The following is a 121247-nucleotide window of genomic DNA, read 5'->3' as shown; positions in this document are numbered from 1 at the left end:
CTTTTAAAAACAATCTTAATTTCAATATTTTTTAAAAGAAATTATCAATAATTAAAAATATTTATATATCATAATATAAATTATTTATCATAAATATAAAATATAATTTATAAGTAAAAATATATTTATTAATTACATATTTTAATTATAATATAATTTATGTATTTAAAAATATTTTTATCATAAATTTAATTGTACTTATAAAATAAATATTTAGCTCATGCAATGCAAGGGCTAAAATACTAACTATTATATAATTCTTATAGTTGATAAATATAAAAAATTACTTATCATATATATGATAAATTTATTAATTTTTATGATAATTAATTATTTTATACTAAATCATATTAATTGTGAGTTATCATTAGATTAGATGACATTATAAAATTATTTTACTATTTAATATGGACATTAAACTCAATAATAAATATTATAAATTAATGAAATCAAATTATTTTCTCTCTGGTGAGGATTGAAGATGATTAGTACATGCTAATTAATTAGATTAAAAATAGTTAGGTGAAAATAGTAAAGTAAGGAGTAGAATAATTTTAAGGATAATTCTTAAATTTTGTGAATTAATTCCAGAGATTGATTGATCTTTTAGCTTTTCAATTTTTGATATAAATATTAAATTTCTATTCTCATCCCACCTGTTAAATAGTATGTTTTATTAAATTATTCGAAATTTCAGATGGATATGGTAGGTGGATACTATGACGCTGGCGACAATGTGAAATTCAATTTTCCCATGGCATTCACAATGAGCATGCTAGGTTGGAGTGTCTTAGAATTTGGAGATCTGATGGGTTCAGAGTTGCAAAATGCATTGGAAGCAATCCGGTGGGGAAGTGATTATTTTCTCAAAGCCACAAAATATCCTAATATAGTTGTGGCACAAGTTGGCAATCCCATTGCCGATCACGGTTGTTGGGAGAGGCCAGAAGACATGGACACTCCTCGAACCTCCTACTTTGTTTCTCAGAAAAGGCCAGGTTCAGAACTCTCTGCTGAGATTGCTGCCGCACTTGCAGCATCTTCCATGGCTTTTAGGAAAACTGATCCTCACTATTCCAACTTGCTTCTCATTAAGGCTATGCAGGTACCTACGCTATTAATTATATCAAATGTTCTGCTGCTAGCTAATAATGTTTATCTCCCTATGTTATGTTTAGGTATTTGACTTTGCAAATAAATATCGTGGATCTTATAATAACAGCGTCGGTGCGGGAGCATGCCCCTTCTACTGTGATATTAGTGGCTACATGGTACTAGAATTTTCAAGCTCATAATTTTTGCAGTGAAATCCAAATTATTATTATTATTAATGCACAAAATTGATCAGGATGAGTTGATTTGGGGAGCAGCATGGTTGTATAAAGCCAGTAATAGGCCCAATTATCGGGATTTTGTGAAAGCAAACATCCAATCCATGGGCAATCTTGATGAATTTGGATGGGACTGCAAGCATGCTGGCATAAATGTGCTTGTTTCGCAGGTTACTAATCTTTCAACCACACTTTATTTTTTACATTTTGATTTAAAACAATCATTAATTCTGGTATATCTTAAAATTGGTAACTTAATAGTTTTTTCATATCTCATTTAATCCTTCCAATCTTGGCAGTGGGCGATGGCTGATGCATCCAGTAGAGATCTTTTCATTCCTAATGCAGATAAATTTATATGCTCGTTGTTGCCGAGTTCGCCCACCAAATCTGTCTCGTACTCTAAAGGTGTATTAGTTTATATGACTTGGAGTTTTTCTTTAAATATATTCGGGAAATTTTTTCAATTAAAGGCTTAACAATGCTTATAATTTCAATAAGTAATAACATACGTGCTAAGAATAGGAAATTAAATATTATATTTGGTTAAAATAAATTAAATGCAGCATGTACTCACTTCATATACTTTCTGACTGATTCAATCCAATAAAAACTGAGTGGTGATTAGGTGGACTTCTATTCAAACCTGGAGGATGTAACCTACAACACACAACAGCTCTGTCATTTCTTTTAATTGTTTATGCACGTTACATGCAATCTGCGAGGAAAACAGTAACATGTGGGAATGAAGTTGCCGACCCAGCTAGGCTCATAAATCTTGCAAAAAGTCAGGTATGCATGCAATTGCATTGCAGCAGGGCAATTGATCATAAATAAATCCTGATTGAAGGGTAAAAGTATAAGCATGTGCATTAATTAATTTTTTGAATGATATGGATCTTGCAAATTTGTAGGTGGATTACATATTGGGAAAGAACCCACTAGGAATGTCATACATGGTAGGGTATGGAGCCAAGTACCCTGAGAAGATACACCACCGAGGTTCAACTTTACCATCTGTGGATATGCACCCACAACATATCCAGTGTCGTGAGGGAGACCAATATTTCAAATCAGAAAAACCCAATCCTAACATCCTAACAGGGGCTGTGGTTGGAGGACCTGCGGAAGATGTTTCTTTTCAGGATTCGCGCTATAATGCTGGTCAATCAGAGCCAACAACATACGTCAATGCTCCTTTTGTTGGTCTTTTGGCTTACTTCAACAAGCCTACTATTAGTTAGTTTTACTCTTAGCCTTACCAATTACTATCAATAATTACTTTTAAATTGTATGCAAAATTATTATTCATTTAATAAATTTTCTATTAGATTGATCAAATTCAATATCCATAAAAATTATTAAACAAACAAATATAACCACTCAAGCAATGGATCATCATTTCCTGGATTGTTAGAACAGTAAAATCATGTGCATACAAAAACTATAGCGTCCATATTCACTCATAGAGTCTTCCAATCATAACTTATCAAAATATATTAGTTTATTGACTTTTCTTTTTAAAATAATTATTTTAAAATAATTCAAATAATAATTTGTAAATTATTTTACAGCATTAAACTCTTTACGTAATTGTAATCTGAGCATTATTATTTAAAATACAATATACATAAATGGTGACCAACCATTCAACCTTATTATAAACGCTCTTCATTTCGTTGGTTGGGTCACCTTTATTTCTGATGTTAGTGTTTTTGTTTTTTTTTTTTTTCCTAATCATGACGTTAGCTTTCTCCTTTGATAAAGGCTTATTTTCTTTCTTATCACTTTGGCAGTTGAGGGCATTATCGTTTTTTTTCGTTAAGCATTATTGTTTTTTATTCATTGTTTTCTAGCCTTCTAATTAATTGCCTTTTGAGTTTTCTATTTCAGCTGTTTGTAATCTTGCAATTGCTTCATCTCCTCCGATAATTGAAACAAATTTGCTCACTCCAATAATAAGGATAATGATATTTTAAAAATTAATAAGGATAAAATTAAAAAATAAATAATGAAATTTTTATTAAAAATTCATCAATGATGCAGTAAAAAATATTAAGTGATATATATATATAGACACACACACATTGCGTGAAAGCACTTGTAAAAAAAATACATTGAAAGTAATGCACGAGAGTATAAATAAAACATACCTTATAAAATTGAGCGGTGTGGAAGTTGTTAATATTTGATATGTGTCTTTATTTGGTAGGAATAAAATAAATTTAAAATCTCCAAATTAATCATCTGCAAGAAATTATAAAATAGAGAAATAAAAATTAACTAAAAACTAAGCAGTTATAAATTCTGTTTTTTTATTTACAATAAAAAAGCTATTTATTTTACTTAAAAGAAAAATTTTATCATCCATAATCATCATACTAAACTCAAACTATTATTTCTGGTAAAGAATATTTGATCTAGAAAAAAGTTATTTGTTTCATTAAATTACAATGTTTAATCATCATCTAAATTACTACTACTAAGTAGAACGTTTTAATAATAATTAATAATTTGGTAAAAAAAATTAATAATAATGTTAATATATAGCTTTTTATTTTCTTTCTGCGAAAAATCACTTTATATATAATCTTAAAAAATAATCTAATGCAAACATGACAGTGTCCAGAATGCCCGCTCCGTACAGATTGACTGTTTATCTCTCTCTTCAACAGTTTAAAATCAACTGATTGTGCTCTTCCCTCGCAGGCATCATCTCTTTCTGTTCTCCTAATTCTCAATTTCATCCTTGGGAATTAGGATTTCCTTTAGAAAAGAAATAAAAGTGTCTGGAATGAAGATAAATAAAAGAGAGTATAAAGAAAATGGAAAGTAAAGTTGTTTGTTTAAAGTGAAATAGAGTTAAAAAAAATACATGAAAGTTTTAAATTAAAAGTGGTGTAGTTGATAATAAAAAAAAATTAAGTATTTTTACGATTCTAATTTTTACTCATATATGAGTTTTATTTTACTTTCACAGATTATATGCTGGACTTCTGTTATAAAAAAAAAATACACAATCAAATATGTCAACACGTTAGATTTTGCCAACAACATTTTGCTAACTCCAATTCGATTTCCTAACACCATATTCAATTTTGGTCACATATTCCATTTTGTTATCAATAAATTAAATCAATTATGCATGCAGACACATATTTGATTATACATGCACCAAACATGAGATAAGCGCAATTTTGGAAATCAATCGAAGTCAAGAGGTTCTTGTAGACTTTCACCGCATTTTACCTCATTTTTGGAGTGAAATTGAAATGCGTTAGGCCCTTCATTTTTAAACAAGTTTCATTGATGATTTCTCGCCTACCAAACACATGAAAGTCCTACTTTCCACTCATTTGATTGGCACCCTCACTTTTCATCCTATTCTTGCACTCGTTACTAACACATACTTAGTTTAGTGGGAAAAAAGAGAGAAAAAAACAAAATAAAATTTCACGGCCTAGATTTTATGTCGGGTAGCTAGCTAGCGAAAGTGATGATGTGGCACACTTGCAAATTGCCAAATTGAATGGCTAAAATGTTGCGTGAGCAGCCTCTGTAAACGAACTACCTAGTGGCTTCTTGGATCCTATCCCATATGATATGCTCTAGCTGTAATTATTTAGTTGAAAGGGAACGAAGGATTCAAAACAAACCATAATTGATCCCTTCAGGCCTCCACTGTCATACAAACTGACTTCAAACACCATTCTTCTATCTCTATCCTTTAATAGGAGATAACATAGAGGAGAGGAAGGGAAATAAATTCCAATCCAAATGCAAAAAGGTTGCATTGCAAACCCCATGACTAGCAAGAAAATCAACTAAACTGTTACGAATATGGGAAACCGAAACTACCAACTTCTTTTAAGAATATCCAACACCTCCAACAAGAGCATACTCGAGCCACTAATTAACTAAGAACATCTTAATTCACTAATTAAGAATATCTCGACGGTCAAATCACATTGATAATCATATCTCTTTGAAGATTGCAAATGATGATAAACCACTAATTAACTCATCAAAGAACAAGAAATCCGCTGATAGTCAAATCATTGCATGTTCAAGAAAAACAAAATTGCACCATATTAAAAATTGAAAATGTTAAATGTTCCGAATAATTATTTTAAGGACTAACAAAATATAGTAACTAACAAAATACTACCCAAAAAAATAATAGAGGAAAATATATTGTTTATACGTATATTAAAAACTAAACATTAAAGGAAAATACACTGTTTATACGTATATAAAAATTAAAATGCTATTCAAATAAAAAATAACAAAAAAAGGTTTTTTTATTATAAAAATAATTTTGCTTACGAGTTTTCTGCTTACACCCAAGGACGTAGAGAAAGATACACTTTTTTACCATTTAAAACAAAATATAAATCTTCGTTATTATTTTAAGGACTTAATATTATCTATTTAATAAATTCGAAGAATAATAATTAGGTAAATTCATTCTTGACAAATGCAAATATACAAAGGGGATAAATTTCTTAAAATTAGGAAACTTAGGCGGAGAAATGACTGCCTCAAACGGATGATTTTAATTTTATAAGAAAATTTTTATTGAAATTAAAATTGATTGATTTGGATTTCAATATCCCTAAACCCACCAACCCAATTTGTGCCCACCCAAGGAAAGGGGTATATCATTACAAAGGGGTGGACAAAATGTAACACTGGTGGATCAGCAATAGGAAACTCGGGGGTTGCGAGATGTGGTGGGAATTTTATAAACTACTATTTCCTTGGATGCTTCACTGAAAATTTGAAGCAATGACATTCATTTTTTTAAAACATCTTTTCAACAATTAGTATTTTTTTATTATTTTTTTTCTTTCTATCACATCATATCATTTATAATATTTGTATTTTTTTCTATTTTATCACTCTTTGTACATGTAAAATAGGATTTGAGTGAAAAAATATATTTTTTCAGAAATTTGGGTATTAAAAATTCTGTTTTCGCTGAATTTTGGTGATAGAAATAACAAAACAAAAAAAAAAAGTTGAAGTAAATTTTGCTTGGAATGCGACTCGGCTTTAGTGTGGTTCAAGCTTTCAAGAATTGTGACTTGGTCCCTTGGAGCTTAAGAAATAGGTGGTTTAATTGTATAGCTTTCACAAAGAATATGAGATTTGTCACTGAACACATATTTAGAGAGGACAATACTTGTACATATATTAGTAGAACTCCCTTCCCGCTTTTATTGCTACAACAAGTCTTTTAAACTATAGGTTTAAATTGTTTGCTTTCACATGGATTTGGTTCATGTTTAACCTCTTCCTTTAATAATATATTTCTTTGGCATGCAGTGTTGCTTGTGAAGTAGCAACTAGGCTGCCAACCTATTGAAATCATTGGTGCTACTAACTAGTATTGTCTCTTTTTGACTAATAAAAAAATTGTGTCCACCCATAGTTTGCATTATTGATCGGGAAACAATACGGTTAGATTCGTCTGGCCAAAAATGAGTTAACATGTCCCGTCTCACACTTTATATATGGGTTGAAACGGATAATCAATCCCATTTTTGGTTGAATTGGCGGGTTCTATCAAAACTAAAATATTAAAAAATAATAATAAATATATGTTAATTGATTTTTATTAATTTTATCTTTTATGAATATTGAATAATAAATACTTATTAAAAAATATTGAATGTATTATCTTAAATTTTAAATAATAATTTATCTATACAGCAAAAATTAATAATATATGTATAAAATATTAAAATAAATATACTTTTTTTTCATAATAAGTTAAAAGTAGATTAAATTAGTTTGTTTAGTTCTCTAATTTTTTTAAATCAATTTAATCTAGTCTTTCAATTTAAATAATAAGAAATCACACTATCTAACAGTTCAAAACTATTATTAAGTAATTTTAAATCACTACAATATGTACATTTTAAAATAAATAAATCAATTTTAAAAATTAGAGGATCAAATTAAAAAAAAAACTAAATGATCAACTTGAATCAATTTTAAAAATTAAAAAATTAAATTAAATCTAAATAATAAATTAGAAGATTAGAAAATTAATTTAAACTTAAAAATATCTTCACTGAAAACATGTTTTCATTGATTACAAACTTATTTTTGTTGGATAATTAATTCTATATATATGTTATTCCCTCTCTCTCATTATTGGAAATGTACTTCCGAAAATATTACCATTGTTGTTGTCTGCTAACAAAAATTGCAAATTGCCAAATTGATTTTGGTCAAATTTCGGTTGCCTGGGCAGCCATTGTAATTTGCGAGACCGTTTATCTTGGCTACTGGCTTCTTCGATCCACTCCACACTCATACTAACTCAATTTTGTCGGCAGAGTAAGTTTCCCTCTCAAACACTTTCTCTTGTTACACTTATTATAATAATAAGTTTCTATTATATATAATTTGTAGTCGTAGATAACCATGCATCAAATTACCAGCATATACTAAGAGAGTCTATTTCCTAATTACCTTGACCAAAGTAATTGGACGTAAATTGTCATGTTTATTCTCGTTAAGGGCTTCTTCGTTTCTTTCTCAACTGCCATTTCATCTCATGAACATTTGAAGCGCATTAATTAAAAATGTGACCTTCCAACTTCCAAAACATAATCTGAAAAAGAAAATGGTTTAGCCCGCGTCAACTCAAATTGTACTAAATTAATTTCAGCCTTGAATTTAAAAGAGAGATGAATTTCAGGCTAATGTCGTCCGCTGCGTCAATTCACATTGTACTGGATAAATTTGAGCCTTTTATTTAATTTGCCGCAATATCTTCTGCTGTTCACGAATCTATCCCTTGCTATGATTATTTATATAGTTAGTGAGCAAGAATTATTTTAGCCTTTTATTGAATAACATGAGAGTGTAATACATAAAAAGATTATTTGCAACAGCAAATATTGATGATAATGAATCAGATTATCACACACTCAAGTTGAATATGAAATGTAATGTTGCACTCAATTTAGGCTGAGAAAGTGACACCACTTGCATGGCAGTCATAGTTAATCTTTAAATTAAGGGGAACCGAGAACCCCACTGGTCCCAATTATTGGAGCGATGAATAGAAAAGTCAGGTACTTGTTGTATGAGACTCATCATAAAAACCGAACTTGTTAGTTTGGACCACGTTTCCAAAACCCAAAATTATTCCTTTCCCTAAAATATCATCCAAACGGGTTACTACATCATTTTAATTATGATAATATACAGAGTATTAATAGTAAAATTGCACAAGGTAGAAAATTTGAGTCCTATATATAGGTCACCTTCCATCCTATTTCTTTCCTCACCCAAACCAACAAACCACCAAATTAATCCATATATAGAGAGAGTTAGGAAAACAATGGAAGCCATTTCTCCTAAGCATCTTATGACATCCCTTGTAATAATTATAGCTTCTAGTTTGACCGCACACTGTGGCTGTGCCAAGAGAGGGGGTGAAAGACCATACAAAGAAGCCAACACACTGTTCATAAGAACATCATGCAGCTCCACAACATATCCAAGACTCTGCTACAGCTCCTTAGTGAAGCATGCAGACTTGATCCAAACAAATCGTGTGGTTCTGACAGGCGCAGCCCTGAATGTGACTCTTGCGTCAGTGAAATCGACATCGGCAATGATGTCAACGCTGGCAAAGAAGCAGGGGCTGAAGCCAAGAGAGGTTGCAGCGATGCAGGACTGTGTGGAGCAGCTGAGTGACACTGTGGATGAACTGAGAAGGTCTATTGCTGAGATGAGTGATCTAAGAGCTTCCAATTTTGAGATGATAATGAGTGATGTACAAACATGGGTGAGTGCCGCTTTGACGGATGAAACCACCTGCAACGATGGCTTCCAAGAGATCACTGCTGCCACTGATATTAAAAGCACCGTCAGAAGACTCGTTATTCAGGTAGCTCAATTGACTAGCAATGCCTTGGCTTTGATAAATAAGCTAGCCAATTCTTAATTAACTTCAAACTCCACCACTCTTCTCTTGTACTGTTACATACACAACATGGATTATACTCTTCTTGTCTCAATTTAATTACGTGATCTTCAACTCCTGGAGATAGGTAGCAACGTACGCGTGTTGGTGTGAAATGTTGTAAATATGTAATTATCAATTAGTTGAGATTGTTGTTACCGCTGGCTAGTGTTAATGTCTCGGGCCTACTAGCGGGTGGACAGATTTTAGTGATGTGAATTAGACACTTATATTGTCTATTTTCTCTTTCTTTCTTTTTTCTTTGGGTGAATATATTACGTGTATCATTCATATAAAGTGAAGTTGATATGGCCATATAAACATTTTGAATCTGCTGTCTTATAGGAGTATATATTAATAATGCAGAGTAGGTGCGTAATACACGCATGTATAGCAAATTGAGAAAAACTATTTGTTACGAAAAATCTGACAAAACACACCAGATATAAATGAAATAAATATATTTTTTTAAAACTAATATATATATAAAAAATGAATAGACACCTAGTAGTGTTATATGTAACTTTAGAGCCAAGATGTGTCTATTCATTTTTTAACTGAGTCTGTTTATCTTATTAAAACTAATAAAGATTGTGGCCATGTAACTTGAACTAAAACTACATCCTCAATCCAGGTCTTAACTCCTATTTCAAACAAACATTTTTTTTTTCAAAAATACCTCACATATTGATTGAAGGGAAACTACGAGTAAACTACTAATTTTATTTGGTTTGTTATTTGTAATAAATGTTAACTTATTATGAGCCACTAGCTTATATCTCGAGGGTCAAATCGTACTCATAATCATATCTCCTGAGGAAATCCGTTGATAGTCAAGTCACGTTGAAGAAAAACAAATTACACTATTAAAAATCGAAAATGTCATATGTCCTTAAGAATTATTTTGTGGAATGTGTTGCAAACAATAGGAACTAACTAAATTGATAGCGAAAAATATCTTCTTCATACTATTAAAAAAAAGCACTATTTTTCTTTAGGGACAAGACTGTAGCACTATATTTTGGGTTCCAATTGTGTTCGGTCATGGCTTATATTCTATAAGGTGCTGTTTTTCTTGCTCTCTGCAGCCGTGGGGCTTAATTTTTAGTACTGCTGGTGGGATATATAGCTAGCAGTTAGGGGGTCTATGTGTTTGGCTTTGTCGGTGCAATTTCTGTGTTGTGTAATAATTTCTATAGAATAACGGAATCATGATTTAATTTTAGTGAAGAAAAGAAGGCAACAAATATTTTGATATTTATATATTGATGGTAGGAATAAAAATAATTTTGAAGGAATCAATATCAATTTCCTCTGGATAATTATGGAGGCAAAAACTTGAATTGTGAGGCCTCTTGTGAATTTTGGACTAGGAGAGCCCCAAATGCTACATGAGTCATTGGGCTACCGGACCTCGGGGATTACCCTTACATTGTAGGCCCTGTGGATAATTATGGAAGCAAAAACCTAAATTGTGAGGCCTCTCCATGATAGTCGTATGTGTCATATATGATCCCATGGATGTTTGGTTTCACGTTTAGTAGGCTATAACGTGCGTAAAGAAATTCAAAAATTCAAAACTATTCCTTCTTCGTGACAAGCTACCGGTATGTAATGTGCAATGTATAAAGTGGTAGAGATGTCTATCACTACTTTTCATATGAATTTTAGAAACTAATTTTCAAGATGTATAAAAAAATAACTTTCAAAAAAGTTTCGAAGTCAATTTTTTCATATTACCAAAATTCTAGTACAATAAAATCAAATTCATGTATCTGTAAATTCATTAAATTGACAGAAAAAAATGTGAATAACGAAAAAAAAGGAGCAAAGACCTTTAATTTATTATTTATGTTTCAAAAGTCAATTGTAGAATCATGTGCTGACCCATTTTTTCCTTAACCTTTGATATTATAGTAAATGCACGCGATCCTTTTTAATTTATCAGCAAGAAGTCATGTGTATTTATTTAGACAGTACTACGTATACGAAATCAGCACGTGGCATGTGCCATCCCATCTTCTACGGTTTAGTTTAATTTGCCAATGAACAGAGTGGAATTGTCCAATGCATACTCAGCATATTTTTTTATTCCTCTCTCCAATTTCTTTCACACATTATTATTATTATTATTATTTAAATTTATTTTTTGAAATAAATATTTATTTTAACAAAATAAGTAATTTTTAGTTTTTTAATATATTTATCTAAATTATTTATGTTTTAAAAAATAAAATTTTATTTATTTTAAAAAACAAATTCTATTTATTTCTTAAAAAACACATAAAAAATACTTATTTTAAGGTTATTTTCTTAAAATTAAAATAAAGTCACGGTATATCGCTTATAACGTAATGCAAATACTTATCAGATCATTTGCTTTGCTTATAAAAGGGCCATTGGACACTTGTACCAATGCAATAGAAAGACACAAATGGCATTGCAGCACGGTGTGATTGGAAGTTCAAGATCTTCCCAAAATCTCTTTAGAATAGTTGTATCCCTTCTACTCATCTTAACCTTTCTCCAATTAGCAGCATCTGCATCTGCATCCACATCCACAACTGATTCCCTCAAAGCCTACAAAAAGTTCATAAAAGACAAGTGCAATTCAACCACTTTCCCAAAGGTTTGCTACAAGTCTCTGTCCCCTTATGCATCAAAAATAAAAAGAAACCGCGTAACACTCACCAAAGTGTCTATTTACGTGGCTCTAAAAGCAGCCAAGATTGCATACAGCACACTGACGAAGCTTTCCAAATCGAAGGGGAAGCTAACACATGGTGAAGCTTCGGTGATTGCTGATTGCCGAGAGAACATTGATGAGACGTTGGATCTGCTTTCACAATCTTCTGATGGGCTTGCAAATTTGAATGGCACATCTTCTGCTCATGACCAATTCCAATGGGACAACATAAAGACATGGATGAGTGCTGCCATAACAGATGAGGGTACATGCACCGATGAGTTTGACGAAATACAAGTGCGCCCTTCACTGCAGAAGAAGATCAAAACCACCGTTTATAACCTTTCTTGGTTCACTATCAATGCCTTGGCCCTCGTCAATAGGCTTTACTAATAAATAACAATGTTCGTTCAATATAATGTATGTTTTCTCTTTATATTATGACGACTGTGAACACAATCTTTTTCTTCTTGGGTTTACGCTGTTTGTTCCATAAATCACTAAGAACATTTTAAATGGAAGTTGCTTAACCAAAAAAAATATTATTTTGATGTGTAACATAATTTTGAATTTCTTAAAAAAAATTTAAAAAATATTTATATAAGTAACTATTGTTCATGAGTTAGTTAATTTTATATTCAATATAAAAAAGAAAAATAAAATATTTATGAGTTAAATAACTTATTAATAAAAATATCCTTTGAAAATTAAGAAAATTAGTTAAGTTGCTTAGATATAAATTAGATTGTTTATATTAAAAGAGATGCCATAAGGTTATTTGAAATTGTGGCCAGCTTTTAGACTGTGATTCTTATGTTATGCAGGGTGTATATGATCTACTTGTGGTACGTGCACTGTGCTTTTAGACTGTGATTCTTATGTTATGCAGTGTATTCAAAGGGCATATATTCAAGGGGGCAATTTCCAATTCCCCCTAACAAATACTAGTATCTTTTAAATTAAAGATTATACACAAACTTTTTATTTTTATATAAATACATACTCTTAAAAATATTTCATATATATAATAATGGTTTTGTTTTTGATTAATCTGTTTTCATTGATATAGTTTTTTGTCTATTAACAAAAATATTTTTCTTATTATAGACGTTATCGTTCTATATTATCCGTGGACTGTAGATTTGATTGTTATTTCATTCACAGTGGTCGTTAGATGGAACTGAAATTTTCTTGTTTTGGAGAAACTTATTTCATAATAAAGAAACATCAAGTTCACGATCAAGTACTGGAAACAAACGTAAAAATAATTTAGTGTATTACCAAAACGTTTAACTAAATGTCTCAAGTTCAATTACTCGATAATGGAGTTAGATTAATTGTTACTACTGTGATCTTACTTGATCTAATGTGATATATAAATATTTATGGTTAACTAATAAAAAAAAGAGGCTTAGTGCAATTAGACTATTATTTATTAGTTGAACTTAGAATGTATTAAGTTTATTAATTGTTGCTCTTGAGTAAAATAAAATTAGTTTATATGATTTTTTTAAAGTAAGAAATTGTATAAAAAAGGAAAATATATATTGGTGTAAAAATATAACGGAAATTGTATAAAATGTAAACTAAGATTACGAAATACTTTAATTTACGAATAAAAAAGAAATACTTTAATTTGAATTACTAATAAATATTATTTTTTTTTTACTTTTTAGTATCTCCAGACTTTAAAAAAAAATAATTAAATACTTTTATTCAAACAACAAGAGAGGCTCCACTTTGAATTCCGCATGTGTTGTACTTTAGAATGGTGTTGTCTCTTCTCTTGAATCTTGACCAGTTTTTAAATGAAAAGCATGTTCCTGATTATTTTGATATCAATTAATGAATATGCATCAATGAATAAATGTTCGTCCAAACTAGAGTAAATAGAGCTATATATAATAGAATCCTCTAAATTAAGAATCTCAAATTAATACAATTGGAAAAAAAAAAACGAAAATTTAAAATGGATGAGACTTGATCCTTCTTGTATGAAAACCAGAGAACCTCACAAGGGGTCCAAGAATGTACGTGAAACAAATTAAGGAAAGTATAATTAACAGAACAATTTAACCGATAACATTGTATATGAAGGAATATTAGTCCGAAATATGAAGTTCTTCCTTTCAAACAAATGCTAACTTTTTTGAATGAGAATATGCTGAACGTTGGATTAGTTAATGATGAAACTAAAAGTTTCTTTGTCATTGCTTAAGCCTTGGATTATCTACTCTGACGACCCTTGATGTAATAGTTGGCCAAAATCTTATAGGCCATTTCTCGCTAGCCCTAAAATTATGGGCAAAGTATGGGATTACCATTGAATAATGTGCCTTGGATATTTAATTTAGTCTGCCATTTAATTAATTTATTACGCCTTGACTTCAAGTCATTATTCACAAGAGCCTTATGTACATGTTAAAATATAACTTCGACATTATAATTTACATTAATTTTTAATTGAAGTCTTACACTTTAAAGTTTTTTATTTATTTATTTGAGTCTTATTTTTTTAATCATATTTAATCACAAGCTGACTTGATTTTTTTCTAACATTCGAATCGTCTTCTTCTTCCTTCCTTTCTAACATTCTCTCAAAACCTTTTTTGTTTCATCCATCTATATATCTACGTAAAATTAACACATGCCTTTTCATTCATGGTTGATACAAACATTGCTATGTCAATTATTGTATGCGGGGAACTTGAAGCGCTTGCTGGTGTACAATCTGCCTTCAAATTTGCATGGATGAACTAATTGAAGAATCAATTATAGTCACATCCATTGCTATAGAGGATGCGCTTATATCAAGCACCAACTTTTAGCTTCATGAGAGTAGCCTCCAAATCAAAATGAAGGCAACTTATAATAATTTTAACAATATATGCAATTCATCGAACCACTGTACTTTTCCTAATACATTTATTATCAATTGAGTTTTAAGATTGAAAGGATATCACTTCATGTTGTGCCAAAACTGAAAGCAGCCCTCGTATCCTCAGACAATTGATGAGATTGTTTCAGATATTATATATCATACTAAAGAGTTAAATTACCAACCTGCAACCATTCCATGTGTGACAGTGTGTGAGATAAAAGCTGAATGAGAGAAGCCACCTGCAAGCCAACAAGGCTATTGACTTGGAAAAAAAGAAGAAGCCATGTTACCTTTTGTTAGCCAGGTCAACTGTTCAAAGAAAGTGTGAGTACTGGTTGAAAACTTATTTTAGTAAAGCGATCAAATTGAAAATGAGAGAAAATTATGGGAACCAATTTTTTTTTTTTTTTTTGGTGGTTGGTTTGTTGAACTAGTTTCCAAGTCCCCATATATGGAATCCTCTTATGTTTATTTTATGGATTAATTATAAAATGCATGTCTTAATGCAATTGCAATCGTTTTATATCGTTCAGCGTTGACAAAGGCCACTTCACCTTAAATTGCAGAAACTGTATCCCTTTCTGATGTAGTTATATAATAAATGAGCCTTGTCACAAAAAAAAAAAAAAATCTAAATGAGCCTTTGGATGGGCATGTTTTATTAACAAGAGATTAGCATGGCAGAGTGATTGCGCCCTTCATGCTACTTGTTAATCATATCTCTTCTTTTTTTCTGATTTTGCTATACTAAGAAGTTATTACCAGGATATGAATTTGGAATATTTTCTGAAGTTCCCACATTACTCCAAACATTTTGTGCTGCCCTACTTTCTTAAGCGCAAAAAAGAGACCTGGTTTCAAAACAACGGATCACTAAAAAGAATTGAAGTAATGGTTAATGATCATAATTAGTTGCACGTTAAGAAAAAAAGTTGCTAGCGGGATTGTTTCTTTAGCAAGCGAAGGACTAGGGAGTAGCAGCTAGCAGGGTATCTGAAACTCTATGGCCAAGGCACCGGCCTTTTCGAACTTTACTTATATGTTTTCTTTGACAATTTCCCATTAACTATAAGACAAGTTGCACCATAAATTTAGGATCTCTATTTTCATCTCAAGAAATTGTATTTTTTTAGAGTTGAGTAATATTATTTATGTTATTTTATGCATGTCTCGAGCCCCTCATTCTAACAAATATTACCATTTTACACTTGCCTGGCTGCAGCATGTGCAGGTTGCGGCAAAGAATCAATTTATTGGACGAAGTGTTAGTTGATCAGCAGACTTCTGTTCGATGTTACGTTTAAGCGTGTATTTTCTTGTATTCCGTACTAGAGATGAAGGATGACAATGCAAAGTTGGAATTTGATCAAGCAAGTTGATGCTGTACATCAAAGAATCCTTATGACTTATTGTGAACACATTTGTGGGACAAAATGAAAACTGAATGGATCATGCATCAAGCATATCTTGTGACTCAAGAAAGAACACAAATGGATTGTATTTGTGGTGACAAGTCTTTGGATGTATAGCTGTCTAATAATCCAATCCAACTCTCTCCATGTCCTCTAATCTGTCTGCATTTTCGTAAATCCCCATAACAAGTACAAAATTATGTTCATTGCCTGGCTCTAAATTAAAATGCTTGTTTGCAGCAATCTCCTCTATGGTTACATCTCCGTGCAAAAAGTAGGCATACAATAATGCCCCCCACCCCACACAATTTAAGTGGCAGCCTCAGCACTCAAATGCTTAAATCAAAAGACTTCAACCTTGTGAACCTTTTCGTTACTTAAAGCAAACCCAAAAAGAAAAATATGGATAACTTGTCGGAATTTTGTTTCTATTAAATACATTTTTATCTGTTTACCGAAGTAATAGAGCCCCAAAAATAGTTCTCAAATATATTGCTCACGTGACATATGATAAGACATAAGACATCAACTCCCCTCCCTCATCCAACTCCTCTTTTATTAGCATAGTTCTTTTTATCACCTGTTTTCTATTTACCTCACTGGTTTATGGTTAAGTTAGTTTTCTTTCAAGCTTCAAGATGGACCAAGCTTAGTCATTGTGACATTAGCCTTCAACCATGCCCATCTCTGTCACATGTATATCTAGCTAGATCACGAGAACAATCGTAAGTAATTAGTCATTTTCAATTATCTTATTATATTTGTCAACATGACTTCCGCTTACTCATCATGGATCACTAATATACTACTAGTCGGGATTTCTCCCAGAATTGAGCTGATTCAGGTTTAAAGCACCTTTTACAAAGGTTTAATTAACTACAAAACTATGAAAAGATCAAATATTTATCTTGACACTCACATACCACTGTTACCTTTTATAAATAGATAAAGTCAAAAGTTTAAGTGTGACACGTCTCATAAAAAGAGAAAAAAACTACTTGTAAATGGTGATAGAGAAGAAAAGGAAAGAGATACATCAGATGATATAAGCTGGGCCTAAGAAGAGGCTATGAAGAAGATAAAAATGGCTACATAGAAAATAAAAATAATACTATTTTCTTTTATAGAAAAACTAATCAAGCTGAGAATAAGAAATCCTTCTATGACCTCGAGGTAGCCTTAATCTCCCCTCCGAATAATAGATAATCTCTATCCCTTCTCAAAATCATAAAAAGACCTATGAAGGTCACCTAGGAATGGAGAACATGTATGGCTTCAACCCTTATAGCAGAACTCGATGTCAGAATCTTTGTTAGTGACACCCCTAACTAGCATTGCAAAGCTTGTGAATTTATCCCCAAAGACCAACCTGAGACACATTAGGCGCACATGATCATCCTTCTGAGGCTGATAAGGAACATTTTTCCATTTAATGCCCATTTTAAGTTATTCACAAGATGAAAACTACCTTTATTCCATTATGTTATCATTTAAGATCATATGATAACCTCAAACATCCATGCGTTTACCAACAATAAGTTATGTGTTTCCACTAAATGTTCGTGTTTTGTGTGAATGGCGCTTTAGAGTTTGAGCAAATGTACATTTTTTATAAACAATGAGTAAAAGGGTAGGCTAATGGTTTGAATTTAATAGATGCCTATTGTCAGTACAAACATTTTTTACATTTTCAATCAATCAGAAATCATATTTAATATAACTTTTAAAATAATTACAATAATAATAAATTGTGATTAAATGGTAGGATAAAAGACTTTTGGCAAGTCATTGTAGTGCAGCACATATTATTTATTCATAATTTATTATTTTTGTCTTGGAATGTACAAAAGAATGCTGTGTTGCATGTAGAAACAAACTACAACATGACTTAATTCCGACGAATTGAATATCATCAAATTAGTAAGTAAGCAGAGCATAAGACAACAATCAAAGGCCAGAAGTGAATGGCACACCAGTGGCAGGCAACCATGTGCGGCCAGCAAGGATGTTAGCAACGGTGAATCGTGATGCCTCAGCTGGGCTACTTATTCTATGAAAACCGGGCCATCGTACCCGGTTTCTTGTGGATGAACCGGGCCCAAAGTTCCGGTACTCTCCATAATACAGAGTATTCAATGCAAAATTAGAGTCCCCCCATGGAGACCAACCCCTTGGGCTCACCAAGCTATCCAAGAACGATTTCATGACCACAACTCTTGAGTATCGTTGCCAAGGGCGGCCCAAGAACGTGTTGAACTTGCCAACAACGGGCCTGAGGTCTGGTGCAGCCCTGATCTGAGAATTGTGAATTGAAAACCCCGTGTTCTGAAATGGGTCATCTCGACCTTGGGCCGTGATCATGTTTGCTTGCCCATTTAAGGGTCTTCTTACAAGAATCACACAGTTTTGGAAAACGACAGCAGCATTGCCAAATATGAAGTCAACGGTTCCATATATGTAACATCCTCTGTAAAATTGTCGTTGTGCATGGACCATGAGGGTGTCTTGGTAGCCCTCAATGGCACAGCGATAGAACACGGAGAGGTCAGAGGCTGATCGAAGTGCCACTGCCTGACCCTTCAGAGGACCTGCCGTGTTTCTGAAGGTAATGTCTCGTGCAATGAAGTGAAGACCATCAATTCCTGCAATTTTATTATTAATTCATTCTGTTTCTTTTATTGTAAAAGGTGGTAATATTGGTAAGTAAGGAAATATGGAATGACACCTCCAATCCGAATAAGACACGAATGACATTCATATATTGGAAAATTTTAAAAGCACAATCAATCTATAGAAAATTATTGTACTATCTATGCTTAAATCGCAAGCATTTCCCAATGCCATTATGCCAAGTCTGTGAAATACTATATACCAAAAGTTACACGCATCAGTGACTCCATGCACGAACACATTTATTTATAGGCATTATTTTCCTTTATATTCAAGTTCAAGTATTCAACACATTCTTATTCATTACATAGTATATATCAGGACTAAGCCAAGTGATTTAGATTCAACTTTTTTCATTCCATAAATAAATAAATAAAAATTAAATGAAGTACAAAAAGTATGCTGCAAAAGGATACCAAAATAAAATAAGATTTGCCTAGACTTGAAGAAGAATCCATAAATATTCCAATATAAGCCAAGCCTCAAATTCAGACTTAATGAAGAGCAAGTAAGATGACCAGTCAACAAATAAACTGAATCAATGAAATAAGAGATGAAATAATAGTGACCTGCTGTTGCGGAGCTATAGGTGGTATAACCAGCTCGAACGCTCCTGCCACTTGTTATTATGGTATTTCTCATGCCATCACCGACCAACATAACGTTGTCATTGGTCTTGTCAACCTCAATATTCTCTCTATAAACTCCTCTCTTAACATGTATAATGAACCTGCTCTTGAACCTTCTTCTTGCCGCGGCATTGATAGCAGCTTGGATACTCCTGAAATGCCCCGAACCATCTTTGGCCACCACTAGATGTGCCCTTATTGAAGAAGAAGACTGCAACAGCTTCCTCTCATGCATCGAAAACCATCTTGGAAAACCATCTTCTGCATCTGCTGTGTAATGAGCCTCTTTGTACTTCAGGAAAGCCCAATTCACGAATAAGCCATTGCTTATAATCTCAGTCAAATTGCATCTCTCAGTGGGAACCATGGAATCTCGAACGCCAAGTTCTAAGGCCCCGTTTTGACATGTTTCAATGTTTGTGCGAGCCGTGCTGAGCCACGTTTGTGCATCAAAGGGTGAACAGCTTCTCTTCACGTGAAGGCCTTCAAGGGTACGGTTTAGATGGAAAACGGTGTTGTCATAGAGCTTCAAACAATCACGGAACACTGACTTCTGCTTCTTGGTGACACCGTTTCGCCCCAACTCGCGTGCTTTCCTTCGCATGATCACTGCTCTCTCCAAGGCCAAGTGAACTAGAATTGTTCGGAATTCGGATTTGTGTTTGAGTTTGTAATGGTAGTGGCTGTGTTTCACGTAGTATTTGCATGTCTCGGGGTATGGGGTTTGGTTGCACCACCAATCTATGTTGCTGTTGTTGGAATGTCTTCTTCTTGATGAGGCAATTGAGAAAACTGAGGACAGTAATAACAATGTTAACAATGTCTTTCCCATCATTGTCATTTTGGTGATGTTTTTCTCTTTTCTTGTTTCGGGTGCCCGGCAGTTATATATTTCTATTTTCCATACATGCACCCTCGTAGCTTAGAGTGGGAGTTTCTTAATCATGTGCTGAGTGCTGATCCTTTTGTTTTGTTTAATCTTTGATGTTACAGTAGACGCGAAGCGATGTTGATTTTCTTCATGGATACGAAATCACGCGTATTTAGACAGTACTACGGAATCAGCACGTGGCATGTGCCATATCCCATCTTTCACGGTTTATTTAAGGAATTAGTTATGATTTATGAACCTATAGTGGAATTACTCATTGGACAATTTGCAACGAAAACAGACCAATTAAATGGCATTGCGCACTCTTCTTGGAAGTTCAATATCTTCAGCCTTACGCATAAAAAAATCAGAAAAATCTCTGTTTATTTGACTCTAATGGCAGCCAAAAGTGCATAACCCGCGTTGACAAAATCTATGTTTCGTATGTCCCCACAATACTCCAACCGTTTTGTGCTGCGCTGTTTGTATACTTTCTTAAGTCTTACTATTAAAAAAATGCTGAAGGTACTTGGCTTCAAATCAAAGCATGATAAAAAAAAGAGATTATTTGTGAATGATGAGGATAGTTATACATAGAGAACAATAAATAAGTTGCTTAAATGATGGCAGGATTTCTTATTTGGCGCACGGAAGAGTTGAGGGTAGCAAGGAATCTGAAACCCTGCGGCCACAGGTACCATTCAGTTATATTTTTTCTTTGACAACTTTCAATTGACTATAATACAATTGAGCCATAAATTTAGGATCTCCATTTTCATCTCAAGAAAGATGGTGCAGAACCTGATAAAATATCAGTATGCACGTCTCTAATCATATACCACATTCAACAATTATCATTATTTTACACGTCCTTGGCTGCAGCATGTGCAGGTTGCTGCAATGATCGATTTATTGGATGGAGTGTTAGTTGATCAACAGACTTTTGTACAATGTTACGTTTAAGCATGTCTTACGAAATTCCTTGCTTCAAAACAGAAAATGTCAAAGAATTTCCTATTTGTTGTGCTAGAAATCATTAGCTCCACACAATACAATCCAGAAAGGCATGGCAAAATCAACTGCTATGAATGGAATAACTCTTTTTTAATCTCTTGTTCTAGTCAGCAAGGTACTCAACCCAGTAATTATGTGAGATATGAAGATAGACTACATGTGAAAAAATAATATATTTTCTGGTATTTGACGGCAGAGAGGAAGGAAGACAATGCCAAGTTAGAATTTGATCAAGGAAGCTATGTGCTGATGCTGTACAACAAAGAATGTTCATCGTAATCACATTTTGTGGGACAAAATGGAAACTGAATGAATCAAGAGAAAACAAATGGGTTGTACTTGTGGTGACAAGTCTTTGGATGTACAGCTTTCTAATAATCCAATCCTCTGTCAACCAGCATCATTCTAACTCTCTCCATGTCTTCTAATCTGCCTGCATTTTCATAAATCCTCATAAGAAGTACAAAATTATGTTCATTGTCTGGCTCTAAATCAAAAAGCCTGTTTGCAGCAATCTCCCCTATAGTAGCATCACCGTGCATAAAGCAGGCATATAATAAAGCTCCCCACAGAGTTGGACCAGCAGCCTCAGAGCCCATTCCATCGACTATGATGCTATAAGCCTTTTTAATCAGTCCTGCTCTTCCATAAAGGTTAACCATACAACCATAATGTTCCATAATTGGTTTTATTTTATATTTTCCACACATTAGAGAAAACAATCTCTCTCCATCCTTCACCAAACCTAAGTAGGCTCAAGCTGATAATATTGCAACAAACGTTATTTTATCAGGATCAACACCAGATTCCTCCATTTGCTTGAAAAATGAAAGGGCTTCTCGGCGTTTGCAATGGGCAGATATTATAGAATTCCACGAAACAACATCCCTCTCTGGCATTAGATTGAATATTCAACGTGCCTTTTCTAACCTACCATTATTGGAGTACATCATGATCAACGAATTACCAATGGACAAGTTCCGTTCATGTCCTCGCCGGATTACCCATCTATGAATTTGGACCCCAAGACCTAGTGATGACCCCCCTGTAAGAATGGTGGATATGCTAACAGAATCAGCTTCACACCCTTACAAAATCATTTGGCGGAAAATTTTCATTGCCTCAACCTCAAGACCATGATGAACATAAGCTGTGAGCATTGAATTCCACGGAACGGGGTCTCTATGAGGCGGGGTCTCTATGAGGCATCTTATCAAAGATCTTTCAACACGTGCATTGAGGACAAAACCATCAGTGGCAAAGCCAGCACGAACAGCATGGCGATGCCCCTCTTCCCCCACTTGAACGGACCCAATTCTGGCACAAACTTTGAGAATCCGCGGGAAGGTGAACAAGTCAGGGTCAACACCCTCTTCCACCATTTGGAAGTAGAGTGCAATGGCATCATCGTAGTGGCCCACTTGGGCATATCCTGAGATGAGTGAATTCCAGGGAAATGCAGACGTATCCCTCTTAGCCATTTGATCAAACAGGTCGTGGGCATCATCGAGATACCCACACGAAGCATACAACCTAAGAAGCTTGGAGGAAATGCCGAAATTTTTATGCAACAGGGATGTTGGGATGAGGCGATGAACTCGGATACCGTGACGAACGGCGTGGGAGCGGTAGCAGGTTTCTAACAGAGAGGCATAGATTTCAGGGTCAATTTTGATGCCCTTTTCAACAGAGGCTTCAAGGTCTTTGATGACTTGTTCAAGTGCTTCCAATTTAGTTTTGGGATGAGGTCGGTGATGGATAAGGAATGGGGTTGATTTGGGTTTTGGGAAGGAAAGAGCGTTTCTTCTTTCTTGGCTTTCCAACCGTCTCTGTTTCCAAGTTTTACTTTCGTTGCTGTTTTTTTTTCTTAGTCTTCTTCTGGGAGCACAAGCTCATGAGATTTGGATTTGGAGGGAACCTTACCAGCGTGCCTATCATTCTAATTTCTTACACGGGAAATTGGGCATTCGGATATCATAATCTTATTTTATAAACGCTTCTTCACAGTTACTTCAACATCGAAGATATTATTGGATAAGAGGAATAGATCTGCATTTCAATAATATAATACGTGAATACTACGAGAAATTCCTTAAATTTCTTTAAAAATACACGATATTTATAAAGAGATATTGACATATAATTATATTAATGAATGATCATTATAATTTATTAAAATGGAACTTATGATCATAATAGAAAAATTACAACTAAATTTTTGTTTGTCTCTTAACTTTGTAAGCGTTGGTTATTTTAACATTTGACTTTACATTACAATTTTAGTCATTTTTTATTTTATTTTACATTACCATTTTACAAAAAAAAAAGATATTTTATAGAATTAAAGTAGAATTTTATAAAATCAGAAATTAAATTAACAGTTAGAATTTTAGAGATTAAAAGGGTGATGATTTACTAAAAAATAATTACATATTTTCCGTTACTATTGCGAAAACATATTATTTTCCTTATAGCATGTTATAGTTACATATTTCCGCTCGACCAATGTCAGAATGTCACGAAAAATACTGAGTCAAATTCAAAAGGACGCTAAACTCTACTATTACTATTTACTATAACTTTAAGGCCTTTCAAAAAAATAAACTATAACTTTAGGGATAGAGAAAAAATGATAAAGTTATGTGTAATTTTAATACTACTCAAAGTATCATAATCAAATGATAATCTTATTCAAAGTATCATTCTAAACATACATAGTTCGGGATACTATCAAAAGTGATAAAATTAATATTTTTGGACAACTCAATCACGCAATTAATTTATGTAACAACCTGCAGGCTGCAGCCTGCATAACAATGAGACAAAGTTTAGTTGTTACTGACGGAAGTCGCGCTTCTTACGCCAAGAAACCCGATGAAATTGCAGCGGTAACCTTAGAATCCTTCAGTTATTCATGTATGCGTAAATTTCAATATATTAATCTTCAGTCAACTTCATCCTATGGAGGTTCTTCTCTATACCCTGTCTAACATTCGTTTTTGTGTGCTTGGTGCTTACTAGCAAGTTTGTTTAGAGAAGGCTTTCCATGGGGTCTAAAAGGCTTTCCAACTCTCCCATTACTGCGAGAGACCAACTAGTTCACAGTATCTGCGATGCTAAGGTCAGGAGCCCCCAACACCTCTAGATAGAGGTTGGACTAACATATAGAATTCAATTTATTTAAAAAAAAATGTTACACAACATATACTTTTTATCCTATATTCTGCGCATTATAGGCAGTTCCTATGTTGCTAGAGACAGCTTAGCTCCACCTATAGGCCATTCTTTCGACGGCATAAGGAAAGGAAAAAAGGCAACAAGAGCCGTCTCCTGTGAATGGTGGGCATGTGTAATATCAATTTGAAATACTTCAGTGGATGAGTTTTAGAGAACTACCAAATTCCAAAGCAAATCAGCCATGAATTTGGATCAGATTCTGTAATCAACTGGTAGCTATGTTGGGTCCCCACTAAATCCAAATTTTAGCCAACTTTACAGTGCTCTCATCCAATTCAAACAGCTTTCATCTAGCCTCGTGCTGCATAGAATGATGCAAGTCATAAGAGCTATTAAATAACAAAATATAATATTTTAATCCAGATAAAGAGAGGGAAGCCAAGGTGGATATGAAATTCAGAAGTACATCTACCCAACAAATATGGTGTTTTGGATTTCTCCTTTTAACACCTACTTAAAAGTTAAAACTGAAACAAATAAAACTATGGTTAATAAAGCATATCATCATTAACATGTCGATGGCTGTGTGTACTTGTGAACCTAGCAAATGGCGTCAAATCCAATTACCAATAACTCTTAGTAAGCATGAGCATGAAGAGGCAACTGAGTGCGGAGCATCATGCGTCCTAAGCATTTGTAACTAATGTTAGAGAAATAACATGAAATAAATATATATACCTCACATGCCTCAAAAACTGGCCGAACATGCTCAAATATTTCATCTACTGTTCCCACTGCATTGATCTGCAGAGATTAGGTTGTCATATAATTAAGATATAATTCAAGTAGCATACTATGTAAAGGCGAAACCAAAATCAGTGTTAAGCAAGAAAGAGGCATAAAATACTTTTGACCAGAAGCTGGTTTTTTTTTTCAAATAATTTTCATTGCATATACATCACATCTATATATGAAGTATAACAAGCACACAAGTTTAATTTTCATTGCCTATACATCACATCTATATATAGAGTATAACAAGCACACAAGTGAATTCCAAGACCAATCATCATTCAAGTCAAACCCACAAAAAAACTTAACGAAACTATATAGAGTTACCCTGTAAAGTTTCCCTTTCTTAGCATAATAGTCAATCACAGGAAGATTTAATGACTCAAATACTTTAAGACGGTTCTTGATTGTATCTATGTTGTCATCAATTCGACCCTGCAATAAAATGTGTAGCATATATCAGACAGAAGTTTCTAATCAGCTTCTGAAGTTAAATCTCCAGGAATTTAATGAGAACCTGATTACGGCTCAGCACACGTTTCACCATTTCTTCTTCAGGACAATCAAAAAAAAGTACCATATCTGGTTCTGCTCCAATCTGCATAATTATGAGTGTGTTTATTTAGTTGAAGAATACAAGAAAGAATTTACATGAAACTATTTATTTGCTCAAAAACAGTTGTCTGCCATGACAATTTACTTTGTTCATCCATAGATATTGTCATTTGCAAAGATATTCAATACAGAGGATGAGGCAAATTCATAGTAAATTAAATACATAGAAAAACAGGTACTGGCGCAGAAATAACTCAATACTATATCAATTTATCATTAGAAAAAAGAGCCCAAAGGAGGGGACATAACTTCAACCCAAATTTAAGAGAAACGAGGTTAAAAGCCAAACTTACAATTTGTTCAAAAGCTATACGGTTCTCCTGGCTTCTAGGGAAGCCATCAATAAGAAACTTATGATTGTCACTAGATTTCATCTCTCTTAGAATCAATTTGACAGTCACTCCTGATGGAACAATTTTTCCTTCTCTAATTGTATTCATAATCATTGAGCTGTTTTGGTATTTTTATTGTTAAAATCCCAAAGATGTAGCAACAAAACAAACACAAAATTAGGATAAGACAACTTCACCCATATTCACTATCAGAAACCATCTCCCTTCTCAAAAGATCTCCAGCACTCAGATGCTTAAATCCAAAGGTTTCAACAATTTTTGCACATTGTGTACCTTTTCCACTACCAGGGCCTCCTGAGAGTGAAAGAACAATATTAATTATCATTTATTTAAGGCAAACCCCTAAAAATAAAAAGTCGTGAATAGCATCATTAAAAAGGCAAATCCCAAATGCCTCAACTCCATTATTAACCATCCATGATTATAATTTTCAATATCCTTGATTTGAGATAGTAAAATTCAACATACATAAGCTTAACTACTATATCTGGGTGTTGTCATTCCTTAAAAGACAAGCCAATGTTAAATATAAGACAAGCCATCCATATATTTAGTGTTAATGGTAAGCACAGAAACACCAGATATGCAGAAAGAGAGCAGCATGGAACTCGCAATTGGAGTCATTCACAAAATTAGTGTTCAGTTACGAACACTATTTTCTCAGAATCTCAGTTCTGACAGCAATATTGTGAATAAATGCATGATTATTACCTAAAACAAAAGTTATAAGCGGTTTGGGGCAAATGCCATCCTTTTCCTGCATTAAAGGGAACAAGAGAGAACAATATGAAAAGACTGCAAGCTCTCTGGTAGTCGGGTTATATAAACAGCAAATCAGTTGAGAAGAATGAAAGAAATGAAGAAAGATGATAAGTGATCCGACACAGCAACTTAAAGTATGGAATATATGAAAAAACGCGTGGTTGTAAATAGCAAAAGAGCAGAGTGAAAGAAGAGACGAATCAGAAAGTAATACAAGTGGCTGACGCAGAAGAGAGAGAGTAAAGAAACAGCGGTTACTTGGAATATCGAATAATAGAACCTAAAAGCTTGACGAACTTAGAACCCTAGAAGTAGTATGGGAAGATGATTACCTGGAAGTGCGAGAGCGTGTGGAAGGAGAATCCAGGGGTAAATGTTTGGGAAAGCGAAGCGTTGTTGTGATTAGGAGGTTCCTGGAGTGGAGAAGAAACAATATCCAAAGTCAGAGATGGAGAGAGAGGGAGAAAGGAGAATAGAAGATTACCAGGACGCGAAGGAAAAGGGTTCTTGCGCGACTCCACATTTTCTATTTCTCTCAGGTGACGAGAAAGATTATATTAATATGTAGAGATTATCGCGGTTGGCCAACTGCTTCTTCGTCAATCTACAGCATCAGCATGTGTGCGCACTATAGACCAACATTATTCATTAACTCCCCTTGTTAGAAGCACAAAGACATGCTCCAATATGCTCTTATTTCTATTTATCAAATTAAATAAATAATTGCCATTCTAAACTGAAAGGTAACAAAAAACAACTATCGAACCACATCACATTGCATCTAAAATTATTTCAATACAGTGGTAAAGAACACACGACAGTAGAGTTAGTATTGAACATGCCAATACTTTTTTACTCTGGAAATCCACCTATTTAGAGCCTTGTCTTTGGTGATATATATATATAATCGCTTGGAGAAACTTATAACCCTCTTTAGCAATATCTTGAAATAGATGGGTTGGAGTCATTGAGTTGATTCCTTGGAGCTCTTAATCACCAGATCATAATTGATAGAAGCTAGCTGAGACAAGTTCTGTAAGAAAACAAGCAATAAAAGAATTTTCTTTAATCCACATGGAAAAGTACAAAATTATCTTTATATGGTATTTGGCCAAAAGTAATGTGACGCGAGAATCTAGCCAATGCGATTGCTATAGAACCTCAATGTTTAACTTTAAGGGAAGGATTTTATGTGTTCTCTTTTTTTCTTTTTCTTTTTTGTATTAAATTATATGTCTTCTTTGGGCCAGGCTTCAATGCTCTTAACCTTTAGCCAATTCATGAGCCTTTTCACTTCCCCCGATCTCCCAGCAAACTTGAACTCAAGAAAGCAAATGACGAACAACCTCCTTTTCCCTTACAATCTAAACAAATATCCACTGGTAAAGCCTTATATTTCTTTTTTAATAAGAAAAACCTTAAGTTTCTAGCAATAAAAATTGAAGATAAGTAACTAACTATAAAGGAAAGGCGGAATGAAAAAAGACAGAAGAGGCATTTTCTTCACACAATAAGCAGACCAATTTAGGATAAGTGGACCGACTCCAAAACACATTATAAAATAAAAGTGCATTAATTAACATATCATATTATCATTTCCATGGAATTCTGTATTCACATGTTGATGGTTATGTAAAAATCAATGATACAAATATAAATTTTAACTATCCTCTATGAGTACATACAAAAAATTAACAGCGGACATATTATAAAATATTCATCCATTTTAATTGTAGTGTATTATAGAAGTAATCAGTTACTTCCTGATACAACAAATGGAATGATGTTTACTTAACATGACGAATTATATGGACGAAAGAGAACATCAGGCATGGCAAGTATTACCTTAAATGAGAAATTACTAAATGAGTACTGCACTTCAAGAGGTGGACCGCTGAACTCTGCTAAACTACCACATTCATCACCCTGCTTAACAAGTTCAAAGTATGTAGTCAGAAAAAATATGGTCAAACAAGGATGCTAGAAAAATAACAAAAGATAAAATTGTTGTTTCACGCCAAATTACAAATTTAATTTAAAAGGAAGCAAATAGCAATTGATATGGACAGACTTGGGGCTTACAGGCTAACTGATTCTTTCATATGTAATCTTCCATTCGGCATAAATGAATGCAATGAAAATTCATATTTTATGTTCAAACAAATGGAAACATGTCATCTACTTAAACTCAAGCAATACTTGGATATAAGTAGTATTACACCTAATGACCTAAAAGGCTAAGGTATAGCGCATGGGTGTCTGAAACTATAAAGTATTCTTACATCTTCATCTAATAAATCGCTGCCTGAACCACTGCTGCATGTTTCAGTAATCTCATCAAAATCACTACCTCCAAGACAATGTTCATCCTCGGGATTCCAAATGTACCGGCTCATGAAATAACTTGTATCAAGAGCTTCAGCCATTGGAATGAACATAGCCTGCAGAAAATCAGGGTAAAACCCAAGTGACTAAACAAAAGATATGGCACAAACATATCAAAGCTCTAATAAAATTAAAATGAAACCTTCTGCCTTGCTAGGGTATCCCAATTAATATCCTTGAAGAAAGCGTGGCGTTTAACCTGCCAGAAAAAATATATTTATAGTTGCCTTTTATGTAATAATATCATAATTTGCAACTTGTAAGTAGTAAGCAAATAACTCACTTCTGTAGCTCCCGTTGCACCTAATCTTTGGACTGGATTTTCATTCAATAATCTAAAAGAGAACACACTGTCAGCCATGACCAACATGAAAGGAATCATAATATTTAAGTTAACAGAGGACGACTTTTACCAACTAATTATAGAATCATTTGGAGGTATCATAAAAGTGAAGAACACTAGAAAAAACTGTATATCCTGTTCATTAATAGCATGTTCACTCAAATTGATCTTGCTTGTCCTGCCAGATTATGTTAATTTTGAAAGCCATTACTTCTGCCACATATCTTGGTTTATAATTGGTGTTTTACACCATTTGGTCCATGTGGAAGTTTCATGCAAGGGACATTTTCCATTTTTAAGCTTGATTACATTGATTAGCTTTAAAGAAACTTTGCATAGCATAGCCAAAAGAATGATCACACAAACAAACTATTTTCACAGTGAACATGCTAAACACTGAAAAACAATAAATGTACACAATGTTTACTATGTTCATAATTTTTCAGAGTGTACACCAGCAGCACCAGCCTTTTCTTATTACCAAAAAATTCACTACAAATCATTTTTCACTAGGATTTTGATGCCCTGGGTTGGGATTTGATCAGGTAAATACGAATAGAATGTTCATATTACTTTTGTAGTTTCATTGTATAGTCTTATTATGCACATCTACTTAGATAATGCTTACTTATTTATCAAATCATATGCTTCAAAGCTGATCTCCTCGGGAATCTTGGGCCATTGTATGTCTCTGTTAATTATGTTATCAAAAATTTGCTGCAAAACAAACACAAATGAGAAAGTGTTCAGATATTCGTCCATATTTCCAAATAATTAAAAAAAATCATTGACCTCTTTAAATTCCAATAAATCCAAGGGATACATATAATGAAATTAAAATCCACAAAAACATAACCATACAAAGAGCACTGAGCAAAAAGGCTAAATAAGGATGTCCATCAGCAATACCCTGATCAAAAGGCTGTTCTATTAGAAATAAGGGGGAATGGGAAATCGGATGTCATGTGTGGGATAACCCTCCACCATATAAACACGGCTTTCTATTAAAGATGAGAGAGACCCAATTGAGCTATGGTCTGCTCCACTTTAAGCCTAGAAGTATTTTAAATATGATTTCAACAGCCAAAGAAAATGAGAAGCCAAGAGAATGCAGTCATCACAAGGACCTACCTGTGGATGTTCTGCATTAAATGGTGGAATACCCACAAGAAGCTCATAAAGTATGACACCCACGGACCACCAATCTGCTGTTGCACCTACAAGGAGAGCAAGCATGTATAAGAATGTAAATCATACAAAAAGAGTTCTGAAAGCAAAATAAAATAAATAAATTATTTATACAGATAAATTATTAAGTAAAAGCATTTTTCGTATAAGATGTACAGTTTAATCAGCGGATAAACTGCAAACCATGTCCCATGCCAAGAAGTATTTCAGGTGCCAAATAATCCGGGGTGCCAACTACTGATTGTTTTTGACGTTCTTCCCTTTTTGAAGAATGTCGAGATTTTGGTTCATCATCTCCTAGGAAACCATTATCGGAAAATGATGGCGCTGATAAATCATCTGTGCTGTTGATAAGACCAACCTTGGAGAGCCCAAAATCTGTCAACTGTAATAGCAGGGATTAAACATTTAGAAGAGACAAATAATATTTTCATCGGAATATTGTATGATGATTTATGACAATTAGTATAAACGAGTTAGCTTTTAAGATTTAAGCCATGTCCATTCTTGATCCTAATAATCCAGGCCATTCATAGAAATTAAAACATAAAAGTTCGGGAAGAACTAAAATTTAAAAGGCAGGTATTCCAGCCCCAAGTCATGTATACATAAATACCAAATTCATAAACTAATTTGTTAACATCATTAAGAGCTTAATAAAATGATTCTATTAAGTTTTGTTTTCAAGTAAAAATGCAATATGAAGGGAAAATAAAGAGATTTCATTCCATGTAAATGGGTAAAAAAAATCAACAACTAAGAGGGAATGTTGTCATTTAGAATAGAGAAAATTTGTGTTGAGGTGTCCTTTTTCAATTGGAGGAATAAGGAAGAGGACAGGTGATTGGAATCCATAATGCTGACCTTAATATGACCATCTTGACCAATCAGTAAGTTATCTGGCTTCAAGTCTCTGTGAATCACATTTAAGGAATGCAAATACTCCAATGCAAGAACCTGTGAGTTACCAAGAAGAAAGAGGGGAAAAGGGATAAAGAACATAAACAAAATTGTAGTGATAACTTACAAAATATCCAGGTGAAAAATCAACAAAACGTGGAGGCTAATATGCTTACAACTTCTGCAATATATACACGAGCCATATCTTCATCTAAGCAACCTAGATTTCTCAGAATAGAATAAAGATCTCCACCATTCAAATACTCCATAACTAGATAAAGATTTTCCCTACATGTGAAAGAGTAGAAAAATCGGACCTGTTCATCAGAGTTACATGATTAGATTAGTGTATCAGTATGCAAAAACGTCACAAATGGACAGGACATTGCAAGTCTGCTTACCACAAAAGGGTTTCGAACAGATATAAGGATATCTCGCTCTGCCAAAATACTTTGAACTGCATTTTTACGGATCATATCTGCCTTTTTCAGAACCTACAAAATATCAAAAACTGGTTAAAACTCATTCTAATTACTCAGTTAATTTGGCAAGACTTTTGAGTGGTTTCTATAGCCATCAATAGCCAATTGGCAGTGCTGGACAAAAGAATGCTCATACAGCTTTATAACTTAAAGTATCCATGCTGTTACTAAGTATAGTTTAACAGCAGAATTCATGAAATCTATTTATCTCAACCTCGTTTTAACTTTCTGCAAAGAAATCATTTTGTTTGGTAAGGAAGCTGACCTTTATAGCAAATAAATCCCCAGTTGCTCTTTTTCGGGCAAGAAAAACTCGTCCAAATGCGCCCCTACTTATTGGTTTTATTATTTCAAAGTCTTCGATAGAGGTTCTGTCCTTGGAGCAAGCATTAATAGGGCTAGCACGAAGGCTACGAACTGTATCATCTTCCACTGAACTCTCTTCATCAGCCATACTAGTTGATGAGTCCACCTTTTCATCTTCTATCTGCCCACAGAGTGAGAGATATTTCTCCCTGCAAAATGAAGTCGCAGATTCAAGGTAAGGCTTAACATTATGCCAGTACAAGAAAATAAATCAGAAAAAAAGGGGAAAAGACAGTATATTTTCAGTTTACTGTCAATAACAGTGGTTATATAGAGATGCTAGCAAAATCTTACAGAAACTTTTGAAATCACAAAAAAAATAAGTGGCTGTACTAGAGCACGACAGAAATGTTACAGGTGCTCACTGCAAAAGTTTCTCTATTCGTCGTCCAAAAGTCTCCACAATAAGTGCATCCACTTTTCTGTCTTGAATGGCATATTTCAGGTCTTCTAAGCGATCAAGCATATACTCCAGAGCTCTGTAGTCACAGTTGTTCACATTTGCAACAGCACGGGCTATTTCAACTAGCTTGCTTATCTGTAATTTGACAGTCTAGTTAAAAATATAAAAAATCAAAACAATAAATCTGAAGAAAATATGACGGAAGTACATAGATTATACTGTATACGTGTTGACAATATGTTTTCATCTAATGTAATATTTTTTTTGTGTGAATAATCTACATGAAGAATAACAACTACTGGTAAGTGCATACCTGGTCACAACTTTCAAGTTCAGATAGTGTTCTTCGCCCACTTAATAAAATTTCTATCTGTGTGGTTCGTGGTGTTATCAATGGTGATCTGGGTGTCAAGCTTCCAGCGGAAGATAACTTTGTTCCATGATCAGTTTTTAAGCAGATGTGTGCTTCACATGATATTCCAGATGAAAGGTTCAGATCCTCCATGGCAAAAGTATTGTCAGGCTCCACACCCGAGTCAAGCATGTCTTCAGAGCATCTACAAGTCAGGTTATTTCTCTCTAGAGATAAATCATTGAACTCTTCATGCACACTTGATGTTGACACTGCAGCAAGCTCAAAGCTTTCTCCAGAAGTATCAGTGCTTTTTGGTGTGCTTTTTGGTGTCCAGGATTCCAGTATCCTTTCAATGGTTTCAGAAACTCTTTCAAGCCGTTCATTTACAGTTAAGCCTTTCAAATCACATCTATCAGCAATTGTGCATATCCTAGAATGCTCCTCCACATGTACAATTGGTATTTCAACCTCACAAATCCTGCATATCATGGAATCCTCGTATGTTAGATTTTGCTGATCTCCCCAGAATCCCCAAGAAACCTTTCGTGCTCTTGATGATGATTGTGAATGTTCAGGATGACATGACAAAGTATCCAAATTTTCACAATTTTCGTCTTTGACTAGCAAGTGATCCAGTTCACCTTTGGATGGGAAATCTACAGCATCTTGATCTTTTCGCTTTTTCTCACCAGCAGATGGAAGCTTTCTCCAAGAAGACATCTTATATGTTCCAGGAGTTGATTCGATACTTTTGGCTGTAGCAACCTCTTCATTGTCAATTGCAACACTTACGTGTTGGTCAGCTTGACTTTGTTCTGTTATTGGTTTGTCTTTCTCTTTACCATGTGACATTTTTAACTGTTTCTCAGGCATCTCATGTCCAGCAGATGGAATACTGGATTTCTGCTGTACAGCCTTGAAAATTTGCTCAGGATAAACCCCAAGATCGCTGAATTGGTGAAGACCTAGAATGTGATCTTGTTCATATCCGCTTTCCTTCTGGAACTGCACTAGGCGAGTGCAACGAGTGAGAATAAACAGTAGGCGTGTATGAGTTTGCTTGAGTATCCCCACTGGTAATTCTTGACGTTTGTCATCTAGGTTTTGAACAATAGATTCACATTTGATCCAAAACTGGGTAGGAGTCATCTTTGCACATTGTTGAGTAACAACCAACAGATCCTCCAACCTCTCTTTCCATTCACGATCAGCCACTAAATTCTTTTCAAGAATGCCCACCAAATCTCCAGCAAAACCACCCAAGTCAGAGTCAACTTCTTCCTTTAGTTTTTCAAACTTAAATCTGATTGCCGCCATGACTTCCTGCAATATTTGATTTTTGGGGAAAAGAAGTGTCGAAATATTTTTTTAGGTATTTTTAAAATTAATGAACAGTGACAGGAAAGTTGAATAAGTTACCTCCATGTGGCCAAAGGCACGATGTTTCCAGATTGGAAATGGTCTAACTCCTTTGGAGTTGAGTTCATGGGAAAAACTTTTAATATCAGGGTTTCTCTTTTTGCGTCCACTGGTAAGTCGCAGGATTTCCTGAAAACGTGGGGATTGCATTTCTTTGGTGAAAGCTGCATGATGACCCTGTACAAAACACATGCAATGAACCTGAGCTACCTACATTTCTCCAACTATTGATCACCAAAAGGAAATAATAATTAAACATAAAAAAAAATACTAATTCGGTAAATAGTATACTATATATGACCTCACGTCCTCACCTCTAGCCCGGGAATGAGTTGCGAATGAGGTCTCAACGTTTTGGATTTACCCAAATGAACTTTTCCCCCTAAAAGAGCTAGCACGAAATAATCACTAACCATTTCGTTAGGAAATGAAAATAAAACTGAAGCGAGATATAAGAATAATTGAGTTTTGGTTTTGACGTTAGAAAACCTAATTAAAAGTGAAGAATGCGGACCTAGGACTTTTCTTGGATGGGAATTATTAGATTTGGATCTAAGTCTGGCGTCATTAACAGTGACAGCATCCTGTGTCAAGAAGGAAGGTGCACCAAGGGAGGAGGAATAGCGAAGAGGAAAGGATGAAGAACGCGTTCGAATGTGATTGAGACCAAGAGACGAGGCGAGCAAGATGGAAGAAGAATCTTCCTCTTGCTCTTCGTCGGCATTGCCTGCGTGTGTTGTTGTTGATGATGATGATACCTTACTCCGTCGAATAGGAATCGGCGGAATCTTCTGGAGCTTACCTCTGCCGGCGGGCGATGACGGTGTCCCCGGCACGGGATCGCATTGGTCGGGTTTCAGCGGAGGAGTGGTGGACGACATGGCATTGTGAGTACGTGTGTGCGGTGAGAGAGAGACTTGAATGAAGAAAAGATGAATCGCCTGTGTGTGTGAGTGATGAGAATTTCGCGGGAAGTGGAGACAGCAAAGCGAAGCGGGAAAGGAAGGAAGGCTTAGTTCGTTAAAGAAAGAAGATGAAGTCAACGTGCTTCCCGCGAACTAAGTCTATTCAATATTACGTGTCTATGCTGATCCGCTTCCAAATCTCCATCATATTATGAACTAAATTTGGCTCTTGGCCAAAGCAAAGTTATTGGGTACTAGTTCGTATCTATATTTTTTTTTTTTCCTACAGAAGTTCGTATCTATGTTTAAGTATGTGATAAATTAAATAATGATTAATCTAGCCAACATGTATTTTAAATTATAATACACAAGATCCTATAATAATAACCGCATAAAAATAATATAAAACAAATTTTAAATGCAGCTTTTAATATTTGAAAATTATCATAACCCATTATAAATATAATAAAATGTTAATTATTACTTATAAATCCTGCCTAGGTTAGCTTTGCTATTCTTAGCCGGTCCCAAGCCCGGATAAAAGGAGAGGGTTGTGTTAGGCTTTCGACAGCCAACGTAAAACTTTGTCAAATCTCTATGACATGGATCAATTGCGTTGTTGTTGTTGTTGTTAATTATTACTTATAATTTATCTAACTATTGTAACATTTTTATTGGAATTAGTATATAAATTTTAAAAACAAAATTATAAAATACAGATAAAAATATTGAAAGCATCTAATATCAATACGTGTTTGACACAAATATATCAATTATTATTCTAATGTGTTTATATTTTCTTCCTCTACGTTAGAAGCCACGGAAAAATACATATAGCCTCTCTTCTTTTCTCTCATCATATGAATTAGCAATTTGCTTCCCGGCCAACATTAAAGTGACATCTCTGAAGTTCAACTTTTTGCATGTATAAACTTACATTTCATTTGTTCCCCACAATTGAAAGCATCCCCCGTTAAGAGTTTTAACTTTACCACTCGGACATCATGACCTTTGAAAAAACATAGAAACTCTTCCCCTCTTTTAATTTCTGGGCTAACCCAAACTGAATTGGTCAAGTTGGGTGATCCACTGCCGTAATGTAACTACTTCCTTGGGTGATAGACGATAGAAGAAAGAAGAGCAAGAGCCCTGATGCTACTGTAACATTTATTCGGGAACATGTGAAAATAGATTGCACAAGTAACTCTATTCTTGCAGTCAAACAAAGTAACTCTATTATATAAAAAAAAAATTATGTCAATCAGAGTAGCCATTCTATTTTAGCAGTAGCTATACACCTGAAGCAAGAAACCCAATGGTTCAGCAAGAATTTTGCTGCCAGAATATGAACTCAGAATGTGCTTAACCATGCAATAAATAAATTGGGGAAAAGAAATATATCCTGAAGATTCATTTTATAACCAACTGGGGAACTGAGAAAATTTTCTCAAATTGCCACTTCAATGAATATTTTTCTAAAGATTAAAATCCAAGAATATTTCAATTTTCCCTTCACTTCTTTTCCCCTTCACCTTCATTTATCACATTTTACTAATGAAAAAAAAAAATTGGGGGAAACATAAACAGAATCAGTAGGAAACGAAGTTTGAGCAGAACATCAGGCGCAAAAGGCAGATTATTTTAAGACTTTTTTGGTCTCTTTGAACTCCCTTCTCTTTTATCTGCCTCTGCAGGCTTCTTCTTGTCTTTCCTTTCTCTCTTCTTTAGAGCAGTCATATGCGCCTTTAATATAGTTGCATAAGAAGCTTGAAAGCGCTGATGATCCTTTGGTCCAACCTTTCCAATGAAAACCCAGTAATATAAAACATTAGAAGTAGTAATAAGTTATGAAAATTGTCCAAATTATATTAATCCACATTAATAACTTATATGAACATGAAAAGAAAGCAAAGACAGCCAAAAAAGTCTCCAAGAACTCAGATGGCATTCACTACAAAAAATTCTACAAAAATTCATCATTTAGACATAATTCCCATCTTAAATTATTAATCCACATCTAAGCATATATATAATATCATAATGCAGAAGAAATTGACACAGCTAAATGCAATATGAACTAGAGTTGCCAGGTTATACTCTTATTGCCTTTCATTTCATGCCTTGATCTATAATGAATTACTATAAATTAGTATTCCTGATAGGGTATGAAAAATGATACTCAATTACTCAGTCACTGCTGTTTTACAATGCAACTTGTCCTTAATTGATATATCTGAAAACTTGCATTAATGAACTCCCTTAATCACATGCCAAATAATTATTTATGTTGACTTAAACCATGAGGAAAATCAGCCAGGGCAGACAGGGTGATTCATTCAAGTACCGGGAATAATTGATCACTAAAGTGTAGCACAAACAACATAAAGATTTAACAGTAAGAAATCTGGCAGAAATTAGGGCAACACATTTCACAACCTGAGCAAACTGCAAAGTTTTCCACACATCAATTAAACTAATTTCACAACTGAGAAAATCCCCAACCCCCAAATAAAAAAATACCTCCAACTGTTCTGTTCAATCCAATAATAAAAGATATCAAGCAACCTTCATTAGAATTTAGAACTGATACAGGAAAGATTGATAGGAGGGGCTTGACATATCTAAAACAATATTTAAGTTAATACCAGTTTCATAAAATCATATAAATTAGAATTGGTTTTAATGAAATCATGTCTACAACACGTTTTTGAACCAATTTAACAATATTGTTTATGTTTAGTCAATCTTGGTGAATCTGTTATGAAATTTTAGAAATAATATAAAAAAGGAATAGAGGACATAAATAAGGAACTTATGTTTCTATACAAAGATTACTTACCAAACGTAAAGGATTTTAAAAACACCCCAATTTTACCTACATATCCTGTTTATAAAGTTTGGAAAACAGACCCATAGTTTTGTTGTGTTTTTTAATCAGCCAACAATGTATAAATTTCATTTCTCTCGGTACAACAGGTACCTCCCATCAACATACATATTGAATTACATTGCACGATGGTTCAACAGACCTTAATCCTAACTAATTATACTCTACCATCAAAATGAAGAACTAAATCACAAAACTAACTGAAATTCCCATATCAGAACCCAACTTGCAAAATGTTAATAACAAGTAAAATAAACTATCACTCCCTGCAACAGTATGTCCTATCCTTTCTGCATAATACTTCAGCATCAAACTGCGTTACCAACAGTAAATAGGCCTTTGATCCCAGACCACTCAAAAAAAGCTCCCCATATCCAAACATCACCTTCTCTCCACCAATAGCAATTCCCCATGCCAGATTCTCGAAGCCAGCACCAGTGTTGAAACAATAATCTGGATTTAGTGACATCCCAACCTCCATCATACTATTTACTGATAATCAGTGTCATGTAAACTGCTAGTTCACTTCCTAAAACATTGATGAGTCATTCCTTGTTTGCTCTCTCCAGTCCCACCAAGTTAGCACTTAGCATACAACAGCTACACATTCCATTTTTTCCAAGTCACATGTCAGCAATCATACCCACCCAACAGACCAGAAATCAAGTGATGAAATACTGTATCAGCATTATATTCTGCATAATGATTGAAATCATAAAACTCCATTCACTTTCCCCTCCGATGTTAGCATTATTTAGCAAAGATATCAAATTCCACTCACCTACCCAACCAAGCTCTTGGCTTATAAGAGAAAACATAAGTGCAACTTTGATACGACGACCCGGCGAAGGGACATTGGTCGGAGTGCTTGGACCTCCCGGCAAAGCTCCGGGATCAAGCCTGAGACAAAACAGCTCAACAGGCATGACGGAGGAAGGCCCAATGTGCGATTTGCCAAACGCTCGAAGTCCGTGAGGTACTCGCTGACGCTACCGGTTTGCTGAAGCTTGAACAAGGCTCCCTGCGGGTCGTCGTAAAAGCACGGGGCAAAGCGGGATTCTAAGGCTTGTAACATAGCCGGCCATGACGGGAAGAATCCGTTTCGGCACATCCATTGGTACCACGACAACGCGGGTCCTTCCATATAGAAGGAGGCGACCGTGAGCCTTTCATGATCAGGTATGCCCTGATAATCAAAAAATTGCGATATTTTGAAGATCCACCCGAGGGGATCGTGGCCGTCGAAGCGTGGTACCTCCAATTTCATATGGTGGCGGTGGGGAGCAAAGGACGCATGGAGTGGTGTTGGCGGGGGAGGTGGCGAAGAGTTGATGGTAAAGGAAGCAAATCGGTCAAATAGAGCTTCGATTTTGGCGGTAAGAGAAGCATGGATGGTATCGATTTTGGTGTTCAAGGTGGAATTGTCTTGGGAGAGGGATTTGACTGCCTCTTCCAGCTTGTCGGTGGTGACTTGACGAGTGTGGTGCTCCGGCATGGCGGAGAGGAACGAGGCAGGTCGGACCAGTTGATACGATCCTAAGCTAAGAAGAAGAAGAGCAGAGATAAAGCTGGAAGATAAGTCCTTTTTCTGATATCATTTATTTCCCTTTTCTTATTACATTTATAGTCTTTCAAGCTAACAGAATCCTAACGGAATCGTAACTAACTAGGTGCTAATACAGATTCGGGAATTCTAGAAAGTTCCTCAAGGCTATCGTGAGTCAGTAACTGAATTCGTGAAGCTGCAAGTGCTGCAGGTGTCTATACGAAGTCCTGCAGGTATGCTGGTTTCTTGCGTTCTCTCTTGGGCCTGTGTTGGTCTGCTGTGATGCTAACAAACTTCTTAGGTTCCTTTAGTGTCATGCTTTGATAAAAATTGGAGTTTCACCTCGATAACCAATGCTGATCTTTATCATCAACCTTTTATTGCACAGGTTACCAAGATGTAACTCGATTTTTTTATTAGAGAATAGCACATATAACACCTACAGTACTATACTACATATAAGCTTTGTCCAAACTTATAACGGTAATAAGGTCACCCAAAAAATATGGGGAAGAAAAAATTCAAATGACTAAACCCAAGTAGCATGTCTTTAATTCTCTCTTTTTCACTTATTCCCCTTTGCTGAAATTAGCCAATTCTAATCAAGAGCTCATAACCATCACAAATAGAATAGAAAAATTGCATGTCCGAAACAGACTAGGAGCTTAATTCCCAACTAATCAGAAGATAATCTCTGATATATGTATACTAGTAAAAGACAAAGCATCATCAATTAAAAGCAAACTTGAAAATAGCAAGCTCAAAATATATGTACTTAGATTAGATACATACCGAAGTAGAAATTGTCTTTTTCCCATCAGTGGCACGTATAAGGCATCTATACTCAATTGCTTCACCAGCAGTGGCCAATTTATTCCTCTGCACCTTAGATTTCAAAGATGCTAAAAAGAGGCACACGAGCAAGAATCAGTTTCGAGACATATTAAGCAAAAAACCTAACAAAGTAGACAACATTATCCCACATCGTTTAAGAGTAACCCAAACAGAGCCAAGCTTGGTGCTGCGCTCAAACATGCTGGTAAGCTCATTGAGAAACGGATCTAGCTGCAGAAGAACCTAGTCAAACCGGAAAACAGCAAGTAGCTTGTCTCAGAGTCATTCAAAAACATCCATTCCTCTACTCAAATCGGAAAACACCACTGACTTGGTACATTAACTAACAAAATCATAATGATACTCACAAATTATAGATCACGATAACAAAGCTGAATCCTAGTCCAAACTAATAAAAATTAAACTAGCGAAATGACATTACGATTGTCGCAAGGAAATTTACGTAACTAGATGGTGAATTTTGGAATTACTAGTGTGAATGATTAAAGGGTGGATTATTCCCTGCAACGATCTAAACTAAATTTAAAAAACGCAGAGAAGAAAATCGGAGTAAGCGAATAAAAGAACGCAGAAAAAGTAAGGAAATAGAATTAAGAGAAAAGATTACCATGGTTTTTTTGGGTGCTGAAACTGAAAACGCAGTGGTCGTCGTTTAGGTTGAGTAAGGGGAAAAGAAAAAGGCACGAGAAATTAACAAATACGAGTGATAACTGAGAGCCCAAAGCCCAAAGGAAATTGCTATTTTCACATTCCCCTTTTCTTTTTCTCTTTTTCCTAACCTACCCTTCCCCCTTCAAAATTCACACCGATGGCACATTAATTATTCGTAATCCCGGCAATGATGCCCGTTTTCCAGAAAACAACTAGCTTTGTTACAATGTTCCTCTTTTGCTCTCCCACCCAAACGAAACCCAGCTTCTTCAGAATCAGTATCAAATCCGAAAAGGCTTCAGATGATTCTGCTCCCTCTAAAAGGCTTCAGGTGGGGTTTGGGTCATTCTCGTTCTCTTCCTTTTTCCTTTAATTCACTCTCATTATCTCTTGTGCATGTTTAATACGATTTTCATTTAAAACTTTCTACTTTTCAGTCTTTCTTACTAACCTTAGCCAGAGACTTGTTTTAAAAACAAACAACAGTGAGTACTAGTACTTGCTTCAAGCTGTGAAAATGGATTCAATGCTAATTTGTAGCGCCACTAAGCATTTTCAAGCAACATGTTATCTATTGAGATTGGATAAGGGGAAATCTGATACGCTCATGAGAAGAAAGCCTTGTCTACTTCTAGAGAGGTTCAAGAATTCTGATCCAATATCTCAGGCCTTGCCAGCCCCTAAGATCACAATTAATCACAATTATTCATATTAGAGCACCCCAAAATTCTTCAAAGCATGCAACCTGTACACTGGGCATCGTCTCATTATGAAGGCCAATAGATTTCAATCTGTTCAATGCTTAAATGCACGTACCAGAGATTCCCACTACATCAAATCCACACACACTCCACAAGTTTACAAATCCCGGTCTTATTTATTTACTACTCGTTTTACATGATTGACCACTCTCTCTATATTCATTCTAAAACACTCAGATCATGCAACCCAAAATTGTGAAATTCCCAGGACCAAGATGCCCAAGGCTTTTGTCAATTGATAAAGTGTGAACCGCGATATGTAATTTAAAATGCAATATCACAAGCCTCTTTCTGCGACATTTATATGTAATACAAAAGAATATAGGGAGCTGTCATTTTTTGTAGTTGGAAATTTGTGTCTCATAACATCTAGAATATTGTGACTGACTTTTTAATTACTAACTTGCAGGCTTCCTACCAGAACAATGGGACCAGTTTTTTGTCAAGTTTCTTTATCCATCGTTTACCCCTACAGTTTTCTTGTTTGTTGGCGGAGCAGTTGCATATGGAGTGTTTAAATATTTGCAGAATGAAAAAATCACAGAGCAGAAATAATGTCACTAGTATAAAACACCTGATGACGCCCTACTTACAAGTGACAGTGACCGCAATCATACTCTGTACTCTGGCTTCAGTTTCATTCTGTTCCCCCTTGCTGTCGGAATGAAAGATGACAAAAAGGCTATGTGAACTCTGGAAAACCCTTTTAAGAACCATTTCTATTGGATTCCTAGTAACAACACGACATTGCATTATATGGCCAAGTAATAGAGATTTTTTAAATGGCTTGATTCCTTGTAATTAAATGTTTTTTTAGCTATGAAACTTACTTTCTACCTTGGTGATATTTGGATTTTAACATTTCTCAGGTACTACATCGTGCTTTAAATCAATTTTCCCCCTGGTTATTGGAATTTGTCTTTAAAAAGTTGTTTATTTTGGACCTTGGTATTTATAGTTATTATAGATACTGGACCTTGAACTTCTCTATCCAGTTCAACTGGACCTTTTGGCTTGGCCCTAAAAAAATGGGCCTTTTGTCAGACTGGTTATGCTAAAATAAAAGAGAAAGGCAGAGGGTTGCTGGTATGCTTGTGAACTTGGAGGCTTCCTTTTTCCATTATACACAAACACAAGATAAAATTATGATTAAGTACTGAGCCTCATCTTATCCTTTATGCACTAATAATTTCTTGCACATTATTTTGTCTTGCGATCAAGAATTCCAGTTCCTACTTTTGACTTTGTGCATGCATGTATTACTTTAATGATCTTTTAACTTCTGGTTTCTTAATAGAGTGATGCTATTCAGCACGAAAAGCCACTTGCACGAATAGCAGCAAAGTAACATTGAACGGACGGATTTTGTTTAAAACAAATACTAATGCAGTAATTCAGAAAATAAAAAATGGGATCTCATAGAATCAACGGTTCGTGTACTTTTTACGAAAATATTTTCATAACTTTCAGCATTTTCCTTCTTAATATGATGAATTAGTTGTCTTTACCGTCATTGATACTGCTTCCTTTGTTATGATTCTTATGAATCTATGTTGCCAACATGCCAGGGCAGTGACAAATGGCTTAGGCCTCAAATTCTTCTCACTCGTTGTTGCTCTCAATTGCTCGCTCTCCTTGTTTTTGGTAAAATTAGTTGCATTAAAGATGTACAATGCATAATAGTACTACGGTATATGATAGCGTTGGCTGATTTCAAAGATCAAAGTGAGTATTTACTCTGAGTTTTAAGTATCCGTAGGTACATGTGCAACAAAGTATAGCCATAGGAAGGATAATTGATAAACGACATATTGCCAGAACATTACACTCACATCCCATGCAAACCCTTTCGTGCGGCCGATAGGCAAAGGAAGATTCCTGTGGTCCTCATCATATACGTATCCCTCGTTTAGGATATGGATGATGTTGTTTGTATTCTAATTGCATCGTCTTTATGTTTTCGATATCCACATGTTATCATAAATACTACTCTGTAGATAATTCTTAAATAGTAGGGGGGAAAAAGGAACGGAGGGATAATTCATTTGTTTAGAAAATGGTTACTAGTTGAAAGAATATCATTTAGTTTTCTCGAATCAATCGAGCTTATTAAACTGTAAAAAGTGAATTATAAATGCATGAGTTTTATTTCTTAGGATTCACTTTGTCATTTTCTTATTTTGTTATCATTTGTTGGAAAATCTAAGTGATAAACACAAGTAGATTTATACCAATATGTCATGAAGAATACATAAGTGAATTCGATATCATATCTTAATTCAAAAATTTAAACACTCTAATTATGTATCTTTTCTTTACTTATACAATGTTCAACTTTTTAATTTTTATTAAATGTGAGACTTCATCTCACACTTATATTCTAATCATTTATTCTTCTCTTTCTTGTCAGAGTTATCATAAACTTTTCCTTTTTTTTAATTTATTATCATGATGATAATTTAATTAGAAGAATTGTTGAGATTCCTTATCGAAAAAAAAAATATTGAGAATATTATGTCGCACCATGAAATTAGTGCATGATTTCATTTTAAAAAATAACACATGATATTATGATATTATTAAATTAATTAATTAATCATTCGTACAGCAAGATGAATATTACTTCTAATTTAGAATAAACTATTTTTCCATTAATATCAAAAGGACAGGATTTTCCTAAGAAATTAACATTCTCGTTTTATAATAGTTAATAACGAATTTAGTTTATGTAGAGTTTTAAATGCAAAATTATAAGTGTTAGTTTAAAAATTAGCTGCTTCAATTTTCATAATTTCGTAATTTATTATAATTAATTTAACTATTAATTTTTAAATTAACAATTATCATTAAAGTATACTCTGCACTTTAAAATAATAAAATTTTATAAATATTAACTTATTAATTTTTTTAATTATGCTTGTTTTAGTAATTTAAAAGTAAAACAAAACTTCCTCAAAAAAGAAAAAAATAATAATTAATTTTTTGTGAACTCAATATCCTGGTAAAATGCCAAGAATCAATCTTACTTATATCTATTTAATGAGATGACATTTTCTAACAGATTACTTCTATATACTTAGATTTGTAAATCAAATTCCTAATCACTTAAGTTATGCTTTATGGCATTATATATGACCTAATAATCAGTTCAAGTGTTTCACATTCTTTTTAAAATTGTATTTTTATAAGAACTATTTATTAATAATAAAACAATTTAATTGAATTGGTAATAATTTATATAACATGCATGATACTAGTAATATATTTAATCATATGTTAATGATAATTATTGTTGTGCTTTAGAAAATAGTATAGAAAAATATCTAAAGTATTTATTAAAGAAAAAGAAATGCAATGCATTGGAATGGTTGGGTCGTTGATGTGAGGACCACTCAATCTTAAGCTGGTTTTAAAAACAAGTAGCTTAGATGACTGAAATGCCATAATTCATTAAATTTTGCGTGTATATTCATCCATCAAAGTCCTGTGAAGTTTCAGATGAACCAGTTCCTCCCATGCATCCCATATACTACACTAATTATTGCTCCTCTTCCTTCTCCTCCTCAACTCACGCCAAAATATTCGCAGTAACTCTCTCTTCATGTCTCTAACTTTAGGTGGGTGATACTAATTACAAACACAGTTTTGACAGGTCCCACATTCTTTTAACCCCACCGGTAATATGTACCATTTCATAATGAATACTACCGAATGAAATCAATATGTGAAAAGCTCCCCTTTACCGGTACTATGTGATTCAATATTAGGATTGACTAATTCACATACATTATTTATTTATATGCTTCTCCAAGGTTCTTTTATAAATCATTCGAAATTTCTTAGTCCTGTATTTTTGTTCATAAAATTGGTTCCAGAGTCTACCTTTCTTTCCCCAGAACCTATCAATATCATTTATTTGAATTAGATTTTGATCCATTTTTGGTGGAGTATTAATACTCCTACACTAGTAAAATTAAAGGGGGGAAAAACATACTACTTTGTTGGATTTCCAACATATGGTCAGTGTATTTATGCTGTAATAACTACTAGCTAGTGGGCTGTTGTCCCCATCAATGAAATTAAATGTGGCCCATAATGTTAAGCAGCTTCGTGGCTGGGACAACACGGAATTTAAATACTTTTATGTAGCCCCGAATTCAAGGACCTTGAAAAACCAAATTCTTGGCTAAGGATCAGGGAAGCAAACTCGGGAGCAAAAAACAAAGGCATGTCTGTCCCTGTCTTTTCAAAAATACTATTTAATTACGTTAATCACAACAAATTTTCATTTTAAAACATCTCTTCTTAATCTCTATCCTTTTAATCTTCACCGTCAAGTGTTCACTAACAACATTTGAAACAAATGTGACATAACTTATTCAATTCAATTAACTAACAACATGGTTATACTCTTATATACAAACTTAACATAAATTACTACTGCTATATATAAATCAAATGTTATATATATAATACTTCACACATCTTACAATTTACTCTTTGTAGAATAATTTTTCTTCTGTGTTATGTTATGGTGTTTTTGGCCTCTCGAAGTACAAAAACATCAAACAAATTTTTTAAAAATATAAGATATTACGATAAAATGTTATATGGATTGTAAAGTGGTCAATTAGTTTTAACCCCCAACTCCCATCCGACAAAAAAAATGCTGGAAGGAATTGATTCATTTTTAAAAGTGGATTGAGAAAACCAATCCATTTTACGGTAGGGAAGCAAGTTCATAATTAACTTAAAGTTTTGGAATAAATAAATAAATAGAAAATAAATATAATACTTCTTTAAAAAGATGGAAACAGAAATGAGAGTACAAATTAAGAAATAATGAGCTTTTAATCTAGGTTAATTAAAGTCTTTGAAATCCTAAAATTAGAAAATAAAAAATAAAAACAAACAATTCAATGGTAGTGAGTTAATAGGTTTTCACGTGTTAAGAATGACAGGTTAAGGAGATTGATAAACACGTTCAACCCATTTTATCATTCCAATAATTATTTGGAACTGTCAATTGGTTGCGTTACTAGTCCATGGCTTAGCAACTTTGAGGAATTTGTATGAGGTGTTTAATTAGCTAATGGCTTGTTACTTTGTGTTAGATTTAAGAGAATCTAGTACTTGATTTTAATGATAACCAATAAAGAATATGATAAATTTATTTAGATGAAGATTAATGACTGATATAAATGATTTGTTTGAAGTAAAAGCAATTTCATGCATCTAATTTGTTTTATCTATCAAAATATTTAAAATTTCAATTGTCACAAGTAATTGCCTGATAAGAAAACCTTAACATTTCAAGGTGTCATGAATTAAGTTTGATGGTGTAAATCTGAATTACTGTAAAAGTGAATAATAATAATAATAATAATAATAATAATAATAATTCATGAACCACAAATAACGTGACTCTAATAAAAGTAGAGATGACAAGCCAACTTTGTAGTAAAGTAAACAAATAAAAATACAAGAACAAAAATTTCTATCTACTAAAAAGACAAAAATACTAAAAGAAAATGTGGTGTGCCCTTTATAAAATATCCTGCTCAAATAGTAATGCAAATATTTAATACACAGCATTTAAAATCAATAAAGATGAATAAACTCACAATGACTAGGATAAGACTCACTTGAGATAAATAAGCTCACAAGGACTAGGATAATGCAACTCCTTATTATGTTTTCTTATTCTTTTACCGTTTGAGAAGAGAAAAAAAAGATAAGACTCACTTAAGAAAACTTTCTCCAAAAAAAAATCGAAGGAGAAAGAAAGTATTGTGTTTATTTTATTTCGATATTTTAATGTTAAATAAAAATATTATATAATATAAGAAAAGCAATAAATTTTTAATTAAAATTATAAAAAATATATATATTAAAATGATACAATGTACTCTTATTTTTATATACATCCTTTTCTTTTTTGACAGAAAAAGCAGACAAGGTTGAATAAAGCTCATTGCCTAGGCGTGTAATAATGAATAGTTGTAATAATAACAACAAAGTCACAGGGTAGAAAGTATGGACTATGTAGCCAGTTGCGTATTAATATGTATGAAAAACTTAAAGGTCAAAGACACAAAAATCAGGCGCCGCTAACACCACCTTTTCATCGCTGCCTTCAACAACATTAAGATTTAAGTGAAGAAAATAGAAAGTGGGCAATCTTAAATGTAAAAGAGATACATAATTAGTGTAACATACATAATTAATCGTTATGATTGTGATACTAAAGTCTCTCGTCCAATAAAAGTTAAGATAGCATCAAACTTGTAAGTATTTTACTTATAAACATCCTCGACAAACCCATAATTCTTTTTCTATACGACTCTAATGTTTAAAAAATAAATTTTACTTTGCCTCATCATCTTGGTTAAACACGAAGCACTCTAACGTAGGTTGATACCAGTGATTAAAAAAGACGAATTAATTCTGTATCTTCTTTATAAATGTGTGTTTGATTTTCCACAAAGCTATTTTGATTTGGACATGGTTACCTTCTCATTTACCATTACCTTGTTGAAATGAAATAATACTATATTTTTGGAGTATTAGAAATGTTAAGTGGCGAGGCGGATGATGCTGTGGAATTGGGCATTGTTGAATGTGTTGGATATGGAGGTATGGTGTTTATATATCTGGGTTTTTTAAGTATGAGTATGTGGTGGCATTGAGTTGCTAGAAAGGTATGTGGATTGAGGGAGGGACTTCACGGTTTTTTGTTTGTTTTCCTTTCTGGCATGTCACAACACAGAGTCTTCTTACACCTACTCTATAGTATCGTTCTCCGTGACTATGTGGTTTCAGTTTGGGGTCAAATGCCAGCCAAAGTGAAATCCGGAAATTGCGTTAATTGATGACCAATGGTCTCCTAATTTTCACACTTTTCGGTCAACCTCCATATTTAATGCAGTCCCTCGATCAACTCAAAAATAACCTAATAGGTTTCTTTCCATTTCCATTTTTTGTTTTATTTTAGAGAGAGAAAAATTATAAAGTAAAATAATTTAATAATAATTTATTATATATGAAAATTTTACTAATTTTTAAAATAATTTAAATTGAATAATAATATAAAACTATTTTACATTACCTTTACATAAAGGTCAAATTCTTTATTTTAATAGTACTTCCCAAGGACTCATATATAAATAAAAAATGATCTTAAATATAAATAAATTTAATTAATTTTATCATATTTAATGTTATCATTCTTAAATCATCCTTCATTTCATTTTAATTATATTTTCAATGAAATTTTTTATTTATATTAAGTTCCCATAAAAAATATTTTATAAATAACCTTATTTTTTATTTCAGATTAATAAAATTAAATTATTTGAATTAATTTTTTTAATTTGTGAAATTATTTATTTTTTCTTCCATTCCATGAGTTCAGAGCAACTATATTATTTGAGAAAGATAATTATACTAAAAGTGTAAAAAATTGATCGAATGGGAGCAAGTGCGATCCTTCACATGGAGTTGCTCACTGACCACGACAAAAATACCAATTTAGGGTTTTTTTTCAAACTATTTACCAAAAGGGTACTGTTTTCAAACTATTTATCGAGGGGATCTATTTTTATTTATATTGTGTCAAAGACAGGGTGCAATTCAACGGGGAGTTGACATGTGACATTGAGTTGTTGTGCCAAAAAACTTTGCGCAATGGGTTGCTACAGCTGTAGTGACACAACCACTTTTCGACAGGCTATGTTAGCGTGTGTAGTGTTGACTGCTTTCAGTAGCGTGTGACCAGCTGAAAAGGTATTATGACATGTCAGTTGGAGTAACCTTTTGCTCAAATGACCTAAGTACAACATATTGCGTCATTACTACCGGCGCAATACATATCTATATAAACCTTTGTTCCCCTTTCATCCAGACACACTTTCTGGTACATTTCCGCATCTCTCCAAATTTTTTTCTCTCTATATTACAGCTTTCTTGATATTTCTCCTGTGGGGTGAAAATCAGTAATATATTTATTAATTTTTTTATATTATTATTGTTAATGAAAATTATTTCTTCTGTAGGTTTTATTTCTTCCCACTAGATGAGGAGGATGATGAACTTGTCATATCAAATACACTACATATTACAAACATAATTAAATTTATTTAAAACTTTATTAATAACAAAAAATATCACAAACAATTTAAAATTTTCATTTACAATTTCACATATAATAATTAAGTTACATAACAACTTAAAAAAATCACAATATCATATATTACAAAAAATTGTAAAAAGCTAATATTCCAAATAAATTTTAAACCAAAATCATAATTATTTAAAAACATGTAAGTGTTATTTAATGTCATTAAATGTACTCATAAAATATTTTAAATATAAATATAATATCACATATTTTAATACATGTAAGTGTCATTAGTAATAACAAAAAATATGAAATAAAATTATTATGAGAGAGAACAAACTACAAGAGAGAGAGCAAGTTGGGATGGAAGGGAGCAACAAAATACTTACAGGGAAGAAGGAAGCTGCTGGAAGAGGGGGTGTTTGTTGCAAGTAAGGGAAGTGAGGGAATAACATGTATTTTCAATTTATAAGCGGGGGAAAGAGTAAGGAGTATTGTGCCAGGAGGGTTGGCACAACACCCTCACGTGCGTAATTGCGCCACTGTGCTTGTGTAGCACTTGGGCCCTACACCCTGTGCCTACCCTATGCCTATGCTGACCAAAAGTGGTTGTGCCATTGCAGCTGTAGCAACCCATTGCGCAAAGCTTTTAGCACAACAGCTCAATGTCACATGTCAGCTCCCCATTGAATTGCGTCCCTGCCTTTAGCGCAATGCAAATAAAAACAGACTTCATTGGTAAATAGTTTAAAAACAGTCCCCTTTTGGTAAATAGTTTGGAAAAGAAACCTAAATTGGTGCTTTTGCCCAATGACCACTCTGTCGCCACAACCTCACTCGCGTCACTCATCGTAAAAGGCAGGGTCGGACCTTTGCTAAAGCTTATCAAAGAAGGCAAAAAAAAGGTCAAGAAAACGTCGCCCAAACCATTGGGATTCTAGGCCGCAATCGAGAGTTTGGAACTCATGATCCCCCTTAGTTTTTGTTCTATCCAAGGGTAACGCAGCCATTTGTCAGAGCATCATGGAGTCTATGACAACAACGAGTCGTGATGAAGATGGATCTGTGATAGCGGCAAAACTATGTCAGTCGTTGGAGATGTCGTTGTATTGTGAAAGATGTAGGAAAGAAGAATCCGTGGAAGAAATGTTATGACAAAAAAATGATCATGATAACATTTTACACTTTCATAAATTTATGTATACCATACATAAATTATCATAGTAGACCAATCTTAACTTAACCTTTAAGATAAATAATATAAAAATTATAAAAGTTACTACTCAATCATATGTAATGACTTATGATAAAATAAGAATAGAAAATTGTTTGATACTTCAATACATAATTTATTTTTTCAAATTTAAACAAACATATTCTAATTTTTTTTTTAAGTTCATAATGAAACACGTAAAACTAACTCTACGTTTAATTTGACAAAGAAATTAGAAAAAATAAAATAAAATAGTTGATAAATGTCTAGGCCTTCTAAGTTTTCATTTTCAGAATATAAAAAAAAACGATGTACAGAGAAATGTATTTTTCTTTTTTGCATGTCCTTTTCTTTGTTGGTAATTTCTATTGTTATAAAAAAAAGCTTGTGAATTATAAAGGCAAGTCATTCCATCATAATTAAGGTGTGTGTAAACTTGAACCAATAATTTTTCATCGTTAACTTGAATGCAAAAACAGGCAAAGGAGCCATGTCACCAGAAAGTCCAATTTACTGGGTTCTAGGTAAAACTGAATGAAGTAAAACACAGTGGACATGCAGGTATGGCAAACTAGTGTTGTGTGTCGAGTAGAATCTACAACAACAAAATATCTCGTAGCTAGGTAAAAGGAAAAAGCTCAACAATTGCATCTCTGTGTTGCAAAATGCAAATGGAAATGTAAATTTTCTGATGTAAAAACGAGGAGCAGCCGGTTCTCTTTTCATTTTTTGGTTGGGTTTCTAAGGAGCAACCGGGTGCTTTTTTGTGTCTAGTACAGAACAAAACGTGCCCCACTTTTAAGAAAAAAAGATCCCCAAAAGCATTTTCAAGAGTGATTTTTCAAAAAAGAAAAAGGAGTCATCATAAGCCTCATCTCACAAATCCCCATAAAGCTATCTTAAAAAATTTGAGAAAGGGGCAGAGGGTAGGTCCTTAGGGTCCTGCCCACACCTCATCATTTGTTGGTTTTTGTGGTTTCTCAGGCACATCTATGTCAATGTATGTATGGTAGTATGATCGATGCTCAAAATCGAATAGACCCTTACGGAAGGAAATTGACCACTGAATACTCAATGTCAAATTCTATATGACTTTAAAAATTGAAATATAAATGATACAATAAAAAAGATAAATAATAAATATCAATAAAATATTTAAAATTATTAAATATTCACATTACACGCATCCTTACTCTTTCATAAACATCTGTGGAGCCACATATCACCGTTTATATTTGAGTAGCACTTTAGCACTATATTTCTATTAACTCCTCTTAGGATTTAAATATTTACCATGAACAGCGTATGCTCTATAGGAATTTATACACAATAAAGGCGGAAAGCATTTTTTGTTTGTTTTACATCACATGTAATCTTCACTTAAAATAATCCTATTAGTTATAATTGTTTAATTCACGCGTTTGATGGTATAGTAAGAAAGCATCTACTAAATGAATATAAATTTACAACTTAAAAAATGCTTATAAAAACTTATCACTAGTGCGTATTATAAGAAATTAAGAAAAAATGACTTGGTAATCTATATGTTGCTTGCGTATAGAGTATAGACAAAGGAAAATCAAAATCGACAGGTATATACACATACTATTTTATTAAGTACAAATTCACGTGTCTGCTACAGTTAATTTTCCTCTGAGGATGGTAGGTGTCTACTGTATAGAATTATTACATTGCATTTGTTGTATCAATACTGAAATAAAGGAAGAAAAAAAAAACTACATGAACATTTAAATTATTCACATTATTGAGCATTACATGTCTGATTCGATGATCTTTATCAAGCTTATATACGGGAGCCAATATTCAGATGAGTACTGAAAATATCAAATCAGATTTATCCTTTCATAAAGAACAACTCGAGTGATAAGCTTATATAGCTTCCATAACATGCTTAATGTGTCGACAATTAAATTTTTAGTTTCAAATGTATTTCAATGTGTGGAATCTTTCCTCAATTTAAGGATAAGCAGGAATATTTATGACATAAGTTCTAATAGGTAATAGCACTGTAGGATAAGTTATTGGCTTGTATTTTAGATGTCATTAGATTATGATTTTTCGAGAATTCTAGCTTCTCTATGGAATAATAATACATTTCAACTTATCTTTTTTTTTTTGGGGCGGCATGGCGAGAATCAGCATTTCAGCTTGAATATAATTTAATCAATGGCTGAATTTGGAAGTTCTCATGCGTGGGACCGATTAATGGAATTATTTGCTTGATTTAAGGATAGGTAGAAAAAAAATCAAACTGCCTACATATTTTTCCACGAGGATTGCCATTGCCATAATTCTTTGAAGTTAGAAATGATATTATGTGAACGTTTAAAAAAATTGTAATTTATTTTTTTAATAAATTTTATTATTAAGTTTATAACTTAAACTTATTAAATAAATGCTTAATTAAATCATTTATTTGAACAAATATCTATACTGCATTTAACTTGACGAAAAAAGTTGTTAATCTGTATCTGCAATTAATGACCAATTTAAACGGAAATGAATTAGCATACAGTCAAATAATACACCAATTTCAATAATTGATGCCTTTTTTTTTCCACCAAAGGATTAAGCAATGATGCTTAATTAAAGTAGCAAAGCATGATTGATGATTCCAATGTAAGTCCTCCACGACACTCGTTTTATTTTTAAAGATTCCAAAAGTGATTTTAATGATAATTTCCTCGAAGACAAGACAGCATTGGTGTCGCATTAAGGCTATATAACTCATTACTTAAAATATTTTAGACAAATCTTTTTTACTCATATATAAGAAAAATTATTTTTTTATTTTTTAAAAATTAATTAATATCATTTAATTCCACTAATTACATCTAAAAATAAATATTTTTTCTAAAATGTCATTTGTTGAAATTTGATATAAAAAAGTCACTAAAAATATAATCCCAATTAATTGAAGAATATTTTTGAATGATATCATTAAATAAGATGATTGTAGTTAAAATTTGTTTATATTTAATTCATTAAACTTGATTTTTGTCGTTTTTTTATCGATAGAAATTAAAGATAGTATTAGAATTTATAATAACTCACAAACACTACACACTGCTCAACGAGTTGAAATAGATCTCCTTGATCGTTTTTGTTTTTTTATAATTGAGTTTGGAGAAAGCTATTACTCAATGTATTAAAATTATTAGTTAATGAATTAAAAATATATAAAATAATAATAAATTTGTGTCATCATGTTTATTGTGTTTTTAGGTATTTCTTACAAAATAATATTAATAATTTTTTAATTAATATCCTAAAGATATTACTAAATATGTAAATTAAATAACATAAGTCACTTCAGTCTAACTAGTAATTTTGAATTCAAGATAATTATGTTAAATACTAGTCATATTTTTATTGTTTCTAATAATTTTATTTAATTTGAACAAATCTCCTATAAAAAAAATACACATGAGCTCTCCACAACAGAAAAATAATGTCCCAAGGACATTTATTAATATTATATATTTATCTAAGTGGTGCACATTTTTTATTTATTCAAAGGAAAGAGTAAACAAAAAAATTGTGAAAAGAACAGTCAGATCCTTATCTCAATAAATTTAGAATAACTAACCTACACGACTCAATCAACAAAATTCACCACTATTTACATGTTTCATTGCACAAATCATCTTTTTTTACACCACATTATACAATCATGTTAAATGAGTCTTTTTCATGGGCGAATATATATTTTGTAATAAAAAAACATGTTTGTGTAAGAAAAAGACTGATATATCAGTTAAATTTAACACAATTATATACGCGAACCAGTAGGTTAAAATTATTTTAATTTTAACTAATAATTTCATGTTTAAATCTAAGTATAAAATTGAATTAAATTCGGTATAAAAAAAGGAAAAAAGAAAAAGCTTTTACTATTGTTCATGATATTCTTGAACAGTACAGTATCACCTTTTTCTGGAAAATAAAACTATGTTTAAATGGAATACTTTTACAAATTCCAACACATTTTCAAATTTCAAAGAAGAAAGAAAAGTACTTTTAATCTCTAAGAATTGGGATTATAATATGAATTAGAAAGTAGAAGTAGTAGGAGATGAGGGTATATAGTTGCAATTGAGAGCCTACCCCTGGTAAGTGTAATAATTGCATTATTCGTATTTCAGTTATTTTGTTTTTTGTGTAAGAAGGGTCCTTGGTAGGTTTTGAAGGACAGGAGAATGGGCAAAAGAGTGGGACTGGGGTGCAACAGAAGTTAGTGTAGTGTCCGTCGCATTCAATCATAGCCATAGGAGTATCTAGCAATGCAATGCCTATTCTTTCTTTCCAGAAATGAAACAAATTTATATGCACACACCTAATCCTATTTAATTCCATCAATATTGTTAGCAACCCATCTTCATAAGAAACCTTACGCAACGCAATCTCTTCCCATATACGGTGACCGTGACACCAAAAAAGGCTTATAATAACTATGATATAACAATAACAATAAAATTACATTATTTGCATCAATGAACAAACTTAACTACCTTAACAAAATTACCAGACTCCCACAAAACCCACAAGAACAAAGCCCAAAGCAAAGGTTAAAAGAAGAGAAGAAGAAATATCTGGTCCTGACGAGATGATCAATGATCAAGCGCATTAGGTCCAGTACAGTAATTGAGAACGTGGCTCCACACCCACTGAACAAGGAACCTCCGTCTGATCCCATTCATGTTATACGTGGCGCCATCTCGAGCGTCCAAAACCTGACCGGTGTAGGATCCACCGCCGCCAGTGCCGTAAATCCCCTCACACAGATCGGCAATCTCGACGGGGAAAGAAGGGTCCTGACCCGCATACCAAGCATTGGCCAAAGGGTTTGTGGCCAGCTCAGCCATCTCGTGTCCAATCACACTAATCATGCCGTCGACCCCAACGTCGCCGTTCGGGGACTTAAACGGTTTCCGGTTAGGGATATACGCGGGCACCGCAAAGGGATAAGCACACTGACCGGGGCAGAACTTAGCGGAGTTACCCACCCAAGCGTACGGAAGAGTATACCCAACCAACGAGGGAAACGTGAAGTAGTGGAACCCACACACCGACGTGCAGAAATCCTGAACGTACACGTCATCGGCCGTGAGCAAGAGGTACAACCCACTCCTAGGGTTGATCGGCAACGGCCTCGTTTTGGCTGTGATGGCGCTCTTTATCACAGTCTGTATGGATAAGCGGGTCAGGGATTTCCCGTGGGAATAGAACCGGTCGTTCTTCTCCTCGCCGAGTCGAACCGATTTTGAAATGTTGGCCCCGGTTTGGTCCGTGTAGAGCTGTACGGTGCGCCACCACCCGGCCACGGAGGGGTGCGCCGAGTTCGCCGCGGATATTGAGTTTATGAACTCGCGGATGATCTTCTTCTGGTTCCGCTCCCACTTGCCGTACCAGATGGTGTGGACAGTGATGTTGGTCGTGAGGACCGGTCCCATGTGGTACCTCAGCTTCACGAACTCCGAGGACCCCTCGTATTTCTTGGAGTCCCCGAAGGCGTAATCGGTGGTGTTCATATTGTTTTTCTGGGGCCACGGCCGCCATGCCGAGACCGAGACCGGGCCCACCACCGTGAGGAGGAAGAAAAGGAAGGAGAGAAGAGCCGTACACGGAGGCGATGGGGCGGAGAGGGCCTGGCACATTTTGTGAGTGGATGAGGGAGAAGTAGCTGGGGTTAGCGAGCCGAGAGCTCCCAAGTACAAAACGTCATGTTTCAGTGGGTGAAGCTTCTTTATACACCCCCAACAAAATAAACTTTTTATTTAAAGAAAAAACAACAGTGAAATGTGAAATGTGAATGTGATTAACTTGAGCGGCGAAATTACCAAGGTTAGTATTAATTTAAAAATGTGATAATTTGGAGAAAAGAGGAAAAATAGTTTGGTTTGTATTTTTGGTGACATTGATTTGCGGATAATGGAGGACAGTGAGATTCTTAAAGTGAAGGAGGAGGGGTGTGGGGCCCAAGGAAGTGGTTGTCCTCATCTGATCCTTTGCGCGGGAAAATGAAGGGAATGGGGACCGCAAATGAAACAAGTGTGGTCCGAACCCACCTATTGCCCGTTGCCCTGTTCATCAACTTAACCCACCCCTTCTTATGCCCATCAGACCAAAACCAGGTCATGTTACCCTCCGACGCAACGCTGTTGGAGGGGAATGTCAGTTCTGTACCCTTCACATCAGCTTCTGCTACTTTCTTTACATGATCTGTTCCAAATATTGGACGCCTTCCAACATTAACTGAATACCTGCAGCCTTTAAGCACACCTTCTAGCCGATGCTTTGTCTCTTGCTCTGTTTTTAATGCCCGCGACCATAGCCCTAGAATCAGTTAGTATGGTGAGGGTTGATAAATCTGCAAATAGGATTCGTTTTCAAGCTTGTTAGGGATGAAACGATAACCTGAATTGCTGTCCCAGAAGAAAAAAAAAAAGGATCCAATTTGTGTCGTTACTTAATATATTTTATTTGTTAGATGTGAATAATAGCAATGTTTTGCTTTGAGTGGGAAATTTCAGAATTCAGAGTTTTATCAATGAAGTAGATAAGAAGCACCTTATATCCAAATACTCCTTCAACATAGACAAACCCAAACTAAATAGTGGACAATAGCAAAAAAAATACTCCTTCAGCGTAGACCTCTAATGGTTCAGTCACACTTGATATGCTTTGACAATCTTGAGGAAGACAAATGAATTGAGTTCAGATCTAACTTTGAATTTGATTGTGATGATAATCGCTTAACAGGGGTGACAGATTGTGCATTATAAGGATCCAATTCAGCAGTTGCAAAGAAGCATTGCTGAGAAGTTTTGAGAAAAAATATATTCAGTGTAGAGATATTTAACAGATTTATAAAATTAAAAATAATACTCAAAATTAATTTTTATGATTAGGATTCTGCTTACGCTACCATCCATATAATAATTTTTTCGGACAGATAAGCATGATATTTCTTTCCTAGCCTTTGAAATCACCTAGACATATCAAGTATAATCATAAAGATTAAATTATTAAAACATAAAAATTACCTCAGAAAAAAACACACGTACATCTTAACTAATTAAAGATAAGGCTTTACCTCAGCTGCAAGAAGTTTTTTCAAGATTGAATTTATAACATCTTCATCCTAAGATATCTGAGATACAGAAAAACGGGTGTTACTTGGTATAGCCTTAAACCTGAAAGCCAACTTCTTACCCAACATCCTGTCTATAGCATTAGGATAATCTTTGGGATCAAACTTGCCTGCCTATCAAATAACAAAAATTGAAAATAAAATTATTTTACATTCAAAAACCCATAAAAAATTAAACAATTGTAAATTGTGGGATGGCTTGGTATACCAATAACAACAATCTAATATTTAATTTTTTTAAAATTGATTCGTATTTCATGATGGAATACTAAAATATAAACTTTTGTAGGACTATGGAGAGTTAAAGCTAATAGCATATGAAAGCAAATAGAATAGGGTACAGGAAGCAAACATGGAGGTGTAGGAAGCAAAGCTCAGTAGTCCAGAGCAACTGGGCCTTAGAGTAAATATATTTTGGGTGAGCCATTTGGGAGTTAGTATTGGCACTATCAACATGGGTGGATTTTTAAATAATTCCAAAACCACCCTTTTTACATAAATATGATTTCATTATAAACTATCCAATAGAATCATGTTTCCATTGTATGCATGGGAGGGTTAAAAAAATTAAACAACAAAAATACCATCTTTTGTTTGTTGACTGAAGGGGTAAAAAAATATAAAATAAAGAAAACATGATTCCATTATCCAGTGCACAACAAAATCATGTTTGTGTTATTTTATTTTATTTTATTTCCCCCTCCTTCTATAAACAATCATATCACAATTTTGTTGTACAATGTTCAACAGAATCATATTTTCCTGGTTTGGTTTTTTCACCACACCATCAAGCAATGACAACCACAAACATGAAAATGTAAACGAACAAAAAAGCAACTTGTGAGCAATATTTGAACAAGTAAAAATTTCCCAATACAAACATAGATGGATAGTTAAAAAAAAACTTAAGAGAGAGAGGAAGGGAAGCAATTTGACGATATTAAGGGGCAGGATGCGTGCGACATGGCGCTACTAGATCTCGATGGGGTGATTGACACGAATGATGGGGGTGGCTGATGCAACACAAATTTGTGCTCGAAACCACTCTGTGGCGGTGTTGACCGTTGTCATCGCGTGGGGATTTAGGTTTGAAAACCCTTCCATGATCTCTCTTTGCCTTTCCAAGATTAAATCTAGAAAACACGAGACAACAACGAATGCAAAAGGAGGTGATGACAACAAAGACGACCTTAATGGACAGTGAAGTTGTTTGGGGGGTGAGAAAATGGTAATGGAGAGTTGGGGTCGAACGAATAGAGAGGAAGAAGAGGTGGTGTGGGGAAATGGTGCTAAGGGTAAGTAAGTATTTTCAAACGTTTTAGTAGTGCCAATATCAATTCCCATCAAGTAGTTGCACGCAAGCTTCCATATAGGTTGTCACCTAATGTTATGGATTCGCATTGCTCTTTAATTATTGTTCCATAGGTCTTCCCGTTCAATGTTACGCTATTGTCTCACTTTATTTTCTCTATTTCCTGTCTCCCCTTCTATTTTTTTTTTCTTTTATTTCTTCATTGTCAAACACATTCAAAACTTTTATTACATGAGTAGTGTGAGTTTTTTTTGCTATGTTATAGATATAAATTATCAATGGTATTTAATTTATAAATGTATAAAAAGTACGACAATTAAATTATATCGTATAATTTAATATAAATCGATATACTAATTTTATAATTTAATGTCAAATTAATAATAACAAATTATAAAATAATATCAAATTAATAATTAATATAACTTAATGATAGAATAAACTCATAAAACTTAATAATAAAACATAATTGTCAAATTTTTTATATATTTATGAACTAAATAATATTTTTTATTTTTTAAAGATTTAATTATCGTCACTTTACATTAATAAAAAAGTAATTATTTATCTTATTTTATCAAACAAACAGTAAAATTTAATATTTCTATTATATCTCCCTAACAATATAATTTGAAACTAATAATCTTAAACCACTAACAATTATTTTTTTTATTGAATATAATAAAAATCTGAAATCCATCTTTAAGATTATAATTTCAAAATCAAACAATCTAATAAAGAATATATTCTAGAAGAAAATAAACCCTGGTCATTTATAGAGTAGTAGTAGCAGCCATCTAATCTTTAATTAATTGTCAAAGAATACAAGAGTTGCAATTATCAATCGTCATTTTCAAAGAATATTTTTTTCTTTCTTTCCTGGTTCAACAAATATAAAAAATTTTAAGTTCAAGATAATATGGTGACTACTGACTTTTATGGCCTGATTCCAGAATGAACTGAATCAACACTGAAAATTTCCGAGGTCACTTTAATTGCCCATCTTAACAATCTACAGTCATGGCAAATATGTTGAGGATTTATTTTATTTTTTAAAAAAAGTTTTAAGTGAAGGCGATCAACTGCTGATGAATATACAAAATGAATAATGATTCTATAAATATTTTTGAGGATACAAAGTTTCAGAAGTCCCAAATTTGCGAAGGCTAACGATAATACTTGAATCCTAAAACAACAGTCTCTTGTGAACCCTCGTGACATGGTAGATCAGCAGCCTTCATCTAACGCATCTAAGGGAAGAACGGTAACAAAACAAGCTCAGTTAAATTAAGTTCTCTATTACCTCTCAGGTTATACAGCAAAATCACCTATTTATATGATAAGTAGAATAGCAAAAATTAACCCAGATAGACATGGAGACAATATTGGACTAGTCTTCAAACTTTATTTTCTCTGAAAGTTACCCACCTGCAACAACAATTACATACGTAACTTGAGAGCAAAACTGTTATGAATCAGCCCAAGGTGGAGCAACTCACCGCAAAACAAGCCAACACAAAAGAATTAAGAACAGACAAAGAGCAGACAGACACTAATCTCGGGACTAAAAGAAAAACATGCAGATCGCATTACCTGGAGGATTTTTGTGACCAGCACAAATCCCAAATGCTGAGCTGACAGGCTCTCATTGGTCAAGAGAGATTCCTCTGTCGACCAGGATTCTTGCTCCACTGCCATTCGTGCTCCTTAGGTCCTGTAGAGGAAATAGAATAACAAACTCAGCATTTCTGTGCCTGTATATATGAATCAAAATGTAAAGGAATGCAAGCAATATAATCAGAAATGCTGAGTTTGTTATTCTATTTCCTCTACAGGACCTAAGGAAAGGAGCACGAAATTGTTATGAGCAGAAATTCTACTCATAAGATCCTAGCGTTCGAGGTCTAGGTATCTCCAGAAAAGGGAGATTAAGGAGATGAATTTTCTGATTAGTTTCTGATATCCAAAACGAAACAAAAGCCATGACTGTACTCAGAAAGCACATCACCTATCTATTTTATGCCTTTCTTCTTTTCTCTGTTTGGGAATCGACAATGAGCATTCTCGATCACCAAGCTCCTTTTCTGGTCGCTTCTCCCACTCAGCTTCATTGTGCTCTTCTTCTTGGGATCTCCCCCGCCTCTCCCTCTGCCTCTGGAGACAAGATCAGTGCTTGGTAATGCTAAACTAGATGAAAACATATTATGATAACTGAAATGGATTATTTTAATCTTATATGCCGTCTCTTCGAAGGGATGAAAATGGTTGGTTATTTGCTCTGTTTGAAGACAATAATAGACGATCAATTAGGCTCATGACTAATCATCTTATCTAACATTGATATAGTTTAGATAAGCATATTTGAAATAGGATTGGCAGATTGTTGAGGTAAAGTATGCTAGTTTCATTGAATGGGGACAAGAATCATGTCGATTAAATTTTCTTTTGATTTTTCTACTGTCTGGTTTAGGCCATTCTTTTAGTTCACTTGATGCGAGTACTTTTTTGCTGCATGGTGAGTTGGATTCATATGCATCACTCTTGTTTTCACATGTTTGGGCTGAAGGGCTTGTTCCATTTTATTTTAATTTATTTTCACATGTTGTTTCTTGTGAATTTATTGAAGTCATAAGATCAACATTATGCGTCACTCATGTTTTGCTAAAGGCCCCGTTCCGTTCCGTTCTGTTTTATTTTGCTTTACTTCTCATGTAATCTTCAAATTTATGTTTTATATGTTTTTTTTTTATGAACTTATTATAATCATATGATTAGTACGGGGATGTTATAATATTAATATTAGATTTAGTATAAATTGAATGTTAATCTTCCTCACACTCTCTGGGAGGGAAATTAAAGCAAGCTGTTGCAGATTTTCTCGCCAAACTGGAAGCTAAAGAGGATTGTGAATCGTGATGTGAAGATTTAGGAAGTGCCTCACAAATCACAATGGCGTCTATCATACTATTATGGCCGATGCAATAAGCGCTCAGTTTATTCGTTTGTAGTCTGTCTCTTCTCTTTTTATTGTCGGACGCTGCCAAAAAAAAATTGTAGGAACTGGTTATTCATAGATAAAATTAGAAATAGAAAATCTTTATCGCTGTGCTGTGTAATATTGTGTTCTTAAATAATAATATTTCTTCAGATGTTTGTTGGTCTTTTTTTTGACATGGAATAAAACAAGACATGTTGAGTGCTTGTTAACATTAGTAACTCAGAAAAACATTCTATTTTTTTTTGTAGTCTTGAGTTTCTATATTGTACATTCTTGATGAAATAAAAGCAACATAATCTCCTAGATGATTACTAAAGAAAAAGAAATTGCGGGCCATTTTAGAAACCGAAATGGGCGATGCAGCTACGAAAACAACCGAGGTAGGTTACAGTGACAAGCAAGACACAGGAGGTGAAGTAGAAGCAGCAACTCCATGAGCATTGTTGCAGGATGCAAGAACGTTTGATCCTGATGAAGTTGAGGTTATGTTGACTAGATCCATGAAGATATCAGTGCACCCTGCACCCGCGCCACAATTCAAAATAATGGCTGTCTCACTATTACAAGTTCCATTGACATAACGATACGTCACGCCACTTATTTGAACTTCAGATGTCTGTATGATCATATTCCAAAAACACAATAAAACTTTGTTATAGATATCTCTCTATACAAAATTAAGTAGGGATACTGCTATGCTAATGACGCAACCAAGTGTAACCTGTTTTTTGTCTTCATTCTGTACATTTTCATAATCCTGGTCAATAATTATAGGATTTTTGGTATTTGTAAGTACGATATGCTCGAACTTGATATTTCTTGCATACCCGCATCCACCCTGTAGGAAGGGAAAATGGAATTAATTCCTTAACTAACTGTGTATTTACAGAAAACAATATCTTATCTTTAATCAATATATATTTGTACGTACCGGCCATGTCTTTATCCTCATTCCATTATCTGCTCCCTTGAAGTTGCAGTTGCTTACATGAACATGCTCCACTGTTTGACAAGTTCCTTTTTTCCCAAGGCTTCCAACACTGAACACATGGCCAAAAGGAAGAGAGATGAGACAGATTTCCATTGATTGAATCAAATTTCCATGATGAAAATGTATTTGTACCTTATACCGTGGCCGGGTCCACAAGTTATACCAGTAATGTTAACATATGACGTGCCACTGTTCATGGCGATGCAGTCATCTCCTATTAAAATGAAATTAAGCTTTAAATTAGTATATGAACTGGCATATATTTTCATTACTATATATGGCCTTGAATGTCGAGAATGTTTTCAATGCCTCTTACCCGTTGCAATGGTTGAGCGCTGAATTAGAATGTAGCTTGATTGAGAAACGTCAATTCCATCAGTGTTTGGGCTATCTTGAGGTGCAGTGATAGTGACATTGAATATGTGTGTGTGATTAGAATTATTTATAGATATATGGTTTCTTGCACTATTGAGATGACGAGTCCCAGTTAGCTGGAGGTTGTTGCAGTTGTGAATAGACAGGGCCTGCATAACATAAATAAATGATTTATGCAGAAAAATTTCAACTCCATTACACCACAAAAATTGAGTACATGTATATCTTACAGTTGGTCTTGAGCAGCTTTTCACCTGCAAATAAAACAACATTAATAAAGTAAAAAAAACTCCAAGGATGCTTCTTGTATCCCAATTTTGAATATGAATGTAAGAAATACAATAAAAAGTAAAACTCACTTTACAAGAATTCCACCAGACAGAACCACTGCCGTCGATTTGTCCACCTCCATCGATTATAAGGCCATCGACGTTAGAAAAATCAATCCACTTGCTAGAGTCCTGACCCTTCCATGCTTCAGTGCTCTTTGGTGCAACAACATCTCCTTCAAGCTTTTATACACATTAAATCAAAGATTCATATCTAAGAAAATGAAATAATCCAACAATGACTCTAGTGGAATTGCATGAGGATAATACTTTTTTGTGTGACTCTCTTAATCTTATATGTGGGCACACAGTTTTACCTGAAAATGAACCGAAGAGAAACTGCAGGGACCACTGAATTGAAGAGGTTTCAACATGAATGTTTTCCCGGGAGGCACCTTGAGGGTTGCAGCACCATTTTTCATTGCACAAACCATACTCCAAGCTTTTAGAAAAGCCTTGTATTATAGTAACAAGCAAAATTTGATGATGGATACGATAAACTAGTGCACTTTGCCAAAAAAGTAATTATTCAATTTTAAACAAAAAAGTCTAACAAAATGATTTACTTGAGAATCATCTGTGAGGCCATCTCCGATAGCTCCATAATCCATCACATTGAAAGTGTTCAGGTTTATAGCAGCTTCGCGTAGTCTGCTACAAGAACAATGCGAAACCAAGTATAATAGGAAGAAAATGGCAATCAGAACTTCCATGACTGTAATACTTTTTTCAGAAACAACAGTAGAGGATGTGGAAAACAAATTTTCCAAGTGTGATGTGATGATATATCCAAGTGAGAAAGAGTGTGTTCCTGAATAGAGCTAGATGGATATATGTAGGTGTGTCCATCTGAACTTGTCATTTATGAGATGAGAGAATTCTTCTTAATACAAATTAATTGAAAGGAGTTTGTTTCATAATACTTAATAAGTTTCTTTTCTGGGTACAAATTAACTGGATTGATGATATAAAATGTATTAAACAAATTATTAATTGGAATGAGTTTGTTTGATAGTAAGTTTCTGGGTACAAATGAATGGTATTGATGATATATCAAACGTTTAAACAAAATAAATTCAAGAAGAAAGAGAAAAAAAAAAGAGTTGACAAATTCAATAGAGATGACATGAGCTAGCATTCAATATTTCATTAAATCTCAATATGTTTCATGACTTTGAACCCCCAGCCTAAAACCAGGGGTGTGCTTGTAGCGACAAATTTTTACACTTGAATAACAATTTAAATTTATAAAAATTTTAAAGCAAATATGTAAAATGATAAAGATTTCTTAAAAAAATTATCACATTTTAATGATTCCAATGCAGCAAATACAATGATTTTTCCTTTTCAATCTGCATGGTAGAATTAGTATTTCATGCAGGGCAAAAGCTGCCTCACATGACCCCTTTCCCCTCAAATCCTACCTTTGAAATACTCTATTCTAAGCATCAACTTTCCTGCCAATTTTAAAACTAACCCTTGCTCAAGCTCATATTTCAATTGTCATTCCAATTCAAGCAAGTCATCCCAAATCTACCAATATACTTTTAAGTGTTTCTGACAAAAGAGAGAAATATCCTTATCCCAAAACTAATAGGCGTTGCTATCTTAAGATATGCAATAAGGAAGTTGATAATGGGCATGATTGTTGATTACTGCTAACTTCTATTAGTTTTGAGATGTCAGTTTGCACGTTATGGCACTGATTATTTTAAAGTTCAGTTCAGTTCGGTGAATAGGCAAAAACATTATTCAGGGAGACCTTTTTGTCTCCTTCCATGTATATCTCACCAAATTTTCACTTGCGGGATTGCTTAATTACACGAAACCATGAACTTTTCCTCCTATCTATTTATAATATAAACATAATTTCTTATGCGTGTAATATTGAGACGTTATTTTAATACATAAGTTAATAGTATTGTTTTCTTTTCACAAAATTATTTTTGCTTAGGTGCAAGTTTCAAGTTTCAAAAATGCAAAGTAAAATTACAAGTTCTGTCCTAAAAAAAACTTGTCATTTCTTATAACTCCTACCTTTCCTTAAAACTCGCGTTTTACATCTCATACAAGCATAACTCAATATAATTTCTTATAACGAATAATAAAAAACATAAGTTACGAAAGATAATAAAACTTATTAATTTTTTTCTTCTCTTTTTCTTATATAAACGAACAATAAAAGCATGAGTTGCAAAAGAAAATGATACTCAGAAATTTGATGCGCCCAAGAAGTAAATGATTCGACCCAAATTTGCTTGTACCTACCTAACCCATTACTGGGTCAACCTGATGGGCCAAACGGTGGGAACAAACTAGCATAGGGGCTTTGCTAGGTGCACCATGCATATATTGCTTGTGCATCCAACATTAAAACAAAATTATAAAAATATCCTTAAGTGTTTTTTGTTTTTACGAATTATATCTGTATAACTCATACGAATTAAGTGATCCGTATGAGTCATACGGATTACATAATCTATATGAGTTAATATGTATGACTCATACGGATAATTCATACAGACGTGATCTGTAAGTATTTTTTTTTATAAAAAAATTCAATTAGTTAATTCGCATGTTTTTTTAATTTATTAATAAATTAATTTTTTAATAGTAAATATTTTTTATTTATAAAAAATATATGAATTAAATAATTCGTATGAGTTATATCAAACTTAATTATTACAAAATTTATTATTTAAATTTACATGTGCATTAAATATATATTAGATATTTTAGTGTTATATATAACATTATTTATTTTATAATATAATTGATCTATTAGCTCAGTTGATTAACTTGAAATTTGACTCCTGCTTGAGCCATTAATTTTAAATTAATTTGTAAAACATATTTTTGAAAAAAAAATAAAAAAAAAACTTACAGATTGGGCTTATACGCTCATACGGATTGGCTAATCCATAAGGCTTACGTATTGGGCTCATACGGATCAGCTAATCCGTAAGCCTCACACGGATTAGCTAATCCGTGTGAGGCTTACGGATTAGTTGATCCGTATCCCTTTTATGGAAGGACAAAATGGGAAAATTATGAAATCAGCAATTTCGTGGGTGCATGTAGCAATGCCCCTAGCAGTATGCTTCTATTTGAGCTTCGGTAGGCTGTCTTTTCCTGCACCTTTTTGGATTTTTTTTTTTTTATCTTTTAGATTGGCCCATATGAAATGTAAAACGTTTAACCAATCCAAAATACGTAATTATTTATGCATCACCGTATTTGCTTTGATGCATACCAATTGCATTCGTAATGGCCTCCCAAGCAAATACTGTGATGCGTTAAATAATTGCCTCCAAAATATAATTTTACATTTTAAATTAATCAATCCAAAAGTAAAAAAAGTACAGGAAACAATTTTTTGGAGGAAGCAGCGGCCTTGAGCTTTTTATGCCTAAAGCCCTCTATTGCCACACCTAATATGATTGATTCAAATAAAATGTAAAAACTAATTAAATGAAATGACAACTCAATAACAAGTGTGATTCAGCATAATTGTTTTTTTTTTTAAAAAAAAAAAACTACTTATCTTAAAAGTTCATTCAAATAACTGAAGGAAACATACAATTATTTCATTAAAATAAGCTAAACAAAATGCACCAAATCCATCTTATTTTGGCTAACCAAAACTTCAAGCCAACTAAGTCGCATCTCACTAAAACCTGAACTTACTCAAAACTTTGAGTCTGGCATGGTATTTGAATTCTAAGCATTGTCCCAAATAAAATCTAGAGTTGTGAAAAAGGCAAGCATAAGACCAATCTTTAACCCATCTGCAAAATACCTCGAACAATTGGATTGCATCTAGAGTTGTTGTGTATAAGGCAAGCATAAAACCAATGTTTAACCCATCTCCCTCCCGCACAAGAGGCTGAAGCAGTGGCGTTGTTATCTGCTGTCAAATGGCTCAAAAACAGTAATTTTCTGCATAATGTTTCTATTGAGCTTGACTTTAACAACTCTTGCAGCTTCCATCAATCTGAGACTGCAGCCAGTATCAGTCAAGCGAGCTAATCATGTAGATCATTGCCTTGCAAGGGAGTCTAAGCCCACAAGTTCATGATTTGATACTAAATTGTATTCAAGTCTTGATTTTAAGTGCAATGACATGAGTTTTGTTGGGTTCAAAAAAACCATCTTCCAACACCTCTAATAGTTGCATCTATATAGCTCTAGACACCTATGCACAATATAACATTCAATCCAAAACCTCAATATATTTGTTGAACACTAAATTACAGAAATTATTTCGGCAAGATCATTTTTAATTAAGCGGTAAATTAACAAACATTTAATAGCTACCTTATTAATTATATTTAATACTCCTCTATAAACTTTTATGTTAAAAAGCAAAAATTAAAACAATATTTTACAACACAATTTTTACTAAGATATTTATCAAATTACTATGGATTATTGGGTTTACTAGTTATATTTAGAAAAATGTGCCTTTACCTATCATCGAGACCAAATACAATAGTTATTCAACAGAAAATGGCCAAAATTACAGCAACAATCCGATAACATTATGCACTGTTCTTATTATGTCTTTTATTCAAAAGTACAATTAGTCACACTAGCTGTTCTTCCTGAGTATAAGATTTGCGATATAACAAACACATAGTCTCGATCTGAAGCTAAAAATATTTGACACGAAAGATTCATGACATTTGTCATGGTATTCTTCAAAGTCGACAAACACAAAACAAAAGATAATCGATCAAATCAATACCCCTTCCACAATAATCAACTTCAAAAATTGAAAAGGCAAAAGGAAATGCATTAACCCTGGTGTATTTGACTCAACATATTCCTAGCCAAGGGGCTAAATTACAAAATCAAGCATCTGCAATAGTCACCTCAACCTCGACACCAGGTTCAATTGTGATCGAGGTTATCTGCTTAACCACATCAGGGGAACTGTAGAGGTCAATGACTCTTTTGTGTACACGCAGCTCAAATCTGTCCCATGTGTTGGTGCCTGGGAAAAAAGCAGTAGTGAAAAATAATATCCAAAACAAAATACACCAAGACAGCAAACAGATAGGGACAATGAGAAAACCTAAGAATAAAACAACATTGCTCTTATTACATTCCATGCTTTTTGACAACCTTGATGACATTTCTAAAACCACCCACAAGAGGCAGCGCCAAAGTTGAAACATAAAATTCAATATGGAGGGAATACAGGTAAATACAAAATAAGATCATAAAGCTACAATTGTGATTAGAATGTAGGAAGCAAGAAGCCCATACAAATGAAGTTCATAAATACCAATTTAAACAAAAATTACCTTCACCACAGGGGGATTTTCTGGTGGTGATGTTAAGAACTTTAGTTGGCATCCTAACAGGTCCCTTCACCCTGAGATGCTTGTCCTTGGCACCACGAACCAGGTCAGCACAAACAGAAGAGTAGGATTTGAGTATTGAATGACGGAAAGATACCCTTCTCGAGATTCTTGACGTTCTTAGAGGAAAGGGTGATTCTAATCTTATGGATTTGCTCCTGTGACTCCTCCAAGCCGGGCTTAGTGGGTTTCATTGCAGCATAAGCCATGTCTCGTCTCCTTTACAAACAAAATTAAGAATGCAAACTGAATCAAAAGGAACATAGAATTTGACAAAGTACGAGGAATCATGATGATATTGATAGAGACAGATACATTTGAGTTTGAGTATCGGAAGCAGAATGCAGCTCTCAAGTTGGGGGACGGCGGAAGCTATGGGCCGGGTCATCCACATGTCCCTTGCTTACGATAAATGAAAAGCACTTTCTAAGAAAATTAATAAATTTAAGGCTTAAATAATAATAATAATAATAATGCATAATATTTTTTTGATAATAGAGTAATAGATATAAAAGATATGAGATATTTAAAAAATAAAAAGCAAGACACAATGACAATGACATGTATTTCCCGTAATAATTCCATTTATCCACTTTTATTTTTTAATTGATTTGGATTTAGTGAAGGTTGATGAGGACGGTGTGCACTCCACTAAAAATACCATGTATTCCAAATATCCGATTAAATATTTGTTTCTGGTCTGCAACCTAAAATTCTATGTGAGTGAATTGGGAGGATGCTGTGTCTGGGTCGATTCGGCGGGGTCTCTCACTACCCAATCAAATCCGGTTGGAGTCGGAGGGACTACACCAATAACAGGCCCAGATGGTGTTTGATGGCCGCCCAGGAATCCGACTCTTCTTTTGCACCCTCTCTTGACTCCGACAAAACCGCCTCTGCTGGGTCCCTTTTCTATTCTCTCTCTCTCTCTCTCTCTCTTTTTTCCTTTCTTCATTCTTCCATTCTATTCTATCCGCAGATTCTGCATCATTGAAGGCCCAGAAACGGTACAGGATTTTGCCAAGATGGAACTTCAAGAAATTCAGGACAACATTCGAAGTCGGAGGAACAAAATCTTCTTACACATGGAAGAGGTCTCACCTTCCTATGACATCTTATATACTGCTGCTGTTTCTCCGAGAAAGGGTTCTTCAGTTGGATATTTCATTACTTTTATTTTTGTATAGCACTATATCAGATATTGAGGTGGTCTTGTTGGCTATGGTTCTATTTCCCTCTATCAAAATTATGTTGATCTACTATTTTTTCTTCACTGACTTTCCAAATTTAGTACAAAACCTGTTCAAAATTCAAATTGCCATTCATGCATCTTACTCTCTGGGAAGTCCTTTTCTCAAACAACATCCTCTTATTTTGTAGGTTCGTAGGCTTAGGATACAGCAAAGAATTAAAAGTGCCGAACTTGGAATTTTAAACGAAGAGCAAGAGAATGAACTCCCTAACTTCCCATCATTCATTCCTTTCTTGCCTCCTTTGGTAAGTCTCTTGGAGTTAGACTTAATCACAGCGATTCTGTCATTGTTTTTTATGAGCATGAAGAATTTACTTTTCATAGCAAGGCTTTGGTTAAATGGTAATTAATTTATTATTTGCAGACTTCAGCAAATCTCAAGCAATATTATGCAACCTGTTTTTCTCTTATTGCCGGGATAATTCTTTTTGGTGGTCTCCTTGCACCTAGTGTAAGATTTCTTCTGCACCTAGTTCTCTGTTTTGAAGATTGAATACGCTATCAAATATGAAATTAGCAAGGATTTTTTGTTGGTTGTTACCTTTGCAATTTTCTATGGATTAATTAACTTGGAAAGAATTGACTACGATTGCTTTTATTTTTATAATAAAACATCATCCTCAATGTGAACCTAACTTATTGTACTGGTGCAAGAAATGTTCCGTTGCATATTCTACTCCATTATTGATATATACACAGACGAAAGGCATACTTGATATTAAAAAGAACTGAATTTTGATGTATACATTTCCTATTTTTGTCTGGGTTAAATGCTTATGCATTGACAATATAAAATAGTTTTACACTATCATCAAATCATAAAATATTGTTTGAATTACTTTAAGATAATTATTTTAACAGTTAACAACCTTATTCATATATCGTGGGTTGTGATTAGATGACTATGTAAAACATTTTACATTGTCAGTGCATAACCTTTTTTTCTCTTTTTATCTATATCTTTTGTGGAGATTTTAGTAAAACATGAAGTCAATTAGTTTATCAACTTTCAGTCTTTTCATTTTATTTTTTTTTAAAATTTCTCAGTTGGAGCTTAAGCTTGGACTAGGGGGCACATCTTATGCAGATTTTATTGAAAGTTTACATCTTCCTATGCAACTGAGGTAGCATCTTTTCCTGATCTGCTGTTTCCTTTTATACTTCTCAGAAGGAGCATTGAAAAGTAGTGCAATATTCCCAGAATCTGATAGTATTGAAGTTTTATGAATAGAGTTGCATGTTACTTTGTCTGTATATGAATATTTGATTAGTGTTAGTTCACTGCTGCTAAAATGAATCTCAGTGCATTCCATTTATTCTTTCCTATCATGACTCAATTCTGTTGGATATTCTAGTCAGGTTGATCCCATAGTGGCATCATTCTCTGGAGGAGCAGTTGGAGTAATCTCGGCATTAATGGTGGTTGAGATAAACAATGTAAAACAGCAGGAGCAGAAAAGATGCAAATACTGTCTTGGTACTGGTAAGATTTCAAAACCTCTTCTGTTATCTGCATTTTTGGAGTCAAACGTCTTAATGGTGGAACTGAAGGATTTTGTCATGCTTCTTGGTATTATCCTTTCCTCTTCTTACTGCACATCATGGACCATTTCTACTTTCTAGTTGCAAAGGAAGACGGGGTGAACTATTGCAATTAGAAAGGGGAAATCTAAATCACGAAATAAAATGAAGCTTGGATGTGTTTCTGTATCATTCCAGACCATATTCACAATAATAATCATTCTTTCTTCGCAGTATCAGAGAATTCTTCTGATACTGTCTGACTCTGATCCCTTGTCCATGATGTTAAGTGTCAAAATGGGACACCTCTACTTTCTTTAATAACATAATTGCAGAGAATTATTGTAGCATAAAATGCATAGCTTATGTCCTTGTGAAACGCAATGCAGAGAGGCCTGGAACTATTTATTGCTTCTCACTCAGCTTTCATAGTTTGGGTTGCATTTTTTCAGCCAATTGGAGATTTTAATCATATATCTCTCGAAGCTAACTGCAAGAAAGTTGACTAATGTATTATGCTTTTGCTGTCAGGATATCTTGCATGTGCTCGCTGTTCAAGCACAGGAGCACTTGTTCTGATTGAACCAGTATCCACAGTCAAAGGTGGAGATAAGCCTCTTTCACCACCAAAAACTGAGAGATGTTCAAATTGCTCTGGATCTGGCAAGGTCGGTTATTAGAAGTATTGACTTCATTGTCTGTTACCTTTACACTAATTATATTAAAGAACAGCCATAATCTACATGACTAAAGCTCAATGTCATTCATTTAAAAAAACATTGAAATTGTTAACTGTAATAAGTGCAAAATATTACGTTAGGATGCCTTTTGCAACAGTAAACATATGTTTAGCTATTTTTCAAGATGTTTGGTTTTATGTATGTATTCTGTCTTAAAACAGGATTTTAGCTTTAAAATCAATTTTAAGTTTTGAGAGTTAAAATTCCATACCAAGTTTTACTATAAACTTTTAATTTTACAAAAATAAACCACTTCACTTGAAATTCACTTTTAACCAAAATCAATTTTAAAAGTCGAATTCATTGGAAATCAAGTTTGCAACTGCCCACGTAAACACAGATAAATTGGTACAAGTTGTTACTTGCTAGGTCCACAGCACCACAGTGGTTGTTGAGTGTTTTTTCTTCTATCATGCTCAACTCTGAATCTCTGATTGCAGGTTATGTGTCCAACATGTCTTTGCACTGGAATGGCCATGGCAAGCGAACATGATCCACGAATTGATCCATTTGATTAGAGGTTCAGTAATTATAGTTATCCCGAGCAGTTATAAGAAAAATCTGGTATTTTTTGTTGAAGTGGTTTTTATTTCCGAGCAGGTTCAATAATTTGGAAGTGGTATTCGTTTCCGTGGCGGAGAAATGGATTTTCTGTAAATATGTATAAACACTTACATGAAAAAGAAAATTGTTAAAAATATATAGACAGTTTCCCTTTATTTTTGAGGATTGAAAGTGGTGCAGATATAAAGTTCACCAAGTGGTTGGAGAAGGGAGAAGGAATTTTGGGTTCGAATCTCTCGTGACATTTCTAACTAAACTAACATTTTACGCTGGAAAAAGTGTTTACTTTTTGAAAATGATTATAGAACATTTTTCTAGCAAAAGGAACACAAGCTTCACTTGTTTCCTAACAAACTTTTTATTGTAATTTAATCATTCTTCTCTATAATTTATGACTATGTTTATCAAAATTAGTTGAAAAATTAGTTGAAAAATTAACAGGAAGGAAGAAAATTAATCGGTAGTTGAAAGTTTTTAAGTTAATTTATTAAATTATAAGTATTTAGTAAAATTAGTTATTAAAATAATTGAAAAATAAAAAATAATATATATATATATATATATATATTTATATGATGTTATATATACATTTTTATTTTATTTTATGAATAAAAACTTATTTTGAAGTGTTATAATTTTATTAAGGAATCTAATGCACTTAGTTGAGTATGCATGTAAGTTGTAAATTTACCCGTATCTATATTTGTGTTTTTAAAACTATATGTAGTTTATTCTCTAAAAGTAAAAAAGATAATTAAAAAATTGACTTTGTAAAACTAATTAAATATTGATGGATTAAAAGATGAAATAATTGTTTATTTTCCCATTCATCCTAGATCATGCAATGAACACTGCCGGTTGTTGAGATCAATTTAAGAATCACCGCAATTAATTATTCTTAGTTATCATTTAAATAAAACAGTTAACACAATTTTTCACATTTTGAAAAGTAATAATGGTAATATATGTATGTTGTCATTTCGTTTACTAGGTTGCACACTTTTTTTTTTTTTTGGAAGGTGGCCTCTATGGCCAGTTACAGCGCCGGTGCCGTTAAGCAGGTTACACACTTTATAATTTATATAAAGAATTCAATTAAAGTATAATAAAGTTTTTACACAATAATTTAAAAACGTGTTGTGATATCTTTTCACGAATTTGATACACAAGTAACAATTTTTATATCAAAATCATTATATATATAATATATTTTTAAAAAACTAAAGTAATTAAATAGATTTTATTAATATGAAACCAAGACAGGTACAAGAAGTACTGAAGTACCAGCATGAGTAAAAACAAAATATGCATTAGGTATACATGAACTACCTGCATCACATAACTACTTAAGAATAACACATCACTCCAAGACAACACCAGTGCTACAATTTAAACAAGCACTAGGCTGTAATATGAATTTGATATATAAATAATAATATAGTAACAAAATATTAGAAGACAGTTTAAATTTTTTTTTACAGCAATAATACTTTAATAATAAACTTTTATGTAAAGTATATTCTGACGGGTAAAAAAAATATTAATTTTGTAAACTAATTAAATATTATATTGATGGATTTTTAAAATGAAATAATTTTCTTACTGTTTCATTTACGCAAGATCATGCAAAGTAGAATGTTGGTTGTTAGTCTATTTAATTAAAGGAACTACGTACCCAATTATTATTCTGAGTTAACATGTATAGGTGAGAGAGTTGATGCGATTCTGTGATTTCATGCTATAAAAAGTAACTAGAAATACAAATAAACATATAACTGTCTTGAAAATATATTTCAATTGTTTAGCTAGAGAAGGCCAATTAGAGGATGGATAGAACTGTTGATGCCGATATTGTGATCGTGGGAGGTGGTATTTGTGGCCTTGCAACAGCCCTTGCCCTTCACAGGTTTTGTTTTACCTCTTCTCTTCTTCATTACGCATGCAAATGATCTATAGTTTTTCCTTCCTCCACATCATCTTGTTCATGGTTGTTAGAATCTTATGATTTTGCGATTCAAATCGCGCAATATAATACGATTCAGCTATTCAACAATTAATTTATATTATATATGTGATGTCTTGCATAAGCTGTGTCAGAATTAGATGAGTCATTACATATCACCTATATGAATTAGATGTTTCAGAATTTTGTTGTTTTGCCTTCTTTTTGTTTTTGTTTTTCTTTTGCAAATTCGATCCCAGATTTTTTTATTTTTTTTTGCATAAGCTTAAATTATTAAATAAAAAGATACTAAAGAAATATAATGCTATTTAAGAATTCTAGTGGTCTCTTTTTTATCATTCTTCTGAAATGGAAGATCCACATTGTCACTCGTTTATTCTACATACTCTATTTGGCTTGTTTTGTCAGTTCCTAATTTAAAATTATTGCACCGAAATTACTTAATGATATATTCCACACTACTTTTATTTCATCACTGAATCGTACGATTTATGACTCAAAATTTAGGTTAGTAACTTACGAGTTGAATCATGATGTGATGCATTTATTGTTTCTTCCATACCATATGAGATTCCATTTGCAATATTAACTTAATTACTTTCAGGAAGAGAATTAAAAGTCTGGTGTTAGAAAGATCAGAGAATTTGCGAGCCACAGGAGCAGCTATAATAGTGCAGGCAAATGGCTGGCGTGCACTTGATCAGCTTGGCATTGGCTCAACACTTAGACAAACTGCTATTCAAATAGAAGGGTAACAATGATGTAACATCTTTCGATATTTCATCCTAATACATAGAGAGAGAAGATAAAATTTAATGATATGTAGTTTTTAATTGATAAAAACAAAATGAATGATTTCAGGGGAAGATTTATATCTCTCAACGAGGCTGAGCCAATGGAATTTCCATTTGGGTGAGTTAGAGGGTACTTTTTTTTGTACAAGTAGAAATCGTGGGAATGGAACATCATATATATAGTTAACTTGATTTTGTTAATAATAATAATAAAAAAAAAACAGGGTTAATCAGGAACTTCGTTGTTTAAAGCGTACTGATCTGGTGAAAGCCATGGCCGATAATTTACCGGTGGGGACTATACGTACGAACTGTCAAGTGGTTTCCATTGAATTAGATCCTTTAACACACTCTCCACAGCTTCTGCTTAGCAACGGAAGCATCCTTCAAGCTAAGGTAATATTTGTGTGTATCTTTTCTCATGTCCACATAGCGAACATTGCTTCTTTTTTTTTTGGGTGAAAATGGTTGTCGTCAGAAAGTTAAATTGAGTTGTGAAAGCGTGAGTTGCTACACCAAATGGATTAGAATAATTACACAGGTGCATGCATGTAACATGTTTATACTTCAGGTTGTTATTGGATGTGATGGCGTGAATTCTGCCATTGCAAATATGTTTGGGTTACACCGAACGAAGCTCTTGCTTTTCTCTACATGTGTTGCACGAGGCTTCACAAATTTTCCAAATGGTCATCAATTTGCCAGTGAGTTTGTTGTGATGAGCAGAGGTCAAGTCCAACTCGGAAGAATCCCAGTGTCTGACCAGCTCGTTTATTGGTTTGTCACAAGGCCAAGGACTTCTAAAGGTTTAGTCTCTAGTAATTAAAACTCACTTCTTAATTTGATCTTATAATGTGAGAATTATTAAATGAATGAATTAAAAAGCAGATTCAACAATTTGGAAAGAGCCAGTTCTTATTAGGCAGTCATTAATAGAATCAATGAAAGGTTTCCCAGAAGGGGCTGTGGAGATGATACAAAACTGCAAGTTGAGCTTCTTGCATCTGACTGAGTTGAAGTATCGAGCACCGTGGGACTTGGTCTTGAACAAGTTCAGGAAAGGTACAGTGACAATTGCTGGTGACGCAATGCATGCCACAGGCCCATTCATTGCACAGGGTGGCTCAGCTTCCATAGAAGATGCCCTGGTTCTGGCTAGATGCCTGGCCCAAAAGAAATTTGCGGAAGGGATGAACATCGCAGACGCAGAAGAAGCATTTGATCAATATCTCAAAGAAAGGAAGATGAGAATCTTTTGGCTCTCTTTGCATTCTTTCCTTGTTGGGAAGAAGCTTGACACCAAATCATCCATAGTCAGATTCATTATCCTTGCAATCATGGCCATTCTGTTTAGAGACCCCGATTGGCATTCCCGCTATCATTGTGGACTTCTATAGGATGATTTTTCATTTCAACTAATCTTATGCACATATACTGCTACTATTATTCAATACATCAATTTATTCCATAAAATATCATTAATAAAAGCTCTGATTATGTATTCATTTTTGGATTATTTTACATCAAGATTGTAGCCGATGATTAAGGATTATTTTAAGGTACACACGTTTTGAATCATCCTTTGATTAATTTATTGGAAACGAACATGCTATTTTGTGCACCATTACGTAGCAAAGATAAAAAAATAATTACAAATTATATTTCAATAAGTCATGGACCAAATGGATTTGATGATTTCAAGTTCATGTTATCGATAACTAGTAGTATAAAGTTGCATTCAAATGTGATCTTTGTATTTATGAGTGCTTTGCTCAAGCTAACACCTAAGTATAGATTGAAATAAACTTCATGATTTTTTTTATCTAGTTTTAAAAGGTTGTTGGTTTTCTCTTCTCACTAGAGTATTTTTTTTAGGGTAAATCCTCTCATGTAGAGTATTATCCAATAAATTTATTCTTGGTGGTCCAATAACCTCGGTGTTACGATCTTTTGTAAATATAAAGAAGTCAATGAAAGCATTAATTAATAAATAATTGGTTCAAGTGGTATTGAGTTCAATTTCTTTAAATAAAATCTCGTGCTTGAGCCTTGAATTGAAAAAATATGATTCAAGAAAAATATCTCACTAAAAGTGATCTAATTAGGTTCCCCAATAGTTGATTAATTATCAATGATAAATATTCGACACTAATGTCATTGGCATTAAAAATAAAAATAAAAAAGCTAATGGTACAATCAATTTAGATTGGATTGTCCAATTATTATTGTTTTGAGCAAATTATACTCATCCCCCCAAGTTAGTGATTGTTATACTTACACCTTCTCTCTGAAATCTCATTTCTTTTGTCTCTCCTTAACCATCACTGTTATTAATGGTGTTAGTTTTTTGTGAAAATGTCCTAAGAATTCTTATCACTCTTGTGCAAGTCTGCTCTTAACCCAAGTTCACGTTGGGTTTCACCTACGAAAATACCATCAACTCACTCCTCACCTTCCTCATCAACTTTGTCACCTTCATCAACCACAACAACTTCATTGTCCCTACTTCCTTCAACGTTGTCTACAACCTCTTTCAGTATCATGATGATCTCACCAGTGACTAGTGCTCTCGTTGTGTGTCACATGCAGTCACCTAACTCGACAACCTCTGTTTCACCTCCTGTGACAACGCATTACAGCTCGACAGCTATTTCATCAAGTACGATAATGCTACCTTCATCGGAGTTGTTATGAATTAAGCAGATACTACACAATGGTATTGAAAAGAAAGGAACACCTAGGTTAATCAAGAGTTTTTGGAGAAGATGAGAGAATTAATGGGAGATAAGTTTTTGTTGTATATCTATTAATGGTGTTAGTTGGAAGCCTTGTAAAGGCTACTACACTTCCACTAACTACATAGTTATGAAAAGTAAATGTATTACCTAACTCCTAACAATCTCTCCCTTTCCTAAAATACAAGAGAGAAAACAAAAACAATAAGGTAAAATAAATTCTAATGGGTCAAGGACGTGATAGCGGCACTACTAAATCCTCATTTTACAGTGAGTCAGGGAATCAAAGTGGAATGAAAGATAAAAAAACACAAAAAAGTATGGTGTATAATAAAAAAAGAATGAAATTGAATATAATAAGCACTAACTTTGGGGTGTGAATGTAATTTACTCTATTATTTTTAATCAATTTGTTTACAAATTCTCATTATCTTGTATATATATTCTTCTTTGCTTATCATATAGCATCTCTTTTCAATTCTCCCATCTAGAGTTTGACTAGTTTTTAACTTTGTATCACTTTGTAAAATAAAGTGTTTCATTAAGATAAAATTTCAATATATTCCTATATTATAAACTACAGAATAATATTTAATTTGTAGAGTAAAAATCTTTCTTTTATTTTTTTATTTTTTACGCCATGTTATGTTTGGTAACAAAAAGAAAATAGAAAAAAAAATGTGAACATAGGTAGGTAAAAAAATGGAGTGAAAATGTGTGTATTTAATTAATTTAAGAGAAATAATGAAGAAATGGAAAATAAATAGGGAGAGAAAAAAAATAACTCAATTAATTATCTCTTGTAGCATAATCGACTATTTTTAAATAGAAAGTCGATTTTAAACCCAAGTGAATGTCATATTTGCATTTACCGATGTTTTTAAACTACCATGAACGTCATTTGCTATACATTTACCCGTGGTTTGAACTCTCCCGTAAATGTCGTAACTTATGCAACGCCTTCTTGTGACAATTAATTTTTACAACTCTCATAAATGTCATCAACTATGCATTTATCTGTGGTTTGAATCCCCATAAATGCCATTAGTTATGCATCACCTTCTTTTGTAAAGTTTGGTGAGGTTTGCAAAAAATAAAAATAAAATGGTGAGGGATCCATTCCTTTTCATTTTTCCATCCCTTCACTTTGGCGTTACCAAATGACTCATGAATTATATTGTCCCTTTATTTCTTCTTTTTTCCTTCTTCCTTTTCCCTTCTTTTATATTTTCTTCTACCAAACAAAGGGTCACTAAGGATTTTAAACACATTGTCTCTCCACTCATTGGAAGGTGCATTTCATTTTTCATGTACCTTTTGAATAAGAAATCATATTTAAAATGTGAAAGCTAAAATATTAGCTTATTAAAATCACACATTAAATGTGAAATCAAACACACTATTAATTATCTTAAAAGTATTATTATACTTAATTTTCTTAATCAATTATTTATTTCAATTTTTAAAAAAATCTTATATTATAATTTAAATTGTTTATTATAAATTTAGAATACAATTTATATATTCAAAAATATTTTTTGTAATGAATTTTAAATAAAATATAATGTATAAATTTTAAAAATAATAATATAAAAAATATTTTTGTGTAATGATGTACCACTTAAAAGTTAAAACATTAGTCGGAATTAAAAATATACTTAATTTCTTCCAGAGCCGTACAAAACGCGGGCAATAGAACTAGTTGACTCTAAAAAAGTTAACGTTTTATTGCGAAAACGAAAATGAAAATTAAAAAATTTGTTCAAAGCCAAGGAAAACCGCCTTTCCGATTCTATCGTCACTCCCTACTGCTTGGGAGTTATGATAATTGAATCTTTTATTTTACTCATTACACGTACGTCTAGTACAACTTTGATCATTATTTATTCTAATTATTTAATATTTATTTAGTATTTCTATATTTATTTTTAAATATTACATATATTTTTTGGGTGTACAATTTCAACCATGAGATTCAAATCTAAAATTAAAGTCTGATACCAACTATCAAAGTTTCCACAACTCCATCGATCATAGTGAATAATCCTTAATTCTTTACACATATTTTAGTTAGGCATAATACTTTGTTTTTTTATAAACTAATACAATAAAATATTATTTTTTCTTATATTTAAATAATTAAATATTTATGAATGAATGTTAAATAAACATATTAGGTCTAGGGATCATCCGCATCAAAATAAAAGAAATAAAATATAAATAAATTTTAGAATTGGATTAAAATAGTAAAATTTCTAAAATATAATAACCAAATATCCCCATTTTAAAATATGTGTAGCAGAATTATTTTTAAGCTTTTATTTTATTATCATGAAAGTTGTGCTATCCTGTAAGTAGTTTATATTTTATTCCCATAAAAAAGAGGATAGGTATATGATATTTTCATGGAAATGAAAGTTCTTATCTACCATAAACTACCTATTCTCACTATGTTTATTTACCTTTCTCCTTCACTTTTATTTTTTTCATTTTTAAATTATTTTTTTAAACTTTTTTCTAAAATTACTAAATACTATTCAAACATGTTAATTGGATTAACATTCTTATGTATTAATATTTCCATAAATGCAAGATTATGTCATGCAACAAACGTCTCCTTGTAAATGATGGTAGAATATGAAAATAAGATAAGAGTATGACAGGATAATGAAAATATAAGCATTAATTTTATCTAATATTTGATACACACTAAATCGGATAACATTGTTGTGTTATCAAAATTGTTTTAATATATATCATATCATATTAGTGATTATTTTAAAATAATATATAAGATAATGTTATATTACTAATAATAAAATCATTAAAAAAATATAAAACTAAAATCAATAAAAATTCAAAAGTAAAAAAATTTAATTTAATCATCAATTTAAAAAGTGGATATTAGCATTGATTTTACAGATTGTTTTGACTCATCTTACCCTTTAGTTTTTTTATATAATTAAAAATTTGTAATAAATAGATATTTTAAATATTTAAGTTTTATTACGATTAAAATTTACAAACTAAATATTTTTAATATATAAATGATTTTCTTACTTTGTATATCTGATTTTTCTTTCTCTATCTGATTCCAATTAAAAATAGCTTTATATGGCAATTTACTTATTATAAATTTAAATCATAATTTACTTATAATTTTTAATTATGATATGATTTGAATATTTAATTTATTTTTTGCTGAAGATATTTAGAAATAAAAAAAGAATGATTTTATTATAAATTTGAATTGAATTATAAGTAAAATTTTATTCAAAAGTGGATTACTAAACAAAATTTCATCCATTCCACTATAATTATTGTGCGAGACAAATAAATATTTTTTTTTATTTTATATTTTTAATTAATTCAATAATTGATTTTATCAAATTTTTATAATTTAATAAATTAATTTTTCAACTCTTAATTAATTTTTCCAACCATAACCTTTTATAAAATTACTTTAGGAAAATTATTATTTTGGGGTGGAAGAAGTAAAAATAAAAAGAAAATAGTGAAAAGGTGTGTGGAGATTAAAAGAGCAGTTGAGAGAGAAAGGGAAAGTGAACCGCCATGACTAAAGTGAAATGACAATTATGCCCTCGGCGAAAGTGGATATATGCTAAAAAAAACAAACAAACCCTAGCAACTAGCAACTAGCGCCTTCGACTACACCCCAACGCCGTCGTCTTCTCTGTTTCATCCTTCCGCTCTTTATTTTACTCATACGCTCAGTCTCAAACACAAACACAATCTCTCTCTCCTTCTTCTCTAGATCAGATCTGTTTTTTTTTTCCCCAATCGTTACTGATTCGACGTCGTTTTCGAAACCCTCCCGCCCGAGCGGAACATGGTCGTCAACGAGAGACCCTCCAAGAGGATGAAGAGAAGGGTCACAGCTGATCTTCGTGATTTTCTTACTTTTCCCGAGCCTGGCGTCACTGCCTCCGGCCAACCCTTCCGGAACTGTGTACAGCGGTTCCTCTCTGACCATGCGCGAATCACTTTCCCTCCCTCGCTCTTTCCGTCACTCATGACGTGGCAGATCTTGTTCCGTGTCGGAGACATCGTCAGTGGGCCCGATCTCTCGCCGGCTATGGTCACTCTCGATATTGTTGAGGAGGACGTCACTCGTTGCCGTACTTCCGTCTATTGTGACCAGTGCCGAGTCGTTGGTGAGCACATTCGCCGAGTCTGTGACTCAGTGACTGTAGACTCCATGCATTCTCAATAACTTCAAATAAAATTAAAACACAAAAACAGGACGGATCATAGTAGAAGGAAAAATATTATACTTTTTTTTTAATTTAATTTACATAGTTGAGGGAAATTTATTATACTTTCTTATTTTTTTTTTAATTTAATTCACTGAGTAGTGTAAGAATTGAACTCCATCAGATTTCCCTCCTAGAATTTGGTTGAAAATTCAGCAAAAACCTGTGTTATTTTCCCTCTTTTTTTTTGTGTGCTTAAATTCAAATTATATAATATACTTATTTTGCCAATTTTTTATATTATTATTATCATTTTATAATACACAATATTATTTATATTAATAATAATAACGTGGGTGTGTGAAAAGATAAGAATAATAAGCATGTGAGATAGATATTTATGGGACCTTTGGTGGATATATGGTTGTGTTCTAATGCTGACTTTTTGTTGGGGTAAAAACAAAGGGTGGAGTGGGCATCCGGTGTGTCGAAAACGATACCATTTCATAATAAGGGCTGCGAGTGATGCCGTCGAAGCATATCAAAGACCATGTTCAAGATGTGGAAATCTTCTCCAATTATCTGAAACAAGGTAAGTGGTTCTGCACTTTTTATTTTTCCATTAAAACTTTTACTCGTGTTTATTTTTGCATGCAAAGTAACCTAGTCGTTTCGGTTATTGGACATCTTGGCAGGTGTAGATCGTGTAACTTTGCCATCACCGTTGATGACCTTGAGGATTGGGTGTATCTTCAGATTGAAGATAACACCCATCTTCTGCATGGTGTCGTGCATGCCAATGGTTATGGGCACCTGCTCACTCTCAATGGAAGAGAAGGTGGCTCGAAGCTTCTCTCTGGATTTGATATCATGAATTTCTGGGATAGGCTATGTGCTGCAATTTCTGTTAGGTCTGCATTACTCAACTTTCTCATATTTTGCATCAGGATGAGCTTGACTTGACCCCTTTATTAGGTAATTGTGTTTATAATTGAGCAGGAAGGTTAGTGTGATGGATTTGTCCAAGAAATTTGGGCTGGAATACCGATTGCTTCATGCAATCACCAACGGGCATTCCTGGTATGGCAATTGGGGTTATCAATTTGGAACTGGCAGCTATGCTCTTACCCAAAATGCTTACAAGAATGCAGTGAATACCCTGTCGAGCATGCTCTTGTCCTCATTTTCATTCCATGGTCGGGGACCAAGAAGCCGCCTGGAGTGTGTCATTTCTCTTTACCAGTCTTTGGCAGAAACTGAACTTTTGACGATTAAAGATCTATTTTCCTTTTTGTTGACATTGATTCTTGAATGTCGTAAGCCAGTGGCCATGAGGACATCTAAGCAGACCAGTAACTTATTGTGTGCTTGGACGGGAAATGATGTTGAAGACGTGCAACATGCTTTGATCAAGGTTTTGCTTGCATCGGGTGTCTGTACTGAGGCCAAATGGGTGACAAGGCGTACTCTCAAGGGTGCAGTATGCAGGGGTGTTTCATCTCCAGAACTTCTAGACTACTGTCTTAAGCACTTGCCGGGAAAATTAGCTGCCAATGGAATGATAGTTTGTTCACGATGCAATCCAATTTCCAGTGCCATCGAATTCAGGTAAGACTGAATTTGTGGCTTTTGTCAATTTGCTTCTATACCAATGTAACTAACGCTTGTGTTATATATCCTTAATACAGGTTAGAACCTTGGTGTAATGGATTAAGCACAAATTCAGGCTATCCAACAGATGCTCAACTGATCTCTGATTTGACATTTTTATTTGATTCAATTATTCACCCTGACAAAATGGTGTGCTACAGACCCAAGAATATGAGGAAAAGGGTGGCGGATTCAGCCAGGAAGCTCCTTGACTGTAAACAGTTCATGAAGGATTACAAGCCATATGAAATGGCTGTTGAACTGCCTTCAGTCATTAGGCTGTTGTGTCATGTGGAGCTTTCTGATCAGCCCAAGGATGATCCATCCCCACCGCCAGAGCTAATTGTGCTTCCTTTGAATGCTACTGTTGCTGACCTCAAGAGTGAAGCCACTAGTGCTTTTCAAGAGGTATATGCAATGTATAAGAGGTTTCAAGCTGAGGAACTCCTAGGGTATGGATCAATCAGTGATTCGCTCACCATAAAGTTCTTGCTTGGAACAAGTGGATCAATTCAAATTCAAGGTAGATGTCCAGCTAAACATGGGCTAAGCCGATTCCGAATGGAACGAGGAACAGAGGTGTGGAAGGTGGATTGCATTTGCGGGGCTAAGGATGACGATGGAGAGAAAATGTTAGCATGTGATACCTGTGGTGTTTGGCAGCACACAAGATGTGCTGGAATTGATAATAATACTGATGGAATGCCGTCTAAGTTTGTTTGTATGAGATGTGTCAACTCGTACCGTGAGGAGACTAAAAAATTACCAACACCTGGTGAGGAAGCTAACGAGACCTGTAAATTCACCACATCTTGCAGAGATGAGGCAGTAGCAAGGGAGTGTGCAACGGTTTCATGTAACATAGCTGTGAATTTTGGTGTACGTTGAGTGTATAGCTTTTGTATGTATCTGTATAGTTTTTGGTTGTCTTCGGCTAGGATTTTATGTTAATAGCAAATGAGGCCAGAAGAAGTCGATTGTTTTGCAAGTCTCTGTTTTTGAGAGCTTAGGCCAGGGTAAGTGCAGCTAGGTTTTATCAAGCTCAACGAAAAATATGAATCGACGTGACAACTTTGTTCTATGTTCGTTCTATCTTGCAATTATTTAGAGCAGTAGCATCAATTAAAACTTTAAAAAAATACTAGTAAATAAGCATCTTGGTTATGACAACATCAATTCCTTCTAGACTAAAATGAAATAATAACGTGATACTAGTTTACAAAATATCAGGAATTAGGTAGCCTACTTGTGTTGTTTATAAGATATCTGTACTCTACGATTATTTTCATCTGGGTGGTGGTTGGTTGGGTTTAATTCAATGGCTACTATAACAAGCAGATTTTCTTTTACTTTGGATTTGTTAAAGACGGGGTGGCTCTTGCTGAACTTGAAAGGCCACCGATAGCTTCACCCTGGTTTGTGCATTTGTAGAGTTTTTATGGCTGTTATTCTAGTTGTGCCGCTTGAATCAAAAAGCATTCCATATATGGTATAACAAAGAACCAAGGTGACAGAGACCTTGGTGAATCAATTACAATGATTGTTAGGGGGGTTGGTAACTTCAGCAAGTAATAAATAAGTCAAACAACCCAATATTTTAGAGAAATGTTAAACTAACCTCCAGTTTCAAGTTTCTCGTACATTTGGAGAGCACTCACTCCCACCTTTGTTGCTCACTTGAGAAGAGTATTCACATGTTACATTACTGAACAATTTGGCTGCATGCATTCTCTCCTGATATTTGATTTAATCCATTGAAAGAGATACAGCATAAGTCAACTATAAATGCAATGGCTGACACAATATGTGAAATAATATGCAACTTCTGAGATGAGTTTAGCTTGCCATGAGTTTGCATTTAATGTTAGAACGAAAGGGGGAGAATTGGCCTGAAGATGACAAACCAAAAGGCTTTCTGATAAGAAATCCATCTTCCGACATCCCAAATTAACAGAAAAAAAACTGACTACGATCTATACCAAAAAAAAATTATAGAGGAAAACAACAAGTAAGAAGAAATGTTTACTTTCTTTTCATGCAAAGCAGGACATTCACGACTTATTGGATGCATTAATATATATATATATATATATATATATATATATATATATATATATATTCAATAATGAAAAGGGTAGCATACAGTAGCCTACATGATTTTAGCAAGTTCTTCCAATGTAATCACTCAGTAGAAATTAAACACATACCAAAATGGCAAAGTTTAAAATGCACAAATAAATCCTAATAACGAATACCAGCCATGAAGCTTCATTACAAATAAATGCTGGTATTTCCAAATATTAGGCTTCAAAAAGGTTTACAGCAAGCTTATTTTTTCTGAGGTTTCATTAACAATCTGCATCTTCAGGGAAGCAGCAATGTCCAGGAGAGCAATCTAGTCATTTTATATTTCTCTAAACCTTGCAGATATAGCACATAAGTAGACAAATGTTTAAATTACACAAAAAGAAAAAAGAAAAAGAAATCCACCATCGTGAACAGAAAGCTGATAACCTCCCTTCCAATAAAATGAAGTAAAAGACCTTAGGTGCAAAACATGAAGTAGACAGCCAGTATCAACTTCGACAGTATTACGATTTACCACAACAACTTTGCTTAAAGTAGCTATATAAATTCTATTACAAAATGCAGTAGTCATTCTAAAAAAGATATCGTCACTGTTTTTAAGATTTTATATGCCATAATCTTTGGTTCAACTTCTGTGTGTTTCATGATGGATGGAGAGAAGCAAGTCTCATGTTGAGTCTTTCTATACAAGCAAAGACATAAAGAACTGTTAGCCCTACTAAAAACAACAAAGTACAGCCAATGACATGAAATGGGTAGAAAAGGCCTTATTGTACTTAATGTAACTTCTTTTCCCCTAAAGCAATAGCCAAGACAACTTCACTCAAAAATTATTAACAGAATAATAACATGAAATTATGTAATATGTAGCCCCACTTTCTGTTCTCAAGAACAATTCCTGCTCTCTTTTCTCATCACTTAAAGGGTTGGATACTTGGATGGGTAAAGTAAAATTGATGCAATGAAGCTAATAAAATAATTTACAATAAGCTATAAGATATGCATGCAAGAGCACATAGTGTTCAACAGAAGCATCCGAAAAAAGCAATAAGAGAGATCACAAAGCAGTCAGCTAAGCACGGCTTTTCCAAGTGTGCTTGCAACGCAACTCTTGAGAATTGTTTGCCAGAGATTGCAAACTTAACTGTCGTGTGTCAACCAGATAGAAAAGCAAATAAAATAAGTAAAAATATTAAATATGAATTTCACAAATCAAGCATGAATAGAGACGAATTATTAAAGCATTACTGTGTCGGTCAAGAATTGTGAGCTCTATGTGGACGGAATGATGCTGGGGTAATGAGATTTAGATCTAAATATAAAAGAACCAAATTAATCTAAGTAGAATTTGTCGTATAATCAGCCAAGTGGTGCCAACAATGGATCTGGTAATTCTAACAAGAATTGAAATATACATCTGGTGAGTCAGAGAAGGCAGAACCTCGCATTGAAATTCATGGAATGTAGAACAATCAAATGAAACAAAATAGATGAAAAAAGAAGAAAGCTTAGGTTTATTGCCTCACCTCTTAATGGATAGGACTGGGAGGAGATTGAGACAAAGCAACAAAATTTAATTCACTGCGTAACATACTTCCAATCAGAATCAGCGCCTACAGACGCCCTAATTCCAAACGAATAACAGAGGATGTCTCTTGTTTCATGACGCAACACTTTTTTAACCGATTAGTCAAAAACAATAAAACTAGTTTATAAGGCCGCGTAATGCACGGGTTTTTTTTTACTGCGCGAACATGTTATTGTTAAGAATACCCCCATATAGTCGTATAGAGTGTGTTTGTTTTTAGTCTTACAAAATTATTTTTGAGAATGTGAGTTTGAAAATGTAAGGGTTCATTTGGAGATAAGTGCGAGTTGTTGATTTTGAAATAAAATATTGGAAACAAACGTATTTGATAAAAATAAAGTTGAATTGATTTTTAATTTAATTTTAAAATGATTTCATTTATGAATTTGGTTTTTGGTTATAAAAAAACTTTTATTACCTTAAGTTTATGAATTAATTTTTTTTAAAATGATATTTCCATCAATGACATTATTATCATAAATGTTATCATTGACAACCTTATTATTGTCACGATCCCACCAAAAATCACATTATCCTTACATCATTGATATCACTTGCAACATCATTAATATTGTTATCATGTTATTTTTGTTGTTGTTATTCTTATCACTATCACATGAATACAATAAAAAACTTTTAAAATGAATTTACTTTTAAACTTGAACATAAAGAAAAAAAGCTACAACTAAAACTAGTTGTTGTTTCTAAAGTTTTTGAAACTTATAACAGTGTCAATCAGCATATATAAACCGGCCCTAACATTTTCGTGTTTGGTAGTTATAAAAAAAATTCTCATACATTACTTATTTCTATGAATGTATATTGTATATGTTTTTCATCTTTCTATTCCCATGGGAAGGAGTGAGAGTGAGAATCTTATAATCTCATAGGATGAGAGTGAGAATCTTTTTTTTAAAATAATAACTCTTCTTTAATGTGGGTTTATAAATTTTACTACTCTTAATTTTCTTTCTATCTTTAAGACAAAAATAACTCTTTTTTAGCATGGGTTGGTAGTATTAACTAATTCTTGTCGAATAGAATTTTTTTTCTTCACATATGACTAGTTTTAATTTTTAAATATTATAATCCTGAACATTAAGAGTTCCAAATATAATTTTGTTCTTTGAAGCCATTGATTTTAACTTTCTCATCAAATGTAGAGTTTCATTTCTATTGGAGATATGAGTTGTGTTTGAAAATTAAATAATATGACTAATATCTATTTATACCACACGCGCGAAATTTTTTTTCTTAATTATTTTTAAATAAAATATACAATTTTATATGCTAAGTACGGGAAATAAAAAGGCCAATTAAAGAGGATAATAAATATACAAGAGGTAATACATCATATTATTATTAAAGTAATGCAAAATACCTTGAAAAAGTTAATGACATGAAATATAAATGATCTAATGAAGATTAAAATAATAATTTTAAAACAAGTTTTTGAGTAGTATGTCATTTTATTAGTTTACATCTAATCTAACTAATAGTTATACTTTAAATTACTTAAAATATTGTTTATAAATTTTAAATATTATAAAATAATAAAATTTATTTTTATTTACAATATAAATGCAAAACATTTTAAAAAAAAATTTTACACTTCAAGATTACAAAAACAGTTAAATATAAGTGTAAAATAACATTTAACATATTATATTTAACAACAACAATTCTTAATATGTATGAATTTAATATTTTAAATAGTCAACAAAATTTTATATTTTTTTTTCAAAATTAATGTTACGTTTCTATATTTCCTTTCTCGATTCCTCTATTTTATTATTAAATTTATTTTAAACATTTATATTTTAAATTTAAGTCAATTTGATTTTTCTAATAGTGATAATTTTTTATTTTAAACTCATTTGTAACCGTATTAAGAAACTTGTTTCATTAAATTCATTTACATAACTTATAAAACTCAATTGATGTTTGAAAAAAAAAGTCACAAATAGAATGAAAATAATATAAAAAGTGAGTCTAACTGATAACCAATTTTTTAAAAAATAATATCATATTCTTTTTTGTTTGCTCGTGAAACTCATTTTGCATGTATTTTTTTTGGGGTCATATTTATGGTCTTTTTTCATTTGAATATTAGTTAAATTTCATAATTTTTATATAAGTAAATCTAATAAGATAAATTTTATGTTTTGAATTCATAAAAAAAAGAGTTAAAAATTATATGTCAAAGTTGAAAACAATTATTATTTCAGAATGAACGAATTGATCCAAATTTAATATAATTGTTTAAGTTCAACTAAATAATGAATAATACATGCATTAAGTCTGTTTTACAATAACTATCTTAAAATACATATCAATAATAATTTTAGATTAATTTATTATATAAAAACTTTTACATCAGTATTGTATACTCATTAATTGATTATTTTTTGTGCTAATTGATGTTTTCATTCGAGTATGAGCTAGATTTAATGATTTCTATAGGTAAGTCCATGATAATATAATTGGTGCTTATGTTCTTTATCACCTTTTTAAGAATTTATTTAATTATTTATTCTGATTTAAATTTAACAGTAGCTATAAAGAAACTCAACTAATGATATTAACTTATTTTCTATGAAAACGTTGATGTATTATTAAAATATTTTTATTATAATAAGGCTTGAATTCCAATATATTGATGTATCTCAAAATTGTATAATTTTATATATGTAAAAAAAATTATTTTTTAACCATACATAATTTTTTTCATATAAAAAAAGACATACTTCATACTTATTAAAAAAATTAGTTAATTTTATTAAATTGTCATTTTTAATTGAAAAATAAACCATTTTGTTAAACTATCTTTAATTGGAACTTGATATCAAACCTAAAAAAATATTTGATTTTATTAAATGAAAGAAGTTTTGTAGAGAATTTCATTAAATAAAACAGAAATAATTAAAATTTACTTATATTTAAAAAAATAAAAAATTCTTATTTCTTATATTAAAATAATTGAAAGAAGTATGCATTAAAATAATTATTTAACCGCTCCCTAAAAAATTCTTCATGCATGGCACGGTCCACGCGCTAGTAGTGATAAGCTTTTAATGTACAAAATTTCCACCAAATTTGAGTCAACATATATGGCGAACAGCTGTCATCAATGAATTTAAATATCCACTCTACAGGAGAAACATGCATGCATGAATGCAAATGGACTTCGAGAATTGATGTTTCCGTGAATTAACCTAATCATTTCTGTAGAAGATGTGATCAACGCATGTTAGGAATCTATATAATTATTCATTTTGCTGCTAACTGGATTAAGATTTTTTTCGTTGTCTCAACTTACAATATGTGTACGTAATTAAGTTTAATATATCTTTTATAAACATATCTCAGATATACGATTGATGTGCAAGATCTCAAACCCCATTGGGAAGGATAATAAATCACGAAAAGTACAGAAAGAAAGCGTGCAATTGAGTCAAGCAATTAAAGCAATCTGAAAGGGCTTCGGGTCATACCCACATGTGCGTGCCCCAGCTATGGCGACTGCGTCTCTAATTGTTTCAATGAACATTTAAGACTAAACCCAAAATTTGTTAAAAGTTTATATGATTGTCAATAATTTACACAAACAATTGTCTATAACGAAGAATTTTGTTAGTATAAAACTTCGGCCGTCCAATGAAATGCGGAAATCCCAAGAAGCTTTAGTAGCTATTTTTCCGAACATTGCTTTAAGAACAATCAAATAACCCATAAATTGTGTTAGTTTTTAATTCTCGGGATCATTTACTGATTTAAATATTTCCAGAAAACTAGTAAACTGATTTTTATTGCAAGTTAGTCGACTGTCTTTTGAGAAGCGCGTGGAATTAACAATAGCATATATAATGATACAGGCTGATTATTGACAATCTGCTGTTCAATTCACATAAACACGATCTTCATTTATTTATTTTTAAAATGACCTTGATGCGGACGCCTGAGTGTTCGATATATGGTAATAATTTGAATTCAAGCAATATTTACATATTATATTAGTCTTAACATGAAATTCGTTATTTAAATTAATGACATCTGATAACAGATCAGAAAAATGAAATTAATTTTGCATCTGTATGTCAAATCCTTGACTGTATAACCATATTACGTCTCAACTCTCCATGTGGATTTTTGCTAGATAAGTATTTGGGCTTGCTGTAACCTCACCACGCAGAAGGATATTAATTTCTCTGTAATTTGAACGGAGAAGTGTCACGTAAGTAGAAGGTTTGGTAGCTAACTGATTCATATAAGTTGTTAGTTCTGAGTTAGCGATGTTAATTAGTGACCTTTTAGACAGTTCAACAATTATTATAAGACTCATTAACAAGGTTGGGTTTTATTCAAGCTAACGGACACCACAAACCCTCCTCCATGAAAAAGTCAAGATTACAAACAACTAGCTAGGGTTTTGACTAGCATTAACATTCCCTAGCTTTAACCCCAAACTAAGCATGCCCATTTTGTATACCTAATTAAGTCATCAGCATGATAATGGGGTTTGGACAGCTTCGTAGGGATCACTAATTAACAAGTGCGGGATATATATGTAAGTTCCAGTAACTAGTAGCAAAGACGACCTCAAGTTAGGGCAAATAATGTTGCCTTCGCGCACGCATAAGCTAGCACACACATATACGTACTAACATTATAACTCAACCTCTATTTTCGACAAATTTTAAGGCTTCTTCCATTTACTGATTAAAAGATTATTTGCTAGGTTCAATAAACTTTTTCTTTTCTTAATTTAAAAAAAAAGATATATTTTCTTTTGGGCATGAGATTAATTACTACTAATAGGAGAGTGTAGCTTACGCTCCCTGTACGTTTGTGGGGAACCCTATAAGAAAAAATCTAAAATAATAAAAGATAAGAATAGAAAATAAGAATCATACTGCTGGTCACATTCATTCCGTAAACTTGTTTTTTACGATAGCTAGCTTTAACCATTCCCGTCGGCGTAGTCACCGGCCGTCAACCCTTTCTATATGGTCACAGTGTGTAACGGTGGCGTTGACAACCAAGAAGGTATATAAGTGCCATGCTTGCAACACCACGTACGAATTGAATTGATCGATTGCTTAGTTCTTCAAATTGATTAAGTTCATATAGAGAAGAGAGAGAGAGAGGGAGGGAGAAATATCTATTTGTTAAGTGATTGGGAGTTTTGAATTTGGAGAAAACTAAGATGGGTTCGTCGACCAATGGTGGTGTGCCGCCAGGGTTTAGATTTCATCCAACGGATGAAGAGCTGCTTCATTACTACTTGAAGAAGAAGTTGTCCTTTCAGAAGTTTGACATGGATGTTATTAGAGAGGTCGACTTGAACAAGATGGAGCCTTGGGACTTGCAAGGTACGCTAACTATTACTTGATTTATTTACTACTGTTTGCTTGTCTTGTAGTAGTTGTTTCTCTTCTAATTAAGCTTTGAATAAATGGATCAAATTGTTGGTGGGCAGGGTGTAATTAAGTGGTTTGTAATCTGTTAATAGTGTAAGTTGGGCAGTGTCGCAATTTTCAACACTAACGGATTTCAATCAAATATCCATTATGAGTAATCTGGTCCTGCTACTGTTATTGTGCAGCAGGTAGCTTTTAGTTTTAGCCGTCAAGCACGTTGTTTAGGTGGGGGAGATTATATATATTAATCATTCAGTACAGCACATGATTCGAGTTGGGTGTAAAGCACATAGTCTTATATTAAGAAAATGTTCTGAATGAATCGAGTACGTACCATTCTTTATGCAATTTGTTTTTTAATCCAAATTTACTTGGTTTTGAATGCTCAATTTTGATGATAAATTGTTGGGTGTAAAGCACACAGTCTTATATTAAGAAAATGTTGTTTTCTGAATGAATCGAGTACGTACCATTCTTTATGCAATTTGTTTTTTAATGCAAATTTACTTGGTTTTGAATGCTCAATTTTGATGATAAATCGTTGGGTGTAAAGCACACAGTCTTATATTAAGAAAATGTTGTTTTCTGAATGAATCGAGTACGTACCATTCTTTATGCAATTTGTTTTTTAATCCAAATTTACTTGGTTTTGAATGCTCAATTTTGATGATAAATCGTTGGGTGTAAAGCACACAGTCTTATATTAAGAAAATGTTGTTTTCTGAATCATTCGAGTACGTACCATTCTTTATGCAATTTGTTTTTTAATCCAAATTAAATTTACTTGGTTTTGAATTCTCAATTTTGATGATGCCAATCTTTACTGTAAATACATCCTTAATCAAATAAGAAATATTCTATTTTTTTATTTTTATTTTTGTGGTCTTCATAGGATGTTACTCAAGTATGTATATAACGTACGATTAATTAAGAAAACTTCGTACTGATGATATGAATGCCTTTGTCCTCAAAATGAATTTAATAACTCTCAAATTTTGGTAAGTCAAGCGCTTATGCTTTGTAATTTGATAGAAAAAACAGAAATAAAAAAGAATATTTGAATTAAAATAATGTGTTAGAAGGGTGAATTCACGTGAGTCGACCAACACTAAAAAAGTGAATTTCCCCTCTCCCATCCTCTATATTTCTATCCTACCAAACAAAGCATATCCTCTGCACAATTATAGAGAAAATTAATAATTAGTTGATCTCGTTTCTTAATTACAGCACTGATGTCCTTCTCAAGTTCTCAATTCCCTCGCAGTTCTCACTTTTTCTTCTGTGACTTGTTATTCTCTCGAGAGACTTTATTGTTTACACACATCATCACTAATATATGATTATTTATATCATCTTAATTAAATGATGTCTAGTTTAGGAGAAGCCACATCCATGACTGGCAAACTCATATTGATTATACTTGTGAATCTTTCTCAAGTGGTTAGACCATATAATTTCCCCTTCCTAGCTAGCAACAAAAGGAAATGCTAATTGATTATGAATATAATTTACAAGTTAATTTTATATGGGAAGTGTTAAAAAAATTACACTAATAATGCAGAAAATTTAAACTCATTAATTAACTATTACAAAACTATATATATCATGCATGAGAGAAAACAACATATTCTTAAAATTTTACATATTGAAATAAAACGTTTTCATCAATTTTTACATACTTTTTATTTTCACTATTTTTAGTGTTTTCTCATGTTAATTTTTTCATGACAAACAGAAAGATGTAGAATTGGATCTACTCCACAAAACGAGTGGTATTTCTTCAGTCACAAGGATAGAAAGTACCCCACAGGTTCAAGGACTAATAGAGCAACGAATGCAGGGTTTTGGAAAGCAACAGGAAGAGACAAGTGCATTAGGAATAGCTACAAGAAGATTGGAATGAGAAAAACCCTTGTGTTTTACAAAGGAAGAGCTCCTCATGGACAAAAGACTGATTGGATCATGCATGAGTACCGCCTAGAAGATGGCAATGATCCTCAAGGAAGTGCCAATGTATCCCTCTTTTCCCTCTCACCTCATTAATATCAATTTCATATTGAATTATCCTTCGATAAAAGCATATCAATAAAAAAAATATTTTATATAAACATATCTCGTTTCCTTAATTTATTCAAGAGAATTGATTTTTAAACACCTTATTTTTTTAAATACCTCATCAACATTATTTATTTATATTTTTTATCTTCTTCTTAGCTATTATTTTATATGGCTTATTATATTTATATTTTTCTATTTTTACTCCCTCTCTTTCTAGGTGTTGAATAACCATTGGAGTATCCAAAAATTGTTTTTTATAAATAATTTCTTTTGGATTTGATTTTTGTTTTCAAAGCTACTAGGGGTGGATAATCACGTGGTGTAAACTACGTAAATGCTTATGATTTATATATGAATGTATTTGTAGGAAGATGGCTGGGTGGTGTGCAGAGTGTTCAAGAAGAAGAATTTGTTCAAGATTGTAAATGAAGGTGGGTCTACACATAATCCAGATCAACAAATCAACAATTCATCAAACACTAATGCACGCTCCTATAGAGAAAATCATTACTTACTACATCAACAGCAAAATCCGAGGAACTCATCAGGGCTTGAGCTAGATAAGCCTGAGCTCGCTCTCCATTACCCGCACTTGCAAAACCCTCCATACTCACTCTTCCAATCCCAGCCTCTTCTTCAGATCCAAAAGCCTATGGTTTATGATTATTCATATACATCAGACACCCCTATCATGGCAAAGCAACTCATGACAAACCCTAGAGACTGTGAGAGCGGCAGTGATGGCCTAAGATATCAAGTTTCGGAGTCAGGTATGGAAGTTGGGTCGTGTGAGCCAAATCAAGAAATGGGAACCGGAAGAGGTGAAGGAATAAACGAATGGGGTGTTCTTGATAGGCTAGTGACCTCTCATCTTGGAAATGAGGACTCATCCAAAGGGGTCAGGTTTGAAGAGGCAAATCCACCGTCTGTCCACCAGATCAATCAACTTTCATTACGGGGAGAGATGGACTTCTGGGCCTATGGGAAACAATGATTCATTTCCCTTTCTTATAGTGAAATTTATAAACAAATTAAGGTTGGAGATAATTAGATGGCTCTAACCATTTTAAAAAAGACATATTTTCATACTGATTTAAGATTGTTTATGTTTCACTTGATTAGAAGACTTCATAAATTGTAATATTTCAATCCCTTAATTGTTAATTTGTCAAGTACCTCCTAGTGTCAACTAAAAAAATGCAACTATGTTGGCGTTAATTGATTGTATGATAATAAACTGATGTATGTTTGTCAAGTACCATTGCCTGATTCATGATCGCGTAGATGATGAGCAAGACTGCTAACTTAGATAACTGATAATGCATGCTAACTTGACTAATACTACTAAATACATCATAAGCTTCTTCCATTTGAACCAACTTCTGAACTTTCTTTATATACTTATTTATTGGCTTTTGTTATTGCCAATAAAAGTTTGCGAATATTTTTTTTTTTTCTGACGATTACTAATGCTAATAAATGTTATGATATGATTAAATGTGATTAAGATATGGATGATTTGATATTAGAAAAAGTTTTAGCAACAATATCATTTACTCCTATAAAACTTAAATAATATCGTGCAATTATTCCAAATACATCATTGATAACATTCTGTATAAAAATAAAATATTTAATTAAATTCACATAAAAAAAAAATGTAAAAATCGGTCATTACTATACCACTATCATCACGAATATAAAAAAGTATAATTTTTTTAGGTAAAATTACATTTTTAATCTTCCTATTTGTCTTCAATTTTTTATTTTAGTCTTTTAAAATTATTCACGCTCTTTGTCCTCCTATTTTATCCAATCACGCAATCTTATTTCCCCAAGTTTAGATTTACACGTTGATTATTACAAAGGAATATTGATGGTCACGTGTCATATTCTGATTGAATGTCGACTCTATGGACGATGAAATGCTTTGTTGTTATCATTAGTCAATCAGAATATGACACGTGACAGTCATCGTTCAATCAGAACGTGACACGTGGCAATCAACATTCCTTTGTAACAGTCAACGTTTAAATCTGGAATTGGGGACCAAGATTGCATGATTGAATAAAAAAAAAGATGACAAAATGCATGGATAATTTTAGAGGGGATCCAAAATCAAAATTTGAGACAACTAGGAAGACTAAATTTATAATTTTAGCTTTTTTATATGAATAAATGTTTCGTGCCTAAAGGGAAAGGGAGAAAAAAAAAAGCAAATTATAGAGTTGAAATTGGTCTAACATGATGACTAGATGGGCCAGGTTTAGCTGGACTCTTTTATTCAAGACTCCAAAAGTATCTAGCCAATTCGACTCATCTCAATGGGTTAGATTAGCTTGACTAGTTCCATGTAACGCAAGCCTAAAAATAAATTATTAATATGTTAAATTACTCATTTGTGCATTAAATTTTTTTTACTATTACAAAATTTAATATATAGTAAATTTTGTAATAGTAAATATTTTTTATTTATAAAAAATATACACGAATTAAATAATTCGTATGATTTATATTAAAATTAATTGTCACAAAATTGATTATTTAAATTTACATACGCATTAAATATACATTATAAATTTGAGTGTTATGTATAACAACATTATTTATTTTATAATGTAATTGACTCATTAACTCAGTTGGTTAGAGTGTTGTACTAATAACTTGAAAGTCATAGATTTAATTCTTGCTTGGACCATTAATTTTAAATTAATTTGTCACAAATATTTTTAAAAAAAATTAAAAAAAGTGCACCTAGCAACACCCTTATTTCTTTTATTGTTTTCCTATAATATACATATGCAAAAGGAGCTCAATTTTGTCAAACCCAAAAAGAGGCCTATACAAAAATCAAGTTGGCTCGGCCTAATTCACTTTTCAGTTTTCACGCCTTACCTTTTACCTCTTGTTGGGTTAGACCGACTCAGATAACCCATTTTCACAACTCTAAAATTAGAAATTATGCCAATAAATTTGACAAAACAACCTCCCTATTTTATATATATATATATATGCACACACGTTCTCTTGAAAAATTTCTACATGCTTTAATGAAGCTTTATAAATTATATTTGCACACTTGCTTATAGTTAATTACTATAATTTCTGGCTTTTTTGATGGTTGGGACTTGGGAGTTTAATCAAGCATCAGCTATAGCAGGTTGTAACAAAAATAAAAGTAGTTATAGCGGTTTATCAATGTACTTCTAAGTTGCATAAATATCGATAAACTCAACAAATTTTACTTTCAACAATTTCCGTAGACCTGAATTATGAAAAAATTTGTATATATAAAAAAAGAATTATGACAAATAGAAAGCCAGTGTAAGAAATAACAAACCAAGTATTATAATTAAAGTAGACTGGATAGGGTTCCCATTTACGATTTTTATTTTTAAAATTTTCGTATGTGCCGAAATAGATAAAATAATTTTGTAGTTAGTTATATGATCAAGTTTAAAACATAGAAGGGGAAAACTACATTAGAACTTGAAAAGCTAAACAAAACGAAGGTTAGTATTGATTTTTCTTTTGATGAAACAAGTTATTCACTTAGTATAGATATTGTCCCTCAAATTTCATTAAAATATAAGGAAAATGGATTCAATTCCTCTTAATGCAAAAGTAGTAAAGCTATAAGATTTTCTATGTCTCAATTTGAGAATTAAAGGTCAACGTTCCAAACAGCTCCGTCACCCTCCCCACAAGTTTTGTGTATATCTCTCATTCTCTCTACCGACTTACAGATACCACTGCATGACCAGTCGAAGGATGCCACGCACACATTTCCCGTCCTTGCCTTCCAATCACAATCTGTGTGTACAAATGAAATTATTTTTATAGTGTTACAATTTCTTTTAAAAAGAATACTTACATAAAAATATTCGTACGCTCTATAACATGTGAACTAGCAAAGAAAACGTACCTGGAGGGGTCCCGCAACACATAGAGCGTTCATCGACATGTTCAACTTCTAGGCCCAATAACCATGAACCTAAAGATACGTCTTCATTTGCGTATCTGTGCAATATGGGCCTGCAATGTAAATTAGCATGTGATACCCATAAGCGAATATAATTCTACTCTGATCAATGGGAAAGAATGATGAAGTCACCAATTGATGGATATATAAGTAGCGAGATCCTTGGAGATGGCATATATTTGGCCAGTGGCATGCCTAAAATACTTGTTTCCTTCCTCTCCAAACTTCCAGTGCTCAGCCTCATGATACTTTACTCCTCTGCCACACACACAAGTTAAAATGAGATATTACTTCATTTACAAAACAACATTAATATTTCCTTCAACAATGAATGACTAATTCAAGAGAAACCTCACTTTTGATATAGAACAGGACCAGATTTCATGCAACCAATATAAATCCTGGGTCTTGATCGGTACTTAGCAAGTGTACTCACTAACATACCTGCATTACAAAGAAAGAGAAGATGTAATTTTTAGTGTACTTGTGTTATCAGGAGGCACACACTCAATTAACATAGAGATAAGAGATTCCTCAATTGGTATTACAGAAAGGCAATTTGTTGAGTGGCTGGAAAATTGGGTTGTCCATAATCTTTTTCACGCTCTCTTATAATTTATACAATAAATACTTTTTTCTTAACCAATGCTTTAAGGGCACGGAAAAGGGTTAGCAAGACCCTTAAAAAAAAATTGTCTGATATGCATTTAATTAGATTTAGAAGACAGACGTAGGTACCTAGATTTAAATGGATATCATCGTCGACCTTGACATAGAAATCAGCATCCCACATAGAAGTAATAGTGGAAAAGTAGAGGCGAGTCTTGGTGGATAGCTCATGGTAGCCCTCAACATGGTCTAACCTGAGGAAGTCCTTGTGTTCTGCCTCTTCTGCATCAATTGCTTTATCAAGAATGCCACCCGGTGTTGTACTGTGCCCGATCACGAACCTTACAACAATGCCCTTCTCTTTCTCTAATTCCTTCAGCTGATTTCCTGTTTTGAGACAGTGTGAATTAATTGATTAATTGATTAAAAGTTACATGCTGCAGTGCAACTTACGTTTAGATAACCATGTTTGGCGTATCGAGTCTCTTCGCCTTTTGCTGCTAAATGCTGTGTTAATACCAATCACCACAAAAGCCTTCTGTACACTGTGGTTAGAAGACCGTTGCCGCCCACCAGTTTGGCTTGCTGTCAGTTCCATTTCCAGTGTCGAAACTGCCTTATCCAGTGACCTGTTTTAATTTGTGCACAAACAATTCATTTCACACATATACTAATACAATATCAAAGCAAATTAAAACGAGGCTTAATTATGCAATTTTGTTTCATTAAATATTTAACATAACATTCTTATGCACAGTTACCTTAGATCATTCATGCTAACATGATACTCTACTATACTGTCGCATTATTATTTCTATTAAATATCGCATATTAGCTTAACATATGAATCAATATAGTACAATTAAATTATATATCTTACTTGATAGCTTGATGAGTCTTTACGACTTCCTCCATTACATCACCAGGTTTGCCTTCAATCAGTTTCTGTTTGAAAGAATAGAAATTTAATTTCAAATACTTTGTAATAACAAAGCACTACAGTTTGTATGTACTCACTCGCTTATGATCACAATCAGGTCTGGGTGGTAGACGTAGTAGTGTATTTTCATTTTCATGGTTGGAGGGGCGTGTCCACATCTGGCCATTGAAGAGGGTTCCCGCAAGAAAGCATGCAATGCATACAAACAAAATGGTCTTTCCTGAACCTGCCTTTCCCCTCATGTTTTCTTTTCTATCTCAACGCCTGATGACACCTCTTGAACTTTTAAATTGAGCCTTGGGGACGGTTTTCATGGAAAAGTGTTAGTAGGTAAAAGACGTTGAAACATTATATGGAAAAACAATTCAACATGGGCACACATATTGATATGCAGCAGCATTTGCCATGTTAGGCCCCAGGAATTAAGTAAATGCAGCATTTTATAGCAATGCGGGTTACCGTTATAAGCAAAAATCTTGTGATCTACGTTTGTTGATGTAACTGCTGGTATTGGAACAATTTATATGCTTAATGCAACTTTCAACTCATCATAGCCATGAAATTACGGTGGGTCTTGAGCATACCACGTGAGCTTGAGTGGGATGTTCATTGTAAAAAACAATTAATGTGTGAAGCAAAATGTTTTTCTTGCTTTAAAATAGACTAGAGAGCTAACATTTGACGCTATTTTGTCAATCAGTTACTGACACAAAGATATCGACAGCCACGTATATGAAGAACAGATCTGGAATCATTAACTTTTTCACGAAATGCTAGTTTTGCTTATAAACTAGTATAATCACTAAACTACCTAGCTATTTAATTAGTATTTATCAATTCCCTAAGCAGGTTGAGGGTGAGAGATTGATGAATTACTATAGGAGGTTATATATCAATCTCTACTTCTAAGATGAATAAAATAAAATGTCAATAAACTCAAGCAACTTTTACTTTTTACAATTTAGGTAGACCAGAATTATGAAAAATAGAAAACTGATATATGAAATAATTAATGAACAGAGTATATTATAAAACTAGACTGGATGAGATAAATTTACCTTAAAAAGATGTGTTTGATGATTGCAGGATCATGTCACTTTTGACTGAAAATTCTTAAAATACTAGAATAATAAGCGTCATTGGCAGAGATGTCTGACAATGTACCTATCTATAGCTCTCTATAAATGCCATTATAGTTATATGGCATTTTTGATTGCCAGAATAATGGTAGTTTGGTCATGTGGTTTTCATGATGCAACAAATTCAGCAATTAACAAAAGAACTCCACTCCTCTGTTTATGTGGGCAACTTTCTAACACCAATTAGGTGTGTACTAAAGTTTGGCTACCTGCCTAAACTAACTGTCGATGAGATTAAGAGAGCAGCACATGTTAGCATAATACTACAACTTACTGATTTCAGAAATATTTTAGGGTTGCATGGAAACATAAGCCAGAAATCACGGTGCTTACAATCCTTGTTGCTTTTAAATGTTTAAATTCCTAAGTTAAAACTAATAAAATGAATTAACAACTGCTGGTTGTGGTAGAGATGTCCAAAAGATTATTGTGTACATTTAATTTACACACTTGGGTACACTAAATCAATTATCCGTTAATGCATTCTTATTTCAAATTATAAAATATTTACATGACTTAGAAATTAAAATTTATTGGCCAGTGCTCATATATCAAGTTGATAACTCACATGAAATGAGTGACAGAGTAAGCAGCTGAAAAATTAGTCTTGTCCAATTTTTTTTTTCACAAGTTTTTACGCGCGGGTTAACAATTATAGTTTTGATTTCACAGCAAGTGTCAGTTTTTTTTATTATATCATGAAAAGAATTTAACTTTTATAGCCATACTCTGATAATTTTGTTATAATAAGGCATTGATTACACTAATGAGAAAATTAAACGTATTAGATCATGGATAGGTTGATGCATCAGTCCAATTCTTTTCGAGCTGCTTCTAAATTCTGTTTTTATAGAGTGACTAGTTAATTTTGTGTTTTTTTTCCTTATCTCACACACACCACAAGAAGAAAAGGGTTGATGCAACTACGAGAGGTCCAAAAAGCAGTTAAATCTGCTCATATCCCATGAGTTAGTTGAACTCATAACAGAATAAGCTAAAATAACGTTAGATCGTAGGTCAAATTTAATGTTTAAGTCATGATTAAAATATTGATTTATAGAATGATACATAGTATTTTCTATTAACTGCTCATGGGAAATTACCGAAAAAATCATGCTGTTAAGGGCTTGTAACTTGTTGGACCATGTTTTTGTTTTTAAACTTTTGGAAACTATTGAAATTTTCACAAAGGCCCAATACGGAATGAGTGTGGATTGGACTAGATCTGTATCAAGTTTAAAAGATTAAAACCAATTAGATTTAACCCATCTTTGCTTATACAGTATATACTTTTTACTTGTATTTATTTGCATGATGTTAGAACTATAAAGCTCTCCAACAGAAATTATTTTGTAAATTAATTTTGAAAACTATTTTTGAGAAGAAAAATAAATAAAAAATGTTTGATGGTTTTATTTTGAATCTTGTTTTAGTGATGGAAAAATAAACTTGACATAAATTTGTTTCCAAAACTTTCAAGATACACTAGACGATATAATACAATTAGTAACATGTTCCTCCAAGTTCATCTAGCTTGGCATCGAAAGTTTATGTATATATGAATAGAAAGCCCGGTATCCATACGCTAAAGCATTTTTGTTCCACAAATAGTTTTTTAGTTTCTAAATAGCAAAAGGCTGAAAATTATTTTTAAAAGGTGAAAACAAACAAGCTTATTCTCCACACATCGTATTGCATTTTGAAAGAAAAGTTGAGGGTGAAGCAGCCACGAGTACACATTACAAATATATATTATTTTATTTTTAGGATATTGTTTAGATTTAAAAATATTAAATTTATTTTTTCTTTTAAAATTCAAGCACTATATCTATAAATAAATTTTTATGACATGAGAAGAATATTTTATTTTATTTTTTTGTGTATGAAACTATCGTCAGGACTAGTTGTGCTAAGCAACCTAGCTAGCCACACACCATTTTAGCGGTTGGGAGGCTGAGTATCGATCAAGTGATATATACACTGTTGTAACTGATGTGCTAATCTCAAATATGCATTATTAGAGCTGTGTTACGTACATATCACAAAATGTTATTTCATACGTTTTCTATATATTTGCTATAAGAGTTAAAAGTTCAAAAGGTGATCAGTGCGCGCAATTCCTGTTCTTACTTTTTCAAAAAGAAAATCGTTACTCGATCCTATCGAAAGATTATGACGGATAACGTGCATGAAAATTGAGAAGACACAACAAAACTCAGATACCATAAAGAACTTGAAAACGGCCGGGAAATGGTAGTTACTATAAGGAAGAGCCACCAAAAGCGTGAGAAAAGGCACACAGGAATTATATATTGTGCACACTTAACTATCTTTTTTTCCAACTTCAATCTCCACTGTTCACCCATCGATCTTTGCTTGGCTATTGAGAATTCTAATGAGGAACAAGGGTGTATGGGAACATGCGAGCACAGCAGCAGTGCTTGTACTTGTGCTATGCTCGGTTGGGATTGCAAAAGTAAAGTCACAGTCACAGAAGGTACCTGGGTTGTTTGTTTTTGGAGATTCATTGGTTGAAGTTGGCAACAATACCTTCCTAAACACCATAGCAAGGGCAAATTACTTTCCTTACGGCATCGACTTCAGCAGGGGTTCCACTGGCCGATTTTCTAATGGCAAATCCCTCATTGACTTCATTGGTAAATTACTCTAGTCAACTACTATATATATATATACATCAATATTGAGCTTACCCTTCTTCTCTTAACTTCACAGGAGACTTGCTGGGCGTTCCTTCTCCTCACCTTTTGCAGATCCCTCCACTATTGGAACCAGAATACTTTATGGTGTCAATTATGCATCTGCTTCTGCTCTGCCGGCATTCTTGACGAGTCAGGGAGACATTATGTACGTACTGTCTACCTTTTATTCATTTTTTTTTATCTTTATCATATCAGTAGAATTTCTTTAATATATAACTGCAATAAATAAAATCCTAGTTAATTTTGCAATATATGCAGGGTGATCATCAGTATAGCCTGAGCCAGCAAGTCCTGAACTTTGAGAACACATTGAATCAGTATAGGACAATGATGGATGCAAGTGCATTGAATCAGTTCTTAGCCAGTTCTATAGCAGTTGTGGTAACTGGAAGCAATGACTACATCAACAACTACCTCCTGCCTGGCTTATATGGCTCCAGTTATAATTATACGGCCCAACAGTTTGGCAATCTTCTTGTTAATAAATTTTGGTAAATTTGTTTAATTCATTTGTCTCTTTACTCTTAATTATTCAGTCTGTGCCCAAACATGTTTATATATGTTGCAATGCAGGCACTACATAGCGTAGGATTAAGGAAGTTCTTCCTAGTAGGAATTGGGCCACTGGGTTGCATCCCCAACAGAATCCCAAAACATACCCCTTCTCCATAAAGATCAAGATACATTCCCTCTTCTTCCCATACATAACATACCCCTTCCTTACTTTTTCTTTTACCGTTCCTGGTAATTTAATACTATAACCTAACCCTGTTCATCAATTAATAACTAAAGCTCTTGTTTATTGTAGAGTGGTCTGGTGAGGTTCGGAATATCAGCTATTCCCCCGATTCCAAGTCTGTCTCTGTCGTCTACAGAGTTACCCTTTATGGGACTGATGCGGAGGTATTCATCACCCGCTTTTTCCTCACTTTTTCTCTCATGGCCATTTCTTGATTGTTAGCAGATTCCTTTTCATTTAGTCCGTAACTATCCCATTTATTTTCTCTAGATATTTATGGTACTGCTTCAGTAGATGACACAAGTTATGGAGATCCTGTACAGAAGGCAGAAGCAATTGCTTTTCGTAGAGCTTGTGCACGCTTTGGGCTGGGCCTCCACCTTTATCATCAAGAAGATGCATCATAAAATTAAGCACTGCTTCAATGTTTTCATGATGCCGATCGTTTCTTTTTTCCATATCATTTGTGATCATATTGCAACCCTAGAAGGGATATATTTTGTTGTAACCTGGCGGAGACCTTCTAAGCTTCTACGGTTTGCCATTTGTTTTATCTCCAGTTACCTTATCTGCCATGCAATTGGGAGAATTGATGTTCTATTACACACCTGATGTAGAAAACAGTTTTAGCATATTTTTTTTATTACTGTTAGAGAATTTAACCTGTATTAACTTTTAACACATTTTTATTACGGGTAGAGAATGTCACCTCGTTCATTGTGGTATATACCATGAAACAGATTATGGGAACACAAATAGAAAATATTCAATGAAAAGTACATAAGGTCTGATCTAATTTGACATATTGCTGAGGTACTTTTAAAATAAATTACTATTTTAGTTAAAAGGGTCACAGGTGTTTTAGACCTTATTTTATGTGATGCACTACTTTAATTACACGTTATTTAATTTCAAAACAAGTGTTTTGAAAAGAAAAAGGGGAAACACCCTTTATTTGAAGGGCAGGGGAGGTTGAAATCATCCCATTATGCAAGTCTACCACCGAGGCCCCAGCTCATAACATTTTACGATAGATACAAAATGAGCTTCTGTGCATACAAAAAGAGTTCCAATTCACGCCTAATATATGCCATACTTCTAATATTGTCAAAATCCTGTGACGTGGGAAGAAAAACTCCTTAATTAAGAGTGCCACTCCAACCAAAAATGATAATAATGTTAATACAACATAAGCCAAAAATGCATAATTTCATTTTTAAAAAAAAACTCTTCCATATTACCAATATATAATTAAATGTTGGTTGAGAATAATTAAATGCTAACTTCTAGGAACCACCTAATTTTAACCACAAACCATCAGGCACTATATTTTGATGTTGAAATAATCTGGGTCGAAGTGGTGCAACCGTACATAACCATCTTCACCTCCACTTGAAAAACTACAAAAGAAAAAAGATGAAAGACATGTAAAGAAGTAAAAGAAACAGCCTGAAAGTTATTCAGAAACCAGTAAAACTAAAGTGCAGTACCAAATAAACACTACTAGACATGAGACATACAATTTCAAAAACAAAATACCAATCAAATGGAGATACATTTGCAACATAGGTTTGCAATAATCAAAATAGATGTGTCAATTTACTACATTGAATGAAACTCATTCTAAGACAATTACAGAGAACAAATATATTGTTTAGCATAAATTTAAAAGTTCCTTCTAATTTAAAGGGCAAATGAGATATTACTAGGCACCAAACAAGTGAATATTAATTATTTCATCAATTCATGATCAACGACAAAAGCAGAACCAGTTCATTTTATCAGTATGCATTCTTCTACATCTAATGATATCAACATAACTACTATATATTAACTATAAGGATCTTCATTCAAGGTTAGATTTCATGTAAATATTGATCTGTATAACAATTTATACAAAATCTGGGTTTAGATTGATCAGTCCACCTAGTGGAACAGAGAGGTATTTATATTTATACCACATACATATTAGACAATTATGCATAATAAACACCACAGGGCGTGATATTGAGATTTTAAACAGTTAGGTGAAAGAAACGGTGCATATTCATCATACGAAGTAAAAGGTTTAACATAAGCATGGTTGTCAATTTCTCCAACGAACGGAAGTTTTCATTGAATAAAAGTATGTTATGATGCAACACAAAAGGGAGGTGAAGAACAGTGAATACACCTTTTTCCATCAGGGTTAAAAGCCAATGCATTAATTGGTCCAAAATGGCCTTTCACACCCCCAATTTCTTCTTGAAGAATCTAATCAAATGAAAAAAAAAAAAGGAAGCAAAATAAGTAGACATTCAATATCATCACAGTACACAACATAGTCTAGGAAGAAAAGCAAACAAACTTACCTTGTCAAAGAATTTGGCTTCAAATTTGCCAGCACGATGATCAGTAGTTGTAACAGCTGACGCATCCTGACCACCTCCAATAACCACCTGCACACAGGGCATAGAATTCAGAAAACCATACAAGTAACATATCACCCAAATAAAACATGGAAGGAAACAAAAGCATATAGGAGGGCATTTATTTTATGAATTAGAGAGCAATGGCAATGTGCAAGAACCGTGTTTGGGGTTTGTGGATTACGGGGAATAAATTTCTGAATTCCAGAATAAAGATATCAACCAAATAAAGCAGAAGGAAAATTGCTAGCACTGATTTACAATAATAATGCGTAGATACATACATGATCAAGAAGAGGTGACATCGTAACTGCATTGACAGGGCGTTCCGTGACATAGGTCTTGATAAGAGTCAATGACCTAGTATCCCAAAGCTAGTGAAAGAACAAAACAAGAGTGGTTAGGTGAAAATAAAATGAAGGGATGAATGGAAAGAAAAGTGGGAGAGAAGAAAGAATACCCTAGCAGACTTATCAAGGGAACCAGTAAGGAAATGTGAATCATCGGCAGACTTAGCAAGTGAAGTTACAGTCTTTTTATGGCCAGATTCCTTGTCGGACTCTTGAAGCAGTTTTCCGGTCTCGGAATCCCAAATACGAATAACAGCATCTTCGCCAGCACTGATAATGGTTGTGTTAAGGGGTCCCCAGATAGCTCTGTTAATCCTTCCCTGAGGACCCTTAATGAGAAGCACAGATTCCCCGATCTGTTGGGATGGATCGTTGGCGATGCGTTTGACATGGATTGCGGAGGGCAACTCCATGAAGGGGTCAGTGGTGATAACGGCGAGCTTATCGCCGACAGAGAAATCGACGGACCTGGCCGGGGAATCGAAGTTGAAGGTGTATAATTGCAGGCCGCTTTGCACGTCCCATAGCTTGGCGGTCTGATCGGCACTTCCCGTGATGAGTCGAGCCGAATCTCTTGAGACGTCGCAGGTCCAAACGGCGCCGTTGTGGCCGCGATAAGTGCCCAAGCGTTCGCCGTTGTCGGCAAACCAGACGGTAGGGTTGTGGTCCTTGGCGCAGGAGAAGAGGAGATCGCCGTCCCTGTTGTATTTCAGGAACGTCAATGGCCTCTCATGACCTTTCATCAGAATCGGCCTCATCTTTCAAAAGCACCACAACTCACTCACCAACACAGCGGCTACCGGAGTATAGTGTATCCTCACTTAGGGTTCACTATTCTTCGCTTATTAATATTTTAATTTAATCAATATTATGCAACCTAACTAATCATATCTATTAGTCGGATTGAAAAGATCAGTTTTTTTTTAAGGATAAGTAATTATGATATATTTGGCAAGAAAATGAAAATGAATAGACACCAACAAAAACTAACAACTAAAAATAAAAAAGAAAAAGAAAATCAATATATTTTTTCACACTTTTAAAACACGAGTTACACTAGTTGTTCTACTCATACAAGGTACAAGACATTTAAGTTGTATAAATAAAAATAATAACTTAAATGTTATAAAAAATAATAATAATATTAGTTTTCAAATTATAGATAATTTATTTCTTTAAAAAATCACTTTTTACAAAAAAAACTGATTATTATTTCACATTACAGGATAATTATGTAACATTTTCTTTTGCCACTCTTTATAATTTAAAAGCTTAATTGTACTTTATATTATTTTTTTATTTTTTTGGTGAATTCTAACTTATAAAATTAATTTGACATATTTTATTCTCATTTTTAAAAAAAATCTTATAAATTTTACCTTCCTCGTTGAATTAACGTGAGATGTTGATATAAGCACAAAAATTTGAAGTAAAATTTATCATTTCTTTACAATACAAAATGGATTTTCTTCCTATTTTAAAAATTAATGTCTTTATTTTATAGATGATTTTTATTTTTATCTTTGATTTAACTCTTCATCCGCAGGCTACACAAAACACACGCAAACAAAAAAAGTAAAACATATTTGTTAGGTTGATGCTTCTTGCACCTTCTTTTTTTGCTTATGGGATATTCGAAATGTAAAATTATATTCAGAAATGTATCACTTTTTGGACTTTCAGAAAATGATCAATCCAAAACATAAAAGAACATTCTGAAAATGGTGTATGAAGCAACTTAGAGGTGCAGTAGGCAACAACCCATTTGTTATGTAGACTGAGTGGAGTTTGTCCATTACAATTGGACAACGGTTATCACACTCCATCCATAAATTTGAATATTCCCAAAATATCCTTATTTATTAGAATTTCAAAGTTTTTAACCTTTCTTTGGACAATAACATAGTTATGGATTAAGTAATCAGTAATAGCATTACAATAAATACTACTTAATTCATAACTGTACAAGTATAATTACAAAATGATTGATCTATAATTTTTCTCATACAATTACGGATTAAGCAATCCATAATATATATGCTATTACAAATTGCTTAATCAATAATTGTATTTAAAGAATTATGGATTGACTAATCCATAATTACATCAATAGCATTATAGAATGACTGATCAGTAATGTAGTTAATACAATTACAAACTGATCTATACATTATGGATTGCTCAGTCAGTAATTTATAGGTAATAATTTTTATTTTTTTAGGTGCTTTATTTTGTTGAGATATTCGTTTATACGTCAGAAGTTGTGGATGCGTAAGATGGCTCTCTACTGTCAACGTAGGTGACATTCCAATGGCCTATGGGGTGCAGACAAAAATTAGGAGTGTGGCAGCACTAGGAGTAAGAAAGAAGCAGAACTAGAATGAGGGAAGGCGGGGTGTGATGATGCTAGAAAAAAGGAAAGTTATAGGTGTTAGGGTTTGTACAAATGGAGTGCGAGTGAGTGGTTTACAAAATTGGGGTTCAAGCTAAAATTAATAAAGGCTAAAAGAGTGACCTAAGTGCTTTATTATTTCCAATGGGTGCACCAAGCAAAAAATTAGGTGCATTAAATCATTGTCTTACAACACATGGGCCTTAAAATAGGTTTGACTATCCAATTTACCCTCTACTTATAAGTGAAGGAATGTTCCAACTCTTGTTGTGATTAGGATTGCAAATGAATTATTTATGAATTACTAAATGAGTCAAGTTTGTGATTTTACATATTTGACTAGCTTATGAGATTTATTAACATATTTAATTAAATAATCTATTAAAATATGTAAATAAAATACCAACATGATAGGTAAATCCAACCCAAATTATTAGTTGATTCATTTGATTTACGGAAGAAAGGACAAATAATTCAATTCCACATGTTTTTTTATAGGTTAAGCGAGTTAAATCCTATTAATTGTGAATTTTTTTAAGTAACATGTGAACTTTAATTTGGGTCAATTTTGAGAGAAAAATAAGTTTGTGATTTAGCTTAAACCATCATGAAGACTAACTTTGACTAATCAAGGAAAGAAATAACGTATCCATCCAAGAGCAAGGTCATAAACATTTATTTATGATCAATAGTTTTTTTATCAACAAATATTAATTACTAATTTTTGTCAATAGGAAAAATCAAACCAACAATCTTTTTTAATCATATAACCAATCTTATATTTTCCTATCCATGATCAACAGTGATGAGTTATATGAATAAAAATAATTAAATAAATGAATTTTTAGGAGTTTGAACCTTGAAAATATATTTGATGGAGATAATGCTTGAAGTTTTGAACCTCTTGGTGTAATGCAAATTGATATAAAAAAAAAAAAAAAAGAAAAGGAAGAGCATTTTACGTTGAGGAGAAAGGCAGAGTAGTGGTGTGCATTTGAAAGAGAGGTGTAGGACCATTATTATAATTATAAAGGTAGTGATGAAGAGAAGGATGCAGGGAGAACAGAAAAGAAAAGAAATATTAGTTTTTATTGTATTAGACAGTTGGCTTGCGCTGATAAAGAAACTCTTGGCTTTCTCTGCTCAGCTTAGTGAGTCAGTTGGAGACAGCTGCACCTACCCCAGCTGCCAGATACTTGTTTACTTTGCTGTCTTTACAAGACCCCACTTTCTTCACTTATATCACCACCTTCATCTGCCCCACTCGCCACATCCCAACCTTACAATTCTCAATGGACCACCCAGCATCCATGTTTTTATACAAACTTTGGATTAGTTTCAAACTCTGCAAACAGTAGTTTTTATAACCAATTAACAGCATGTTTCTTTCAATGATATCTATCTCAGAATCATCATAACTAGGTCATATTGCCATCTAATGGATATAAAGTTCATGAGAACGACATCTTGAAAACCATGAACATAGAGGTTTATTATTATCATGTCAATAAGGTAAAGAGAGTTTACGACAAAGTAGTTTTTTTCTTCAATGTTAACAATATGCAAGCATCTTGGGGGATTCAGGGAGTAATAACATGCATCCTCCGAGATCATTATACCAATTTCTATGCATCTATCCGATGCCATAGGTTTATTGGGCCGCTCAGCTTGTACCTAAAGCCAGCATAGGGATTTTTTGTCCCCTAGAGGTGTCCCTAATCTAGTATCCAGAAATATTTTTCTGTAAAACTTTTATGGCAACAGTTTTATTATTTTTTCTGTTTTAATTTGAGGGATTACTTGATTTGATATGTGTGTGTGATATAAAAACAAGAGAGAAAGAAAAAGTAATTATATAGTTTCTGAGTATAAAATATTAGATACCCATTCATTATTTATGCATCTTTCTTCCAATTGATTGCGCAACAGATTTTTCACAGTAAAAGAAAAGGTCTTTTTACTGACAATGAACAAAATCATTGCTGAGAGAAACTGGGGACAGATGTTCTAAATTTCTCATCCATACCGAACAGTTGAAGTCTTCTCTCATTTGCAATGTTGGTTCAGCGTCTTCTCCACTCCAATATCCTTGTGGCTCGCATTATTCCGTCCTCGCTTCTCCAGCAAGCAGTCAAATATGGATTCCTTTTACTGTTTGCCTTACCATCTTGCCTCCAAATATGTGTTAGAAATATTTAGTTTAATTAATAGACAAGTAAAAGAAAATTGAATTTAATTAGTGGGTTTAAGATTTTAAGTTTATCAAACATAGGTAAAAATACTAAAGCCTCCCGGTCCCCGAAAATTGTAAACTCAAATATAATTGTGCTTAGATCTATTGGGGTCAAAACTATAAAGGTTGCGCAAAGTACAAAAAATGTATTATGTACTTTTTTTTCTTTCTAGAGTGAGAATAGCATTCTCACATATAATTATTAATAGATCTGCCACTATATCCAGCAGTTTCTTCAAGCATTGTGAATGCCCTTCTTAGCACACGTAGCATGTTAAGCATAAGGCATTCAAATGAAGTAGCTAGGCCATTTGGAGGGACGTTAATTTTGCACTTGTAATTTTTGGGAAGTGATAACCGAGGGTTGCCCTCTCAAAAAAAATAAAAATAAATGAGAGTTGGTATATGCTTGGTATCAATAGCATTTTAGGAAATAATACTCCAAATACTACGTGCATAAATTTAGAAGCATTGCTTCTGTGCTACTAGTAGTCTTTGCTTTTTGCAACACATACCAAATATATAATACTCCTTGAATTTGACGAGTTTAGACGTAAACATGTAAATATTTTAAGCCCAATAAACTAAAAGTTCTTGAAATCGTTCACAAACATCATACTATTTAGTTAGACTATGATAGAATTAGTGAAAAGTTAGTTACAAACTAAAAGTTTTTAGTTAATTTATTAAATTAAAAATATTCGATAAAATTATTTAGCGAAAAAACTAAAAATTTAAAATGATTGAAAAAATACATTTATATGATGTTTTGGAGGGTCATACATCCTCGCAGGCAGCATAAGACTGTAAAATTAATGTGCAGAAGTTTTTTGTAAGACTAATTAGTTAAATAATATATTCCTCAACATGAAATTACGTTCCACTACAGTTAGAATTAGAGCAATTTACACCTTAGCAACAAATGGCTATGACTGGAGGGTCAACTTACTCCAGGTACTTCACCACTATGAAATTAAGAGCCAAGAAAATGCCAATCTTAAGAAAGCTGCATCTTTCTTGAATAAGAACCCTCCAAAACATCAAATATTGGGTTTTTCCATGAGAGATTATTAAACATCCGTCATGTAGGCCTCAATGTCAAGAAATAATGTGTAAACTACGTTGACTAATCATTCCAGACATAAAATTACAGGCTGGAAGGAGAAATAATTATCCCCACTGAATAAAGAGGTTTTATTAAAATCAATATGTTTTATGCTACTTAATGTACTTTAATTTTGTGTGATGATGCACATAAAAGTACTCAGAGATATGGTGGGGAAGCTAAGACAATTCCTTTGCCTTCCGAATAAGCAGAATGAGGAATGGGCTTCAAAGACCTCCATCGGACCTCACGTTTCAATTAGTCTTTTTTTCTTACTTTTCAAAAAATTAAACAATTTTTACAAGTTTTTTTTTTACACATACACAAACTCCAAACTGCTACAAAGACATTGTTCGAGATAAGCACATATTTAATTTGCATTTAAAAATCTTGCTATATACATTTTAATATAAATTCAATAAATAAATAAATGAACGCAAAAATAAAGATCATTATTTGTTGATAAAATTATTTTCACTTTAATATATAATTTTACAACTGAAAACTAAGCATACTCTAATAGTCTCTTGATTTCCTTCTTGTTAGTTTTAAAATATGTATAAATAAATTTATGTTACTTTGCCATTAATTTCTTTTCCAAAATAAGTGTTACTTGGTAGTTTTAAAAATGTATAAATAAGTGTTTTAAAAAAATATATACGGCTATGAGATATTTTCTTGTCCTCTTGTATTATATTTTGGTTCTAGCTTAAGGATGTTGGTCATTTAGAATGATATTATCTCTATTTTATTATCAGCAATGCTATTTGGTACGAAATCAAATAGCACGAATCACAGGAAACATTCAATTTTTAATAATGTGCATTTAAATTTTAAAAGAAAAATAAAATAACAAATACTTAATTTGATCCAAAATTCTCAATAATCGTGATTTTGTTTCATCAAAACCTAAAAAAAAACAATATATTATAATTATAATTGATATAAAAAAGTATTTTTTTTATATTAATGATAGTTATAACCGATGGAAAAATCATTTTTCTACATCAATTATAACTAAAAACCGATATAAAAATCAAAATCTTTCATATAATTTTTAAAACCACACATATATAGTTTTAGGAAATCACATAGTTTGGTGAAAAAGTAAAAAAAAAAAAGCATTTGTAGTATTAAAAAAGGAAGAAATATTTATCACCTATTTTGTCACATAATTGTACAAAACCACCTATAAAAAAAGTATAAAAAAAAAACATTTGCAGTGTAAAAAAAGGGGAAAAAAAAGCATTTGCAGTGTAAAAAAAGGAACAAAAAAGCATTTGCAAAAGAAAATCGCGTGATAGAAAAAAAAAAAAAACCGCTTGTATTTTTAATACCAAATTTGCTTTGTACCAAGAATTATTTATGTTTTATTATTGAATCTATACGGATACATAAAACGGATGTAATGTTGTGTAACTGTTTTTGGTCTTTATATTTTTTAAATCATTTTATTTTTATTCTTAATAATATTAAAGTAGTAATAATAATTATTTCTCTTTAATCATGTAAATTAAAACTGATGCTTTAACCAAAATCAGATAATCACCCACTAATTATTTTTCACTCTTAATTTTCATATTATTAGTTTTTTTATTCTATTTTTTTATTAACTGTATTTAACTTTTTTTTATTTAAAAAAATTAAAGAGACACGACCTCCTTCCCCTAGTGTAAATAAAGACACACGCATAGATATGTATCAAAATTTTAAAATTATAATTTTTTTGTGTGCAGAATTGCTCCGCGCACACACACACCATTAAAAACATAAAAATTGTAGGTAGATTGGTAGAATTGCCCCCATAAAAACATAATGTATACACACCGTAACACACACTCTATGTACAATGTTAAGAGAATTTTCAGTATAAAAAAAATGTTAAGAGAATTAAAAAAAAAAACTTTTTTATGGGTACAATTTCCCCCATTAAGAGTTTTATGAGTACAATTGCCCCCATAATGGTATATTTAGTAGTCTCTCTACGTGACACGTACAGGTAAAGACTAAAGAGTAGACCTTCTCAAACAAAATTAAATAAATTATTGATGTGCTCCAATAAAAAAAATGGAAGTGAAATGAAAATAAATAAAATGTTTTAAATCATATTTAATATTTTTATTAATATAAATATAAGTGAGTTTGATCTTAGGTTTGCAAATCAAATTCAAGTATCTTATTTTTATGAGAAATTCAAGTATGATTTCTACTTCTACATTTGTTTTTAAAAATGATAAATATTAGTAGTTTGACTTAGACATCGTGTTTATCTTCGTTGGAGTATTTTTTTAATAAGAATTTAACTGTCAGCGTAAATATTACAATTTAACAGTATAAAATTAGTTATTTTAGTACATCATAGTGCCGTAAAATAATTGAATGCCCAAACTTCTGACAATGAGAAAGCAAAGTATCGTAAAAATGCATCTGCAAAATATTCCAATGCAAAGTTCTTATGAATACGGGTGAGTAGTGAATTGATAACAAGTTTTCACATACTCTAAAAAAAAGTTTTCAGTTGAGAATAAAGACATATGTAAAGTGTCGAGTCTTAATCCTCCCCTCCTTTTTTTTTAATTAAATATTTAAAATTTCTATTTTAACATCTAACAAATCTTATCGAATTAGTTTATTTTATAATAAATTAAAGTGATACTTCATGCCCAAAGCAAAAATAGAAGTCTACATCCAATTAGACAATGATTTTTTTGACATCCAATTAGACACTAATTTCATTAATAAATTTTATTATTTTTTAAATTTGTTTAAGTTTGACGACTAAATTTATCATTGATCCTTTCACTTGTCAAGTTAGTCCCAATTGATAGGGGTGGCCAATATCCCAACGACCGACCACTTTGTTAGCCATTAAAAATATCAGTCGCTACTTAAACGCATAAAAATTAATTATTAAATGCCGAGTGACTTAAGTTTTACCAACCGATTCATAACCACCTTAATCGGGACCTGATTTTTCTATTGTCCCTTTTCAGATTGTTTTTGTGCTATCTCTTGTCGTTTTGAAGGGACAATACAGGGATAACCTGAAAAGGGACGGCAGAGAAATTTCCCTTAATCGCTAACAAGAATATCGATTGAAAATCTATATTTAGAGATGGAAATAGTTGGTCGCGAATCCATATTTTTCTAGTGGCAGAGATAATACTCCTATTTGCGTGCCCAAGACAAAAATAAAAGTCTTACACCTTGATTAAAAAATTCCAAGTGTCAAACTATTTGATTAGCCACCTCTTTCTTAAAGTATATATTTAGTTTTTTTCCAATAAAAACATATAAAAGTAGCTTTATGATTTATTATTTCAATTATTTATATTAATTTGTTCTAATTTGAGTTGAAAAGGTTTGATTGAATCTTTAAGCATTCTATAATGCTTTTTTTTTTAATTTGTAAGAATAAAAAAATAATTCACACATTTTATTGAATTAACTGAATTAAATAGTTTTGTCATCATATAATATCGAGTTTCATATCCTAGTTCATGTTCATAGAAAAATAAAAATTATAGAAATGGACCTGTATTAAAGTATAATAATTGTATTCTGTCACACTTGTGTGCGTATGTGTATTAATGTTTATTTACTTTCGACCTCTTGCATATTTTTTGAATTTTGCAATCAGGCAATATTATTTAGAGTTGGTCATGCACCGAATAAAAGTGTAAAAAAAACTTATATTATCATCTGGTGACCATGACCATGAACATGATGCTGATGCATCATCAAAGGGAGTCTCCTGCAAATGGTTTGCAAGTACGTCAATGCGGTTTATGGGAATATAAATCCAAGTCGGGTCGGAATACCCGGCAGGCTACAGATCCAGCGTGGTGGGTAACTTGGCCCAATCCTTTCAATTGGATCTGTTCTCCACCGATTCACACTTCATAGTTCATAAAAGAAGAGTTTAATTTTAATATATTACTATTTGTATCAGACTATCAGTTGATTATAAATGATATTAAATATAATTTTAAGATTATTTATTATAAATCCATAATATTTCTTTATGAAATAGCTTACAATTAGGCAATAATATACATTGTCAGGACATTCTAATTAAAATTTTATAAAGTATAAAACTGTTAAAATATCTTATCAATTAATTTTTAAAGCTAAAAATGTCTTAAAAATCATTTATTTATTTTTAAATGTAAACCTAAAATTATAAATAATTACTATTATTTATTAACTTCAAATATTTTAAAGTTCTCATTATATAATTTTAATTGACTTCAAAGACTTATTGTTATTACTATTATTTATTTTATAGATTACGAAAAATTAAAAATGCATATGTACATATGCAAGAGTGGTGAAAGATACTAGGTTTTTTCTATTAATAGAAGCTACGGTATATTATGATACAACTTCTGAAATAAAATGACAGTAACGTCACGCTGACTAAGAAGAGAAATAAAACCAGAGGGATACAGACGCAACAAGAAAATCAGAGGAAGAACAGAGGTATCAAAGAGAAGGTTTCTATTGTGCATGCTCCCCTCACTTCTTCGTAACAAATTCCTTATATAGCACATTCGGCCTCTTAATTCGCGTGCTTTGCCTGCCTCCCTTAATTTTCACATCAATTGACACGTGTTCATTCTCCCTAATCAACTTTGGCGCCAATCTCTCTCTCTCTTCCTCTCATGTTACATTACCCTTCCCTTTAAGAACAACCTTGTCCTCAAGGTTGAACTGATGATAAGTTGTCCCCACCCAAGTAACATCTTCCCATGTGGCTTCCTCTAGACTTGCAAGCTCCCATTGAATCAACACTTGCTTCACTTGTGCTGAACCTCTAAGTATAACCCTTGAATCCAACACTGTTATGGGTTGTACTATTGGACCATTAGCACTCATTGTAAGTGGTAATGATAAGTAAGGCTGCTTTGAACTACCAACAAACTTTTTCAACACCGAAATATGAAACACCAGATGTATACGAGCTGTTTCATGCAACTTTAACTTGTATGCCACTGCCCCAATTCACTCAATCACTTCAAATAGGCCAAAGTACTTCATACCAAGTTTCTGATTTTTCCTCAAAGCCACTAAATGTTGTCTATATGGTTGCAGCTTTACTAAAGTCAATTCTCCAATTTCTAACTTACAATCCCTTCTCTTCTTATTGACATTATGCTTCATGTAATTCTGAGCTCTTAGCAGATTGAGTTTCAACTGCTACAGCAAGGTATCCCTAGCAGTCAATGATTCTTGTATAGAGGCTGGATCCTTTGAATTGCACTCATAAGGAACAAATAATGGTGGATCCCGACCAAAGACATCCTTGAAAGAAGGCATACCAATGCTATGATGGAATGAAGTATTGTACCAAAATTGAGCCCAAGGAAGCATATCAAACCATGCTTTAGGATAATCAAACACAAAGCATCTCGAATACATTTCCAGTGTCTTATTCAACACCTCAGTTTGGCCATCCGACTAAGGGTGATAAGCATAACTCATGACCAAAGTTGTGCCTTGTGCTTTGAACAGTTGCTACCAAAATGAACTGATGAAAA

General features: G+C 33.0%; 17 protein-coding genes, 2 long non-coding RNA genes and 2 pseudogenes across 22 annotated transcripts; 9 read left to right on the top strand and 12 right to left on the bottom strand.

Moving 5' to 3' along the window:
• Window positions 1-697: 697 nt before the first annotated feature.
• LOC114378043 (endoglucanase 8-like) lies at window positions 698-2623 on the top strand. The gene is made up of 6 exons (XM_028336551.1): window positions 698-1105; window positions 1179-1271; window positions 1349-1501; window positions 1631-1739; window positions 1960-2123; window positions 2246-2623. The coding sequence occupies exons 1-6, from the start codon at window positions 698-700 to the stop codon at window positions 2573-2575; spliced, it is 1257 nt and encodes a 418-aa protein (XP_028192352.1). The 3' UTR covers window positions 2576-2623.
• Window positions 2624-8604: 5981 nt separating this feature from the next.
• Window positions 8605-9648, top strand: LOC114379234 (21 kDa protein-like). The gene has a single exon (XM_028337859.1). It carries the CDS (start codon window positions 8692-8694, stop codon window positions 9298-9300), a length of 609 nt encoding a protein of 202 aa, XP_028193660.1. The 5' UTR covers window positions 8605-8691; the 3' UTR covers window positions 9301-9648.
• A 2075-nt stretch (window positions 9649-11723) lies between these two features.
• LOC114379485 (pectinesterase inhibitor 4-like) lies at window positions 11724-12483 on the top strand. The gene has a single exon (XM_028338158.1). It carries the CDS (start codon window positions 11753-11755, stop codon window positions 12395-12397), a length of 645 nt encoding a protein of 214 aa, XP_028193959.1. The 5' UTR covers window positions 11724-11752; the 3' UTR covers window positions 12398-12483.
• Window positions 12484-18091: 5608 nt separating this feature from the next.
• LOC114379338 (probable pectinesterase/pectinesterase inhibitor 33) lies at window positions 18092-20488 on the bottom strand. Its single transcript, XM_028337980.1, has 2 exons — window positions 19537-20488; window positions 18092-18939 (listed from the first exon to the last, which is right to left on the bottom strand). Exons 1-2 carry the CDS (start codon window positions 20435-20437, stop codon window positions 18245-18247), a joined length of 1596 nt encoding a protein of 531 aa, XP_028193781.1. The 5' UTR covers window positions 20438-20488; the 3' UTR covers window positions 18092-18244.
• Window positions 20489-21339: 851 nt separating this feature from the next.
• Window positions 21340-23493, bottom strand: LOC114379331 (annotated as a pseudogene).
• A 654-nt stretch (window positions 23494-24147) lies between these two features.
• On the bottom strand, window positions 24148-27806 carry LOC114380178 (UMP-CMP kinase-like). Its single transcript, XM_028339131.1, has 9 exons — window positions 27665-27806; window positions 27513-27593; window positions 27130-27175; window positions 26595-26712; window positions 26359-26515; window positions 25968-26048; window positions 25778-25885; window positions 25397-25462; window positions 24148-25019 (listed from the first exon to the last, which is right to left on the bottom strand). The coding sequence occupies exons 1-9, from the start codon at window positions 27701-27703 to the stop codon at window positions 25005-25007; spliced, it is 711 nt and encodes a 236-aa protein (XP_028194932.1). The 5' UTR covers window positions 27704-27806; the 3' UTR covers window positions 24148-25004.
• Window positions 27807-28090: 284 nt separating this feature from the next.
• LOC114380177 (probable serine/threonine protein kinase IRE) lies at window positions 28091-36161 on the bottom strand. 3 transcript variants are annotated; one of them, XM_028339128.1, is made up of 17 exons: window positions 35536-36156; window positions 35336-35412; window positions 35022-35198; window positions 33561-34925; window positions 33210-33382; window positions 32744-32993; window positions 32398-32490; window positions 32173-32313; window positions 31961-32053; window positions 31280-31481; window positions 31040-31125; window positions 30537-30625; window positions 29849-29900; window positions 29708-29764; window positions 29463-29621; window positions 29026-29106; window positions 28091-28213 (listed from the first exon to the last, which is right to left on the bottom strand). In XM_028339128.1, the coding sequence occupies exons 1-17, from the start codon at window positions 35900-35902 to the stop codon at window positions 28145-28147; spliced, it is 3531 nt and encodes a 1176-aa protein (XP_028194929.1). In that variant the 5' UTR covers window positions 35903-36156; the 3' UTR covers window positions 28091-28144. The 3 variants fall into 3 exon arrangements, 2 of the variants coding, with proteins under 2 accessions (XP_028194929.1, XP_028194931.1); XM_028339130.1 differs by having other exon boundaries at window positions 35336-35403; XR_003659674.1 differs by lacking the exons at window positions 28091-28213; window positions 29026-29106; window positions 29463-29621; window positions 29708-29764; window positions 29849-29900 and having other exon boundaries at window positions 30584-30625; window positions 31253-31481; window positions 35536-36161.
• Window positions 36162-37138: 977 nt separating this feature from the next.
• Window positions 37139-41955, bottom strand: LOC114378248 (signal recognition particle 14 kDa protein-like). The gene is made up of 4 exons (XM_028336809.1): window positions 41822-41955; window positions 41343-41436; window positions 41152-41261; window positions 37139-37723 (listed from the first exon to the last, which is right to left on the bottom strand). The coding sequence occupies exons 1-4, from the start codon at window positions 41822-41824 to the stop codon at window positions 37568-37570; spliced, it is 363 nt and encodes a 120-aa protein (XP_028192610.1). The 5' UTR covers window positions 41825-41955; the 3' UTR covers window positions 37139-37567.
• A 14431-nt stretch (window positions 41956-56386) lies between these two features.
• Window positions 56387-57735, bottom strand: LOC114380449 (protein EXORDIUM-like 3). The gene has a single exon (XM_028339516.1). The coding sequence runs from the start codon at window positions 57634-57636 to the stop codon at window positions 56590-56592; it is 1047 nt and encodes a 348-aa protein (XP_028195317.1). The 5' UTR covers window positions 57637-57735; the 3' UTR covers window positions 56387-56589.
• A 4477-nt stretch (window positions 57736-62212) lies between these two features.
• On the top strand, window positions 62213-63591 carry LOC114379729. Its single transcript, XR_003659580.1, has 2 exons — window positions 62213-62620; window positions 63317-63591. It is a non-coding gene; the product is annotated as an uncharacterized LOC114379729 (long non-coding RNA).
• A 36-nt stretch (window positions 63592-63627) lies between these two features.
• LOC114380240 (probable polygalacturonase At3g15720) lies at window positions 63628-64526 on the bottom strand. The gene is made up of 3 exons (XM_028339245.1): window positions 64374-64526; window positions 64164-64280; window positions 63628-64058 (listed from the first exon to the last, which is right to left on the bottom strand). Exons 1-3 carry the CDS (start codon window positions 64524-64526, stop codon window positions 63828-63830), a joined length of 501 nt encoding a protein of 166 aa, XP_028195046.1. The 3' UTR covers window positions 63628-63827.
• An 8-nt stretch (window positions 64527-64534) lies between these two features.
• LOC114380239 (probable polygalacturonase At3g15720) lies at window positions 64535-65873 on the bottom strand. Its single transcript, XM_028339244.1, has 6 exons — window positions 65704-65873; window positions 65455-65592; window positions 65168-65320; window positions 65039-65062; window positions 64750-64957; window positions 64535-64647 (listed from the first exon to the last, which is right to left on the bottom strand). Exons 1-6 carry the CDS (start codon window positions 65848-65850, stop codon window positions 64535-64537), a joined length of 783 nt encoding a protein of 260 aa, XP_028195045.1. The 5' UTR covers window positions 65851-65873.
• Window positions 65874-69656: 3783 nt separating this feature from the next.
• On the bottom strand, window positions 69657-70932 carry LOC114379208 (40S ribosomal protein S20-2-like). Its single transcript, XM_028337814.1, has 4 exons — window positions 70819-70932; window positions 70601-70722; window positions 70447-70560; window positions 69657-70133 (listed from the first exon to the last, which is right to left on the bottom strand). Coding segments are annotated over exons 1-4 (381 nt in total). The 5' UTR covers window positions 70821-70932; the 3' UTR covers window positions 69657-69990.
• Window positions 70933-71167: 235 nt separating this feature from the next.
• Window positions 71168-74795, top strand: LOC114377959 (protein ORANGE, chloroplastic-like). Of its 2 annotated transcripts, XM_028336443.1 has the most exons (9): window positions 71168-71406; window positions 71483-71597; window positions 71884-72000; window positions 72120-72206; window positions 72803-72879; window positions 73111-73238; window positions 73808-73944; window positions 74457-74536; window positions 74617-74795. In XM_028336443.1, exons 1-8 carry the CDS (start codon window positions 71240-71242, stop codon window positions 74532-74534), a joined length of 906 nt encoding a protein of 301 aa, XP_028192244.1. In that variant the 5' UTR covers window positions 71168-71239; the 3' UTR covers window positions 74535-74536; window positions 74617-74795. The 2 variants fall into 2 exon arrangements, with proteins under 2 accessions (XP_028192244.1, XP_028192243.1); XM_028336442.1 differs by having other exon boundaries at window positions 74457-74795.
• Window positions 74796-76368: 1573 nt separating this feature from the next.
• LOC114379699 (monooxygenase 1-like) lies at window positions 76369-78883 on the top strand. The gene is made up of 6 exons (XM_028338386.1): window positions 76369-76486; window positions 77148-77294; window positions 77405-77455; window positions 77562-77733; window positions 77909-78143; window positions 78226-78883. The coding sequence occupies exons 1-6, from the start codon at window positions 76407-76409 to the stop codon at window positions 78732-78734; spliced, it is 1194 nt and encodes a 397-aa protein (XP_028194187.1). The 5' UTR covers window positions 76369-76406; the 3' UTR covers window positions 78735-78883.
• A 4841-nt stretch (window positions 78884-83724) lies between these two features.
• LOC114378651 (PHD finger protein At1g33420-like) lies at window positions 83725-87017 on the top strand. Its single transcript, XM_028337298.1, has 5 exons — window positions 83725-84247; window positions 84752-84878; window positions 84982-85197; window positions 85286-85894; window positions 85975-87017. Exons 1-5 carry the CDS (start codon window positions 83923-83925, stop codon window positions 86822-86824), a joined length of 2127 nt encoding a protein of 708 aa, XP_028193099.1. The 5' UTR covers window positions 83725-83922; the 3' UTR covers window positions 86825-87017.
• Window positions 87018-87058: 41 nt separating this feature from the next.
• Window positions 87059-89721, bottom strand: LOC114378652. The gene is made up of 3 exons (XR_003659386.1): window positions 89551-89721; window positions 87555-87670; window positions 87059-87454 (listed from the first exon to the last, which is right to left on the bottom strand). It is a non-coding gene; the product is annotated as an uncharacterized LOC114378652 (long non-coding RNA).
• Window positions 89722-94682: 4961 nt separating this feature from the next.
• Window positions 94683-98351, top strand: LOC114379459 (protein BEARSKIN2-like). The gene is made up of 3 exons (XM_028338124.1): window positions 94683-94984; window positions 96768-97045; window positions 97458-98351. The coding sequence occupies exons 1-3, from the start codon at window positions 94819-94821 to the stop codon at window positions 98082-98084; spliced, it is 1071 nt and encodes a 356-aa protein (XP_028193925.1). The 5' UTR covers window positions 94683-94818; the 3' UTR covers window positions 98085-98351.
• Window positions 98352-100679: 2328 nt separating this feature from the next.
• Window positions 100680-103019, bottom strand: LOC114377947 (probable beta-1,3-galactosyltransferase 8). The gene is made up of 8 exons (XM_028336426.1): window positions 102699-103019; window positions 102562-102626; window positions 102135-102310; window positions 101811-102068; window positions 101429-101516; window positions 101205-101330; window positions 101016-101125; window positions 100680-100903 (listed from the first exon to the last, which is right to left on the bottom strand). The coding sequence occupies exons 1-8, from the start codon at window positions 102861-102863 to the stop codon at window positions 100755-100757; spliced, it is 1137 nt and encodes a 378-aa protein (XP_028192227.1). The 5' UTR covers window positions 102864-103019; the 3' UTR covers window positions 100680-100754.
• Window positions 103020-106003: 2984 nt separating this feature from the next.
• LOC114380130 lies at window positions 106004-107995 on the top strand (annotated as a pseudogene).
• Window positions 107996-108337: 342 nt separating this feature from the next.
• LOC114380129 (eukaryotic translation initiation factor 3 subunit I-like) lies at window positions 108338-110836 on the bottom strand. The gene is made up of 5 exons (XM_028339068.1): window positions 110088-110836; window positions 109912-110001; window positions 109571-109657; window positions 109393-109472; window positions 108338-108619 (listed from the first exon to the last, which is right to left on the bottom strand). Exons 1-5 carry the CDS (start codon window positions 110733-110735, stop codon window positions 108544-108546), a joined length of 981 nt encoding a protein of 326 aa, XP_028194869.1. The 5' UTR covers window positions 110736-110836; the 3' UTR covers window positions 108338-108543.
• Between the last annotated feature and the right edge of the window lie 10411 nt (window positions 110837-121247).

Source organism: Glycine soja, chromosome 12, assembly GCF_004193775.1.
Source record: "Glycine soja cultivar W05 chromosome 12, ASM419377v2, whole genome shotgun sequence".
NCBI classification, from domain to species: domain Eukaryota; kingdom Viridiplantae; phylum Streptophyta; class Magnoliopsida; order Fabales; family Fabaceae; genus Glycine; species Glycine soja.
Note: the sequence above shows the minus strand (reverse complement) of the source record. Positions and strands in the feature narration are given on the sequence as shown.

Excerpts from the sequence above, each read along its gene's own strand:
- LOC114378043 (XM_028336551.1), top strand. The coding sequence starts at position 698 with ATGGATATGGTAGGTGGATACTATGACGCTGGCGACAATGTGAAATTC. Across the intron at positions 1,106-1,178 it reads TTCTCATTAAGGCTATGCAG|GTATTTGACTTTGCAAATAA; the intron begins GTACCTACGCTA and ends TGTTATGTTTAG. Across the intron at positions 1,272-1,348 it reads GTGATATTAGTGGCTACATG|GATGAGTTGATTTGGGGAGC; the intron begins GTACTAGAATTT and ends AAAATTGATCAG.
- LOC114379234 (XM_028337859.1), top strand. The coding sequence starts at position 8,692 with ATGGAAGCCATTTCTCCTAAGCATCTTATGACATCCCTTGTAATAATT.
- LOC114379485 (XM_028338158.1), top strand. The coding sequence starts at position 11,753 with ATGGCATTGCAGCACGGTGTGATTGGAAGTTCAAGATCTTCCCAAAAT.
- LOC114379338 (XM_028337980.1), bottom strand. The coding sequence starts at position 20,437 with ATGACAATGATGGGAAAGACATTGTTAACATTGTTATTACTGTCCTCA. Across the intron at positions 18,940-19,536 it reads CTATAGCTCCGCAACAGCAG|GAATTGATGGTCTTCACTTC; the intron begins GTCACTATTATT and ends ATAAAATTGCAG.
- LOC114380178 (XM_028339131.1), bottom strand. The coding sequence starts at position 27,703 with ATGTGGAGTCGCGCAAGAACCCTTTTCCTTCGCGTCCTG. Across the intron at positions 26,713-27,129 it reads GCTTATAACTTTTGTTTTAG|GAGGCCCTGGTAGTGGAAAA; the intron begins GTAATAATCATG and ends TTTCACTCTCAG. Across the intron at positions 26,049-26,358 it reads GTATAGCTTTTGAACAAATT|ATTGGAGCAGAACCAGATAT; the intron begins GTAAGTTTGGCT and ends ATAATTATGCAG.
- LOC114380177 (XM_028339128.1), bottom strand. The coding sequence starts at position 35,902 with ATGTCGTCCACCACTCCTCCGCTGAAACCCGACCAATGCGATCCCGTG. Across the intron at positions 32,491-32,743 it reads GGGATTTATTTGCTATAAAG|GTTCTGAAAAAGGCAGATAT; the intron begins GTCAGCTTCCTT and ends GATATTTTGTAG. Across the intron at positions 28,214-29,025 it reads TTAGTAATTTCTCATTTAAG|AACTTGTCTCAGCTAGCTTC; the intron begins GTAATACTTGCC and ends GTTTTCTTACAG.
- LOC114378248 (XM_028336809.1), bottom strand. Across the intron at positions 41,262-41,342 it reads TTGGGTTACTCTTAAACGAT|CATCTTTGAAATCTAAGGTG; the intron begins GTGGGATAATGT and ends GCCTCTTTTTAG. Across the intron at positions 37,724-41,151 it reads AAAAGACAATTTCTACTTCG|GTTGGACCAAAGGATCATCA; the intron begins GTATGTATCTAA and ends TTCATTGGAAAG.
- LOC114380449 (XM_028339516.1), bottom strand. The coding sequence starts at position 57,636 with ATGTGCCAGGCCCTCTCCGCCCCATCGCCTCCGTGTACGGCTCTTCTC.
- LOC114380240 (XM_028339245.1), bottom strand. The coding sequence starts at position 64,526 with ATGGAAATCTGTCTCATCTCTCTTCCTTTTGGCCATGTGTTCAGTGTT. Across the intron at positions 64,281-64,373 it reads TGAGGATAAAGACATGGCCG|GGTGGATGCGGGTATGCAAG; the intron begins GTACGTACAAAT and ends CCCTTCCTACAG. Across the intron at positions 64,059-64,163 it reads AGAATGAAGACAAAAAACAG|ACATCTGAAGTTCAAATAAG; the intron begins GTTACACTTGGT and ends ATGATCATACAG.
- LOC114380239 (XM_028339244.1), bottom strand. The coding sequence starts at position 65,850 with ATGGAAGTTCTGATTGCCATTTTCTTCCTATTATACTTGGTTTCGCAT. Across the intron at positions 65,321-65,454 it reads TCTCTTCGGTTCATTTTCAG|CTTGAAGGAGATGTTGTTGC; the intron begins GTAAAACTGTGT and ends TGTGTATAAAAG. Across the intron at positions 64,648-64,749 it reads GCGCTCAACCATTGCAACGG|GAGATGACTGCATCGCCATG; the intron begins GTAAGAGGCATT and ends TCATTTTAATAG.
- LOC114379208 (XM_028337814.1), bottom strand. Across the intron at positions 70,561-70,600 it reads CGTCAAGAATCTCGAGAAGG|TTTGTGCTGACCTGGTTCGT; the intron begins GTATCTTTCCGT and ends CCTACTCTTCTG. Across the intron at positions 70,134-70,446 it reads AAAATCCCCCTGTGGTGAAG|GCACCAACACATGGGACAGA; the intron begins GTAATTTTTGTT and ends CTTTTTTCCCAG.
- LOC114377959 (XM_028336443.1), top strand. The coding sequence starts at position 71,240 with ATGCTGTGTCTGGGTCGATTCGGCGGGGTCTCTCACTACCCAATCAAA. Across the intron at positions 71,407-71,482 it reads GACAAAACCGCCTCTGCTGG|ATTCTGCATCATTGAAGGCC; the intron begins GTCCCTTTTCTA and ends TTCTATCCGCAG. Across the intron at positions 71,598-71,883 it reads TCTTCTTACACATGGAAGAG|GTTCGTAGGCTTAGGATACA; the intron begins GTCTCACCTTCC and ends CTTATTTTGTAG.
- LOC114379699 (XM_028338386.1), top strand. The coding sequence starts at position 76,407 with ATGGATAGAACTGTTGATGCCGATATTGTGATCGTGGGAGGTGGTATT. Across the intron at positions 76,487-77,147 it reads ACAGCCCTTGCCCTTCACAG|GAAGAGAATTAAAAGTCTGG; the intron begins GTTTTGTTTTAC and ends AATTACTTTCAG. Across the intron at positions 77,734-77,908 it reads GAAGCATCCTTCAAGCTAAG|GTTGTTATTGGATGTGATGG; the intron begins GTAATATTTGTG and ends TTTATACTTCAG.
- LOC114378651 (XM_028337298.1), top strand. The coding sequence starts at position 83,923 with ATGGTCGTCAACGAGAGACCCTCCAAGAGGATGAAGAGAAGGGTCACA. Across the intron at positions 85,198-85,285 it reads TGTGCTGCAATTTCTGTTAG|GAAGGTTAGTGTGATGGATT; the intron begins GTCTGCATTACT and ends ATAATTGAGCAG. Across the intron at positions 85,895-85,974 it reads TCCAGTGCCATCGAATTCAG|GTTAGAACCTTGGTGTAATG; the intron begins GTAAGACTGAAT and ends TCCTTAATACAG.
- LOC114379459 (XM_028338124.1), top strand. The coding sequence starts at position 94,819 with ATGGGTTCGTCGACCAATGGTGGTGTGCCGCCAGGGTTTAGATTTCAT. Across the intron at positions 94,985-96,767 it reads GGAGCCTTGGGACTTGCAAG|AAAGATGTAGAATTGGATCT; the intron begins GTACGCTAACTA and ends CATGACAAACAG. Across the intron at positions 97,046-97,457 it reads ATCCTCAAGGAAGTGCCAAT|GAAGATGGCTGGGTGGTGTG; the intron begins GTATCCCTCTTT and ends ATGTATTTGTAG.
- LOC114377947 (XM_028336426.1), bottom strand. The coding sequence starts at position 102,863 with ATGAGGGGAAAGGCAGGTTCAGGAAAGACCATTTTGTTTGTATGCATT. Across the intron at positions 101,517-101,810 it reads TGATATCCATTTAAATCTAG|GTATGTTAGTGAGTACACTT; the intron begins GTACCTACGTCT and ends TTTGTAATGCAG. Across the intron at positions 100,904-101,015 it reads GTGTTGCGGGACCCCTCCAG|ATTGTGATTGGAAGGCAAGG; the intron begins GTACGTTTTCTT and ends TTGTACACACAG.
- LOC114380129 (XM_028339068.1), bottom strand. The coding sequence starts at position 110,735 with ATGAGGCCGATTCTGATGAAAGGTCATGAGAGGCCATTGACGTTCCTG. Across the intron at positions 109,473-109,570 it reads AAGCCAAATTCTTTGACAAG|ATTCTTCAAGAAGAAATTGG; the intron begins GTAAGTTTGTTT and ends TCATTTGATTAG. Across the intron at positions 108,620-109,392 it reads TTTAACCCTGATGGAAAAAG|TTTTTCAAGTGGAGGTGAAG; the intron begins GTGTATTCACTG and ends TTTCTTTTGTAG.